Below are 144179 nucleotides of genomic sequence, written 5' to 3' on the forward strand. Positions count from 1 at the left end.
TCCTAACAGAATACCTGAAACTGAGTCGTTTATAAAGAAAATAATGTATTTATTACAGTTATGAAGGCTGGTAAGACGAGGTAGAGAGTCTTCATCTGGTGAAGGCCTTCTTGCTGGTGGGGACTCCTGCTAAGTCCCAAGGCAGTGAAGGTCATGACATGATAAGGGAGCTAAGCCTGCCAGCTCAGATCTCTCTTTATCTTCTTTTAAAACTGCCAGTTCCATTCCCAGGATAACCTACTAATCCATTAACACATGAATGAAGTAATCCATTCACGAGGGCAGAGCTCTCATAATCCAACAATCCCTTAAAGGCCCCACCTTTCAATACTGCAACATTGGGGATCATGTTTTCAACACATGAAACTTGGACCACATTCAAACCATAGCAAACTCTTAGGGCAAGCTCGGGAGTTTTTTTTAACATCAAGAGGCAGGAAGGTAGTCGAGACTTTAAGTAGTCCTGTAGTTTTTATCTTAGGACTGAATATTACCTTAGACTCTAAGGATCAGACAAGGCAAAAGATTCTAAGGGAATAATAGGGATTAAAGAGTAAAAGAACATACTTGTGAGGAGGTAGTGGTGAAAAGAGGAGGGGAGAGGTGTATTTGATGCTATGTACCATTCACACTTATTTATTTATGTATTTTGAATAGGTTTATGCTTAGAAATAGTACCAGATTCGAAATATACAAAGAAGTACATGGTGAAAAGTTAGTCTCTTTCTTCCCCATTTCCTCCAGCTACGCTGTTTCCTGTTCTCCTTACAAGAGTTATCAACTATTACTACTTTGTTGTGTATCCATCCAGAGATACTCTGTGTTTTAAGCAAGTCAACATAAGATTAGAAACAGACAGACAGACAGAAAGACAGACAGAAAGACAGACAGACAGACAGATAGATAGATAAAGATAGATACATAGGTACATAGGTAGGTAGGTAGGTAGGTAGGTAGGTAGGTAGATAGATAGATAGATAATAGATTATTCTGGTCTACTCAAGATGGTTCCAAGTGATGGCTGTTGTCACAGATAAATTATTAATAGTGCTCTCTTTGATTCTGAAAAACACCTTGTTTGGACATATTTATGTATAAATATGCATACAATTTAGTCACACAAAAGGTAGCTACTGTATACACTGTTCAGAAAGTTGCTTTGTTGCTTTTTTCATTTAACTGTGTGTTTTAACAATGTACCCGAGAATATTCAGGTGCCTTTTTTATTTTTGTAGCTGTGTAAAATAATCTTACCCACTGCATAGGTGTATCATAATTTTTTAGCCAGTCTTCCTTTGAGGGATTTACGTTATTTCTAATCTTTGATTCTTATAATGGTAAAATTCATTTATTTGTGTATAGGTCATTTTGCACAAATACGAGTATATATGTAAGGTAAGTACCTAGGAATAAAGTTGCTGAGTTAATTTTGATAAATATTGTGAAATTACCTTCTGTAGAGGTTGTAAACAATGACACACCTAATTAGCCATATGTGTGAGTGACTTTCATCTGTACTCACTAATACAATGTTAGCAAATGTTTTTCTTTGCCTACTTGTTGAAAATGGTGTATTCATAGTTTTAGGTTGCATTTCTCTTAGTATGAGTGAAGTTGTACATCTTTTCACATATTTGAGAGACATTTTCAATATTATTTCCTTTTAACTGTTTGCATCCTTTACAAATCTTCTTACTGATTTGTGAGAGCTTATTTTTGAAAGAAATCTTCATTTGATGATGAGTTTAAAAACATTTGCCTTAGTTTCTTTTGATTCCGCTTATGGTATTCTTTTGTATTTGTATTTGTATATATTAGAATTATTTTATTCTGTGGCTTCTGGACTTTGTGTCATATTTAGAAAGGTCTACCTCACTCTAATATTATAAAACATTAACTCCTATTTTTGTGGTGCTTTTATGTTCCAATAATTTTAATCTAATGTATAATATTTTACATGTACTAAATATTATGGAAAAACTGAGTGCTTAAAAATTTAAATATATGAGATAGCAAAGAAAACTTGGGAAACAAAAATATTAAAAAGCAGACTAGCCCTATAAGATATTGTAATACATTAGAAATAGGAACTAGCATGGGCCAGACCAATCAAACAGAATAAAAAATCTAGAAGAGAGGTGGAGCCAAGATGGCTGAATAGGAACAGCTCTAGTCTACAGCTCCCAGAGTGAGCGACCCAGAAGACCGGTGATTTCTGCATTTCCAACTGAGATACTGGGTTCATCTCACTGGGGAGTGCCAGACAGTGGGTGCAGGACAGTGGGTGCAGCGCACTGTACGTGAGCCGAAGCAGGGCGAGGCATCACCTCACCCGGGAAGCGCAAGGGGTCAGGGAATTCCCTTTCCTAGTCAAAGAAAGGGGTGACAGATGGCACCTGGAAAATCTGGTCACTCCCACCCTAATACTGTGCTTTCCCAATGGGGTTAACAAACAGCGCACCAGGAGATTATATCCCGCACCTGGCTCAGAGGGTCCTATGCCCACGGAGCCTCGCTCGTTGCAACCACAGCAGTCTGAGATCAAACTGCAAGGTCGCAGCGAGGCTGGGGGAGGGGTGCCAACCATTGCCAAGTCTTCAGTAGGTAAACAAAGTGGCTGGGAAGCTCGAAATGGGTGGAGCCAACCACAGCGCAAGGAGGCCTGCCTGCCTCTGTAGGCTCCACCTGTGGGGCAGGGCACAGACAAACAAAAGGCAGCAGTAACCTCTGCACACTTAAATGTCTCTGTCTGACAGCTTTGAAGAGAGTAGTGATTCTCCCAGAACTCAGCTTGAGATCTGAGAATGGGCAGACTGCCTCCTCAAGTGGGTTCCTGATCCCCAAGTAGCCTAACTGGGAGGCACCCCCCAGTGGGGGCAGACTGACACCTCACATGGCTGGGTACCCCTCTGAGACAAAACTTCCAGAGGAACAATCAGGCAGCAGCATTTGCAGTTCACCAATATCCACTGTTCTGCAGCCATCGCTGCTGACACCTAGGGAAACAGGGTCTGGAGTGGACTTCCAGCAAACTCCAACAGACCTGCAGCTGAGGGTCCTGACTGTTAGAAGGAAAACTAACAAACAGAAAGGACATCCACACAAAAACCCATCTGTACGTCACCATCATCAAAGACCAAAGGTAAATAAAACCACAAAGATGGGGAAATAACAGAGCAGAAAAACTGGAAACTCTAAAAATCAGAGCACCTCTCCTCCTCCAAAGGAACGCAGCTCCTCACCAGCAAAGGAACAAAGCTGGACGGAGAATGACTTTGATGAGTGCTGAGAAGAAGGCTTCAGAAGATCAAACTACTCTGAGCCAAAGCAGGAAGTTCGAACCAATGGCAAAGAAGTTAAAAACCTTGAAAAAAAATTAGATGAATGGCTGACTAGAATAACCAATGCAGAGAAGTCCTTAAAGGACCGGATGGGGCTGAAAACCATGGCATGAGAACTACGTGACGAATACACAAGCCTCAGGAGCCGATGCAATCAACTGTAAGAAAGGGTATCAGCGATTGAAGACAAAATGAATGAAATGAAGTGAGAAGAGAAGTTTAGAGAAAAAAGAATAAAAAGAAAAGAACAAAGCCTCCAAGAAATATGGGACTATGTGAAAAGACCAAATCTACATCTGATTGCGGTACCTGAAAGTGACGGGAAGAATGGAACCAAGTTGGAAAACACTCTGCAGGATATTATCTAGAAGAACTTCCCCAATCTAGCAAGGCAGGCCAACATTCAGATTCAGGAAATACACAGAACGCCACAAAGATACTCCTCGAGAAGAGCAACTCCAAGACACATAATTGTCAGATTCAACAAAGTTGAAATGAAGGAAAAAATGTTAAGGGCAGCCAGAGAGAAAGGTCGGGCTACCCACAAAGGGAAGCCCATCAGACTAACAGCTGATCTCTCAGCAGAAACTCTATAAGCCAGAAGAGAGTGGGGGCCAATATTCAACATTCTTAAAGAAAAGAATTTTCAACCCAGAATTTCATATCCAGCCAAACTAAGCTTCATAAGTGAAGGAGAAATAAAATACTTTACAGACAAGCAAATACTGAGAGATTATGTCACCACCAGGCCTGCCCTAAAAGAGCTCCTGAAGGAAGCACTAAACATGGAAAGGAACAACCAGTACGAGCCACTGCAAAAACATGCCAAATTGTAAAGACCATCCAGGCTAGGAAGGACCTGCATCAACTAATGAGCAAAGTAACCAGCTAACATCATAATGACAGGATCAAATTCACACATAACAATATTAACCTTAAATGTAAATGGGCTAAATGCTCCAATTAAAAGACACAGACTGGCAAATTGGATAAAGAGTCAAGACCCATCAGTGTGCCATATTCAGGAAACCCATCTGACGTGCAGAGACACACATAGGCTCAAAATAAATAGATGCAGGAAGATCTACCAAGCAAATGGAAAACAAAAAAAGGCAGGGGTTGCAATCCTAGTCTGATCTGCAATCCTAGTTTAAACAGACTTTAAACCAACAAAGATCAAAAGAGACAAAGAAGGCCATTACATAATGGTAAAGGAATCAATTCAACAAGAAGAGCTAACTATCATAAATATATACACACACAATACTGGAGCACCCAGATTCATAAAGCAAGTCCTTAATGACCCAAAAAGAGACTTAGACTCCCACACAATAATAATGGGAGACTTTAACACCCCACTGTCAACATTAGACAGATCAAAGAGACAGAAAGTTAACAAGGATATCCAGGAATTGAACTCAGCTCTGCACCAAGCAGACCTAATAGACATCTACAGAACTCCCCACCCCAAATAAACAGAATATACATTCTTTTCAGCACCACACCACACCTATTCCAAAATTGACCACATAGTTGGAAGTAAAGCACTTCTCAGCAAATGTAAAAGAACAGAAATTATAACAAACTGTCTCTCAGACCACAGTGCAATCAAACTAGAACTCAGGATTAAGAAACTCACTCAAAACCACTCAACTACATGGAAACTGAACAACCTGCTCCTGAATGACTACTGGGTACATAAACAAATGAAGGCAGAAATAAAGATGCTCTTTGAAACCAGCGAGAACAAAGACACAATATACCAGAATCTCTGGGACACATTCAAAGCAGTGTGTAGAGGGATATTTATAGCACCAAATACCCATAAGAGAAAGCAGGGAAGATCTAAAATCAACACCCTAATATCACAATTGAAAGAACTAGAAAAGCAAGAGCAAACGCATTCAAAAGCTAGCAGAAGGCAAGAAATAACTAAGATCAGAGCAGAACTGAAGGAAACAGAGACACAAAAACCCTTCAAAAATCAATGAATCCAGGAGCTGGTTTTTTGAAAAGATCAACAAAATTCATAGACTGCTAGCAAGACTAATAAAGAAGAGAGAAGAATCTAATAGATGCAATAAAAAATGATAAAGGGGATATCATCACCGATCCCATGGAAATACAAACTACCATTAGAGAATACTATAAACACCTCTATGCAAATAAACTAGAAAATCTAGGAGAAATGGATAAACTTCTCGACACATACACCCTCCCAAGACTAAACCAGGAAGAAATTGAGTCTCTGAATAGACCAATAACAGGCTCGGAAATTGAGGGAATAATTAATAGCTTACCAACCAAAAAAAGTCCAGGATCAGATGGATTCACAGCCGAATTCTACCAGAGGTACAAGGAGGAGCTGGTACCATTCCTTCTGAAATTATTCCAATCAATAGAAAAAGAGGGAATCCTCCCTAACTCATTTTATGAGGCCACCATCATCGTGACACCAAAGCCTGGCAGAGACACAACAAAAAAAGAGAATTTTAGGCCAATATCCTTGATGAACATTGATGCAAAAATCCTCAGTAAAATACTGGCAAACCAAATCCAGCAGCAAATCAAAAAGCTTATCCACCATGATCAAGTGGGCTTCATCCCTGGGATGCAAGGCTGGTTCAACATACGCAAATCAATAAATACAATCCAGCATATAAACAGAACCAAAGACAAAAACCACATGATTATCTCAATAGATGCAGAAAAGGCCTTTGACAAAATTCAACAACCTTCACACTAAAAACTCTCAATAAATTAGGTATTGATGGGACATATCTCAAAATAATAAGAGCTATCTATGACAAACTCACTGCCAATATCATACTGAATGGGCAAAAACTGGAAGCATTCCCTTTGAAAACTGGCACAAGACAGGGATGCCCTCTCTCACCACTCCTATTCAACATAGTGTTGGAAGTTCTGGCCAGAGCAATCAGGCAGGAGAAGGAAATAAAGGGCATTCAATTAGGAAAAGAGGCAGTCAAATTGTCCCTGTTTGCAGATGACATGATTGTATATTTAGAAAACCCCATCGTCTCAGCCCAAAACCTCAAGCTGATAAGCAACTTCAGCAAAGTCTCAGGATATAAAATCAAAGTGCAAAAATCACAACCATTCCTATACACAAATAACAGACAAATAGAGAGCCAAATCATGAGTGAACTCCCATTCACAATTGCTTCAAAGAGAATAAAATACCTAGGAATCCAACTTACAAGGGATGTGAAGGACCTCTTCAAGGAGAACTATAAACCACTGCTCAATGGAATAAAAGAGGATACAAACAAATGAAAGAACATTCCATGCTCATGGGTAGGAAGAATCAATATTGTGAAAATGGCCATACTGCCCAAGGTAATTTATAGATTCAATGCCATCCCCATCAAGCTACCAATGACTTTCTGCACAGAATTGGAAAAACTACTTTAAAGTCCATATGGAAGCAAAAAAGAGCCCACATTGCCAAGTCAATCCTAAGTCAAAAGAACAAAGCTGGAGGCATCACGCTACCTGACTTCAAGCTATACTACAAGGCTACAGTAACCAAAACAGCATGGTATTGGTACCAAAACAGAAATATAGACCAATGGAGCAGAACAGAGCCCTCAAAAGTAATGCCGCATATCTACAACTATCTGATCTTTGACAAAGCTGACAGAAAGAAGCAATGTGGATAGGATTCCCTATTTAATAAATGGTGCTGGGAAAACTGGCTATCCATATGTAGAAAGCTGAAACTGGATCCCTTCCTTACACCTTATACAAAAATTAATTCAAGATGGATTAAAGACTTAAATGTTAGACCTAAAATCATAAAAATCCTAGAAGAAAACCTAGGCAATACCATTCAGGACATAGGCATGGGCAAGGACTTCATGTCTAAAACATCAAAAGCAATGGCAATAAAAGCCAAAATTCACAAATGGGATCTCATTAAACTAAAGAGCTTCTGCACAGCAAAAGAAACTACCATCAGAGGGAACAGGCAACCTACAGAATGGGAGAAAATTTTTGCAACCTACTCATCTGACAAAGGGCTAATATCAAGAATCTACAATGAACTCAAACAAATTTACAAGAAAAAAAAAACAATCCCATCAAAAAGTGGGTGAAGGATATGAACAGACACTTCTCAAAAGAAGACATTTATGCAGCCAAAAAACACATGAAAAAATGCTCATCATCTCTGACCATCAGAGAAATGCAAATCAAAACCACAGTGAGATACCATCTCACACCAGTTAGAATGGCCATCATTAAAAAGTTAGGAAACAACAGGTGCTGGAGAGGATGTGGAGAAATAGGAACACTTTTACACTGTTGGTGGGACTGTCAACTAGTTCAACCATTTTGGAAGTCAGTGTGGCGATTCCTCAGGGATCTAGAACTAGAAGTACCATTTGACCCAGCCATCCCATTACTGGGTATATATCCAAAGGAGTATAAATCATGCTGCTATAAAGACACATGCACACGTATGTTTATTGCGGCACTATTCACAATAGCAAAGACTTGGAACCAACCCAAATGTCCAACAATGATAGACTGGATTAAGAAAATGTGGCACATATACACCATGGAATACTATGCAGCCATAAAAAATGATGAGTTCATGTCTTCTGTAGGGACGTGGATGAAGCTGGAAACCATCATTCTCAGCAAACTATCACAAGAACCAAAAAGCAAACACCACATGTTGTCACTTATAGGTGGGAATTGAACAATGAGAACACACGGACATAGGAAGGGGAACATCACACACCGGGGACCGTTGTGGGGTGTGGGGGAGGGGGGAGGGATAGCATTAGGAGATATACCTAATGCTAAATGACGAGTTACTGGGTGCAGCACACCAACACAGCACATGTATACATATGTAACAAACCTCCACATTGTGCACACGTACCCTAAAACTTAAAGTATAATAATAAAATTTTAAAAATCTAGAAACAAATTTAGTGCCTAGAAAATTTTATGATTTTTTAAAATGTTCTAAGAAAAATCTAGAAAACAATAAAATTATTTAATATATAATGGAGCTGGCATTTCAAATTAGTGGTAGTAAACTGGATATTTAATTCAGAGTGTGAGGTCAACTGGATAAAAATGGGAAAAATAAGCTGATACCAACCCAAAAAAATTTAAACTGTAACTACAAAAGTGGTGGAAAAAATAATAGGTGTTTGTGTAAGTGTGTGTGCATATACACCCACACCATCTTAGCTAGACAGGCTTTTAGCTTTTCGAAATCATGGAGTGAAAGATTATTAAATTTGACCTTTTTAACAGTTTTATTGAGGTATAATTTATATACAAAGAACTGCACAGGTCCAATGTGTGCAATGTGTTGGGTTTGGGCTTAATGCAAACACCATGATACCATTACCACAATCGGAGTAACAGACATATCCAACACTTTCCAAAGTTCTCTTTTTGTATTTGTTGCCTGTTTGTTTAGTTTTATTTATTTATGATTAAAACACTTAACAGAAGATCTGCCTTCTTAATAAATTTTGAATTGCATGCTAACTATTGTTAACTATAGGCACTATGTTTTACTGCAGATCTCTAGAACTTATTCAGCTAGTATAATTGAAACTTTATAACAATTTAACAACTCCCCATTTTCCCCACTCCCCCAGTCTGGGGAAACCACTATTGTATTCTCTGCTTCTATGAGTTTGACAATTTTAGATGCCTTATGTAAGTGGAATCACGCAACATTTGTTTTTCGGTAACTGGCTTATTTCACTTAGCATAGTGTCCTCTACGTTCACCCATGTTGGCACAAATGGCAGGGTTTCCTACTAAAAAAAAAAAAAAGGGCTATAAAATATTTCATTATATGTGTATATTGTACCATATTTTCTTTATCCATTCATCTGTCTATGGACATGTCCATTGTTTCCATATATTGACTATTGTGAAAAATGTTGCAATGAACATAGGAGTGAAGATATCTCTTTATGATCCAGATTTTAATTCTTTTGTATATCTACCCAGAAATAAGATTGCTATATCATAAGGTAAATTTATTTTTAATTTTTTGAGGAACCTCCATACTGTTTTCCATAGCTGCTGGACCATTTTATGTTCACACTAACAGTATTTAAGGGTTCTAATTTCTCCATATCCTTACCAACACCTGTAGCCTTTGCTTTTCTATAGTAACCATCCTAGCAGGTGAGATGATATCTCATTGTAGTTTTGACTTGCATTTGTCTGCTTATTAATGATTTTGACCATCTTTTAATATACCTGTTGGCCATTTGTATGTATTCTTTAGAGAAATGTCTGTTCAAGTCTTTCGCTCATTTTAAAATTGGGTTCTTTGCTATTGAATTGAAGGAGTCCTTTACATTTTTTGGATATTAACTCTTTATCAGATAAACTGTTAGCAAATATTTTCTTCCATTCTGTAGGGTGCCTTTTCACTCTGTTCATTGTGTCTTTGTTGTCCAGAAACTACTGGTGGGAATGTATGATGGTGCCGCCACTATGGAAAATAGTATGGAAACTCTTCAGAAAATAAAAACCAGAATTATCATATGATCTATAATTTCCACTTCTGGTATATATCAAAAAGAATTGACAGCATGTTCTCAAGGATATATTTGTACAGCCATATTCATAACAGCATTATTCATAATAGTCAAAACGTGGAAGCCACCCAAGTGTTCACTGACAGGCAAATGGCTAAACAAAATATGATATATCCATACAAATGGAATATTATCCAGCCTTAAAAAGGAAAGGAATTCTGTGCATGCTACAAAATGGATGAACCTTGAGGACATTAAGATTAGTGAAACCAGTCACAAAACATAAATACTGTATGATTCCACTTCTTTAAATCATCCAGAGTAGTCAAATTCATAGAAACAGAAAGTGGAATAGTGGCTACCAGAGGCTGCAGTTTGTTTGTTTTATTTATGGGAGATGAGGACTTTTTGTTTAATGAGTATGGAGTTTTAGTTGTATAAAATAAAATATCCTGGAGATTGGTTGCACAACAGTGTGAGTATACTTAAAGCTACTGAACTGCACACTTAAAAATGGTTAAGATCGCAAATGTTATGTATTTTCCTACGATTAAACACAAAAAAATAAAAAATGAAATAGCAGAATTCTACTAGACATCTATCATGCTGGAAAAAAACAAAGTCTTGGTGATAGTGTAGGGAAGTGCATACCCCTGTATACTGTTGATGTGAGTATAAATTGTTGCACTCTTTTGAAAAAAAGAAAACTTTTAATATATATTAAAATTTTAAACATATATGCCTTTTTAGAATTTTTTTCCTAGATATGCTTAGCACTTCTGCTTTTTAGAATTGTTCCCTAGATTTGTATAGTAATTCCAGTTCTCAATGATAAATGTAGATGGCATTCATTTCAGTACTGTTTGTTAGAATTAAAGTTTCTAATGAAAGATTAGAAACTGTACATACTCGTCAGCACAAGATTGGTTACATAAATATGGTACACTTAGGCAATTGAATATCATACAACTTTAAAAATAAGGAGTATGACTGGGCACGACGGCTCATGCCTAAAATCTCAGTGCTTTAGGAGGTCAAAGCAGGAAGATCACTTAGACTAGGAGTTCAAGACCAGCCTGGGCAACATAGCAACACCATCTCTACAAAATTTTAAGAAATTAGTTAGGCATGGTAGTACATGCCTGTACTCCTAGCTACTCGGGAGGCTGAGGCAAAAGGATCACTTGAGCCCAAGAGTTTGAGGGTACATTGAGTTATGATCACACAACTGCACTCCAGCCTGGGCAATAGATTGAGTGAGACCCTGTCTCTAAAAAATAAAATAAATTTTAAAAAGGAGAAGTACATTATGATCTTTTGTGAAATCTTTTTATCTAAGCAGTACATCTCAATAGTAGGCTTAAAATATTCAGTAAACCAGGCTGTAAACAGTTATGCTGTGATCCAGCCTCTGTTGTTCCATTTACAGAGCTCAGGAAAAGTAGATTTAGCATCATTCTTAAGGGCCCTAGAATTTGCAGAATGGTAAATGAACATTGGCTTCAACTTAACATCACATGCTTCATTAGACCCTAAGAGAAGAGTCGGTCTGTCCTTTGAAGCTTTGAAACCAGGCATTGACTTCTACTCTGGAGCTATGAAAGTCCTAGATGGAATCTTCTTCCAGTAGAGGACTGTTTTGTTTCCATTGACAATCTGTTTAGTGTAGCCACCTTCATTAATTATCTTAGCTAGATCTCATTGTCTTAGCTAGATCTGTATCTTAGCTAGATCTCATTTGTCTATTTTTGCTTGGATTTCATTTACTTTTTCCCTTTCTTCCTTCCTTCCTTCCTTCCTCTTTCTTTCTTTTTCTTTCTTTCTTTCCTTTTCTTTTCTTTTTTTTTTTTTTTTGACAGAGTCTCTCTCTGTCACCCAGACTGGCATACAGTGGAATGATCTCAGCTCGTTGTGACCTCAACCTTCCGGGTTCAAGCGATTCTCCTGCCTCAGCTTCCCGAGTAGCTGGGACTACAGATGCGTGTCACGATGCCCAACTAATTTTGTGTTTTTAGTAGAGACTGGGTTTCACCATGTTGGCCAGGCTGATTTTGAACTCCTGACCTCAAGTGATTTGCCTGCCTCAGCCTCACAAAGTGCTGGGATTACAGGCACGAGCCACCGCACCCAGCCTGTATTTGCTTTTGAGGTCCTAGTCGTGAATTCTTTGCCTAGACCAATGTCCAGAAGCGTTATTCCTAGATTTTCTTCTAGAATTTTTATAGTTTCAGGTCTTACAGTTAATTCTTTAATTGATCTTGAGTTAATTTTTCTATAAGATGAAATACATTGGTCCAGTTTTATTCTTCTGCATATGGCTATCCAATTTTTCCAGTACCATTCACTTTCTTATAATTCATATATTCACTGGAGCAGCACTTTTAATTTTCTTTAAAAACTTTACATTCACAATTTGGCTGTTTGGCATAAGGCGCCTATCTCAACTGTTGGCTTTAGACATGCCGTCCTTGCTAAGTTTAATCATTTCTAGTTTTGAAATTAAAGTGAAAAATATGCGACTCTTTCTTTCACTTGAACATTTAGAGGTCCATGTTAGGTTGTAATTGGCCTAATTCCAATATTGCTGTGTCTTAGAGAATAGGGAGGCTGGGGGAGAGAGAGAGAGAAATGGGGAAACACCAGTCAGTGGAGCAGTCAGAACACAAACATTTCTTGTTTTCCATGTTATATGGGTTCAGTGTGGTGCCCCAAAACAATTATGATAGTAACACCAAAAATCATTAACTATAGATCACCATAACAGATATAATAATAATGAAAAAATTTGAAATATTACAAGAATTACCAAACTCTGACACAGAGACACAAAATGAGCACATACTGTTGGAAAAATTGTACAGACAGACTTGCTAGCTGTAGAGTTGCCACAAATCTTCAGTTTAAAATAAAAACATAATATCTGTGAAGTACAAGTAAGCAAAGTTCAGGTCTTTGCTTGAAACAAAGACATGAAACAAGGTATGTCTGTATAAGTCTATTCAAACAGAAATAAATGAAATGGCACATAAACATCAAATACACCTCTACTCCCCTCCTCACCACTGCCTCCTCACAGTTATGCTCTCTCACCTTTTGATCCCCGTAATTCCCAGGAAAATTCTGCTTTTGTTCTGAGATCCCCATCTTTGGAGACTGAAGCAACATTCAGTTCCTTAACTTACAGGACCATTTAAGATCTCTAGCACCTTCCAAAATTTGCCCTAGGAGGTGAATCGATTTACAAAGAGGGTAGGATGAGGGTTTTACTCTACTCTGTCTTAACTTTTAACTCTCTATAATCTGAACATGTTATTAGGTTTTTATGCATGATGAACAATATATTAGATAATACTACATGGAAATTCCTATCAAAGCTCTGACATGTAGTAGGCTCCCTGGAAATTTTTTTGGAAGTGAATTAAAGGTTATATGTACATGTACATTTATGCTGGTCTTTGGCAAGTTTTTTTAGAGAAAAACTTAGTTACTTGCTTTTGTTTTTTACGAAGTTGATATTTCCTGTTGTGACCGCCACTGAATTTAGTCTCTCAGACTGCCCAGTAGAAGTGGGGGAAGGGTGTTGCTTACTATGTAAAATTGCTCTAAAATCAAGGCACTAATAAAATACATTTGGTACCTCTATACAATGACTCACCGTGCAGCCCTTAAAAAGGTTTAGATACATATCTGTAACCAAGAAAGATGTTCAAGATCTTAACATCTTGATGTCAAAAAAAAAAAAAGTTAAGTTGCTGAAAGCTATGTTTAGCTGAGTTCCATTTGTTTTCAATCTAGATCTTATCTCTGGGGCCAGTGGTTCCCAATCGTTTTGGCACCAGGGACCGGTTTTGTGGAAGACAATTTTTCCAAGGCAGGGGGGATAGTTTCGGGATGATTCAAGTGCATTACATTTATTGTGCACTGTATTTCTATTATTACTGTAACATTGTAATATGTAATGAAATAATTGTACAACTCACCATAATGTAGAATCAGTGGGAGCCCTGAGCTTGTTTTCCTGCAACTAGACTGTCCCATCGGGGGCTGATGGGAGACAGTGACAGGTCATCAGGCATTAGATTCTCATAAGGAGTGCACAACCTAGATCCCTCAAATGCACAGTGCACAGTAGTGTTTATGCTTCTATGAGAATCTGATGCTGCCGCTGATCTGATAGGAGGCAGAGCTCAGGCAGTAATGCAAGCCATGGGAAGCAGCTGTAAATATATATGAAGCTTCGCTTACTCACTCACCACACACCTCCTGCTGTGCAGCTCAGTTCCTAACAGGCCATAGACCAGCACAGATCCATGGCCTTTGGGTTGGGGACCCTTGCTATGGGGCACACACATACATAGATATTTTCTGAAAAGCACATACCAAAAAGACATCAGAAGTCATTAACCTGTGGGGAATGGCACAAGAAATGTGAATTAGAAAATGTGAAAGGAAATTCGTTCTTTTTATTTGTATGTTTGGGTCCTAATTTGTTACTGTGAGAGGAATGATTATTTTTATACTTAAAAAATTTTTAAGTAAAATTATTTTTTTAATTAAAAAGCTACATTTTGGTTCACAGACTAGGAAAAAAAAGGGAATTTGCAAACCCTAGAGCTTAGAAATGAGGAAGGGCCTTAAAGCCTATCCCTCCACATGATACTTAAATCACTTTCCTGCTCAGAAACTACAGCTTCTAGAGTAGTCGGTCCTATTCTTCTATGATTCTGAATTTGAGAAATTTTATTCTTCTTATTAACCAACATCAGTTACTCTGTTTTTCTCATGTATTAGTTATAGTTCTACCCAGTAGGTTTACTGTAAAAAGTTTTTTAATTAAAAATGAAAAAAATTGGAAACTTTTTTGAATATTTGAAGGAAATGAGCATGTTCCTTAGCGTTTCTTCTTTATCAGCTGCAGAATTTTAAATCAAAGGACGTTTTTACTTTTCAATTTCTTCAGCTCCTTCTCTGTCTCAACCTTTACTCTCCAAATACCACTGAGAGAGGAGCTCAGGGACCTAATTCAGAAGTATGTCTACATCACAGTTATCAAGCTATTGCCATTGTCAGCTGGACTAACCTAAGGTCATTATTATTGGGTGAGTTTGTCTGTCTCTCTTCCCTAGGGATAATAAATCCTCTCCCTAGAAATTCTTCACCAGTTGGATTTATAGTGGCCAGCTTCATCAGGTCATAAGACATGGTGAGTCAGTAAATCTGACAAAATTTAGGCATAGGGTATGACCACATTTCATCTCATTCCCCCTGCCCAAGTTACTATCTTAAACAAAAATATTTTAGATGCTTCACTGAAGTTCAAATCATTATGTTTATCAAATTTTGTAAGTTTTGTAACCCTAATGATAGAAATGTAAAGATGCTTAAATCTTATAAATTTTAAATCCTACTGAATCTTGCGGACCCTTAAGGATCATGACTCCCTTCTGTAAGTTTTACAAACAAGCTTTTTACAAAATAAATTCAGCAAAATCAAATAAAACTAAAGAGTCAATTAAGATAAGAGCAGAAAAGAATTCACTGGATTTCATGGTTAGGGATCAATATTTTCTTAGACCAAGAAATTTCACTGGGGGAGTATGGTGGTAGTCCTAAAAGTTGCTTACTCAAACCTCGAGAGGTACCAAGGAAAGATTCTTCTCTTGAGAAATTGATTCTGAAGGGAAGGAAACATAGTTTGATGGTTAGAGAAAATGTTTGTCTGTTGATTTTATGGGAAATATCAAATAATTATATATTGTAAATTATAGGAGAGAAGCCAATAAGGGAAAAAGAGAACAGCAAGCAGAGAAAACAACTAAAGAAGGGCTGGTCTGGTATTATACATGTCATGTAATAATCATCCATTTGTTCGAGGACACAAATTTGAGTCCTCAAATGAAAAGGTAAAAGAAGCAGATCCAAGATGTTTATAGTGTGAGGCTTAGGGTTAAGAACTCTGGGAAGTAGGAGAAGACAAAAATTCAGGCCTAAGACTAGAAAGAAGTAGGTCCATGACCTGAATGAAGATGTGTAGTCCCATCACTTGGCTTATTGTTCTCCATGTCTGACATGGTTTGACTTAATTTGAAGGCACTCCAAATGACACGGATCACCTGAGGGTGCTGAGGAGTGTCAAACTTCAGGCAGAGGAGCTCTGAAACATTTGTTCTTAACCACATCTCAACAGATCTGCATTAAGGAGACTCCGCTTTTGACAGAACTCTAATTAGTTAACGATGTGTTAATTTAAGCCATAGAATACCTCACTGTAGATTATATGGGAGGTACACAGGAGAATCATATGCACCTCATGAATGAGTCCCTTTTAAGTCCCACAGAACTAAATTCTGGGGCTCTAATTAGCTCTCATTATTGACAACTACATGTTACAGAGTGAGCTGAAAGTGATCTTTACATTGGAGATAAGCCAAATTAGGAGACAGTGGGAAACAGTGTAAATATTTCTTGGCTTCACCAATACTTCCTGTTTTCAGCTTTTCACTCCATAAGCTTTTAACTAAGCAGTGAAGGAGGAATGTAACTGTGTATCACATGTTGCCAAAAGATCAGTAACAATAAGCCTGATTTAACTTTTGGAAGTCACACAGAATTACAAAATTGAACACACACTGAGCTCATCAGGAACACTAATCCAGACAGGATAACTGGAATTCCTGGTTTTCTCTTTTAGTCAGCACCTAAATCTTGCTGCTGATGACTCCTTGCCAAGATTATGAAGCTGAACCTGCCCTGTCTTTCTGGTGCTCATCCCTGTATCTTCAAAGTTGTTCAGTACTTTCTATTGTTGTGCTGGTGTGCATCACACAGAATGTTTAGTCCACTGAGAAAGAGTTATCTGTGAAGTAGAAATTCACATTTCCATTAAACTGCAAGGTGGGCAGGGAATTGGTTATATTAGTACATAACTAGGGTCTCATCTATTGCTTCAACATACTTCACATTACCCTGATTATTTATTCAACCTGGTGCTTGCTATCTGAGACTGAAACCTCTCTGGGTCTTCTCAGAACTTTTGATTTTAGCTTCTGGGATTTCCCTGGTCCTGAATCACATTCTATCTAATTAAAAAAATTCTTCCTATGAGTTCTCTATCACCATGGGAGAAGGCTTTTCCCTAGAGTTAACAGAATGTGAATCAGAACTGGGTAAAACCCTCTGGATTAGAGTGAATTTTTATCTATACATTTTTTGAGTATGTTATTTTTTTAAACCCCCCAAACATGGAAAAATGAAACTTTTGCCAACATTGTCAGGAATGGAGCTGAGTTTGGGTGGTGGCAGAACAAACAGGTCAATGTGAGGGAGAGAAGAATTAAGAAGTTTCATAGGATTGCCCAACTGGACAAGATTTCATAACTTCACTTCACTCATTCAGCAAGGATCCCAGCATCTGAACTTCCTGAACATATTGCAAAATTCCTTGTGTTGCCCCCACCTTTCTGAATATATAAGAATTATTTATGGCCAGGCACAGTGGCTCACGCCTGTAATCCCAACACTTTGGGAGGCCGAGGCGGGCGGATCACGAGGTCAGGAAATCGAGGTCATCCTGGCTAACACGGTGAAACCCCGTCTCTACTAAAAATACAAAAAATTAGCCGGGCATGGTGGCAGGCGCCTGTAGTCCCACCTACCTGGGAGGCTGAGGCAGGAGAATGGTGTGAACCTGTGAGGCGGAGCTTGCAGTGAGCCGAGACTGCACTCCACCCCTGGCGACAGAGCGAGATTCCGTCTCAAAAAAAAAAAAAACATTTATATTTGATAGAGTGCATTTCTTCCTCATTTTTCCATTTAAGGAATGATATACTGACTTTCCTAAACAAATAAGCTTCCGGGGCTTTCTGCTTTTACACTTTTTGAATGAACTACTACTGCTTATTAAGCATTTACATGCTTGTAAGGGCATTTTTTTAAAACGCAGGTTCTGATTCAGTGGTCCTGTGTGGGACCTGAAATTCTTCATTTCCAACAAATAGTTTTAATGCTGCTGATCCACATACCACATTTTGATTAGGAAGGCCTTAAACTAGTCTTAATGTTAAGAAGAAGCCACAGCAAGCAGTGTCATTAAGACTATGTGCAAACATGTGTGTGAACATAGAGAATCAAAGGGTGGGATATATGGCCATATAATGAAAAGCTCTGTGGAATATACAGAAGCGGAATAGCATTTTGATTAAAAGTATGAAGTCCGGAATCTGACAAACTTTATTTCAAGCTACCAGCTCCATCATTCACAATCCATATAACCTTAGAAAAGTAACTTAATATTGCTAAGCTTCTGTTCTTTAAACAATTAAGTGTGGCAATAATAGGCTGAACCTATGATATTGACACTTTTATAAGTGGGAAATGTTCAACTGCGGGCTGTTTCATGCAGTTTGACCTAATAGTACCACTTGCTGGAGCAATTGTAAACATTAAAATGGATAGCACATGAGATGATCATAGTACATTGCCAGGCACAGAATTAAAACACAATAAATTCTAGTATGTATCCCTTTATTCTGAGTCATGTTTGTTGGTATATGTGTACTTCTAAATATGAAGATGTGAAGCAAGTAGCTATTTTTGTCCTTTACTATATGAAGATTTCTTGGATTTTTTTCCTTTTCTTTTCCTCCCCCTATTAATATAACATTGTAGCAAAATTACTAGCCCTGGAGGCACCCTGCTTGAATTCCAACCCACCAGGTATCAGCTATATAACTTTTGGAAAGTTACTTAATCTTCCTATGCCTCAATTTTCTCATCTGTAAAATGGGGGATTTAATAGTATTTACCTAACAGGATTGTTGTGATATTAAATTAGTCAATATGTATAAACTAATTACAGCAGAGCTTGGCACATAATAAATGTTATATAAGTGTTTAGGTGATGAATGGATGGATAAGATAGATAGATACTCTACCTCTGACTATCTGACTATTCTTCCTAAAATAACTTGTTGATAATTGATCAATTCTAATGAAATAATAGTTACTAAACAATAAAACAACTGGTTAATAATCAATAAAGCCAGTAAGAATTTAGTGATTTTCCCTTTTCTCTGGTTCTTTTTTTTTTGAGACAGAGTTTTGCTCTCGTTGCCCAGGCTGGAGTGCAATGGCGCCATCTCGGCTCACTGCAATCTCTGCCTCCCAGGTTCAAGCGATTCTCCTGCCTCAGCCTCCTGAGTAGCTGGGATTACAGGCAACTACCACTACGCCCAGCTAATTTTTTGTATTTTTAGTAGAGATAGGGCTTCACCATGTTGGCCAAGCTGCTCTCAAACTCCCGACCTCAGGTGATCCACCTACCTCCATGGGTAGAGAAAAAAAATCTATAGAAACAATCTGAAATCTGGAAGAGACATTAGAGACAATCTAGTTAAATTTCTTCATTTTACAGTTAAGAAATGTGATACATAAAAAAACAAAAATTTTTCAAATATGCACATAAGTGACTTGGGTTAGGGGGGTCCTTGAACCATCTTGGAGCTTCTCATCTCTCCTTAGCTATCACTCACCAACTTCCTTTCCCAGCAAATTTCCAACCAGGTGCTATCAAGAGACAGAATTTACTGGTCTCAATTTTACTTTTTTCTCTACTTCTAATCACCCTCCATGGGAAGATTAACCAGTTATAACCTTTCAACAAATATCTACTATAGTTGTATTTCAGTTGCCCATACAATTTATACTCATTCACCCAAAGATGGTTCTGAGGTCCTACGGGACCACCTCAGGACCTTGGGACTGATGTAGGCAAATTTGAAGAACTCACTTTTTGCTGTAGCCTGCAACTGCACCAAAGAGACCATCTGCACAAGAGCCAGTGTTGACATTGCCAGAGATAGTCTCAGTTATTCAGTATAAGCACAATTTAAAACATGAGTCAGAACTATTATCCCTTTCTAAATATTTTGTAAAATACATTATAGATCAAAGAAAAATAATAGAAAGCACAGTTGATAGAAAGTAAGAGATAAAGCTGAGGAGGAAAGTTTTACTTGGCTCCCTTTGATACCTGAATTGACTGAGTTCTAAAACATAGCATCCACGATTCAAGTCCATAAGACTTGAACAAAACAGGTAACACTGGAATGAACAATTCTCCAAATAAAACACACCCCACAAAATTATGTCAAAATATATCACAGTCTTACTTGTTTAGAGGGTTTATCCTACACTTAAGCCCTGTTTTAGTAGAATGTCATCATGTTGAATAGAGCAGGGAAAGGGGCTGGAATGGAAAAAAACAGTAGCTTAAAGAGCAAAGATTTTCTTCCTTTCTCATACAACAGAGCATAGCATGCCTATCTATAAAAAGCGCTAGGAAATGCAGTCTCTAGCTGGAGAATCACTTTCCAGTCACAATTCTATTAGTGTCAAGGCAAAAAAAAAAAAGGATTTGGAGGACAGCCAGCAGTTTCTACTATATTCACAAATAGAGTTTAATGAAGTGATACCTCAGTGAATCATAGTGAGGTTCAAAAATCATTTGAAAGATAAGTACCTTTTAAGATTCATATCTTCTAAGTTTGTAAACTGGTTTATGTCAGAGTTCAGTATAATGACCTTGCATCCAGTAAAAATAATTGCTTCAATCCTAACATTCCACAACTGTCAAAAGTTTTTTTTTATTTTAATTTAATTCAATTTTTATTTTACTTTAAGTTCCAGGATACATATGCAGAATGTGCAGATTTGTTACACAGGTATATGTGTGCCATGGTGGTTTGCTGCACTTATTAACCAGTCGTCTAGGTTCCCTCCCTTGCCCCCCACCACCCAGTAGGCCTCTGTGTGTGCTGTTTCCCTCCCTACGTTAATGTGTTCTGATTGTTGAACTCTCACTTATGAGTAAGAACATTCTGTGTTTGGTTTTCTGTTCCTGTGTTAGTTTGCTGAGGATGATGGCTTCCAGCTTCACCCATGTCCCTGCAAAGGACATGATCTAATTCCTTTTTATGGCTGCATAGTATTCCATGGTGTGTATGTACCACATTTTCTTTATCCAGTCTATCACTGATGGACATTTGGGTTGGTTCCATATCTTTGCTATTGTAAATAGTGCTGCAATAAACATACGTGTGCATGTGTCTTTATAGTAGAATGACTTATATTGCTTTGGGTATGTACCGAGTAATAGGATTCCTGGGTCAAATAGTATTTCTGGTTCTAGATCCTTGAGGAATAGTCACACTGTCTTCCACAAGGTCGAACTAATTTACTTTCCCACCAACAGTGTAAAAGCTTTCCTATTTCTCCACAGCCTCACCAGCATCTATTGTTTCTTGAATTTTTAATAATTGCCGTTCTGACTGGCGTGAGATGGTATCTCACTGTGGTTTTGATCTGCATTTCTCTAATGATCAGTGATGTTGAGCTTTTTTTCAGATGTTTGTTGGCTGCATAAATGTCTTCTTTTGAGAAGTCTCCGTTCATATCCTTTGCCCACATTTTGATATGGTTGTTTGTTTTTTTCTTGTAAATTTGTTTAAGTTCCTTGTAGATTCTGGATATAAGACCTTCGTCAGATGGGTAGATTGCAAAAATTTTTCTCCCATTCTGTAGGTTGCCTGTTCACTCTGATGATATTTTGCTGTGAAGAAGCTTTTTAGTTTGATTAGATCCCATTTGTCAATTTTTGCTTCTGTTGCAATTGCTTTTGACATTTTCATCATGAAATCTTTGCCCACGCCTATGTCCTGAATGGAATTGCCTACGTTTTTTTCTAAGGTTTTTATGGTTTACATCTAAGTCTTTAATCCATCTTGAGCTAATTTTTGTATAAGGTGTAAGGAAGGGGTCTAGTTTCAGTTTTCTGCATATGGCTAGCCAGTTTTCCCAGCACCATTTATTAAATAGGGAATCCTTTCCCCATTGTTTGCTTTTGTCAAGTTTGTCAAAGATCAGATGACTGTAGATGTGTGGTCTTATTTCTGAGGTTGCTGTTCTGTGCCATTGGTCTATATGTCTGTTTTGGTACCAGTACCATGCTGTTTGGGTTACTGTAGCCTTGGAGTATTGTTTGAAGTCAGGTAGCATGGTGCCTCCAGCTTTGTTCCTTTTGCTTAGGATTGTCTTGGCCATATGGGCTCTTTTTTTAACCAAATGAAATTTAAAGTAGTTTTTTCTAATCCTGTGAAGAATGTCAACAGTAGTTTGATGGGAATAGTATTGAATCTCTAAATTACTTTGGGTAGTATGGCCATTTTCAAAATATTGATTCTTCCTATCCATTGGAATAGAATGCTTTTCCATTTGTTAGTGTCCTCTCTTATTTTCTTGAGCAGTGGTTTGTAGTTCTCTTTAAAGAGGTCCTTCATATCCCTGGTTAGCTGTATTCCTAGGTATTTTATTCTCTTTGTAGCAATTGTGAATGAGAGTTCATTCATGATTTTGCTCTCTGTTTGTGTATTTTTGGCGTATAGGAATGCTTGTGATTTTTGCAAATTGATTTTGTATCCTGAGACTTTGCTGACATTGCTTATCAGTTTAAGGAGTTTTGGGGCTGAGACAATGGGGTTTTCTAAATATAGAATCGTGTCCATCTGCAAACAGAGACAATTTGACTTCCTCTCTTCCTATTTTAATACTCTTTTTTCTTTCTCTTGCCTGATTGCCCTGGCCAGAACTTCCAGTACTATGTTGAATAGGAGTGGTGAGAGACGACATCTTTGTCTTATGCTGGCTTTCAAAGGGAATGCTTCCAGCTTTTGCCCCTTCAGTATGATATTGGCTATTTGTCATGAATAACTCTTATTATTTTAAGACGTGTTCTATCAATACCTAGTTCATTGAGAGTTTTTAACATGGGGATGTCAAATATTATCAAAGGCATTTTCTGTGTCTATTGAGATAATCATGAGGTTTTTGTCATTGGTTCTATTTGTGTGATGAATCATGTTTATTGATTTGTGTATGTTGAACCAGCCTTGTATCCAAGGGATGAAGCCCACTTGATCACGGTGGATAAGCTTTCTGATGTGCTGCTGGATACAGTTTGCCAGTATTTTATTGAGGATTTTCACATTGATGTTCATCAGGAATATTGGCCTGAAGTTTTCCTTTTTTCATTGTGTCTCTGCCAGATTTTGGTATCAGGATGGTGCTGGTCTCATAAAATGAATCAGGGAGGAGTCCCTCCCTTTCAGTTATTTGAAATAGTTTCAGAAGGAATGGTACCAGTTACTCTTTTACCTCTGGTAGAATTTGGCTCTGACTCCGCCTGGTCCTGGGCTTTTTTTTGGTTGGAAGGCTGTTAATTACTGCCTCAATTTCAGAACTTGTTATTGCTTTATTCAGGGATTCAACTTCTTCCTGGTTTAGTCTTGGGAGGGTGTATGTGTCCAGAAATGTATCCATTTCTTCTAGAATTTCTAGTTTATTTGCATAGAGGTTTTTATAGTATTCTCTGATGGTAGTTTGTATTTTTTGGGGGTCAGTGGTGATAAACCCTTTATCGTTTTTTTATTGTGTCTATTTGATTCTTCTATATTTTCTTCTTTATTAGTGTAGATAGTGGTGTATCTATTTTGTCAGTGTTTTCATAAACCAGCTTCTGGATTCATTGATTTTTTTGAAAGGGTTTTTTATGTCTCTATCTCCCTCAGTTCTGCTCTGATCTTAGTTATTTCTTGTCTTCTGCTAGCTTTTGGATTTGTTTGCTCTTGCTTTTCTAGTTCTTTTAATTGTAATGTTAGGGTGTTGATTTGCAACCTTTCTAGCTTTCTGATGTGGGCATTTAGTGCTATAAATTTCCCTCTTAACACTGCATTAGCTGTGTCCCAGAGATTCTGGTACATTGTCTCTTTTTTCTCATTGGTTTCAAAGAACTTCTTCATGTCTGCCTTAATTTCATTATTTACGCAGCAGTCATTCAGGAGCAGGCTGTTCAATTTGCATGTAGTTGGGTGGTTTTGAGTGAGTTTCTTAATCCTGAGTTCTAATTTGATTGCACTGTGGTCTGAGAGACTGTTTGTTATGATTTCAGTTATTCTGCATTTGCTGAGGAGTATTTTACTTCCAATTGTATGGTCAATTTTAGAATAAGTGCCATGTGGCACTGAGAAGAATGTATATTCTGTTGATTTGGGGTGGAGAGTTCTGTAGATGTCTACTAGGTCCACTGGATCCAGAGCTGAGTTCAGGTCCTGAATATCCTTGTAAATTTTCTGTCTCGTTGATCTGTCTAATATTGACAGTGGGGGTGTTAAAGTCTCCCACTATTATTGTGTGGGGGTCTAAGTCTCTTTGTAGGTCTCCAAGAACTTGTTTTATGTATCTGTGTGCTCCTGTATTGGATGCATATATATTTAGGATAGTTAGCTCTTCTTGTTGAATTGATCTCTTTACCATTATGTAATGGCCTTCTTCGTCTTTTTTCATCTTTGTTGGTTAAAAGTCGGTTTTGTCAGATACTAGGATTGCAACTCTTGCTTTTTTTTTTTTTTTTTTTTGGCTTTCCATTTGCTTGGTAAATTGTTCTCTATCCCTTTATTTTGAGCCTATATGTGTCTTTGCACATCAGATGGGTCTCCTGAATCCTGAATACAGCACACCGATGGGTCTTGACTCTTTATCCATTTTGCCAGTCTGTGTCTTTTAATTGAGACATTAGCCCATTTGCACTTAAGTTTAATACTGTTATGTGTGAATTTTATCCTGTCTTCATGATGTTATCTGGTTATTCTGCACACTAGTTGATGCAATGTCTCTTTTTTTCTCTTTTTTTTTCTTATTTTTTGAGACAGAGTCTCACTCTCTCACCCAGGCTGGAATGCAGTGGTGTGATCTCAGCTCACTGCAGCCTCTGTCTCCGAGGTTCAAGCGATTCTCTTGCCTCAGCCTCCTGAGTAGCTGGGACTACAGACACATGCAACCACACCCGGCTAATTTTTCATATTTTTAGTGGAGACGGGGTTTCACCATGTTGGCCAGGATGGTCTCAATCTCCTGACCTTGTGATCTGCCTGCCTTTGTCTCCCAAAGTGCTGGGATTACAGGCATGAGCCACCATGCCAAGCCAGATGCAAATTCTTTATATGTCATTGGTCTTTATATTTTGGTGTGTTTTTGCAGTAGCTTGTACCAGTTTTTCCTTTCCATATTTAGTGCTTCCTTCAGGAGCTCTCACAAGGCAGGGCTGATGGTGATGAAATCCCTCAGCATTTTCTTGTCTGAAAGCATTTTATTTCTCCATTGCTTAGAAGCTTAGTTTGGCTAGATATGAAATTCTGGGTTTAAAATTATTTTCATTAAGAATGTTGAATATTGGTCCCCACTCTCTTCTGGCTTGTAGGGTTTCTGCTGAGAGATCTGCTATTAGTCTGATGTTTTTCCCTTTATAGGTGACCTGGCCTTTCTCTCTGGCTGCCCTTGAGATTTTTTCCTTCATTTCAGCCTTGGAGAACCTGATGATTATGTGTCTTGTGGTTGATCTTCACGTGGAGTATCTTAGTGATGTTTTCTATATTTCCTGAATTTGAATGTTGGCCTGTCTTGCTAGGTTGGGGAAGTTCTCCTGAATAATATCCTGAATGTGTTTTCCAGCTTGGTTCTATTCTCCCTGTCTCTTTCAGGTACTCCAATCAATCGTAGGTTTGGTCATTTTACTTAGTCCCATATTTCTCGGAGGTTTTGTTTGTTCCTTTTTATTCTTTTTCTCTAATCTTATCTGCATGCCTTATTTCAGCAAGATGGTCTTCAAACTCTGATATCCTTTCTTCTGCTTGATCAGTTCAGCTATTGATACAAGTACATGCTTCACGAAGTTCTCATGCTGTGTTTTTCAGCTCCATCAGGTCATGTATGTTCCTTTCCAAACTGGTTATTCTAGTTAGCGGCTCCTGTAACCTTTTATCAAGGTTCTTAGCTTCTTTGCATTGGGTTAGAACATGCTCCTTTAGCTCAGCAGAGTTTGTTATTAACCACCTTCTGAAGTCTACTTCTCATCCTCCATTCAGTTCTGCACCTTTGCTGAAGAGGTGTTACAAACATTTGGAGGAGAAGAGGCACTTTGGTTTTTTGGGTTTTCAGGGATTTTTTGTTGTTGTTGATTCTTTCTCATTTTCATGAGTTTGTCTAGTTTCGATCTTTGAGGCTGCTGACCCTTGGGTGAGGTTTTTGTGGAGGTTCTTTCTGTTGATGCTGTTGTTTTTGTTTTTCTTTCAATGGTCAGGTCCCTCTTCTGTAGGGCTACTGCAGTTTGCTGGGAGTTCACTTCAAGCCCTATTCATCTGGTTCACTCCTGCACCTGGAGATGTCACTCAAGGAGATGGACAACAGCAAAGACAGGTGCTTGCTCCTTCATCTGCAATCTTTGACCTATATATAGTGTGGGTACAGTGGACAAAGGGGTAATTCACTTCTCAGGCAGGAGGAGACAGGACCGTGGAGATTTTGTCACATTACTCAAATTGGCATGCAATTTAAAACTTATCAATTATTTATTTCTGAAATTTTCTATTTAATATGTTTGGACTGTGGGCAACTGAAATCACAGAAAGAAAAATGGGGGATAAGAGGGGACTATTGTAAATTGGTCAAAATCACATAGCTAGTAACTGGCAGAGCTGGAATTAGAATGCAAGTTGTATGAGTCTAAAGCCTGCTCTTTATATGATACTATGCTAGTCTCCCTGAAGCCTTCACCTGAGTACTAATCAGGGCATGCATGTGAGGATACTACCTGATGCCAGGAAAAGAACCACCCAAAAGGAACAGCGGGGATAATCTACAGTGCTAACATAGGACCAGGACTAATATGTGACCAAAGTGGAAGTGACTCATGAATCATCAGGTAAGGTACTCATAAAATTGTTGTCTTTGTCCTGGGAAAAAGTTAGCCCCAGACTGCTCAGCTTCTGCCTAATAAAGCTTAAATTCATGTCTCACAAGAAGAAAATGGTCCTATCAACTTAATTACATACGCAAACAAATATTGATACAAAATAAAATATTTTGGGCCCAAGCTGTCCAGCCTCCCTGGCTCCAGCAGGCGAAAAATAGAGTATTTTTTTTATCAATCACAAGACTATCAACACAAAAAAATAAAATATTTTGTATCAATCACAAGAATATCAATACAAAAATATCCAACTCCTAACAAGGTAAAATCCACAATATCTTACATCCAATACAAAAGTATCAGGAATGCAAGTAAGAAGAAAAATACCACCCATAATGAGGAGAAAAATCAATCCCTAGAAGCGAATTCAGAAATGAGAGCAATGATGAAATTAGTAGAAAGGACGCTGTAATAAATAGTCAATTTAACTATATTCCATATGCTTACTAAGATAGAGAAAAGATTGAGCTTGTTAAATAGAAACATAGAAGATATAAAAATTATCCCAAATCATACTTCAAGAAATAAAAAATGTAACATCTGAAATTTAAAATATACTTGATGACATTAATAGTGTATTAGAATCTGCAGGAGAAAAACTGGTGAACTTGAGCATATAGCATAGAAGAAAACCAAATTGAAACACAGAGAGAAATACTGAAAAAAAAAATGCATAGGGAATCAATGAGCTGTGCGACAACTTCAAATGGTCAAATTTATGTGTAACTGGTGTTCCCAAAGAAGAGAGGACAGAAAAAATATTTGAAGAAATAATGGGCAAAAATTTTCCAAATCTAATGAAAGCTACAAACTCACAGATTCAAGTTCAATATACCCCAAGCACAGGAAAAATGACAAAAATGACACAAAATCACATTGTTTAGAAAATTTAAGAGAAATTTAGGAAGTGATGAAGAAAATAATCTTTTTTTTTTTTTTTTTTTTTTTTTTGAGACGGAGTCTCACTCTGTCGCCCAGGCTGGAGTGCAGTGGTGCAATCTCGGCTCACTGCAAGCTCCACCTCCCAGGTTCACACCATTCTCCTGTCTCAGCCTCCTGTAGCTGGGACTACAGGCGCCCGCCACCATGACCAGCTAATTTTTTATATTTTTAGTAGAGACGGAGTTTCACCGTGTTAGTCAGGATGGTCTCAATCTTCTGACCTCGTGATCTGCCCGCCTCGGCCTCCCAAAGTAAAGAAAATAATCTTAAAAGCAGCCAGAGGAGGAAATATACCATATGTTAGCCCTGGGTCATAAGATGTCAGTAGATTCCTTTTTGGAAATAATACAAACCATTAAACAGTAGAACAAGATCTCTGAAGTATTGAAAGGAACAACCTTCTACACCCAGCAAAATATATTTGAAAATTGAAGTCAAAGAAAAAGACTTTGTCAGACATACAATGACTAAAAGAATTCATTCCCAACATACCTGCACTACAAACAAATATTAAAGAAAGTTCCTCCAGCAAAAGAAAAATGATTACCAGATAAAAATATAGATTTACACAAAGGAATTCAGGACACAAAATTCGTAACTACAGGGGTAAATATACAAGGTAAACTTTTCTAATTTAAAAAATCTCTTTAGAAGATAATTGACTATTCAAACAAATTAATAACATACGTTTATAAAAGTTGTAGAAATAAAAAAAATGACAGCAATTACACAGAGGCCAAGAAAGAAGAAAGAGATGTACTTGTTTGTAGTGTATTTAAGCTACACATAAAGTGGCATAATATTACTTGAAGGTGGACTGTGACAATATAAAGATATGTGCTTACTATTAACTCTAAAACAGCCACACAAAAACAGATATATAACTAATAAGCAAATAAAGGAATTAAGTGGAATTTTAAAAACCACCGAATTAATTTTTAAAATGGAAGAGAAAAAAGGAAACAAAAGATGGGAAAAATCTAACAGCAAGATGATAGATTTAAACCCAATTTATCAACAATCATATTAAATATAAATGGTCTGAATACTTCAATTAAAAGTAAAAGGCTTTCAGATTGTATTTTTAAAAAGCTCCACAGAAAGGCATGGTAGCTCACACCTGTAATCCCAGCACTTTGGGAGGCCAAGGTGGGCAGATCACCTGAGGTCAGGAGTTCAAGACCAGCCTGGCCAACATGGCGAAACCCTGCCTCTACTAAAAAAATACAAAAAGTAGCTGGGTGTGGTGGCAGGCGCCTGTAATCCCAGCTACTCAGGACGCTGAGGCAGGGAGAATTGCTTGAACCTGGGAAGTGGAGGTTGCAGTGAGCCAGGATTGATTGCACCACTGCACTCCAGCCTGGGCAGCACAGTAAGACTCTGTCTCACAAAATAGTAATATTAATAATAAAATAAAATTTTTAGAAAGCCCTACAAAACACTAACTTTAAATATAAGACATAGATTAAAGACAAAGTGTGGATAAAGATATACCATGCTATCATTAATCAAAAGCAGATATGTGTTTATTAGTATTAGACAAACTAGATTTCAGAATAAATAAAATTATCAGGAAGAAATATTAATACAAACTATAATAATTAAAATAGCTTCATACTGACCCAGGCATACCTATATAGCTATAGACGTATATGATAAGGCAACTGTTGAAATCAATGGGGGAAAATAAATTATTCACGAAAAATATTCAAATAAAAATTTGTTTCAAAAAAGGTAAATGCCTATCTTATATTTTATCCCAGAGTTAATGGGAGATCAAAGATTTAAATGTAAAAATTAAAATAATGTTCACTACTGTGAACAAAAATTGTTTCCTTGTTGTAAATACAAAATAGGTAAGGCCTTTCCAACTATGACACAAAAGAATCCATGAGAAAAATACTTAAGAATTTAATTAGATTTTTAAAAAATTCTTCGTAGCAGAAACCACTGTAACCAAAGTCAAAAACAAATCACAAACATATAGGTAATATTTGCAATTCATATGCTAACAAAGGGATAATTTTCCTAATTTAAAAAGATGTCCTTCAAATTAATAAAGAAATTACCAACAACCCTTTAGAACAGGGGTGTCCAATCTTTTGGCTTCCCTGGGCCACATTGGAAGGAGAAAAATTGTCTTGGGCCACATATAAAATACACTAACACTAATGATAGCTGATGAGATAAAACAAAAATTGCAAAAAAAAAAACTCATAATGTTTTGAGAAATTTTATGAATTTGTGTTGGGCCACATTCAAAGGCACCCTGGGCTGCATGCAGCCTGCAGGCTGCAGGTTGAACAAGCTTGCTTTAGAACATCCAGCAAAGCATTTAAGCAGACAGTTCACATAAAAAGAAATACAAGTTGTCCTTATGCATATATAAACTAAAGATATTTACTGTAAACTCTAAAGTAACTGCCACAAAAAAGTCAACTTGACTCATAACAAAATAAAGTCAAATCACAGCAACACTGACACATAAGTTTTACTCATCAGTTTGGCAAAACCAGTAAGTTTGATAACATCTTATGGTGACAGGAAGGTGACATTTCCATGATATTAGACCGTTTTACTGGTATTTTTATAAATAGATGTTATATAGTCAGATGATAGGTAGATAAATAATATCTATCCAAGTTAAAAATGAACATACCTTTTAACCTAGAAATTTTACTTGTAAGAATTTATCTTACAGATAATTCATACTTGGATAAAATGTACTAAATGATGAATGAACAAGGTTATTCACTGAAGCATCATTTAGAATAGCAAAGATTAAAAATAATTTTATAAAAACAAGAAAGTTAAATTTTGATATATTTTAAGGAAATGAAACTATAAATTGATAAAAATCCTTAAGAAGCTTTTGATAAAATAATGTGGAGCAGTATCTAAGATACTATTTGAAGAAAAAAACTCAATAGTACGCAACAATGATATCATTTTTGTGAAAATGGTATGTAAATAGATATGCATAAAATTTTCTGGATATGTAAACCTGTGTATGTATATGCATACATGTACACATATGTATATAACATCTCTGGAAGAATAAAGGATAACATTTATATAAACTTTTTTTAACCATATTGTTTTCAAGCACATATTTGTAAAAATAAAATTACAGAGACATACATGGTTCTGATAAACACCAAATTCAGAGCAGCAATTAACTTTGGAAAGGAGTAGTAATAATATGATTATGCAACGATACACAGAGCCTTCAACTGTTCTGTAATTCTTTTGTAGGGTTGTCATTTTCATATAATTTCAAACTTGAAAAATAGTTCAAAGACAAGAACAAAGAACTTTCATACATCCTTTACCTATGTTTTAATATATTTTTCATCTCTCTCTCTTCCTTCTTTCTTTCCTCCCTCTCTCTCTCTCTGTGTCTCTGTCCACACAGACAAAATATACTTTATCTCTAAATAATAACCACGATTCAATGACCAAAATCAGAACATTAAACATTGATTTAATATGATTAGCTAATCCATGGTCCATTTCATCTGTAATATTATATTTAAAAAAAAATGTGAAGCAGGCTGGCCATAATTGTTCACACCTGTAATCCCAACACTTTGGAGGGTCAAAGTGGGAGGATCACTTGAAGCCAGGAGCTCTAGACCAGCCTGGGCAATATAGTGAGACTCTATCTCTACAAAATATTTTTTTAAAAAAAATAGCTTGCCATGGTAGTGTGTGCCTGTAATCCTAGCTACTCAGGAGGTTAGGCAGGAAGATCCCTTGAATCCAGGAATTTGAGGTTGCAGTAAGCTGTGATTGCACCACTGCACTCCAGCCTGTGTGAGAGAGTGAGACTCTGTCTCTTAAAAAGAAAAAAAAAAAAAGTTAAAACTGTCGGAGTTTATTAAAGGGGATGTGGATGTTTTATAATGCTACAATTTTCTGTATCTTTAAAATAGTTTCCATTGCCTAAAAAAAAAAGATAATTTAACCATACATCAAATGATGTTATCTAGCTCATGCTTTAATCAGCCGTCAATAAATATATATTTTCTATCTATGATGGAGACCAATTTCCTGGCCTCCAGGCTCTGGTCCCTAGGTTCACTTAAGGCAATTATTTCTCTCATCATGTCTGATAGATATGAATGTTATGGACTGAATGTTTGTGTTCCACCAAAATTCAAATGTTGAAGCCCTAATCTTTCATGTGAAGGTATTTGGAGGTGGGGCCTTTGGGAAGTAATTAGGTCCTAAGAGTGAAGCCTTCATGATGAGACTAAGAAGAGACACGAGAGAGATGATCTCTCTCTCCATCATGTGAGGATAAAGCAAAACTAAGGCCATCTGCAAGCCAGGAAGAGAGCCTTCACCAGAACTAAGCGGAGTCTGCCTTGATCTTGGATTTCCAGCGTTCAGAACTGTAAGAAATAAATATCTGTTGTTTAAGACACCCATTTATGGTATTTTGCCATAGCAGCCTGAGCAGAATAAGTCACCTAGCCTCACTCTGCAACAGAAAAATAATGACTCATGAAGATTGTCACTCCAAACCCTTTGCAAAGGAAGATACAAATGCCCGAGGCTGCTCATTACGTAATTGCTCAGAACACTGTTTCTCAGGTGTACACGATGCTGCACACTTCCACTGAGACACCTAGTGGTAGGCAGTTCTGTCTACCTGAAGATAAAAAGCAAAACACCATGCTCAGCGTTTTGCATTTTAACTCATAAAATATACAATTGATTCTCTCCCCAAATGCTCAAAGGCTTTTGTTTATTCTAACTCCTCTTTAAATCATGCCAATGAGGAATACAAACAAAACAGACTGTGTAAGCACGTTGCCCTGGGTCAAAGTCAGGATGAAATGCTTTCATCTCCTGATCTTTGTACTAATTGACTACTCACTGACCTACTACATTGTTTTAATTATTATTTCTCATGGCTCCTTTAAAATCATTTATTTATAAAATAGAATATTATAGGACATTATCTGAATCTTCAGATTTATTTTACTGCAACTAATAGTTGTTCAATAAATATTAAATATAATTGACTTACATTAAGATATAATGAGTGTAGGCAATGCACTAGGTCCTAAACACAGATACAAATACGGATATAAACATCATAATAGGAATTGAAATGCATAGATTGGAAATTATCAAGATCATTACAAAACAATTGTTCTCTATAAGAAATCCTTTCAAGAAGAGTAACCAACAAAAAAGCTCTAACTACAAAAATACAAGATTACATGGAAAAGGTAATGCAATTCATTGTATCAGAGAAGTTTGGGGGTTTGGGGGAAGCAGGCATTCTTCATTGAATTAAACAACAATGGAGGTATAAATTAGCACATCCTTTTAATAGGAATAACACCCACACTACAGTTTTACAAATCTCTTCTTTCCAACCAGTGAGAGTAGCCTATACTCTCTGAGGTAAGAAGTCATGGAGTTTCCTTCCTGGTTTTGTAAAATCGCAAAGTAGGAAATATTTATTAAATATGTTTGTTACTAGATGCTTATCTTCTTTCCAAATGCATTTTTGGAATGACTGTTCTTTAAAGGGGATTTGAATCTTTAGAACTATTAGGAGCACATGAGGAAAGACTTGGGAACTTAGGAGTATAATTAATATTCTTAGGAGGTACTCGATATGAGTTATGAGTTCATACTACAAATGTTGAGGAACAAGAGCTATAAGTCAGAACAAAAGGGGAGGCGGAATTCTATTTGACTGAATGACTGTACTGGAGAAATTGCAGGTTTGGGGCCACACCATGGGACCCTTACAAACTGTTAATAAACTTTTTTGGTAAAAGGATTGTAATCACTACAAGGGAGTCAAAACCAAAGCTAACCTAAGGCTGAGTGGTATAATTTCCTAAAGCAGAGATCTGTAAACTGTTTCTGTGAAAGATGAAATAATAAATATTTTAGGCTTTGCAGGCCAGATGGTTTCTGTCACAACTGCTTAACTCTGTCCTTGCAGCACAAAAGCAGCCAAAGACAATACTGTAATAAAAGGAGGGTGGGTTTGGATGTATTTCAATAAAACATTATTTACAAAAGCAGATAGGTAAACAGAATTAACCTACATGGGCTGGGCGCGGTGGCTCATGCCTTTAATCCCAGCACTTTGGGAGGATGAGGCAGGCCAGTCACTTGAGGCCAGGAGTTCAAGACCAGCCTGGCCAACATGGTGAAACCCCGTCTCTACTAAAATTACAAAAATTAGCCGGGCATGGTGGCGTGTGCCTGTAATCCCAGCTGCTCGGGAGGTTAAGGCACAAGAATCATTTGAACCTGGCAGGCAGAGGCTACAGTGAACTGAGATTGTGCCACTGCACTCCAGCCTGGGCAACAGAGCGAGATCTGTCTCAAAGAAACAAACAAACAAAATAATAGAATTTAGCCTACAGGCTGCAGTTTGCTAACCCCCTGTTCTAATCTCTGAAAATCACACCCACATGAAGACAGCCCTCAGGCCAAACTCATAGATCCCAATTCTTTGCTATCCGTTTATCTTCTTCTGAACTTTCTAGAGTCTCCTTTTCTGTTTCTTCCTCCCTCCACCCCCACATGTGTCTGGAATTGTCAGGCAGCCTTTTCTCAGAAGCCCCAAATGGCTGTATGGGAAGAAATTAGACCTCAGCGAGACAAACAAAATGATTATTAGGGACTTACTTTGTTTAAGAGAGGAAATACACTTGGGGTGATTGCTTAACCCAGAGATTATTACTGAGAATAGTGGGACTCACAAAAAAGGAGACACTTGGAAGGCCTCAAACTCTCCAGATGAGAAATAAGCTGAGCACTACCACCTGGCTCACATAATGGTTACTTTGTAAAAGACCCTTTTATACATAAACAATGTGTCTAAATTATGAAGCAAATTACACAATAGAGTCCAGTAGGTGAATAGATTTCTCGCAAATCCTGGTTGGCAATATTACTAGGAAGAGAGGAAAAAAATGAAAATTTGCAGAATTTTTTATAACTCATCTTTCACAGCTAGAAGCTTTTTTTTCTAACAGAATTTAATGAAACATTAAGAGCCACGGTTTCCTGTGCAAGAGTTATAGAACTGGTATGATGCCACAAGGCAGACATAAAAGATTAGGAAAGGAATGTTACCTGATGGCTGCATGTGATGACATCCTACTGACTCCTGTGAATGACTGCATCAGTCAGGGGCCCACAGGAAACAAGGAGCATGCTCAAACTGGGTAATTGTGGGAAAGTTTACTAAGGGGATTCTTTACTAAGGACATAAGCTGAAAAATCAAGACTAATCATACAATTTATAGTTGAAACTGTGCCACTTTTTTTTCACAGTACTTTGAGTTCTTGTTTTAGGAATGGTGCCACTTTCGAGGGTGAAAGAAGCTTTATTAATAAATTATTTCAGGACAATGGGTATAAACTGGGTCTAGGACAGCCAAACCATAACTTTTGCAATAGTGGCGTATACCAGGCTAGCAAAAATAAGGAGCTGTTATCACCCCTACCCCTACAAGGACAAAGGGAGGAAACAGTTACCAGAACCTGGCAGGCAGCAAGATGAAAAGTTTAACAAACAGGAGCTGTGGCCCTCTATAAAGGAAAGCATCCAATTTACAGTGAGCCGACAGCTGGAGAGTGGGTGAATTAAAATCCGAACTTCACTGTCTTACTACTTTCTGATCTCTTGCCAATATCTCACATTAGGCGAACGCAACCAGAAACTGGAGGTTAGGGGAGCCTGTGGATGCAGTCCTTATGGGTCTGCTTCCAAGGCATATAGCCTCATAGGGAAGTACAGACATTATACCTAAAGGGGAAAATAGAATATATCCAGCATAGTAAATATCCTTGCAAAGCATCCAAAACTGAAACTATCCTTTAGCTCTGACTTCTTCCAAAACTTTTTTTGAAGCATTCGAAGAAAGCTCAACTCCTACATTCTTCTTGAACAACCTTCTCCCTGTTCATGTCCTGTTATGTTGTAGAAAAACAGTAAAGTAAGCGAGAAGTTGTTTTACCCCCAACAGGCTGGGAGTAAGACTGTTTCTTCACAGAGCAATGAATGTAAGCATGAGGTTTGCATGAATATATTTAGTCTCCTCACTCTCCATTTCAAAAAGATCTGGGAGCATTTCACAGCCATGAGCTGATTATGCAGGTATCATCAGCCTGGGAATAAAATGAAATAAAAAAGTTGTTTTTCACATTTGTCATAGGAAACTCCTTCACCCGCTTTCTGGTCCACAAATGTTCCCAAGAGATCTTAGAGGAACTGTGGAGTCTGGTGAACCACATCGATGGCTCAGACCAACAGCAAATCTGCATGAGCATAAATATAAAATGCAAAGGAAACAGGCAAAATAAATATCACTTTCAGAGGTGAACACTAGCCACTTCTCCTTACATAAATACCATGCTTGGCTATAAAAAATTAAGGTAGAATATGAAAAAAAAGAAACAATGTCCACCTCTGAAAGTGTAACACTCTCTTTTATATGAGCATATGAAAACCAAGAAGTAGAATGATTTTATGACTTGCATCCTGGAGGATCCAGAGCAATACACTTTACCTTCAAGACCAAAGAACACCCTTCTGCTAGGGAAACTCCATTATTGCCCTTTCTAAATTATTACCAAGCTAAAGTGGGTGTCATTGACTTTTCTTAATCCAAAGAGAGAGATCTCCCCCATCTCATCAATAACCTCTCTGATATCCCTTCCATTTTTTAAAATCCCATAATTATATTGTTGAATAAGGTAAAAAAAATAGCAATCTCCTTTTGGCAACTATTTTTCAAACCCAAACTGAGTTTTGCATGAGTTCTGGGCTACTTTAAATATTCAGGACAATTCAAGGAAGAGGAGGAAAGACATAAATTTAAAAAGGAGGGAAGGAATAAGGGAATAAAAGAAGGAGTGGGAAAGAATAACAGAATGAAAGAAAGTGTGGGAAGCATTACTAAAACAAGAAATAAAAGTATTAAGAAAATTAATGAATGATTTATCTTTTCAGTGAGGGTAGGAGAAAAGAGATCTATGTCATGGATCATTTTCTGGTCCATCACATGGGTGAGAGTATTGCCTAAGCTTCCTGAGTAATCACAGAGTGTTACAAATGATCTCACTTCTATTTCCATGTGGAAGACACACCATTCTTGACCTAACCTAGGATTTCCCAAACTAGGTGTGTAGATACTGTTCACTCCTTCAGCATTTGGACAAATGAAAAAAGAAGGAAAACAGGAAGCTTTCCAGCTCACTCTGAATTTTCACAGATGGCCCTGGTCTGAATTGTTGCCCAAGGTGAGACATAAGTAGATTCCAGGAAGACAGGAGCAAAGAGCTAGAAAAAGAAGCCTTTATAGAGAGGTTCTTTCAATGGAAAAGAATTTGCTTCCTGACAATGATCTTCATAGAAGGTTAATATGCTTAAGCATATTGAGAATTCATTGAATATCTATTACATGCAGTACAGAAGACAGCCCTATTGTGGTTATGATGATGACCATTAGCTTAAGAAAAACTGGCTTTCATGATGAATTTGTGTGTGGTAGAGCTTGTCATAGTCTGCCCCTTGTAGTGGCTGTTTGGAAGCTCAGAACTCACTTTTGAGATCAATTGTTGTAATTCTCCAGTTTTTAGTAATGCTTTTCTATGGCCTTCCCTGCACCTGATTCTAATTTGCTTATTCTAATTTGCTTATTCTAATAAGGCAGATTCTAATCCGCCTCATTCCTTTGCTCCATTCTCTTGTCTCACCTTGACTGCTTTTTTACCTTTTGACACCAATGTATTTGTTGCAAATCACTTTAAATGCTGCTGGAAAGGTAAATAGTGAACAAATGAACTGCTATAAAACATGACCTACTTTCAAAGAACTCCCAATCTAATAGAGACAAGGTTGAAAAACATTATTGAAATGTTAAGTAATCTATAGAAGCCATAGAAAGAAGTCCAAAATAGATACGGCTTACAGGATAATGAGGTCACATCCCTGTAGGAGACCACTTTTGGAGACATCAAATGAGATGAACATGGAAAGACATGAAAATCTAACATCTCAGATTGGGGAAAAGAAAGCTCAGAGCATGTTTAGAGCATATTACCTTCAGATACTGTTTGCTGGAAACCTAGGAGAATGAAGGAAATAGGGCTGGAAAGACAGCTTGGAGCCAACGCAGGAGGGATAATTGTAAATCTCAAAACAACCTTGAGTAGGTTGTTTTGCCATAACTTTTTGAGCAGAAAAGTAATATAATCCAGGTGATCTAAGAAGTCACATAATTACAGATAAGGAAACTGGGGACAACAGGAACAAGTGTTTAGCAATGTTTTAACAGACAAAGAGACACCTGGGATGCCTTAGAAGGAGACACCCTGCCTACCTCCTCTGAACAAAAACTCTACATAGATCATAGACACAAGGGGTTTTTGAAAGAGGAAACAAAAGAAGGGAGGCAGCCTGGTTATACCTCCCGAAGAATGCAAGTCGAACCTCAGTGCAGGCTGCTTTCTGCTGTTCTTGCCCCCATCAGCAATCAAGAGATGAAGCTGAAGGTTCTAGTGGGCACTCACACTCTCTGGCCCTACAGCAAATCACTAGAGGGGAAGGCATGTGAGGTGAGGGTGACAGAAGCAGCCACCATGCCCCTTCCTTTGTCTCTTGGAGCTATCCCAGCCCAGTGAAGAAATCTGAGTTTAGCTCCTGTCTGCCTATGTAATGTCCAGCTGCCGACCAGAATAATCTCTGATGTCACAATAGATTAATCAGGTTTTGGCATCGACCCACAATACCCTGAGAAGTTGGTGATGGGGGAACAGTGGACATTTTTTTCGATGAATGCTGTGGTGACTTGAGTACAACACATGAAGAATTCTAGAAAAGGGCCATTTTTGAAGTCAGCGGTGAATCAGAGGTTTTCTGGCCCTCTCGAGTGCCTTCTATGAAGAAGAGTTCAACTCTGGCTCCAGTTTGTCCCCTACTCTTTTCCCGAATCCCTCGACATTTCCCTGCTCTTTTCCCCAGGTACCGCATGGCCTGTAACATTTGCTGGGACTCACACACGGCGTCCAATCTCCTTTCTCCGAGCGATGACTCCTAGGAACTTCCCAAGGACCAGAGCGACGCAGGCTCCGACACGCGACGGCGGGGGGCGGGGGTGGGGGGGTGCGATGGACGGGGGAGCGAAAGGGAAAGAGAGAGAGAAGGGACCTGGGTGTAGAGAGGGCCCAGGGCCGCATGAGCCAAGCCAGGGCGGAGCAGGGGGTTCATCTCAGCAACCTAATCGGTGTCGGCCTTTCCCTCCCTTCAACCCTCCATTGGTGCTGCTGGAACTCGGAAGACTGCTAGACAGACATCTTCTAGGGCGCTCTCCCTGACTCACTTGGCTGCGCTTTTAAGCACTCTTTTCTGGATCAACAAGAGTTTGCTAGTAAAAATCTGAGCCCGCCATCTCGATGCTTCTCCTGTCTCTAAAACTGGTGCCCGGGCTGAGGCCCAGGTGGCAGACGTTTTCCAGTCTACGCTGCGCGGGGCTAAGCCTCTGGGAGGCAGAGCGCACTAAAGCGTGCGCCGCCTCGGGGAGAGCTGAGCTCAGGACAGCATCCTTTCCGTGCGCGCTCGCCGCTGCGCACCCAGCAGCGCTGTCTGGCTCCGCTTCTTGGGTCGCGTCCTCACGTTTAACGCTGGCCTTAAGAGTGGGACTGTGAAGGTGGCTGGGCGCTGGAATTTAAGTTTTAAAAGTTCTTGACACCTACTAGAAAGCGCTAGAGGACCCTTCAGCCCCTAAGGCGCCGGTAGTCACCAAGAGTAGGCGCTTTTCCTGAAATTGATATGGGCAATTTGAAAAGTAGGGTTTTTGAGAACAAGCCACATCAGATCTTTCACCATTTATTTCAACCTCTTATCGTTCCTGCCCCTAAGGTTCTGGTCACGGTTGAACATTTAATGCTTCCACATGGAAGTGCTGTCGAAGACTGAGACTGCACCCACCATCCAAAACATCCCATAAGTAAGCACAGTTTCTTACTAGCCAAGGGGAAGGGAAAGCACTAGTTGAAAGTGGCCACACGAAATGCGCAAAGATGTTCAGAATGCACGGGTCATATGCAAGGACTCTAAATCCTTACAGTGGCTGCTGGTTTCAGAAGGTGTTTCTCCCAAATAGAAAGGATTGGTCACGGAAATGCCCTGTAGGAGAAAGACACTGGTATCCATTTCTTAAAGGACATTCACACTTATGAAGTGTTTAGGGCAAAGCAAAAAGGAGGAAGGTGAGGGAAATTCCTGATGACTTTACTAATGTTAAAATTCCATAGATTTAGCTACTCCTTTTTTTTTTTTTTTTCCTTTCACATCATCAGTTCAGAATTCTATAAAGGAAAAGAATGACATGGTAGAAAATCATTGGCCTAGGAGAAAAGAGCCCGTAGGCGTTTAGGTGTTATATAGTGCAGCCAGAAAGCTCTGGAGCATCAGGGAGACTCCAACTTAAGGCAACAGCATGGGTGAATAAGGGCTTCCTGTGGACTGGAAATGAGAGGCAAAACCTGGTGCTTGAGCACTGGCCCCTAAGGCAGGCCTTTCAGATCTCTTACACTCTTGGTGGGAAGAGTTTAGTGTGAAACTGGGGTGGAATTGGGTTTCCACGTACATTCCCTTTTGCCTTACTCTATGTTCTGTCAGTTTCTTTCAGGAAAATCTTCATCTTACAACTTGTAGGGCTGGTGCTAACTTACGACTTCACTAACTGTGACTTTGAGAAGATTAAAGCAGCCTATCTCAGTACTATTTCTAAAGACCTGATTACATATATGAGTGGGGTAAGTGAAGAGACTTTTTTAAAACAAATGTATTTTCATCAGACGAGTCGGCTTACACACACGCTACAATTTAACTTTGTAGGAAAGAAAAATAATTTAGAAAAAATCATGGCCCCACATTTTGTCAAGAATTCTTACAAGTGATATTCAAATATCTAATCTAAAATGATTATCTGGAAATTGGCACATTCTAAGTATGCAGATGCTGATGAGGAGCAGGTATTGATAGACAGCACATTATGCATCGAAAGATGTCTATCCTCTGCTAAAGTGCTACTCTGACTATGCTGTAAAAAGACAGCAGGAGGTTAAGAGCTGTCTTTTTAAGAAAGAGGAGTAAAAGAGAGATAATTCTCATAAGCTAAACTCTAAGGATTGATGCTGTGCTCCAGGTCTCTCCAGTGTTTTAGATGTTTCAGGATGCTATTTATCACAGAATATGGTGTACTTGGAATTTTTTTTAACATACAGTAGTAATCATTTTCCCGATTAACCTAATTTCCAGATAGAGTTTGCATTCATGAATGGCCACACTACAGATGTGGACATCCAAAGAATGGCATTATTACTCACAAGCATAGTGCTATGTGCAGTCATGGCTTGAGGGAAGGGAGAGGGGAGGTCGCCCTCTGAGACCTGAACCTTTTGGTGTGGTTTCAAGCACTAGCCAGCACTATCTAAAGACTGTTTCACTGCCTTGTCAATGACATAGGAAACAGGTACCTGAGTGGAAACTGTTTTCAGGGCACTTTTAAAGCTCGGGAGCAAAGGGTGGAGGGATGATTTTCCTTGTGGACTTAAACGTCTTTACCCTCTTTGCCTATTTTTCTTCCTTCCAGACCAAAAGTACCGAGTTCAACAACACCGTCTCCTGTAGCAATCGGGTGAGTGGACTGTTCAGTGCTGCTGGCTTTCTCCAGGGAGACGCCAGACATTTTGGAGAGGAAGTATGCTGCGGTGTGCAGAACCCCGAGAGGTGCCTGGGTTCCCGGACGCCGCCGCCGGGGGATAGGGGACATCTGGGCTGCCAGCGCGGAGCTGCGCCTAGCTTGGGACAACACTTCTGTTCCAATTTAGGGAGAGGAAGTCTCTATCCGGAGGAAAGGCAACTTGGGAACTGGGACAAGGGAACGTTGTCAGGGGCACCACCTGCTGGGGTCCGGCGCCTCCGCGCTCGAGCTGGGGATTTTGGCAGCCTCCGCCCCATGGTGACTTGGGAGGAGCGAGCGTGGGTGACAGTCTTTTCGCGAGGAGCGCCCTCCGCCACCCTCGCCACGCCCCTGCTCCCCCGCGGTTGAGTCTTCCTTGCTCTACTCAACCGTGACCTCTTCGCTCTGACCCTTGACTTGTGTCCCCCGCTCCTCCCTGACCTTCCTCCCCTTCCCTTTCACTCAATTCTCACCAACTCTTTCTCTCTCTGGTGTTTTCTCCTTTTCTCGTAAACTTTGCCGCCTATGAGCAGCCACACTGCCTTATTGAAATCCAGAGCCTAACCTTCAATCGCACCGCCGGCTGCGTGTCACTCGCCAAAGAAATGTTCGCCATGAAAACTAAGGCTGCCTTAGCTCTCTGGTGCCCAGGCTATTCGGAAACTCAGGTAAGCCCGAAGCCTCAGACGCTTGCTGTACCTTGGGGCTAAGCTCAAATTAAACTGGGGCTTTGGTGCAGAAGTCGTTGTCTGATTTTTTTTAGGTTTTATCTTTCGAAGAGCAAATGAGCCTGGTAAAAGTGGTAGGATGTCAATTAGACCCACGTTGATACCCGGACTCAAACTCACCTATTTCTAGGGTTCTGATACTGTTTTGGCTGAATTATGGTTCTAAACCTTAGGGCAATGTTTCAAGGTATGATGAGTGAGACTTCTATACGAGAATGTTTTGATTGCTGGAGCATAGGAGTATGGCTATTAAAAATGCCAGTTCCCAGGTACTCAACCCAGAGCTTCAACATCAAAATCTCAGATTATGGGGCTCCTTAAGAGATTCTTGTCCAGTCCAAAGTTAGCAACACCTCTTGTTCTTATCACTTAATTATTGTGCGCTTATTTGTTAAATGTATAATTGCATTATACATAAAATCTCTATCCTATGTTTGCTTAATTGCTTGTATGGGCGCTATTGCTGTCTCTTTACATATTTTTGCACACGTAGTTATCTGCATTTGAATGCTTGTGTAGCATTAAATATGGAGATAGTGTAGTGAAAAGTTAGGCATAGGAACTCTGGAGACAACCTGCCTGACTGAATCCTGGCCCTATAACTTCTGTGAAGACTTAGTTAAATTACTTAGCCTCTGTGTACTGTAGCTTCATGGGTAAAGTAAGTATCATATCAGTTAGTCTTATACAGGTTGTTTATGAGGATTAAATTAGTCAACGCATGTAAATGTAGTTGGAACAATGCCTGGCACATAATAGGCACTCAATATTTATTTCAGTCAGCAAGTAGGGAATTTATCTTCATGGTGACAAGTTTAAGGAACAGAGAGAGACAAGTGCAGATATGTATGATTGCTCCTTATTAGCCTAGTGGACTTTATATGTCTACAATCCAGGTAGATGGACACAACTGTCACTTTTTTTTTTTTTTTTTTGAGACAGAGTATCGCTCTGTCACCCAGGCTGGAATGCAGTGGCACAATCTCAGCTCACTGCAACCTCCACCTCCCAGGTTCAAGCCTGAGCCTCCCGAGTAGCTGGAACTACAGGTGCCCACCACCACGCCTGGCTAACTTTTGTATTTTTAGTAGAGACGGGGTTTCACCATATTGGCCAGGCTGGTCTTGAATTCCTGACCTTGTGATCTGCCCTCCTCGGCCTCCCAAAGTGCTGGAATTACAAGTGTAAGCCACCATGCCTGGCCAAGACTGTCACTTTCTAGAGCTTGAGGATTGAAACCATAGCGCTGATCTGCGTTGAGCTTGAATTAGAAACTCAATACCAGACAGCCATATGAGAAACCTATTTGGCTTCATGCCTTCTTATGAAGGAGACCCTGGCAAATCTACAGATGGCTACAATAAAATTCATTTAAATAGGAGCACAAACAAAAAGCTAGATCGAGTTCCTGGACAGCATGTGAGAAAGGGAGAGTTTGGAGAAATTTATTTCAGTCCCTCCCAAGCCCAAATGGAGAGTCTAAGACTAATAATAATGATTTCACAGATTTTTTTAAGATTTGTGCTTAATAACCCTGTGACTTTATTAATTTGCGTACCATGTGTCTAGGAGGCCCAGTGTACTACTCAAAGGTAATTCAGATAAAGGTATATACTGGAATCCTCTTTAAAATAAGCCTTTAGATGTCTGTGACACATCTAGACAATGGGGCAGGGGAGGGGGAAGGATGGGGAGCAGGAGCATGCATTTTGGGTCAAAAAAATAGACTAGGTTTATTGAATTATGTCTATAAACAAGTATAAGATAGCTCTTGCCCATGAGGAACTTGTGATCTTGTCAGGGAGATTTTGAAATCAGCAATTTATTCATTTACTTAATCACTCAGCAAATATTCAGTGTTTCCTATGATTAAGACACTGTATTCAGTGCTATGGGGAATACCTATGATGCAATATAAAGAAAAGTATGTTAAGTGAGAGCCAAGTTAAATGACACACACTCTTAAGCACTGGAAGAGTTTCCAAAAGCAAGGTCTGAGCAATTAACGGAGGCTTTTTGAAGGAGGTGGTGCTTGGCCTTGAAGCAAAAGTAGGTGGGTACAGAAACAGGAAGGCATTCCCCTGGAAAAGGCACATGCTAGCACATAGTAAGCAGGTGCTTTGGAGACACACTGAAAGATGGATTTGCATACAGAAGGCAATAAAACCTGCTCTCAACAGTTACTAAAGATAGTGCAAAGTAATTTTGACTATTGATTCTTATATTCTACAGATAAATGCTACTCAGGCAATGAAGAAGAGGAGAAAAAGGAAAGTCACAACCAATAAATGTCTGGAACAAGTGTCACAATTACTAGGATTGTGGCGTCGCTTCAGTCGACGTTTACTGAAACAACAGTAAACCATCTTTATTATGGTCATATTTCACAGCACCAAAATAAATCATCTTTATTAAGTAGATGAAACATTAACTCTAACTGTGACAAAGAAGACCACAAATAGTTATCTTTTAATTACAGAAGAGTTTCTTAACTTATTTTTTTAAGTTTTTATTGTGTAAGTTTATAATGCAGGGGAAGTACTACTCCTCAAATGTTGAGGGAAGCTTCCATAACATTGATGACTGGCTTCATGGCAGTAATTCTCGGCTGTAATTGCATAAGCATTGCTCAAGAGGAAAATCCAAAAGTGCAGCAGGAGAACTCTTTTCCCTGAAAAAGGAAAAATATTGAACTCAATGATAGCACCAAAACTTACATTTAAAAGACAGACATTCCTTCTACATGTAATGACACTTCTTGTGTTAAAATAAAAATTTACATGGCCGGGCGCGGTGGCTCACGCTTGTAATCCCAGCACTTTGGGAGGCCGAGGCGGGCGGATCACGAGGTCAGGAGATCGAGACCACGGTGAAACCCTGTCTCTACGAAAAATACAAAAAATTAGCCGGGCGTGGTGGCGGGCGCCTGTATTCCCAGCTACTCGGAGAGGCTGAGGCAGGAGAATGGCGTGAACCCGAGAGGCGGAGCTTGCAGTGAGCCGAGATTGCGCCACTGCACTCCAACCTGGGCGACAGAGCGAGACTCCGTCTCAAAAAAAAAAAAAAATAAAAAATAAAAAAATAAAAATAAAATAAAATAAAAATTTACAAGAGAAGAAAGTGAAAGCAAATGGGGTTTCATAAATAGTTGTAAATATAGTGAAACAATTTGAAATAATTTTCAAGCAAAATATTGTGAAAGTATTCTAAGCCAAGTTTTAAATATTATCTAACAGATGACAGTGGTATATACAAGTAGATCCTGAGAAGTACTTTTGTTACAGCTACTATAAATATACATATAAATTATAGAATGTACTTTATTTTGTGAACACTTTTCAAAAGGTACATTCCTTTGTAATTGACACTATATATTTCTTAATAAAACAGTTCTCAAATTTGTTTCTTATGAATCATCTTTCAAATCTAGTTAGACAATTTGCACACATACTTTTCTAAGGAACATTATCTTTCTTCAGGTTTTTACCTCCACTCATCCTTAGAGCCCACTGACTGCTCCGCTTTATACCTGTTGGCCCTGCCTATAGGAGAAAATATTTGGAGATAGGCAGCTTCAGGATGCATTGCAATCATTCTTTTCTTAAATTATGTCACGAGTCTTTTCTTTATTCCCCTCTTGAACTTTCCTCACACCTGGAAGAAACAAAGTAGGCAAAAGTGAACTGGGGATGTCAAATCGATTCTTGAATTCCTGCTGCAAGCTAGAGCCACAGGCACCCTCTCACTCAACTTCCACTCAGAACCCTCTAAACGCCAGTGGGAAGGGCAACCCACTGCATGTGGGAATGCACTGATTTTTCCTAGGAGTAGACATGTTCCTCTAATTACTCCCTGAGGGTTAGTTGGGGCTAAACCATGACAGAAGTGGGGAAGTTCAATGTCCTTAAATCCATCTTACCTGCCAACAGGTAAGAGGAAGCTTACATTATATGTCCAGTCTACATTTAAAGAGCACTTACTGTGGAACAAGCCTTCAGCCAAACACTGGAGATAGAAAAGTAGGTAAGACTCAGCCTTTGTCCAGAGAAGCTCAGGGTGTAGCTGAATAGGCAGTTTGTTTTGTTCTGAGGAAAATCAGGACATGCCTGCTTTCTAAAAATCTTTCTCTGAAGACCTGACCCAAGCCCTTAAATGCCATTGTAAGAGAAATTTCTTTAAGTCTATTAACTCCATTTGAGTAGGGATTCACTGACTAGATTTTACTGAACTATGAAAATAAATACACATAATTTTTCACAAAATTTTGGGCCCAATTCCCCTAAAAGAATTGAGGATTAGGGAGAAAGGAGACAACTCAAAGTCATCCCATTAAGTGCAGTTCCTTTGAATCTTCTGCTTTATCTTTAAAAATTTGTGTATATCTTTTATTCTATTTATTCCATAGATGTCTTAATATAAAATTAGTCAATTCAATTACACCGTCAATTAAAAGTAATGGGCAAGAGGACGCATCATACTAATTTAGTAAGAACGTTCCTAAATGTTGTAACAATGTGGATCATACATCTCTGGTTTTTTAAATGTATTGAGGCTTTCTTGGTGGACTAGTATAATATACGGTCAGTTATGTCAATGCTTCATGATCAATAAAAAGGAAGTTGCAAATTGTGATTTAAGCATATGAAGTTGGATATATACATACTGAGACTACATTGTTAGTTATGCTATTTATATAATCTATATTCTCACTTTTGTCTCCTTCATTCAGAGGCTAAGACAGCTGTATGAAAGTCTACTGCTGGCCGGGCGCAGTGGCTCATGCCTATAATCCCAGCACTTTGGGAGGCCAAGGCGGGCAGATTTCAAGGTCAGGAGATCGAGAGCATCCTGGCTAACACGGTGAAACGCCGTCTCTACTAAAAACACACAAAAAAATTAGCCAGGCATGGTGGCGAGTGCCTGTAGTCCCAGCTACTCAGGAGGCTGAGGCAGGAGAATGGCGTGAACCTGGGAGCCGGAGCTTGCAGTGAGCCAAGATTGTGCCACTGCACTCCAGTCTGGGCGACAGAGCCAGACTCCCTCTCAAAAAAAAAGAAAAAACAAGAAAGTCTAGCTGATATAATTCTTTATTTCTTTGTATCCATAAAGTTTTGCTTTCTTGTTGATGAAACCATTTTTATCCAACGCCTAAAAAATCAATGGAGCCATTTATTGATCATTGTACCCTTACCATTACAACATTTCCACATCTTATTTGCCAAGTAATCTATGCTGTCTATTAAACTCTTTCTGGGTCTCTTTGCTTTTGATATTTCTTGTACATAGCATGTCATTTTAGTGTGTGGAGGTGGGGAGCGAGAGGGAGTGGATGAATTCCAAACTAAGGCATGTTTATTTTTAGTGTTGTTGCTGCATTTTTATGTTTTCTGTTTTCATAGTTCCACATTATTTGTATAATTTTAACCTAAAAACAGGTCTTTACATTTATTCCTTTTAACCATTTCTTATCGGTTTTTGTCCTATCCCCTCAGCATGTTGATATCTTGAGAGTTTGGCTCTTGGTTCTATCATTACATAACACTCCCTCGTAGGCTTTCTATTGCTTAATTCAGTTTTTGAAAAAGTGAAAAAAGGTAAGGACTAAGCCCTCCTTACCGTCAAAGGAGGCAACTCTATAGGCTGGTAATTTGTCAATGTACTTTGTTTAAAAAGAAAAAAAAGTTCCTTTAACTTTTAAGAATCAAATATCAATTTTTTCATTCTATACATATCAAAATAAAGGTGAGGGGAAATTTATCAAATGCTTTACTGAAGTCAAAACATACTAAGCCCATATCAAGCCTACAGATCAAATAAATTTATCTAAAAATGGGAATTTTAAAATATTTCAATTATATTCCTTTCTAAATCTTACAAGCCAACTCTCTGAGAATTATACCAGACAGTAACATTAAACTGATCTGAGATTTTTTAGTATTCTCTCCTTTTTATTGTTCAAAAGTACTAGGTTTTCTCAAACGTTTTTGTTCTAGCTGTAGCTTTGAGAATATCTGTTGGCTTTTGTCTGGCATTGCAATTTGTAAATACACCTATACTTTTTGATACCCAGTATTTACAGATTACCAAATAATATAGTTTCACTGATGATTATCATGCAAAAGTTATTTTTATCTAAACACAAAGGATAATAGCTCACATACAAAGTTAATTGCAAATTGAATTTTTTGAGTCTCAAGTTCTACATTTCTAAAATAAGGATGATGCTTCCTATATTTTAGGGTTATTATTAGAATTAAAGTACATTATAAATATAAAGTCCTTGGCAAATGGTAAGGAAAATACTTTAAATTTAGTTATTTGAATGCCTGTTTGTAACCATTATAAAGATTAGGAATAAAGACTGTTACAGAGCCTGTCAGATAACTTTATTTTTAGTTTTCTGTCTAGGACTGCTTTGTGGCAATAGAAAGAAGGTTGAAAAGTTTAAGCACACAGTTATTGACAGCCTGGCAATTTTGAACTCTACCAAGATAGCAGAGTTCATAAGACAGAGTACCTCAGGTGAGAGGTGCACAGAGAAAGAAGCTCAGAGACCTGTAGGGATATCTCTTGAATATTTAGCTGAGTACTTTTCAGCACATGGCTGAAAACTCACATGGCTATGAGAAAACTACCCAATACTGGGAAAACAGTCATTTGAAAGGTTAGAGGGAATAGTGTCCATTACTTACTCAAAGCCAGGAAAATTGCCTATTTTCATCAACTAGACTGGAATATCTCACAACTCATTAGGCATTGGGTAGGGCACTCAGGAGAGTCTTACTTTAGTAATTAATAATAATTAGCCCAAGGCTAATTGCTGCAATAATCCCGCATTAGAAATCTTAAAAGTAAGACTTGAAAGAATCAAACTGTTTCCAAGTAACTTAGCTGAATCCTACAATAAACTTCAAGAATATCTGTAGAAATAAAAAATACTTAGGACCCAAAAAGGAAAATTCGCAATATTTTGTATACAATTAAAGATTATCAGACATGAAAAAAGTGCGAAAATATAACACATGATAAGAGGAAAAAGTGAAACTGATTCGGAAGTAACATCGAAGTTAGAATTAGCAGACAAGGACATTAAAATGGTTATTGTAACTATATTCAATATGTTCAAAAAGTTAAATATAGACACAGAATACATAAAGAAAATCCCAGTCCAACTTCTAGATATGAAATCTGTAATGTGTGAAATGAAATGCACAGTGAATGGTAATCATGAGAGATTAGACATTGCAAAAAATAAGATTAGTAAACTTGAAGACATACCAAGGGAAACTATTCAAAATAAAACACAGAAGGAAAACAATAACTTAAAAATGAAAAGACCATCAGTGAGCTGTGAAACAACTGCAAGTGCCTAATATACATGTAATAAGTCTCTTAAATAAAGAGGTACAGAAAAAAATATAGGAAGAAACAATGGTAAATTTCCAAACTTTACAAAAATTCTAAACCCACAGTTCCAAGAAGCTCAATGAAGGACAAGAAACAGATAAAACTACACTAATGCTCATCATAATCTAATTGCTCAAAACCAGAAAATCTTAAAAGCAACCAATGGAATTGTAAGACCTTCAGCATGTTCCTCTTAGGATTTCCTCTCCAGAGCACTTCAACCCTTTCTCCTGTACTTCGTATATAATATTTCATGAACAATATCATGATATAATTAGAAAAAAATTTTACATTGGTTGGCCTTAATTATTGATTTCTACCTGTTAGCTTCTGTTTAAGTAGGAGGGTGGGAAGATTCTTTTCCATTCTCCGCTATTCTTGAAGTAAAGACAAGGATTGTCATAAATGAAACCACCGCTTACTGAGTAGTTTTATCAGTTATTTTTCTTACACGACCTTATGAAATATTTGCAACCATCCTGTGAGCTATGTGCTATCCCCATTTTATAGATGCAAGAAAAGGATCAGTGAGTGAAATATCCAGTGTAGCACAACTAGTATGTGTAGCATCTGGCTGATTCTGAAGTGCACACTTTCTATTACTTGAGATTAAAGTTGGAGACTTTAAAATAAAAAATGCCTTCCACTAAGTGGAAATTATCCTCATTACCGAACTAATAGATATTGTAGTTGTCTCCTCAACATGGATTCTACCACTTCTTAATTTTGCATCTATTTCCTCATCCACCAGAGGGCTTTAGGGATTAATCCCAGCTCCTGGGATGGATCTGGATTAGTCTAACCTAGTCTGGGTGTCCCAATATCCTTGCTTGGAGTTAATAGAGGTAACCAGGCTAATATTGATAAGCATATTGGTAAGCAAGTACTTTGACTCAGGTCTTATTCAGGATAAACATATGGCCACCTTTGGTGATGAACAATAAGCATAAGGTTTTTGAGGGGAAACTCTGAAAAAATGTTTCCTCACTTTAAAAAAGAAAAAAAGGCAGTAGAATGATAGTCTTCCCCTCTCATGAGATACAAACAAAGAAGCATGCAGTGGTAATTACAATTAGCAATTATCCTTAGACCAGGATTGAGATGAAGCCGTGAATGGCAGAGAAATAAGAAGGGAAGAGCCTGAAATTTTAAATAATTACACAAGTAGATTAATCAACCTTGCCCTCACCCTCCTTTTGATTTCCCATTCCATGAGCTACTTAAGAAAAGGTTTTGTTTTTGTTTTTCTGTGTGGGTGGTTATTGTTTCTTACTGATTAATGCTACAACTTGCCTGAATGCCAAGACAAGGCAAATTAATCTTGATTTAATTTGAAGTGGGAATAAGGGATGAGCAAGATGAAGGTAGGCCCCAATATCTTAGGGAACAAGCCAAAAATTGTGACCTGGGATGGTAAGGATGCAGGAAAAGTAAACATGTAAAGAGGATGTCATTCTTTGGCATATTTCACATTGTTTCCTGCTGTGGCTTGAACATGTGTCCTATCCAAAATTCATGTTGAAGCTTAAATCCCCATTGTATTTGGGGAAGTGATTAAATCCTGAGAGCTCCATCCTCATAAATGGATTAGTTCCTTATAAAAAGGCTGGAGGAAACTAGCCTGGTCTCTTCTGTTCTTCCCATCTTCTACCATGTGAGGACACAGTGTTCATCCCCCTTTGCACTTTCTGTCATTTCTGCTATGTGATGACACCTAGACAGTGCTATATATGAGGAACAGACCTTCACCAGACACTAAACCTACTGGCACTGGCACCTAGATCTTGGACTACCCAGCCTCCAGAACTGTGAGAAATCATTTCCGTTGTTTACAAATTCCCTAGTCTCAGGTATTTTGTTATAGCGGCACAAATGTGCTAAGAAACTTTCTATAAACAACTCTCATGTCAATAGATCATTGCCATGGCAATTGAAGCTGAGATGCCACTTTTCAAGATGGTGCTCATAAATGCAGTATTTGTATGCCCCTATACCCTTCCCTCTTCTACTCTCCCATCTGCTAGCTATTCTTGTGTGGAAGAGAGTGGCAGGGCATTCCAAATTGTATTGAGGATGAACTTAGATTATGTTTGGAGCAGATATCTTAGATATAAAATTTATGGAATGATTCAGGGTAAATATCAAATGGATGTGGAGTTTGAGGAAGATTTGGTAATTTTTTTTTTTTTTTTTTTTTTTTTGAGACGGAGTCTCGCTCTGTCACCCACGCTGGAGTGCAGTGGCGTGATCTTGGCTCACTGCAAGCTCCGCCTCCCAGGTTCATGCCATTCTCCTGCTTCAGCCTCCCAAGTAGCTGGGACTATAGGTGTCCGCCACCACGCCTGGCTAATTTTTTGTACTTTTAGTAGAGACAGGGTTTCACCGTGTTAGCCAGGATGGTCTCGATCTCCTGACTTCGTGATCCACCCACCTCGGCCTCCCAAAGTGCTGGGATTACAGGCGTGAGGCACTGCGCCCAGCCACTAATATCTTAAGAGTATAGCCCATACTTTATCTTGGTACTAAATCTACCACATAATAGTTCTCAATAGATATGCTGAGTAAAAGAATGAAGGAATTAAAATGACTTAAACGTTAAATACGTGTTTCCCAAGAATAAACTGTTTTAAAGTCCATCATGAGTCAGAAACCGAATTGGCAGCAGCAACTATCAGATAAACTATCTGATTCCTGTCACCTGTTCCGTGCAAAAGGAAAAAGGAAACGATCAATCAATGTCATTGCAGCCTATCATTATTCTTCACAGCTTCCTTTTTTTGAGATGGAGTCTCACTCTGTCGCCCAGACTGCAGGGCAGTGGTGTGATCTTGGCTCACTGCAACCTCCACCTACTGGGTTCAAGTGGTTCTCCTGCCTCAGCCTCCCTAGTAACTGGGACTACAGGCACATGCCACCACATCTGGCTAATTGTTTTTTGTATTTTTGGTAGAGATGGGGTTTCACCATGTTAGCCAGGATGGTCTCAATCTCCTGACCTCATGATCTGCCTGCCTTGGTCTCCCAAAGTGCTGGGATTACAGGCATGAGTTACCATGCCTGGCCCACAGTTTCTTTTAAACAAACCTACTCCTTCTTTTCCCCAAAAAATGGAAAATAAAAAAATTAAACTTGCATTTATTCAATCATCAAAGATCCACTGAGCCTTTGTTCTGTGTCATCCTTGGACACACAACTAAGAACATGAATAATTTGGAAACCTTAACATCATATTAGAGGATATTTGTCATTTGTGAACCTGTGGCCCAGTCCTCACTTTCTGTAACACAGCTTTAATACTTCTATAAAGTAAAACAAACGATATTTTGTTATTTTTAGATGCTAATTTTCACACATTTCTCCAAAATTCACATAGACTTTTGCTAGGTTGTAATTAGAAGGCAAACAAACACCAAGTCTCACTGGCTTGCAACAACAGTTAATTCTCACTCACATTACAAACTGGCAACCTCAAGTCAGCCGCAGGCTTTGTCTACAGACCTCATTTCAGGACCCAGGCTGACAAAGCAGCTCCTGTTTGAGACATGCCTTTCTCTTTCGGGAACAGAAAAGAGCAAGAGAGTTGGTAGAAACAGAAAATGACTCTTCAAGCATCTGCTGGGACTTGCTGAACATCATGTTTGCTCATATGCACTGGCCAAAGTAAGCCAAATGCTTCCTATTCCTGCTCCACCATGAAGGATTTGTTACAAGTCTTGGGCAAAGGACAGAGATACACATCTTCTTACAGGAGGGAGTTTAAATATTGGAGATGTTAAAGTACACAACTCATTACTTTGGGAGGGAATATGACTAACATAAAAAAAGAGAGAACATTCCACATTTTTAGCATTTTTGTACTTAAATGTAGCTTTAAAAAAAATGTTTATTAAGCACCCCTTTTGTTCCAGACACTGTTCTGGCTGCTTGTTATGTATTAATGAACAAAATAGAAAAAAAAAAATTCTCTACCTTTATGGAGCTTACCCACTAAACTATTAAAATAAAATAAGCCTAATAAATAAGTTAATAGTACAGTGAGATGCCCTTTTCCCCTCTTTTTTAATTTAAATAAAATTTACAAATAATTAGCAACTTGTTCACTTTTAAGTCATACCACAAACATGGCTGAAAATGTGCACTGCTATTGAGAAATCCGGGGTACAAGTGAAAATACAAGTAAGTACAACATGTCAAGGACTAAATAACAAGCTCTCATTCTGTTAGCATCTGCCCCTTAATGATCTTAACATCCAAAGTGTTTGAGGCTTTGTGCCAAGAACTATAAAATAAATCAAGTTTTTTTTGTTCAAGAATGTATGAGTCAGATATTCAAACTAGCTAACAAGTGACTTTTGTTTCATAATAAAATAATTACATTTTAGAACTGGAAGGAACCCAGGAGAGTACACTGATCTGTATAGAGACAGACCCTCTTTATCTCTTTCAAGTACAGGTATATTTACATTAGTAAATATACCCTTTTTATCCCTCTCAAGTACAAGTATATTTACATTAGTCACTCGACCCCAACCTTAATAGGCTGCCAAAACATTTTCATAAACGAAACGAAATGAAATGGAAATAAAACAGTAAGATAAGAGGTTATTCCATATGTTGAACTTCGGTCCTGGGCTCTAAGGTCACCACTGTTTTAGTTAACGTTCACATGCTCAGAGATTGTTCCCCAAACCTACATCTTGGTAAGGCAGCTGGCTCCTGAGGAGTGAGGCGTCTTGACACCCACTTCACTGGAATCAGTCTTCTTCAGCATCCTAAGGCACTTAGCTCTAATGAACTGCCCAGACTCCCCTTTGCATTATGATGAGCTCCTCTTTAGAACCTCTACTGTCTGCTTTTGACAGCCGACCTCAAGGAATACTGACTTAATCCAGGGGTCCCAATAACATTTAATATTTATCTTCCTTTTATGGGAGGAATCTACACTTATCCAAGTTGCCCAAGTGAGCAGTTCCCTTCCCCCAAATAATTAGTTCTACTCCCCAGAGGGTCTGTGAGTGAATCCCTCTGTTACCTTTGAAATGTCCCATTATAGTTTTCATCTGTAAATATGTCATATGTATCCAAAAGATGAGGATCTTTAAAAACGTAATCATAATGCTGCTATCACATGTAAAAATTAAATATAATTCCTTAATATCATCTGCTATCCAGTGTTTAAATTTTTCCATTCTCATGTTTTTGTACATTTTTAAATAATCACATGTTTAAATCGTTTCCATCTCCAAGGCGTCAAACTCCCCTCCATTCTCCTGGACGTCGCGCTTCCCTCTTTGTTTCCCGCCCTTGCGGTTCCGTCGGAACCTAAGGAGCTTCCTTCCACCGCAAAAGAGCTGGAGAACAATGTTAGGCAACGTGCTGGAGACCTTGGCCTTCGGAACTGAAGTCACGCCTCCCATGTGAGCTCTGGAGGGAGAACTTTATGTGTTGCACTGAGGGCAGTCTCCGGAAACGCGATTCGCAGCGGGCGCCGGAAGCGGTCTTGTGTCTGCAGCTCTGGCAGAGGACTGTTCCACTAGACACGCTGAAGGGACTGGGTACGTGTTTTCCTTCAGGACCAGAGCTGAGAGGAGCCGGGATCGCCGCGGCAATGGAACGGGCCTCAGAAAGGCGCACGGCCAGCGCGCTTTTTGCGGGGTTCCGGGCCTTGGGACTTTTCAGCAATGACATTCCACACGTGGTGCGGTTCAGCGCGCTCAAGCGCCGGTTTTATGTAACAACCTGCGTGGGCAAGAGTTTCCACACCTATGACGTGAGTGACTTCTTTTGTTGGCTTCCCAGAAAAACCACCCTCCTTGGCCCCTAACTCTCCTGGAGCAGTCCGGTTCTCCCTTCCCATCTACCACGGGCTTCCCTTCTTTAACCCCTCCCTGTCCTACTAATATTTCGCCATCCGGTCACGTCCACGTGCTGATTTAGCACTTGCAGTCCTCCTGGGGCGTGTTTCAGAGGCAGCCTGGCCAAGGGGAAAATGCTAGAGAACATCTCAGTTGTATGGCAGTAATATTCAGTGAATATTTATTGATCTTCCCTTGAAGGTGAAAAGATAATTAAGACAAACTTCTACCTCTTGCATTCTTAATGAGAGAGAAAAACATGCACGCTATTACGTTATTGGTGACACGAGCTGGGTTAGAAATTCACTCTAGGTAGAATACATTGGGAGAACCGGAGATGGTGAGATTAATTACCGTTAGGGAAAATATCTGATAGCAATCAGTTATTTTCAACTAACGCAAAGTGTCTGGCACTGTCACTGTAAGCCTTGCAGCCGTTTCTTTGCAAGATAGGTATTATACCGTAGCACCTTTATATAAATTATTAAAGTAAATTTCAGATAAATTACTTGTTAGTGATGATTTTTTCTCCTATAACAGCTCATCAATCATTGTAATAGTGTCTCGTTGTTTTTTTCTTTTGTCTTCTCCAAAAGAATGCAACCTCTGTGAGAACAGGAACCTTGATGAGGAGGATGATAATAGTCAGTGTTAATTAAGTACTTTCTTTTCTGGAAAACACGTAGAGTTGTCTCTCTTGGAGGATTGTGAATATCAAGTGACTTATTAGCAAAAAGAGCTGGGAGTTAGGAACTAGTTGAGTTAGTGGAAAAGGAAAGTTGAGGGCAGAGCTGAGGTGAAGAGTAGTTGGGTTTCTGAGAGTCTGAGTTGGTAATGGAGACAGGATGGGTTAGAACCATATCATTAATCATGTGAAAGTATTTAGTGTTACCATTCTCTGCACTTGTTCCTTGCTTGCTAACTTTTGCTTTTGCTGGTTAATGTTTTCTTCCTTGAAATGTAATTTTTCTAAGTTTATTACTGAAACAACTCTTGAAATCTTGTCTTTGGTATAGTGTCTTTCCTGACACTGCGTTACACACAGACACAGGTGTTTTTCCCTATATTCTACTTCCAAAGAAACCCTGTGGTGAGGAGAGTAACATATTTGCACATTTTAAAAAGTTAACAATTTACTTACTGTGTGTTGACGTTTAGTCATAATAAAGATGGCTTTTAAGGTCTCCTCTAGTTCTAACACTGATGATACATTCGTAACATCATGGCATGTAAATGTTCTTTACCCAGACTGTACACTGCTCAGATTAACCAATGCATTGGGCTGTGACCTCTAAAACTGAAAATACTTGGGAGTAAAAAGAAATAAAAAATGGAGCTAATGAACCTAAGTCACTAATTGGGTCTACAAGTGCTCTATCCCATGGCTATGGCTATGTATGCTGTTCCCAGTCAGACTTCTCACAGTCCTACAGATTAGTTTCTTCTACAGGGGAAACTAGACAAGTTGTGAATAGGTGGTGGTAGTGATGGTAGTAGCTATCATGTATTGAGCAATTACTATATGACTGGCCCCATTCTGTTTTACACAAATTTACTCATTGAATCCTCATAACAATCCCATAAAGTAAATAAATATTTGTTTTACAGATGAAGAATTTGAGGCACAGGGAGCTTATTTTTCCAGGGTCATACTGCTGGATCAGTAGCCATGATTGGAGTCAGCAAATTACAGTCTGTAAGCCAGTCTAGCCCACTGCTTGTTTTTGTATGACCCAGGAGTTACGAATGATTTTGACATGTTTAAATGTTTGTGGGGGCAGGCTGGGGGTAGGGAGAAGGATATTTCATGACATGAAAACTATGTGAAAATCTAATTTCAGTATCTATAGATAAAAGTTTAATATACCCATGCACATTATTTATGAATTACATATGGCTGTTTTCATGCTACGGTGGCAGAAGTGAGTAGTTGCAACAGAGACCACATGCATTGCCTTCAAAGTCTAAAATATTTAATATTTGCCCCATTATAGAAAACATTTGCCTACCCCTTCCATCACCACTCCTGGTGAAATATAGTTGAAAATATAAACTTTCCTAATAATGAAAATTAGTGTCAGTAAGTGTCCTTCTTATGAAGGACAGCGTAGCGAATATACGTATGAGGTTATATCTTAATCTTCAGATGTTAGGTTATTGTGATTATGTTTGTTAATGAAAATTTAACCTATTTTCTTTTTTAAACAGGTCCAGAAACTTAGCCTGGTTGCAGTAAGTAAGTATGGACTTTATTCTGAATTTATGCACATCTAAACTTTTTTTTAATTTTGACATAAATTTCAGACTTACAGAGCATATAAGGAAGCCAGTGTAACATTTATGTCTTATAAACTTACATTATCAGCAACAAAAAAGAGTGCCAGGATAGAATCATGTTTTGCTTTCAGTTGTTATGTGTCTTTATTTTCTTTAATCTGGAACTGTTCTTTAGACTTTCTTTGTGCTTCATGACATTGACACATTGACATTTTTGAAGAGTACAGGCTCATTTAGAATGTCCTTCAGTTTGAGTTTTTTTTGACATTTCTTCAGGATTAGATTCAGGTTGTACTCCTTGGGAGGAATCACAGTGAACTGTATCAGAAGGCACATGCTGTTAGTTGGTTCTGTTCCTGGTAGTGATTGGTTAGGAGGCTCTATTTTTAAGTTAGTGTTTTGTCATTTGTAACAAATAAGTATCTTTTGGTAGTATGCACTGGGACTATGTAAATACCTTAGTACTCTTCAAAGTTATTACCTGCTGCTTTTAGTATTTTATGATGATACTTGCCTGAATCAGTAATTAGTATGATGGTTGCCAAATGCATGTTGATTATCCTTAATCCAAAAATTTGAAAATCCAAAATGCTCCAAAGTCTGAAACTTTTTGAGAGCCAACATGATGTTAACAGGGAAATATTCGCTGGAACATTGCCGATTTCAGATTTTCAGATTAGGAACATTCACCTGGTTATGCAAATAGTCCAAAATCCAAAAAAAATCCGAAATCTGAAACACTTCTGGTCTCAAGCATTTCAGATAAAGCATAGTCAGCCTATAGTGATTTTCTTTTGCCATCATTCCTTCTACTGTAAAGAAAAGTTTTCCCTTTTCTCACATTTTGGTATTTCTTTCCAATGGGAGGGTTGTTTTTTCTTTTTTTAAACTATCTAATAGAATAAAACATTTCTCAGGGCTGAGAGGTACTTGTTTTACCATCAAATATGGTTCTTGTGAGAGAAACAGAAGACCTACAAGGACTGTAATGTGTATGTCTATTAACCTTATATTTTAATAATGGATTAGAAGGCAGAAGAAAGGCATTGGAACTTGAGTTGAATACAAAAGCGAATGATAAACTTAGAAAACAGGATTATGCAAACAAATCCTAATATGGAATTTGCAGCCTATAAAGTACAACAATCCTGTGTCTACTAACCCTCCTGCCCCAAAAGAGGAAATGAAAAGGTCAGTGTGACCAGGATACTGAGAGAAGAATCATATGTCACGTAAGAAATGCTAAAGATTGATAGGCATATTTCCCTTGGAGAAGACTGTAGAAACAATATTGTCTTTAAATGTTTTAGGAATAGACATATAGAATACCATATGTAATATTTTTGGATTGGTCCAAAGGGTAGAGTTAGAGATTTAGATTTTGAGTTACTTTTAAAATTTTTCTGTAGTTATTAGTGAACTTGATATTCCAGAAGATACTCACATGGGTCAGGCATGGTGGCTCACGCCTGTAATCCCAGCATTTTGGAAGGCCGAGGTGGGCAGATCACCTGAGGTCAGGAGTTCAAGACCAGCTTGTCTAACATGGCGAAACCCCGTCTCTTCTAAAAATACAAAAATTAGCCAGGTGTGGTGGTGCACTCCTATAATCCCAGCTACTTGGGAGGCTGAGGCAGGAGAATCAGTTGAACCTGGGAGGCGGATGTTACAGTGTGCCAGGATTGCATCACTGCACTCCAGCCTGGGTGACACAGCAAGACTCCATCTCTCAAAAAAAAGAAAAAAAAAAAAAGATGTTCACATGAAGACTGGATGACTGTCAGAGCTTTGTGTTTCAAATGACAGTTTTTTCCAAATAACCTCAAAAAGCTTCTTGTCATTTCTCTAGGATTATGTTTTTATTTCTGCAAATCCTAGACATTCTCTTAGGGAAGGACAAGGTGATTTCCTATCTTTAGTTTGATAGTTACTATTAGATATCTAAAATATTTTAGTTAAAATTTTATACTCTGATTCTCAACTTTGATCTTCATTTATATATATTTTTAAATTATAGCCATGAAAAATGTTATATGTATACTTGAGGTTTCTCTTTAACATCTTAAAAATCCCTGTTTCTTTCATTTTGTATTTTCTGCTAGGTAATTCTGTTCCACAGGATATCTGCTGTATGGCAGCTGATGGCAGATTAGTCTTCGCTGCTTATGGAAATGTTTTCTCTGCATTTGCCCGTAATAAAGAGGTTGGTATCGCTAAACTACTTGTTTGTCAGTCAGTAGTTGTTTGTCATGATAGTGGAGGGAACTTTAATTTTGTCATTCTTTACCCAGCACACTCTGGAACTATACAGTATTCTTTTTTTTTCTAATGTATATTCAGTTTTCTGGAGGAAGATAAATTTTCAGAAAAGGCTTACTTAAAACTGGTGCTTTACTTCAGTTTCTTCGCCAGAGATGAGTATCAGAATTACTTGGAGACCTTCTTTAAAATTTTTTATGCCCAGTCAGTTCCCATCTCAGGAGTTTTCTATTTTGTATATTGAGATAGGACGTAATGTGTATTATTAAGTGTAGTTTTAAAATACTTCCCTGGAAAATTCATATTTGCACCACCACTTTATGTGGATTGGTTATTTATTATGTGTAACTTAGCTTCTAACTCTTTTTCTAAAAACCAGATGCTTGTTCCCGATTTAGAGAAAGCTAGATTCTATGTTTTCTCCACTGCTAAGGAAAGATCTTTTCTGGTCTAAATCTACCAGTTGGTTTCTGAATTTGTCCTAGAACAACTAGCTTGAGAAATGACCTGGCCTTAATGGTCTAGAATGAAAGGAAATGTAGGAGTGGGGATATAAAGATAGCCAAATGATAGTATCACTGTACTTGTCAGGGACTTGGAGTGAGGTGGTTCCCACAGTCTTTCATCATCACTACCTGTGGTAGAGGAAGGTAACTTATCTGTAGAGTTCTTTAATGGAAGGTGTTCAGATTTTTAGAATTGGAAAAAATGTTCATTTTTGTATTGCTGTTTATAGTTTTCCCAGGGAGATAAATGTGATTTACATGAGGAGACTTTATCCTATATGTATATCCTGTATGTGGTTCAGATGCAGAGACTTTAATAAAGGACCTTTATGCACAGGTGTGGTCAGGGTTAGGGGAACAAAATAGGGGTGGGGAGGCATCAGGCACTGTCAGCTGTAGGAAGTTGTTACCACCCCTAAGGCCAGTGGCCAAGGAGAAGAAACAGTGTTACTGGAATCTAGTGAGAACTGAAACCATGGAGAAGGGGCTATACATGGAGGGATCAGCTACCGTAAGGATCTCTGTCAAAGCAGAAAGGTATGGGGAAGAAGACCCTATATCCCCCTTTCCCATCTCATCTGAAAGCCAGTTGGTGATGGAGTCTATAGAGATCAGCCTTCTGGAATATACCATCTTGCTAGGATATATGTAGTTGCACTGATTGAATTGGGTGAGGCAACTAGGTGTGTGTGCATGCCTCCTCTAACCCAAGATGGAAGGCTGAGCCTCAAAGGTCTCATTTCTTTGTTCTTAATGGACAGTTTACTTCCTTATTGTTGAACTGGCTGAGGGAGCAGATGAACATGCCTGGTCCCTTAATATTTATGTGTTCATCTTAACCTTGAATAATCAAAAGTTGGGGTACATTTCTTAACAGAAGCATCTCAGGATTAGCATGTTGTTGGGATAATGTGAATAATATGACATGATGACTGAGTAATAATATGAAATTCTTTTAAACTTTGATGTTGTAGATAGTACATACCTTTAAGGGTCATAAGGCAGAAATCCATCTCTTACAACCCTTTGGAGACCACATTATCTCTGTTGATACTGACAGCATTCTTATTATTTGGCACATATATTCAGAAGGTAAGAGTTAACTCATTTATTTGCTTTATCTTAGGGTAGTATGTGTTTAATTAAAATTTAAAATCTATGTAAACATCTATGCCAGAGATTTTGCCTGTAAATAGTAAGAAATTAAAAAAATTAAAAATCTTTAACATGTGTAAGAAAAAAAGTTCTAAGTAAGAAAGAGATAAACAACTTTAGCAAGTTAACTGCTTATAAACTGTTTAATGTGCTTACCTCAGCTAATGTATTTTCCATTGCAGTTTCCAACTTTAATGATTTGTTATATTGTTTTCCCTGTGGAGTGAATATTGATGTATTTTCATACCTGAGTAATTCTTGGTTTGTATTTTCACCTTTTAGTAAAGGAGACTGTAATAGTAAACTTGATCTTGTAATCTGAAGGAAAATATACATCCATTTCCTAGGGATATGAGTCAGTTTCTATCAACTGTGATAGCTTAGACAGTGGCTATGTTTATGGGATTATGTATCTTTAAACATGAAGAATTTATCTCTAGAATATCTACACCTTTCCTCAACAAAATACTGGGTTCATCGTGAATTGAATCTTTTAAGTTCTTTAATCTGGTTACATTTTTAGCTTATATTGCCTCTTGGTTATTTCATTGTTCAATACAGTTTGTTTGTTTGTTTTAGTAAATATCCTGAAGATTGCATTTCTGGGAATTATTCCAGCTTCTTATTTCAGATTAGTAACCCTTTTCTTGTTTTGTTTTTGCTCAAGTAGAGGGAGGGAACAGAATTCCAAAAGTATTCCCTGTGCAGATAGAAGTTAAAAGGGCTTTTATTAGGTTACAGGATCTGGTTCTTACATTCCAGCAGACTCTCTTGATGCTGATGGACCAGCTTTTTTGTTGCTGTTATAGCAGCACATTGAACCAGTATCTTCAGGGAGCCATTTGTAGTGACTGACGAGTAAAGGCAAGGATCTCTTAAAATAGCATTCAAAGTAAAGTTTATATAATTTTCACCTATACCTATACATCCTAAACTGTGGTACCCATACCCCTGGGATTGTACAGCAGTGTGCCAGATAGTATGTGAACCTGAAGATTAAATGAAATGTACCTTCTTTGATACACAAATTTACTGGAAAATGTAGTGAAACATTGTTTTAATCATAGAGGAACTGTAAAGTGAAAAGCAGGATTCAAACATAAAAATTTTGAATGTAACCAAAGATTTCAGAGAATTTTTTTATCTTGGAGCAAGTGACTACTGGCTGTGCCACCCCCCACTCCACAGAGTTATACATTTTTTTTTTCTCCATTATTAGAGTTTTTTTGTGGAAATGTGTGAAAAGTACTCTTATTTCACTGAGGTGCGCCTTTTATTTTTGGCATTTTTTGAGTGGCCCATCAAACTTTCCAGATAATTGGCTCTTCATTCCCTGAAAGAGCTAAGTATAAGCACTTCATCTGGAATATTCACTCCTGTCTGTTGATCAAATTACAGAAACATTAATGCTAATCCTTAGGATCTTTTTTTTTTTAAACTTTATTATCCTTTTCTGTAAAGTAATTCAAAAGTGAATGAAACTTTTAATAGTATTTTTATTAGAAGTTGTAGAAAATTTTTGACAGTCTAAATTAAATTACATTTACAAGTTGCCCCTCATTTATTTTATTTCTCAAGGAATGTTTGTAGATTAGTATCTAAGTCTGTGGTTTATTTTAGCATATAAATCTTTGATATGATAGACTTACTTTAACTGATCAATATATGGTTATATGAAACATTTTCAACTATTTTATAAAAAATAATTATAACTTTCACTTTTGTAGAAGAATACCTGCAGTTGACTTTTGATAAATCAGTATTTAAAATTTCTGCAATTTTGCATCCAAGTACCTACTTGAATAAAATACTTCTGGGCAGTGAACAAGGAAGCCTGCAGTTGTGGAATGTAAAATCCAAGTAAGTATTTTAGTTAGAAAATAATATAGTTGTCACCTTATCCTCATCTACTACTTCCTAATGCATACTCAAGTCTCATTTCTCCCTGCCCTTGTATATTTATTTGGAGGGTTGTCTGTAAATACAGTTGGTCCCTTGTATCAGAGGAGTCAGTTAACCTCGGATCAAAAATATTCAAGGAAAAATAAATAATAATACAACAATAAAACATCACATTTTAAAATAGTACAGTATAACAGCTATTTACATAGTATTTACATTATATTAGGTTTTATAAGTAAGCTAGAGATTATTTAAAGTATATGCATAAATGTGTGAAGGTTATATGCAAATACCACACCATTTTATGTAAGGGACTTGAACATCTGTGAATTTTGATATCAGCAGAGAGGTTGGGGAAGTCCTGGAACCAATCCCCCACAGATACTGAGATATAACTATATGTTTGCTTTTGGAGTTGTTGCTGGTGGCATCACATATGTGAAAGCTGGCATGTGATCCTGACACATGTTAGACAGCTTCATAAATGCTCGCTGAAAACTATGTACTAATGACCTAATAACTGTAAAGAATTGCTATAGAGAAGGCTGTAATAAAGGTCTATGAGATCCATCAGAAAATAATAATTATGAGATTATTACTAGGGAGCTTCTGATTTTCCATACATGAAGCTTTTCTATACACAAAGAAGGTAAAAGGTGGAAAGGCAAATCAATAATTTAGTGCTAGCGTTTAGAAATGATTTTTAGGGTTAAAAGTATTTCCATCATGTCCCATAGATATGGCAAATATCTGTAATATTGATGTAGCTGGAGGGCCGGATACAAGATTTTGAATACTTCTATCCATTATTTAAACATTTATCAGTAGAAAAAGGTGGCAGCTCACACTTCTTTGTATAGCATTTTAAAAAGCAAACAAAAATATTTGACCATCCAAATTGTTATTTTCCAAAGTCCTTATAAATTCAAAAGGGAAAATAAGATTATTAAAGGTTTAATGTTTTAAATCAATGTTTTCATTACAATTTAACAAATACCATTGACTGCCTACTTTGTGCTAGGTTCAGGGATAGTGACTGAAATACTGTCTTTGCCCATTTACAGAATTTAATACATGATTTAATATTTTAATGATAATTGTAATGATTTCAGATACCTCTGTTTGCTCCATGGATGTGTTATTTATCATTCATGGCTTGCTTCTGAAATTGAGAGCAGCATTACTGTTGTCATATAACAGTCATATAACATGCAAATAATATTGTTATTAAAATATAAGTTATTCCCTTTCATGATGATGTTTCTATAAAGATACTGCGGTCGTAAATTTTTTTTTACTGTAGCCTGTAATATAACATGGTTTTTACTCATGTATTTTTTTTCCACTTAGGACATTTAATTTCTTAATGAGGTGGCATAGCATAGTAGTTAGTTTGAGATCTAGAATTTGTCTGGACAATATTACTAACCTTGTGACATTAGCTTAATTATCAGAATAGTGTGTGGAAGAGTAAGAACTTAATAAATATCACCTATTATTATGTCGCTTTTTAATGCGTAGCTGATATTGTTTTCCTCCAAAAAAAAAAAAAAAATACAGCTTTCAACTATTTTTCTTCTTGTAGCAAACTTCTATATACATTTCCAGGATGGAAAGTTGGAGTGACAGCTCTTCAGCAGGTTAGTATTCTTCTGTTAAGTAAAAGAGGAACAAAGTTAATAGGAAAATCCTTTAGTTTCAGGAATCAATCATAATTTTAGACGTAAAGACAAAACAATATATAGCTTAGTTTACCTTTAAAATTGTTAGCCTGAGGAAATAGTGTTTTGGAAATGTTAAGTTAAAACAAGTAATAATGCCTTTGCCAATAATGCTTATTGGAGTCCTTTGTGCTTGTAGTTTGACTTTAAACCTGTGGTTGCTATGGATCCTTGTTACTAATCATTTTGCAAGTATATGTAGTCCTTTGTCTACCTGGAAATGAGTGTTCAGCAATGCAAGGGGTATTGTAAGTCATGTAGAGAAATTTGTCAAGATGTTGAGATTTATGGTTTGAAATAATTGGAGCCAAAATCCTAATGTTTGATTCAATGATGGACTATTTAAGAAATAACTGCTTTTGTTTGATGAATCTGCAAAATATGTATAAATAAATGAATTCATGTCTACAGTGAATCTTGTGTTTATATTGGCCACATATGTAGCCAGTATACCCTTATCTTTTTCAGTATCCATTGTCTATACTTGCCCAATTAATATGTATTCCTTATCTTCTCTTGCTGCCATCAACCTAGCTCCACTTTTGCCTATCCAGAAGACTCCATAAGTATCAGAGGATTAGGTCCCTTGAGGACAAGGGATTATATTTGTTTTAGTATCTCCAATTTCGACACAGAGTCTCATGCATAGTAGACACTTGATGATAAATTAATAAAACATGTAGCCTGATTTCATTCTGTAATGACATTGGACATTGATCTTTGCTAAAATAGAGAAATTCATAATAGAGCCTGTATGTAAGACTTGTATTATAGACCATTATAACCATAGAATATTAGAACTGGAACAGACTAATTGTAAAACTTTTTTTGCCTTTTCACATGTTTTGTAGGTTTTTCCTACTTTCTTGGATAAACAATTCTTCACTTCCTTTGTAATTGGTTACATGTTGCCACGCATAGCGCAAGCCTTTATGTTTTCTAGGAGTTGTCTCCTTTTTCTGTTTCCATCCAGTCCAGTGATCTGTAGTGATTTTATACATAGCTTTCTTTTTCTGTTGTGGCTGTTTTCTTTCCATAATCTTACCAGCTAGGTTTTGGGAATGAGGATGGGATGTTGACTGACAGAATTGAAGCTGGAAAGTAATTTGGAAAAATCATTTTTGAATACTTCTATGCTGAATAAAAAAGTATGCTGGAATGGTAATACTTGCTGAGTTTTTCTGCCATCTTTTAGAAGATACTTCATTATTGCTTTTGATAACACCTAGTAAATGATGCGTATCATCAGGATTATTAAAGCTATTTTGCTTAAGAAAATAAAAGTTTGAATAATTTAATTTTTAGGCACCAGCCGTGGATGTTGTTGCTGTTGGTCTTATGTCAGGTCAAGTTATCATTCACAACATTAAATTTAATGAAACATTAATGAAGTTTCGTCAAGACTGGGGACCCATTACTTCAATTTCATTTCGCACAGGTAAGTTTTAACATACTTAGGCGTTAAGAACACTTAAAATTCATTACTTTAAAAGTCATTTTTTTTTTTCTCTTCTGGTAACTTAATCTAATAGAAGTGAATGAATACTGGAGTAAAAGGCAAAGAAATATGAATAGATTATTGGTACATAGTTTTTTTCTAACTTTATGGATTAAAAGGGAAGAGAGAAGAATTCTTGTTTATTTTGGGGGATCTGGAAGTATTTTTCTTAATGTATTTTATTTTAATAACAGATGGTCATCCAGTAATGGCAGCTGGAAGCCCATGTGGCCATATTGGACTCTGGGATCTAGAAGACAAAAAATTAATCAACCAAATGAGAAATGCACACTCTACAGCAATTGCCGGACTGACATTTCTCCATAGAGAGCCACTTCTTGTCACAAATGGCGCTGACAATGCTCTCAGGGTATTATGATTGTTGTTAACATCTTCCTGGCTCATCTGACTTACCCTTTGGGTGGTTACAAGCTTGCTTTAATGTATCAGCTTTCAACCTAGAGGATGAAAGGAATATGGAATGAGATATTGGTGTAGATGAAACAAAAAGCACAGCAGGTGACATGATTACAGTGAAGCAGGAAAGAATTACAGTTTATTTCTCCCCCAATACCCACTCCCTCCCTTGTAGCTCCAGGGTCAGTGGCTTAGCAAGCGCTACTCAATGCTGGTTGATTTATGTAGGGGGTGATTTGACTACTTGCAGATCAGATGGAACATTGTAGAAGAACTAACTTTTTTATTTCTTGGCAGATATGGATATTTGATGGTCCTACAGGTGAAGGCCGACTTTTGAGATTCAGAATGGGTCATAGTGCTCCTCTTACCAATATCAGATATTATGGACAGAATGGACAGCAGATTCTAAGTGCAAGTGAGCTTCTGCTTCATACTATTAGTTTATATCAGCAAGTATTGAGATGTGGGTGCCCAGTGTTAGGTTTGATATTTACACATATTTAGATTCACATATCTCTTTGAGTGACTTAGAAGTCTGGGTAAAACTAAGAGTCCTTTTTGTCTACTTGAGAAGCACTATAGATGTTATTATCTATGCTTAATGTGTCCTTCTGTTTACTAATCCTCAGAGACAGAATGGGCAGATTCTAAAAATTCTGTTAGTCTGTTGAAACTTATTAGTACGCCATTTTCATTTTATCCTTTGTTCTTACTAAATGGCATTCTATAAAAAGTTGAATATTTTAATGAAGTAGTTGCAATCTGGTTTTCCCTTTAAAGTGTCCCAAACTGTAACTTCAAGATTTTCAAACTGAATATATAAAATTTGTGATTCACATAGTCCCTTTTTTTAATGATGCTTGATTAGGGATTTTCTGTGTATATCAACAGGTCAAGATGGAACTCTTCAGTCGTTTTCCACGGTACATGAAAAATTCAATAAGAGCTTGGGACATGGTAGGTCCTCTACAAGACAGAAAATAAGCTGGTCACGAAAGAAACATTTCAACATTCTATGAAACAACTGGAGGAAGTTTCATCAATGCATTTTATTTTTTTCTTAGATGAACTAGATAAACATGTATGGAAGAGGTAGTAAGATTCCTAGCATCAAAGTTGCTGTAGAAGTGCTTGAGGTTCTGCTATAAGGTTACTGAAAAAAGTTAGACACCCTGGGTGGTAAAAACATACTGCTGCCACTCAAAAGATGTTCACGGCCTCACATGAGCTATCTGTAGAGTGCACAGTTTTTAAAATGGAAGGAAGCTGAGAGAAAGCATCAAAGTAAGCAGCATCCAATATTTTTGCTTTAAAGCAATCATTTATTCTCTTTCCCTTTTCATGGTTTCCAGCCTTTGAAAGATTTTGTTTATTAAACAACAAAATCTTACTCAGTTTTATTATTACTAATTTTAAGTGACTATCTTATACTATTCATGCATGTATATAAATTTTAAGATTATTTTTAACAATATCTAAAATAACTTTTCTTAGAATTAAAAAATAACAGTGGTAATAACATCTTTGTTTTGTTTCTGACTTAAATGGGAATGTCTTGAGCTTTATAGTTACAAGACAATGATAGCTTTTCTTTTATATACATTTTTTATTAAGAAAGATTCATAGCTATGTTTCCCTTTCCCCCAACCTCAGGATTAATAAATAAAAAGAGAGTTAAACGTAAAGGACTTCAGAATACCATGTCGGTGAGACTTCCACCCATCACAAAATTTGCAGCAGGTAAGTAACTTCATACTGTGTTTTGAGAAGTTCTCCTTTGTGATTTATTTCCTACTGTATGCTATTTTATTTTCTGTTTTAATAAATGCTTTTACAAATATTAATAAGCATTCAGAAGGTAACCCCAGGTGCATGCTGGTCTTGTTTGAAGACTAAAAATTAGTTATTTTAAATGTGAACTTCTTATCTATTAACATCAGGCTTTGCTCTTCTGTATAACAGGTATTAATAATATTTGATTTTATAGCCTTTTTATTCTGTCATATGCCTGGTATAATGAAAGTCACTAATGTAAAAAGAACTGGAACAGCAGAGTATGAGAACACAGAGCTCTGACTATTTAAGATCTAAGAATACTGAGGTCTTAGTATACTATGTCATTTGACTTGTGCTGCTTTCAAAGAAGTGATTTTAAGAAAAATATAGGTAATGGGTTTATTGCGTGGAATCTATCATGGGAAATTACTGTAGAGGCACCATTTCTATTCGAAAGTTATTATTATGACCACCTTTCTGTTTTCTTAGAGCTTGAGTCATGTTTCTAAAAACATTTGAATCACATTACTCGTCTGCTTAAAATTTTTTAGTGGCTTCTTACACCTTTAGAGTGGAATCTCATCTCCTTAACATGACTTTGAAGACCCTTTGTGGTGTGGTCTTGATTGCCTTGCCCTACTCCTATCCCTCCCAAGAAGATACTACACTTACTTGCTGTCCTCTGTTTTGTTCATTTTTTCTTTTGCATGTTATCCCCCCCAGGTAATTTCTACTTGTTCTACCACTCCATCCAGAGAGCCATTTACTTTCCCCAAATCTTCTGAGTGGTCATAAGACACTGTCATACTTCACTGTAATTTCTTCTAATTAGAATCTCTTGTTAGGTATGTCAGTTAGCTTGATTTAGCCGTTCCACAATGTATACATATCACAACGTTATGTTCTATGCCATAAACACATAAATACACACTTTTTATTTGTCTATTAAAAAATAACAACCCTTTGTTAGATTGGAAACATATTGCTATCAGATACCACCTGTTTGTTTTACCATTGTATCCCTAGTGTCTGAAAGATTAGATGCCTAATAAGTAATAGATGAATAACAGAATGAAAAGTAATTTGATTTATGATTTTCATTATGTTTTAGAGGAAGCTCGTGAAAGTGACTGGGATGGCATCATTGCTTGCCATCAAGGTAAGCTATCTTGCTCAACCTGGAATTATCAAAAATCTACAATAGGCGCTTACTTTCTCAAGCCAAAAGAGTTGAAGAAAGATGACATAACTGCAACAGTAAGTGAGCTTGTTTATAAGGGTATCTTCTCTTTAAAACGTTGCTGTGGAGATCTTGTAATACTCAAGGTTTCTTATCATAATATTGATTGAAAAAACGTAGTTTAACATTTTAAAGCATTGCATAACCCAAAGCCACAAAGATTTGCTCCTGTGACTTCTAAGAGTTTTCTAGTTTTAGCCCTTATATTTAGGTTTATTCTCTCTGAATTGATTTTTGTTTATGATATGATAAAGGGGTCCAAATTCATTTTTTTGCATGTGGATATCCAGTTGTCCCAGCACTATTTGTTGAAAAGACTATTCTTTCTCCATTGAAAGATCTTGTTTCCTCTGCCGAAAGTCAGTTCACCATGTATGTAAGAGTTTATTTCTGGCCTCCGAATTCTCTTCCATTGATCTGTATGTCCGTTCTTATACCAGCACCACACTGTCTTGATTTTGGTAGCTTTGTGGTAAGTTTTGAAATCACGAAGTGTGACTTCTCCAGGTCTTTTGTTCCTTTTTCAAGATTATTTTGGCTCTTCTGGTCCCTTGCATTTCCATATGGATTTTAGAATCAGCTTATCAATTTCTGCAAAAAAAAAAAAAAAGCAGCTACGATTTTGATAGGGAATTCATTTTGATTTTATAGATCAGTTTGAGTGTTGTCTCTGATCTATGAACATGGGGTGTTTTTCCGTTTGTTTAGATCTTCCTTAATTTTTCAACAATATTCGGTAGTTGTTTGTATATAAGTCTTACACTTCTTTGGGTACATTTTTCCTAGTATTCTTTTTAATGTTACTGAAGTAGAGTTTTTTTTTTTGTTTTTTTTTTGTTTGTTTTTTTTATTTGGGATTGTTCATTGAGAGTGTATCAAAATGCAATTGATTTTTGCATTATTGATCTCATATCTTGCAACCTTGCTGAACTTGTTTATTAGTTCTAATAGTTTTTAATAGATGCCTCTGCTTTTGAAAATGCTTATTAAAAGTGTAACTCAACATTTGACCCTATTTTATACAAATCGCATTGTAAGTTTGTATAGTCTATTCTCCGTAGTATGAAAATCCAGTCTTAAGCTTTTATATAATTTTCTAAACCATGAAGATTCTGTCTTATGCTCCCTTAGGGACATTTACCTGCATAGTTTTGAATAATGGTTGTAATAGTAGTGGTAATGATAATCACAGGTAACATTTTCTGTGTTATTACTTTGTTCTAGGCTTTCTGTCTGGCATGGATTATTTCATATTTTCCTTACAACAGTCCTACAGCGTGGTACATTGGTTAGCTGCTTTTTATGGACAGTAAAACAGGCTTTATGAGCAACATGCCTAAGATCAATGAAGCGAGTAAGGGACAGAGCTGGGATTTAAACCTAAGGCAATTCATTCTAGAATCTATATTCTTATAACCCATAGGGATCACTTATAGAACATTTAGTATGTGTGTATACTATGATATTTAGCTGGAGTTGAGTCATTTGTCTGACAGTCTCAGCTATCTGGAGCAAAGCTATTAACCAATAAGTGATAAGCAAAAATACGTATAGAGAGCCTGTGTAGTAAAGTACAATTTGTTACTCAAAGATAACATTCACGGTTTATTTATTTTTGCTTTGTTTGGCTTAGATAATACATGAGAATGAATAAATTAGAAGAAGAGATTGCCAGGAGCAGGCCAATTAAAAACAATAACTCCCTTAAAAAAATGTAAAGCAGGACAATGTAGGACCTGTATTACTTGTAGGTTACAGCATACTAGCGCCTTTAGTTTCCTGATTGTATAACTATACAACATAGCATAAACATTTATGAATTTTTCAAAATAGGTGAGCTTAATGTTTGTGTTTCATTTAGGAAGATAAAATGCCTTTTAACCATAGTAATTTCCTATCTAAAATACATTTTTTTAAAGAAATCTTTATCTAGAAAAATGTATGTATGTAAATAAAACATATTTATGTGATGCAATGTAAATATGTCTTGACAAAGTGGTGCCGGGCTCGGTGGCTCACGCTTGTAATCCCAGCACTTTGGGAGGCCGAGGTGGGCGGATCACGAGGTCAGGAGATCGAGACCACGGTGAAACCCCGTCTCTACTAAAAATACAAAAAATTAGCCGGGCATGGTGGCGGGCGCCTGTAGTCCCAGCTACTCAGAGAGGCTGAGGCAGGAGAATGGCGTGAACCCGGGAGGCGGAGCTTGCAGTGAGCCGAGATCGCGCCACTGCACTCCAACCTGGGTGACAGAGCGAGACTCCGTCTCAAAAAAAAAAAAAAAACAAAAAAAAGACAAAGTGGTATGTCAAACTTTATGTTGCTTTGCTTAGTTAAATAAACCTCCATTAAACACTTTCTATTTGGTTTATGTAAGTCATCTGTTTAGATGTAAATTCAATTTAGATGTAAATTGAATTATCTCTTGGGTGGATGACATCTGACTGACACACACTGCCAATCAGTTATTTCTCCAGCAATGACCAAATATGTAGCCAGTCTCATGTTTTCAATATAGAAAAAATATATTGACATAATATTGATATTTTAAATATTAAAATGAGATTATATTATAGAACCTGCTTATAAACCAAATGTTTTCTCTGTAGGGTCTTATATATTTCCTTCCTAATATGTCATAATTAAAATATTTTGGGCTTTTGCTTGGCCATTCTAACGAATGGTATGTTTTTGGTTTTATGTCAGCTGTGGAAGCAGTTACAGAAGGCAAGACAAAAAGAAATTAGGCAATGGAATGTTTTGACTTTAGCCTTGTTAATAAAGTAAAAATTGAAGGCTAGTCCCATATATAGTTCTATTGACTTTGTACATTTAAATTGAGTTAACCTTATGTTTTGTTTTCTTAAATAATTCTTCATACTTTTTAAAGAATGGAGATAGAATCTAGCATATATTCTTATACACCCAAATAATAATTACTTTATGTTAAAAAAAACTAATGAAGCAATTCATTTATCATGCTTTTGTTAAATAAAAAGCAACAAGTAGATAAAAAATACTTTGGAAAGCATAAAGTGCAATAAAAATGTTAGTTATTTTCTTTGTCATTTGTGGGTTTTTTTTCTTAAAGGCAGTGGATATAACTTCTTGTGGAAACTTTGCTGTAATTGGCCTCTCATCAGGAACTGTAGATGTATATAACATGCAGTCTGGCATACATCGAGGAAGTTTTGGCAAGGATCAAGGTATAGAATTTTTTTCCTTGTTTTTAATTAATATAGATCAAGACTAGTAGTGAAAGCTGGCATGTATAATCTTTAAGTGCCGGGCATTTTGCTAAAGTTGAAGATGGGTTATAATCAACTCTATATGGCAGATACTGCAATTGTATCATAAGGACCATGTTGAAAGAGAAAAGTCATGGGTACCTAAAGAGTTACGTGGGTATTATACAGATTAATTTTTTTCTTCTCTCCTTTAAGCAGAAAATCTTAACAAACTTTTCAAACCTATGTTGTGTCAATCTGATTTCTGTTTTTTTACTCGAACGGTATTAAGAATCTTCTTACACCCCTAAAATCCAGATTAATTTCAAGATTTTAAAGGATATTTAAGTGGCAGCTTATATATTTGAATGGAGGAATCACTGTGTGTATTGTTCAGAGAGAAACACTGCCAATTCTGATTTTTTTTTTCTTTTGACATATACCTTACAGCTCACAAGGGATCTGTTAGAGGTGTCGCAGTGGATGGATTAAACCAGTTGACAGTTACAACTGGTAGTGAAGGATTACTCAAATTCTGGAACTTTAAAAACAAAGTTTTAATCCATTCTGTGAGCCTCAATTCATCTCCAAATATCATGTTGCTACATAGGGACAGGTAAATTTTTAATGATAATGGATTTTCTCTTTGATTCTTTTGGTAAAAGTTATAAAGTCACAATTTACCAAGTGGGAAAAATCAGACTATTTAATAAAGAACAACATTTGGCTTAATTTCCCCCAAAGTGTACTTGATTTAACAAAATTCAAGTGGAGGTGAGACTTTAGTTCAAGGGTTTTTTGTTTATTAAAATTGGTGCATTTATCTTGCTAGTGGCATTCTGGGACTCGCCTTGGATGACTTCTCCATTAGTGTTCTGGACATAGAAACTAGGAAGATTGTCAGAGAGTTTTCTGGACACCAAGGCCAAATAAATGACATGGTAAAACAAACTCTAACTGGTAAAACTTGACTCATTTCTACTTTTGTTTGGGTGTGTTATCCTTTAATAGCCTTAAAATCATTATGTGAGGTGGTTATCAATTTTAATTTGCAGGCTATTTTTCAAAGATTTTAAAGGAAAATTTTGAATTAAAAGTTTAATATTTTTCAGGGAGTTGATGCCATAAATTAAAGTATAAGTTTTAGAGCTCATCTTTTTTTCATTAACTCTAAACAAGGCCAAAGTATACTTTAGAGAATGAATGATCCATTGGTATATATGTCATTCTTAACTTGATATTAAAATAGGCTGGGTGAACTCATTTCTGATTTACTATGTATGGAATGAATTAATAGTAGAAGACCATTTGCCTGGAATATCTGGTATCTGGTTTTATTTTAGTTTAGTGCTATTTCTAGAGTTTACATATCTTAACTCTGAAAGGGTTTAATTAATAAAAGTGTGCTTAAGTTTACTATTATGTTCTTATAATGGGATATATGATATGGAAAGAAGTAAACTAGTTTAAATAGCATATTTCATTAAAAATAACTTTTAAAATTTGTCACTTGAGGACCATATTAAGTATATATTATCATTTTTCATCAATTGCAGATACCTTGATTTGCTTGAAAATAGAAAAAGCAAAATAAAAATAAAATCTTAATACTTAGTGACAAACCCAACAGCTACGTTTACTAGTTCTTACACCAAAAATCAGAATTTACTCCTTTCCTTCAAAATTGAAGAAAAAAAACGTGGTCAGGACATTGTGTTCTGCAGATAGGAGGTTGGCAAAATTACACATCAGCAGAATTTGTTTTGAGAGCGTCTGTAGAAATGAGGGTGGGATTGGGTTAATTGTGCTGAAATGGCACTTTTGAAAACATCTGTCAGTGTGAAGTTGCTCTTCCTATTTCCTTCTCAAACCTTACTTTCAACTTGTATATCTTGAGTTTCCCTGCTTAGTAATAAGTTACTCCCGTTATTTAAATCTGTGAGCATTTACAACATGACTTTACCTGTCAGAATCATTCTTTCCCATCCTTTACTATGTGTACCACCCTTCTGTAAATTGATCTATCTGTAACTTGAGATTTGAGTTGCCATTGTATTACTGCAGCCTGAGGAACAAATTAACATTTACGTATCCCAGTATCATCTACTAATTTAAACTGCTGGATGAACAGTCTATTACAACTGTAAACTTCAAAGTTTTTCCTTTTGGGTTATCTTTCACCTGTGATCTGATTTGTGCCTCACAACCCTTAGGTACTACAGGCAGAGATCTATTATTTATCAATTTTCATAGCTAGAAAAAATAATGGATGGCGTAAGTAGTTTATTTAAATTTATTTTGAAAATCTGATTATTATAGTTTGTTTAGAAATAAAGCTTTAATAAAAGAGAAAAGATTTTTAACTTAAGCTTCAAGAAAAGTAAGCCCTTATCACACACATAAACTTTGTCTATAAATAAATAGAAGATTATGGTTTGAAAATTAATGCAGTACACTTTTTTAACTTTTAATAATTCATTTAAAAGTCTAATCTTTATCCAGATTCCAAATCAGTGGTATTTAGGAAGTGGTATTTTCTTTTATATAAAATAAGGCAGCCTGAATGTTAGTCAAATTAATTTTTTTATGAAACCTGTATTATCTTTTCATTTATTACATTCTTTAAGGTGTTAACTATATATACATACACATATACATACAAATATATTCATATATATATTTATATATATATATATATATATATTTTTTTTTTTTTTTTTAATTTAAAGGCTTTTAGTCCTGATGGTCGTTGGTTAATAAGTGCTGCGATGGATTGCTCTATTAGGACTTGGGACCTTCCTTCTGGGTGGTAAGTTTATATTTCTAAATCCCTAACCTCTATAAGATTTCTAAGTTATTTTCTTCACATGTGACTTTTACCAACAGTTAATGGGTTATATGCTTTTTCAATGTGACTATATTTGGAGATTTTTCTGACATGACTATATTGTATCCTTGGAGTGTTTTTGATAACTAAACAGCAGGTAGTATTGTCATGAAACATAATAGAAAAATGAAATCTCTCTTAAGTTTTCTCATCCTGCAAAATTGAGATACAGAAGCGAGATGCCTAAATCTTAAGAAAGCTCATTTGACGCTGAAACTCCAAAATAAAGCTCAGACTTAAGGATGGCAAACTTTTGAGTTTTTTTTAGTTCATGCTGAATTTAGTTAAAAGGTCAAACCCTCTAACTTTTCCTTTTTGTGTATCTCTTCTGCTTCTCTGACATAGTTCTTAAAAGAAGGCATTTTAGATAGTCTTAGTGCATTTTCTGTTGCTTATAACCGAATATTCAAACTCTGTTATTTCTAAAGAAAAGGAGTTTATTTCTTACACTTTGGGGGATTGAGAAGCCCCAGGTCAAGGGGCTATATTTGGTGAGAACCTTCTTGCTGGTGGAGACTCTCTGAAGAGTCCCAAGGTGGTATGGGGAATCACAGAGTAAGGGGGCTGGGCGTGATAATGTAATAGCTTGAGTCTGTCTTCCTCTTCTTATAAAGCCACCAGTTTCCCTTTCATGATAATCCCTTAATCCATGAATGCGTTAATCCATTAATGAGGACAGAGCCCTCATGATCCAGTCACCTCTTAAAGGCACTCCCTCTCAATACCATCACTTTGGGGATTAAGTTTAAACATGAGTTTTGGAGGGGACATTCAAACTATATCTTAAAGTGGTGAAAATGTGTGTCTTCGGATTTGGTTAAAACCTAACAAATGTTCAGAAATCTATTTCATGGGTTGAAATTTGCTACTAATCGAGGACTTTAAAGAGAAAGTGGTATGAACAGAGGAGACATACAGAATGTGTGGGCTTTGTTGTTAAAAATTAAGTAGGTATAGATACCATTTAAAATCATCTCTTTTAACGAAGGATTGCTTAGATGAGTATGAAGAAAGGAAGAATTATGGGAATAGCAAAACGTCTAATTTAACAGTAACATACCATTAGAGAAAGATAGGTGAGAAAAATGAGAAGGAAGGTGGTACTTTTTAATCTAAAATATTCCTAAATTAAGCTCTGTTCACTTCCTCTTCCTACTCAAGAATTGGATAAGCTCATACATGAAAACAGTTTGACCTTTAGGAAGGAAAAACCCTGATATCCTCAGTTCCCTTCAAGTTTGAAACAGGCCTGAGGCGTACCTCCCCATCTTACACTGGATTTGTAATAAGCACAGCTAACGATTGTCACTAGTGGGTCCAGCTCTAATAACCAGGGACCTTTGTCCACAAGTGTGTCTGTTTCACTTAAAATAGAGTGAAGCAAAATCGAATTTATTGACTGTATCCTCCTTAAGTTCACTTAAAGTTGGTATTTCTTCAATTAAAAAAAACATTTTGTTAAAGACACTATTAGAAATATTAGTGGTCTGACACTTCTTGGGCTGTTGCTATTTTCTAAAAGTTAATGTTATTTAATTTGAATTGCTTTAAAATAAGAAAGTTGTATAAATAGTAGAGTTGGCATAGTGCCTTTTCATTTTCCTTTTTAATAGTTTTGGTTTATATTGGTGGGAGAGATAGATTATTCAGTAGTAGTAAATTGGCAATGTGTTATAAGTGGTAAATTCGTCTTTGGAATGAAAGAATTAGGATCTGAAAGTAGCATTCAAAGCCACTAACCTTTGACTCAGCATTAGCCTTTTGCTGAATTTCTTATATCAGTAAAAAGTTGAACAGATTCAAATCTGATAGATTTTCAGCTCTAGTATCATTATTTTTAGGTGAACAGGCAATTTTAAGTGAATAGAGAGGCATGAAGCTGGGTGTAGAACAAGAGCAAGAAGTGACCACATCGAATTGTTAAAAGAAAATGTAATAAAATGCACATTGATTGAAGAAAAGTATATTTTTATTAAAGAAAAAAGTTTTTGGTTAAAATTTGAAGTGGACCAAATGAGAGAGCTTGAATAACTATCCAACAACTGCTGCTGCTTAATTGCAACTAAGCTAAGATACACAATGTGCTGCTAGGCACTGTATATGCTTTTATTTTTCATATCCTAACAAGTTGTAGGTACTATTACTGTTATTAGTCCCATTTCAAAAATGAGGAAGTGGAGGCTATTAGGGAAATTAAGTGAGTTGCCCTTGCCCAAGGCGACTTAGTTTATAAATGACAGAGCACAAAATAAGCACAAGAGAAAGAAATAGATTTCTCGACAGTTAACGTTATCATCTTTGCTCAGACTGTGTCTTGTTTTAAGTATGAACTGATTTGCTTGGGAAAAAAAACATAATTAGTATGACAACCTTTGGAAATTCCTAGTTCTTCTTTCAATTAAATAATTTGAATAATGAAAACACATTACATAGCCTAGAAAGTGAAGCTATCTATGAGTAAACCCTTGAGTGTATTAACATACAGGTATATCCATCTGGAATTGTGCCTATCTGAAACAAATTGCATGGGTATTAAAGTTTCCTGTAAAGTTTTTTTAAAGCGCTGAAACATTTTTTATGTTTGTAAAATTTTCACAGGAGCAGAATTGAAATTTTTTATCTAAAATTATCATTCCTCTACCACTACCACCACCTTTTACGTCTGGTTGTTTTTGATCTAATAGAAATTCAGATTGAATTCTTTTTTATTTTTTTTTCTGAGACGAAGTCTTGCTCTGTCGCCCAGGCTAGAGTACAGTGGTACGATCTCGGCTCAGTGCAACCACTGTCTCCCAGGTTCAAGCAATTCTCCTGCCTCAGCTTCCCGAGCAGCTGGGACAACAGGCTTGCGCCACCATGCGTGGCTAATTTTTTTTTGTTTTTTTTTTTAATGGAGTTGGGGTTTCACCATGTGGCCAGGCTGATCTCAAACTCCTGACCTCAAGTGATCCACCCACCTCGGCCTCCCAAAGTGCTGGGATAACAGCCATGAGCCACCATGCCCAGCGCAGATTGAGTTCTTTGAGGGGTGAGAAATATGTAAAATTAAATAATCTTAATAGAATTTTTCATTTGTTCTGTCTCACCCCACCCCTACTTCCTGAGGAGGATTACATGAGAAGAATTGGAATAGAACATTGTTTTGAATTTCTCACTGAGGCAGAACCATCCCCTTCTTCCTTAAAGATTTCTGTGGAAGGTGATTTTAGCACTTTGGAAATAGAACATATGGAAGCAGTCTCCATTTGCTCAGAATAATAATCAGAAACAACCTTCTGAATGGTTATGCAGGGCTCTGATCTTGTAAATCTGATCCCTTAGAATAGGAATTGTATTAATATTCTTTCAGAAAAAAATTGTAAGGTACCTTGGGACTTACTTTTTAAGATTACCATGAAACTGTATGGTAGTTTTAGGTCTGGGATGAGCCTGTGCATTTATGTTTCATGAACTAATGTGGCAGTGTAGAATATGCTGTGTATGTGGAAACCACCTTCCTCAATTTGGTGGTTTTATATAATGGAAGTCCCATCTACCCACACACCACAGCTGTGGAAATGAAGTTACACAATGAAGTTGACAAGATAATTATAGTATGAAGTAAAATAAGTTTGCTCAAGCAATAAGCTTTTTAACAGATAGTTCCTAAACATGTCAGGAAGTTTTACCCTTCACGTATGTAAACTTCTGATGAGTAATATTAAGACAAAGGAAATACCTTAAGATTTGAAATTGCCGTGTTTTAGGTTTAATCTTTGTATGTGTTAGGATAATATCTTCATCTCTGGATTGTTTGGATTAAATGACTTAACATAAATAATTTAATAGTCTGTGGCAGAGAATAAGTATTTAGCAAATGTTTTCTTTTCCCCAATTCCCTTGATTCCCAATAAAAGCCATTCTTTTGAGCTTTCAAAACAGACTTGAACAGAAATCAGACAGGTTATTGCTCCCTTCCCCATAATGGACAATTAAACAGCAGTCGTTTTCCTGAACACACTTGAATGTGTGTGTGTTCATTTCCAGTGCTTCTAATTGTTGTCTTTTCTTTCCATCTTGCATTCATTGTTTAAGGTTTACATTTTTATTGGCTCTTTTAGCAAATTGAGAGAGGCGTTTTACTATGGGCAAGCAACTTAATGCCTCCCACTGGACAGTCTTCATTTACATTTGAGCTGCTCGCAGTGTGTGTCCCATGAATCACCATTGTAGGCATACCCTCAGTGTGTGTAAGCTGTTGCCCTGTTTTTGTGTTTTAGTTTCAGTAGTGGCTTTACTAGAATTTATATTGGCTAACAATATAGATTGGGTAGAACTGCTTGGGTGAAAATCCTTACCCAGTTGCTTTCTACCTTCAGCGAGTTTTCAAATCTTACTGGGCCTTAGTTTTCTGGACTGATCTGTCTTATAGGGTTTGTGAAGATTCAATTAGTTAACACACTCAAGTGCTGAGGATACTTCTTCACACAGAACACTAAAAAAGTGTTAATCTTGTTCTTGAAATAATTTGTATTAATGTACATCCGGAGCTTGAGTCGTTGGTGTGTACCTTCCTATGGATAATAATATATTGGCTTCAGAAAAGCTGTAATTAAAAACCAGTATATTCTGCTTAAAGCTATTCTCACTTTTAGTCAGCCTAAGGGGTCTTTCAGCAGGATTCAGATGAGTGTAGGCCTTTCTCTTTGCTTCTTAAATCTACCTCTTTTCACTCCTGCTACCACCATCCTAGTTATCTTTGTTGATTGTTAGATGATTACTACCATACTGTCACCATTCTCTCTGTTCAAATATACTCTGCATTCTGATAGCAAGTTTTCTATGGAATTGAAGATTATGCCACTATCTCCTCTTAAGTGGTTAATGACTTTCCGTTGATTATAAGATTAACACAAACTCAGGTGTTTGGTATATAAGACATTGTACGCAGCCTTATCCTTATGCTTAATGGTCCTACAAAACTGCACTCCTCACTCTACACAGTCGTATTTTCCCTTGCCTTATCCACTACATTTCTCTTAGTCAGGAAATGCTTTCTCTACTAGACACCAATATCCATTGAAATCCTGTCCATTTGTAAAGCTCCTCTCAAACATAAGTGTTCTCTGTGAAGCCCATTCTGCGTCTTCCACCTGGTTTGTGGTTAGTCTCCCTTTCACCCCAACTTGTAAATCCCTTCAGCAGTTTAAAGCTATGGGACTAGTTTCCATAAAGTGCTTTATGGTTCTTCTCTAGAGACTGAATTTTCATGGTGTTTCATGTATAGCATGATTACTTATTTGAAAAATAGGTATAGTTGCTCAAAAGCTTTTTTTAAATTACTGTTCTTATTTACATCCATTTTGTTACATTACTTTCTCCTTTTGCCTAAGCTTTCCCTTAGTTTCACTGAAGTAACAAAAATACAGAATACTGATAATTAGATTTATTTTAAATGTTGTATCTTTATAATTGTCTCCAAGTCAGTCTACCAAAATTTAGTATTCGAGAAAAACAGAAAATTTCCTCCTGTTTCCTCCCTGTTGTTGAAACTGCTTCTCCAGTTTGTCAGTCTAGTTAATGTTGTCTTTCTCATTGAGTGAGATTATTTTCACATAGTAACTTAGTTAACAAAGCTGTTTATTAGTGGTGACTTTCTGATCGATGCTGGTGATGGAAAAAAAAAACATTTTCTGCATCTCTTATCCCTTGTCTTTTTGGCAAAAATATTTTTGTGAATTATATCCTTTTTGGTAGAGTTCAAATACTTTTAACATGTTAATTATTTCTGTAGCCTTATAGACTGCTTTTTGTTGGACTCGGCTCCTCTCAATGTTTCTATGTCTCCTACTGGAGACTTTCTGGCAACTTCCCATGTGGACCACCTTGGAATTTATCTATGGTAAGTTCTTTCATACAATTCTGTTTTGGGATGAAGAAGATTGTATTGTCAGAGAGTTAGAGTTGCTAAAATTGTCATTTAGGCTGTTTTTAAATTTATTAAATGGAAATGTCACAAGTTAACATAGATACTTAATTCACTGTAAGTCTGTGAGTGATTCAACATCTGCTTGATAGTGTAGACAGCTTTGCTTAAGTATATTCTAAACCACATGATTGATTTTTATCTGTTACATTTGGCTTTTATTTGCAGAAAGAATGAGTGAGTTTTAAAAGTTTAGGAAAAGGGAGTCCCCAGCCAGGCCATGGTTGTCCTGCCAGTATCCCACAACTACTTTATGACCTTGGCCAATCACTTCTGAACTTCAGCCTAGTTTGTATATAAAATAAGGCACAAGTATAAGCAGAATACTTTCTGAGGTTTATTCTAGTTGCATGACTTTTATAGCTGTGTAAAGATACTTCAAATTCTCTTCTGATGAACCTGTAAGGGACTATGATTGCTCATAATAAATAGAACATCACCTGGGTTTAGAAAAAGTTTTGTTTCTTTACTAACTTTATACCTGTATCGGGTAAAAGAAAAAATTGATTTTTTAAAAAAGAATTAATTATAAAATGTTATAATTACATTTGAAGATACAAAAGGAATTTTAATATATAATAGAAATAGACCCTGTTCACCTTAATTTGTAAAACAGAGTATCTTTTAGAATCCATGAGGCTTCAACAATTTGGAAAAGAATAGCTATGAACACTCACAGCAGGAGTATGGCCCTTCTCTATAAAGTACTGCTATTAATAACTTGAAACCTGAGATTCTCAATTTTTATTTTCTATTCCAGATTCATAAGGTGTGGGAAAAAGAACCTGTCCCCTACTTCGGGACCGGTATCTACATCTTGATTAGTCATCCATGGCCAGGGTGCAGGCTGAGTAGCAGAAATATGGCTACTTAGAGGGCCATTCTAGGGAAGGAGAATCTATGACCTTTCAGCAACCACAAGAATATGCTCAGCATATTCGCACTCTGACTTACTCTCTGAGTTCATCTTTCCTTTTAATTTCCTTAAATAAAGGTTGATATATGTCAAAACAATATATGAAATGTATTTTACCTTATAAAAGTATTATCTGCTACTGGTCTGTCTTTAATATGTTTTTGTACTACATCAGGAAAGAGTCTTAATAGTGTATTTACACAGCTTTGTTATGATGGCATCTATGACATAAGTCAAGACGTTTTTAAATTGATACAATCTATCTTTGAGGTCTTTCTTTAACTAATAAAAGTCTGTAGTCAAATTCAAGATTGTGGAGTGTTTCTCCGAAGAAATTTTTTATAATTTTTAAAATATTGCTTATGTTTTTTCAGGTCCAATGTTTCCCTGTATTCAGTTGTTTCATTACGGCCACTTCCTGCAGATTATGTCCCTTCAGTGGTAATGCTTCCTGGTACTTGTCAAACGCAAGGTAATTAGAAAATTGCAAAGTAATTTTTGAGGTGTAATATTATAAACCTAATATAGGAGATACTGCTACCAAAGGCAAAGTTTAGTGCATTCAATCAAAGTGTTTTTTAACTGATATAAAAGACTTTGAATGACTTCATGAATTTATGCAAAAATATAATTGATGTGGCATTGATAAGCTATCAAATAGTATACCATTGAAGAAGGTGTTTTGGGTCTAGTGATGGGAGTTTTAGTTAATATGAGAAAATAAGGAAAAGACAGGCATAAGTAAATGAAATAAATGAACAGTTTACAAGGCTGTATTAAATGAACATGTTATGAAATACAGATGGATTTGGAATGAATTAAGTTGCTTTTATATGATAAAAATCTTTTGTTTTACCTGAAAAATATTTTTAAGATGTAGAAGTATCAGAAGAAACAGTAGAACCAAGTGATGAAATGATAGAATATGATTCACCAGAACAGTTGAATGAGCAATTGGTGACTCTTTCACTTCTTCCTGAATCACGATGGAAAAACCTTCTTAATCTTGATGTTATTAAGGTAATACTTAATTAATACACTTTATAGACCCTAAGCAAGCGTCCAGAAGCATTTTTATTTTTTTAAGCAGAGAGAACTCTCCTACTTTGAGGGCATTAGAAGAGCAATTCATATGTAAGACAACACTGACAATGCTATTTAATCAAATATTGTTTAATATGGTATGATTATCACAAGATATTCATATATATGTCAACTTTGAGAACACTCAGCAGACATTTGGATGTGGCAAAAGTTCAGCCTGTAACTACAGAGCTATTGGATACTGATCTTTTAAAATCCAGCCTAAGAAAGGACTTTTATATAAGTTTCTAAAACAAGCGGGAACATGTATGGCTATTATAACGTATTTCTACTGCTAGGCATTTGAGAACCAGAGAAATTACATTAGACTTTCATTTTATTAAGTTAACCCTTTATCTCACACCACACCCTGTCAACTACCGAAAGATTTTTAGAACTTGCTGTGTCAGGGCCAGGTACATAAGCTAACATGAACTAGGTACTAAATAATGTACCTGGAGAGTATGGTGGTGAAGAAAAAACAGCCCCTTTGTCCTTGAGGAATTTATGATTCTGCGTGAAAAATGGACAACTATGGTATAGATTAGTATTTTTTTAGAGTATGTTTTATGATCCCCCACTAGTGAGTAGCAAAAACTACTGAAAGGAATACAATACAGTGAAAAATTTCAGGTTACCTTTTGATCATGAATGCAAGTATTGTTTGGTGAAACTTGAGTTGGTTAGACATACGCATACGCTAGATCTGCTGGGTGTACTTAAGTCACAGTATGGGCTGTGGTAAAAAGTTGAAGGAATATTGACTGAGTAACTAATAAGATGTAGTACTTATCCTTGTAACTAATAACACAAGAAAAGAAGTGTGTGTCTTGGGTAAGGAAAGAAGTTTTCACATTACATTTCCTCACAGAAGTTAAAATTGCTTCTTTTTACTTGCTAACTTTTTGAGAGATTAGTCATCAGCATAAAGGTGTGCTATCTAGGAGCATGGTGTGGAATCTCTTCATCACGCTGTCCACACGTCAGCTTTAAAGGGAGTACTTTATGAAATAGTTCAAATGCAAGGCATTAATAAGTACAAATAGATTAGTGTGAGGGGAGCAATCAGAATAATGCTCAACTAATTGAACAGAGTTTTGGGGCTACTGTGGTCCTTACTAAGATATGGTTTGTACTGCATAAAATCTTACATGAAAACATAAATGGATTATCTTTATGATAGGAATATGCTAAAACCTCTAATATTTTTATTTTCTGCTGAATAAATGAAGAGAATATACCAAGACTATAGTTTACATTTGTCCTGTGGATAACTTCTATTTTTGCTTTTCTTTATAAGACTGGATAATTTCCAGGGCACTGTGGAGTTCCTCCAAAGCCTTATGGTTTTAACAAATCAGTGACTGTCCCCTTTCTAACTCAAGAATGGTGAGTTAGAATGGTAATTGTGACTCGTAACAGTCTCCACCATCCTAAAGGGCTCTGCTTACGCTACAGTTTGCAGTGCTTTGTCCTGTGTTCATGTGATCATTTGATTTTATACCATGGCTTCCCTTTGGAATAGAATGTCTCCCTAGGGCGTTATAGCTCCTAAAGAATGGAAGAGTGATGTGAGGTGAAATTGTGAGACTTCCTTATTAGGCACTTTACCATAGAAAGGCTCTTTCGTCAAATGTTCCTGAGGGGTGGGGCATGGTGGTGCGCGCCTGTCCCACTTTGGGAGGCTGAGACGGGTGAACATTTGAGGTCAGGAGTTCGAGACCAGCCTGGTCAACATGGTGAAACCCCATCTCTACTATAAATACAAAAATGAGCCAGGCATGTTGGTACGTGCCTGTAATCCGAGCTGCTCTGGAGGCTGAGGCAAGAGAATTGCTAGAACCCAGGAGGCGGCGGTTGCAGTGAGCTGAGATCGCACCACTGCACTCCAGCCTGGGCAATGGAGTGAAATTCCATCTCAAAAAAAAAATGTTCCTGAGATACTGATATGTAGCAGTGTACTTACCAAAACAAAATTCTTTCAGTGGAAATTTCAGTAGAGTTTTTCCTAATATGATTTTACTAGCATTTGAAATACTTATAAACCAGCAATCGTGTTTTCTTGCCTTTTAAAAGCACAGGGTACTAAAGAAAAAATTCCAACAAAATAGAAGAATTAGAGCTGTACTTTGAAAGGAAATTATCAAATTACTTACAATGTCAGTCTGCTTCCGGCTCCGAAGTTCCTTTGGAGAAAAGTAATTTAAGAAACTCTTTTGTGTTAAGCCTTTATGTAAATTTTGCTTTCCATCCTGTTTTGTGAAAGAGTTTGTACTCAATACAAAAGGAAGTTTAAAATTACTTGTTATATCTTCATGTAAATATATTCATATTTCAGGAAAATGAGCTGTGTTTGTCTTAGAACTTCTCCTGTGCCCTGTCACTTTTTTTCTGCCTTATCAGCAAGAGTGCTAGAGATCTGCATTGGGAAGCCCAACTTAAGGATAGCTGTGGTATTGGTCAGAAGAGATCGTATTTTAACATTCTTATGTGAAAGACTTTCATCCCTCTTTTATTTTAAAATTGATTTGAAATTAAATATGAGAAACTGTTGGCAAGATAATTCCTATTTTTCTTTCTCAATTTCTCTTAATCAGAAAAAGAATAAACCAAAGGAACCACCCAAAGTACCCAAATCAGCACCATTTTTCATTCCAACAGTTCCTGGCCTTGTACCCAGATACGCTGCACCTGAACAAAATAGTGAGTCGCAGCAGGTAAAAAACAAATTAGAAGATTCTGAGTATATCGGTGTATGTTTGTATGTGTTTTGTGCACTTCTTTACCAAGACCTAGTTTTACAGATATAGGGTAAATTAATGATAGCTTTTAATTACAAACTATACATTTTTGGGTGATACTTGTATTATTTGAATAATGTGTATTTGTTTTTGTTTAAGTCTAAAGTGGTAAATCTTGGAGTTTTGGCTCAAAAATCAGATTTCTGCTTGAAACTTGAAGAAGGACTGGTAAATAATAAGTGTAAGTTGAATTATATTTTAACTAATATATTTAGCTTATTTTACTGTATATGAGGATAAATTGAAGGAAATATCAGAGTTCTCAGTAGTTAAGATAGTAAAAATCAAAAGGATTGAAATTTTGGTTTTAATTTGAAGTAATTTTAGCGTTTATATTAAATAAGCCCACTAAACTCAAATGGTATTGATATTATAAAAATCTGTTGAAGATTTTTCATATTTCTAACTTATTTTTTGCTATTGGAGATGGACACATTTATTGACTACATTTATAATAAGGAGATCCTTCTTGTTGTGAATTAAATGTAAAAGTTTTGTTTGTCATTTTTGTAGCAAGTAATTTGCAAGTCTTGTTTTTATTTATAATTTGTAATTCAGCAGACTGCTTAGGTAATTTCATATATTCCCAAATTATTTTATTAAAAAGGAAATGTTTTAATCTGTTGTGTTAATATATTTAAATTTCGAAGGCTACAGTCTGTAGATAATAGTGATTAGCCGTAAGAATTGTAATCATTTAAAAAATTGTAGTCACTCTCCTAATAATCTTAACTTATCCTCTTGTTTTGATTCAAATGCTTTTGTTTTCATACCAACTTTACTTGAGTCCACATTAGCAAAAATCCAAGAATGATACCGATGAGCCCTTGTAAATGACTTGTTATGTTTATAGGGAGACAAGGAAATAAAAACACTATTGTTTACTATATATTGAAGGATCTAAAAGTGATTAGACTTCATTGGTGATGGTCTTTTTCAGAAAGCTAAAGCATAGTCATTGCAATTCTCAAATGACTCATAAAAATAGCTGTAAGTGTACTTAGTATGTTTTCCTAGGGTGCATATGAAACAATTCTTCTAGGGAAAAGAAGTAGGTTTGGGCTGGGTAAGAATAAGGGATGGGGTCTTCCCTCTCTGATTTTATATATTCTGTATTGTTAGTAATATATTTCCTAATGATTATGTACTTTTATAACTTTGTAACAATAGAAAAGAAAAATTATTTTACCTCATCGGATTCCCAATGTTAACCACTATTAATACTTTTGTATGTATCTTTGTAGGCTTCTTAATTAGGATTGACTCTGAGAGAAGATACATGAGCATTTTAAAATTCTAACGTGTCTGTTGCGAGGCATTAGATTTTCTTTATTAATAGGAAAAAGGTTTAAATTACAGAAAAAATGTGTTTTGAGTACTTTCTCTTATATTGGTGTCATCATTTGTACTGATTTTCAATTATTTTGGGTTTCATTCTACTACATAATATGAAAATGTTAACCCACAGGAAGAATTTCCTGTACCATTTAAATATATCCTATTTGGGGTATAAAAGGAAAACTGTAATTTTCTAAGTTAAATGATTATAATCAAGTCATAACTGGATTAAAATTTTATGCAGATGACACTGCTCTCAACCTTCTGAAAGAATCAGGCCCATCAGGAGTCGAAACAGAGCTCCGAAGCTTGTCTCCTGATTGTGGTGGGTCTATAGAAGTTATGCAGAGCTTCTTGAAAATGATTGGGATGATGCTGGACAGAAAGCGTGATTTTGAGTTAGCCCAGGCATACCTTGCATTGTTTCTAAAGGTAAGTCTAATGTAAGACAGTACTGCCCAGCTTGTCTTCTTCTGGGGCAGTGCTATCTAATAGAACTTTCTGTAAAGATGGGTGTGCTCTATATCCATCCTTTCCAGTATCATAGACACTTGCCACATGTAGCTATTGAGTCCTTGAAATGTAAATAGTGTGATCAATAAACTGGATTTTTAATTTTATAGAATTTTAATTAATTTAAATTTAAATAACCACATGTGGCTAGTGACTACCGCATTGGACAGCTAGACAGTGCAGCTTGGGAGTCTTGTTTTCTTTTTTTACTCAACTGCACAATAATTTTGACTTTACCCCCTGACATTTTTATGCTATCTGCTTGATCCAATATGCTGAACCATTAACTTTTCTTTTTTTAGTGGTTATTTACATTTTGGAAGTTTTTTGTGATTATGAATAGAAAGTTGGGTTTGTTTTTTTTTCCTACTACTGAAATCAAACTGTTCACTTCTATCATTAGTAAAGGAGTTTTGATCATTTGACAGTAAGGCAGTTACTTTTATGATTAATATAGTGGTGAATTCATGTTTTGAGGGTCTACTTTAGTGGTATAATGTGTTGAAGGAGGTAGATGATGCCGATTTTCGGTGATAATAGATTTGATTCTTTATCAGATTTATACCTAAAATGAGTTCACTTGATCTAATTATTTAAAAGTTTCAGGACTGTCCTTAGGTGGAGAGGAGTGATGACTACTTTAATTCTACCAAGGAAGTCACAGTATCATAAAGGACCTTATAATTAAAAAAGTTTGATAGAGGAGGGGAAAATGGGAGATAGTAATAAACCAGCACTTAAGAAAACAAATATTTACTTAGTGTCTTCTGTGGTTCCTTGGTAGAAAAATTGAATCCAGATTAGGTAAAATTTTAATTTTCTTAAGTGTTCAATCATCATATTTTTCTTTGCAGTTACACCTTAAAATGCTTCCTTCAGAGCCAGTACTCCTAGAAGAAATAACAAATTTGTCATCCCAGGTGGAAGAAAACTGGACCCATTTGCAATCACTCTTCAATCAAAGCATGTGTATTTTAAATTATCTCAAAAGTGCTTTGTTATAACAATAAATTTGTGACTAAACAAATCAAAGACTTTCGTATTAAACGGGTTCAGTTGAACTCATTTCTTATTTTCCAGGTGTCAATGTGAAAAGAAAATAAATGCTAGCACTAGTGACTAGTCAGTATATCGCCACTTTAAATGCTAAATACTTTCTTGAAATAAAATCACACCTCCTGGCCAGGCATGATAGATAATGCCTGTAATTCCACCACTTTCAGAGGCCAAAGCAGGAGGATTGCTTGAGGCCAGGAATTTGAGACCACCCTGGGCAACATAGCAAGCAAGATCCCATCTCTACAAAAAGTTAAAAAAATAAATTACACCTGCTTTTTGTTTTGAAGACTTAAAGAATCTGCTCAAATGATTTATTTTCTGAGTCTCTTCACATTAACTTTTATATGATTTTTTAAAAATTATTAGCTGCTTATATTTTTTGAGTATCTGTTTCATATAAAGGGATGCTGCATGTTCACTGTGAAGTATTGCTGAATTAAATTGAAAATGTCAGATAAAACTGATACATGATGTAGTTATAAAAATGCTGTTATGAAGAAAAAAGGAATGTTTTTTTCCTCGGTGGCCTTTGATAAAAATATGAATGATTGACTCTCAGAGTTGGAGGATAAACTAATCATCTTCTAACACAGCCCTGTTGTGTTGCAGGAGAGGAATCAGGCTAAGGTCTGCTGGTATTTCAGTGACAGATTGAAAGTTTCTAACAGTGGCCTAGTGCTTTCTCCATTGTAATGTACTGAAAGGAAGTTGTCCATGGATCAGAAATGTGGGAGGCCCTTCCTTGCCCAAGGCAAGTCGCTATAGACGGTTAAACTGATACCAAGGATAGGTAAGGGAAATTCCAAATTCCATTGGAAGATGGCCTTTTATTGACACTGCAGACATGTAGATAACAAGAGTTTAATGTCCTCTGAAAAGGATAAAAATTCCATAAATCCTTGTAAACAATTTTTAGCAATATTGTTTATTGCTACCACAGCCAAGAATGAGTATTTCAAAGCCAGGGTTTTTTTTACTTCGTTTGGTTTTTTTTTTTTTGGCTACACTTTTTTGGGGGAGGCCTTTTAATTGGGGAAGAAACTGCTGAGTACACTTTTCTTTCACAACCATTGCAAACCCAGGTAGCCCTGGATTTTTCTTTTTTTCTCATCATCGTTTTGTTTTTTTTTATGGTTCAAAACTTTTGCAATACATGAATTAAAAATAAGCAGTTCTTTAAAGCATAGTGCTCTAAAAACTATTCTTAGTTTATACACTCAAAAGTTGGGTCTTTCATGAAACACAGTGGGTTGAATATGAACACCAGTAGCATTCTTGTTCATTGTTAGGGTAAGAGAGTTTTATAGAACAATCTCCAGAAGAAGCAGTCCTCAAAAGGCATTTACCAGTGATACCTTTAATATTCATGTTCTTATTTAGTGATGTAAGATAGAGTTAATAAACTACTAAGGAAATAAGCCAATCTGGTTATTGTACTCAATTTCGTTTTTCATTTAGAAATGTGTATAGACTTATTAAAGCCACTGACAGAAATGTTAATCATGACTTAAGTTCTAATTTAAAAAACTATTTTCCTCTTTCCTAAATACTATATTCTAAATTGGAATATGACAAAATTCCAATATATAATTCTATACCTAGTAAAGATTGTAAATAACTAAAACAAAGTGATAAGAGCTGTGAACTGAAATTGTATTGCTTACAGAAATCATGAACCAAATTTTCTTCTCTTTTTAAAGTGAGCATATAGACTTCAGTGTATTGTTACCAGAGATATATTTAGATAGTATACATCATTTTGGCAGGTAATCTTCTAGAACCTTTCATGTACTGTTTCCATCAAGGGAGGGAAAGAAATACAAAATATAATTTTGTCTATATTTTCCTTAAAATATATCAATCTGTGCACACTAGTTTATCTTTAAATTTTTTAATTACACATGTAATATATGACTACATTTTGCTTGTTTCATTTTTGAAAACCATCTTCAGTCCCAATACCCTCTGTAGAAGTAATAGTTTTAACTCTCCTAGATCTTTTTTTAGAGTGTTTTTATGAGTGTTTAATGTAGGAATGTGTTTATATTATCTACAGCCACAGGAAATGTATAGTTATGATTTTTACATATATGTATGTATATTATTGTACAACTTGCTATTTCTACTTGGGAGTTTTTTATTTTGGTACATTCACATTTACCTAATCTCTTTTGCACTGTCCAACAGTACTTTGCCTATAATAGAGACTTAAGGAAGTTTTCCTTCTTTTTATTCCTTTATAATTACAAACAATGCTGAAAGGAACATCATCCTACATGAGCCCTTTTTGTACATACAAGTCTTTCTCTGTGATATATGCTTAGGATTTGAATTTCAGGCCAGAGTGTAAGCATTTTTAATTTGAAGAGATACTTCCATTTGGGTTCCAGAATGGCTGTATCAAGTTACAGTTCACCTGAGCAACAAATGAGCATCTGCTTCCCCATGTAATTAATGACACTTGCTACTGGATTTTTGTAATTTAATTACTCTGATGAAAAATTTATTTTGGTTTTAAATCAGAAATTTCTCACTAGTGAGGATGGACATATTTTTGTATGTTTATTGTAGAACACATAAACATTTGTTGTCTTTTTCCTCTCATTTTTCTGTTGAATGATTTGTCCTTTTATCTCATGGATTTGTTAGGAGTTCTCTGGTATTTTCTGTATTTTATGTCTGTTGCCAATGTTTTCTCCTACTTAGCCATTTGGCTTTAATTTTACATGGTGTCTTTTTAAATAAATGTTTTATATTTGTGTACAATCAAATTGATTAATAATTTTTCATGACTTTTATTTCAGGATATAAAGCAGATTATTTTCTAAGACATTTACAGTGTAGGTTTTCCTGTTCACATGTGCTCATGTCACGTCATGTATTTTCCTCTATGACATGTTTCTGTGTGCATAGTTAATGTGTAGATCTTTAGAACTGATTTTTGTGAAGAGTGAAACATACAGCGCTGCCTCCAATATCTGTTCAAAATTCATTTATTGAGAAGTCCATTCATGTGTCTGATTTGAAATGCTGTTTCATTATGTGTTAAATTATTTCATTGAGCTTTTCCATATTCCTAATAAATGATGCATCACTTTGGTATGTTCTCAGATTTGGGATAAATCCTTCCTAATGTTCTATAAACATTTGTTGACTGCTGGTGAGCATATCTCTTGAAGTTCTGATATGGGTTTCACAACATTTATAGGACTGATTTGGAGAGACCGACAATACTGAATGCAGTCCTTCCTTGGTATCCAGTTCCAGGACCCCTGTGGATACCAAAATCCAAGCAATGCCCTGCACAGCATGGGACCTATGCATACGAAAAGTTGGTCCTTGTATTTGAGGGTTTTGCATCCCTCAAATACCATATGTTTTATTTGTGTTTGGTTGAAAAAAATTTGCATATAAGTGAAACAGCATTTCAAACCTGTGTTGTTCTAGGATCATTTGTATTTCTCTTCAAGAACAATGAATGTCTTCATTATTAAATCATCGTTTGTGGGAGAGCTTTTGGTTACATAGATTTTCATATATATGATATATGTAATAAACACTTTTTGACATTCTGGGAGTTTTACTTTTCTTACTGTAAGGAAATATCCTTTTCTAATACAATTGGTGGTTTCTGTTTGTGGTAAAATGACTTAATTTTTATATTCCAATCCATCATGACAGTGCAGAATTCTTTGTCAATACAGTCTTACTAGAAAATCCAAGAGAATTATATCTTCTGCAATTGATGAGACTTTATTTCCTATCCAGTATTTGTGTACTTGAAGTTTTTGTGCAATAGAAAGTTTTATACTTTAAATATATGCCCTTTTTAAAGATAAAAGCACTGAGGATAGAAAATACATAGACTGAAATATATATTTTGTATTGCGTGAAAATATAATTTAAAAGCTGTTGTAACCCCCAAAACATTTTAAGCCTTGAGAGTGATGTGACTGTGATCTGAGTCACATAGGGCTACTTCTTTTTCTTAGATTATAGATCAGCTCTCTTATTTTGCTTGTTCTGTACAATGTCTAGAGATACTTAAAAGATGTGAAAGACAAAAACCTCTTTCCTTCTTAATGACCTTGTTATAGATAAATTTCCCCTTTATTATCCTGCTTTGCTTGGAGCAGATGACAGAAAACCCACAAGTATTTCACCCTCTATAAAAAATGTTAAATGTACCCTTCCCAAAAAGAAATACCTATAACCAATTCCCGTGACTATTTTCCAACCTTGTATGAATAATGTTGTAATCCTGCTAAAAGAAACTCCTGTCTCTGCCTACATAAATGAAATCTTAACTTCTCTACTTTAGAATACTGACTCTATTTCTTTGGAGTTGATGTTTCCGGGTGGGCTATCCTCAAATTTTGCACTTGTATAAGCTCTTTAAATTAGATTCATACCCTTTTGATTATTTTAGGTTGACATAAAGAGCTTGTTAAAAAACTGGGGAAGGCCATGGTTTTGCACTGAACTTCTGCACTGGGTCCCAGCAGACCAGAACAAACTAATGGAGCTGCTCATACCAAATGCCACATAATGAAACTGAAACTTCAAGGAAGCAGACAGATTCCAAAACAGACCATTGTTTCCTTTGAAAATAGATTTCAGTCTACCTGAGTCAGTACAATAAGGAAGTCTCCTGTACTTTAATCCTTACAAAAAAGTAACCTGATGTTAACCTTTTTTCTCTATTTTTCTGTTTCCCGCCTTATAAAAAACCCCCTGTTCTGCTATTGTCCAGTGGGAGTTCTCATTCTACTTTATAGAGTGAAAGGCTTCCCTGATGAATGGTGGATAAAAGGCAATTAAATTTATAACTAAATACGTTGTAATTTTGTTTTCTGACAAGCTAAATTAGCATTATATAGTCAAATCAAAGTGCCCAAAGAGAGCCAGGTCATTGAGACAAGATTTTACTAATGTCTCTGCCTGCAAGGCCAATGTTAATGTTTTTAAAATTATATTTTCTAACATTATTTAGGACTCTTGACTGCAAATTACAGAAATGTTATGTTTAAACAGGAATGGAAATTTAAGAATTCAGGAATACTGGATTATCTAATAATATCTTTGTTTTCAGGAATTTTTTTTGTAATCCGTGACACTGAGAAATTCAAGAAATACTCTATGAATTCTGCTTTTCTTTGCAGAGTGCTTCATTCCTTTGATTGTGTATTTCTTCTGCAACTAGTGCCTGCCAAAGGCAGTCAACAATCCACTTGATGTGCAGCCTCTTCCTAAAGTCCAAGATTGCGCACTGGAGACTAAAAGCCCTCCCTTCTGGGTCCTAAGTCTTCCCCTCACTTATGACACTTCCCTTTATTCCTCTGAAGGAAGAGGAATCCTGTTTTCCTTTTGTAATCTTTTCACCATCCTCCAGGGACAAAAAAGCTTTGCCCCACCCCCACACACCCCCACCTTCCTGTCTTCATGTTTCTTATAACTCTGTTATGCTAAAGGGAAGATTACATTTTCAGAGGATGGAAAGCTATCATCTCACTGAAAAATCCCATTTTTGAGTGGTAGATTATGTGTATTCACATAGTATTTCACTTTACAGCCCTGCGAAAAAAATGGTAGTCCCCTTCTAATAAGACAGTTGCCTCAAATAATCTCAGAAAAGGTGATATGTTTGGAAAGGCAAAGGAAGAAGACCACATCACCCTTTAAAGAATTATTCTTACACATTTTTGGTCATTATTAGCTTTATTTATGCTCTGCAGACTCTCTTGTTTTCTGCTGTTAATAGTTTGAGATCCTGAAAGTCTCAAGCCAAAATTGTTTCCAAGAGTAATCTCACTGACTGAGACACAAATTTAATACAATATAAGGCATATACCTTGCAGTCCTTCCCCCATTAAGGCTAAGCCATGGGACTTATTGCAAAGGAAAGGGAGCAGTGACATTAGAGAAGGTCACAGTGTAGGTCAGTACTGTAAGTGTGGTTCCCCAATTAGCAATATCAACATCACCTGGGAACTCAGAACTGCAGACCCCACTGCATAACTACTGAAATAAAAGCTCTGTGGGTAGGGGCCAGCAATATGTATTTTAACAAATCTCCTTTTTGGTGACTTAATATAACTGAACTTAGAACTGGAGAAGGGAAAAAGTCTATGAGGCATAAGGTTCTCACCTATGTTCCCTCTTGGTTCTAGGAAGAAACCTGAAAGAAGGAAAGTGAGGAAAAGGGTTAAAGACAGGATTTGTAGGCCCTGGCCCCAGATCTAGAAGTAAAAGGGGAAATGGGGATGGAGGATTAGTTGGAGAAATCACTGGGTAAATTAAGTGGAACTCCAGAGTTGTGGGGCTAGGTCCTGACTCCCCTGGAGGAGACTGGCTCACAAGCCCTCTATCCTGACACATGGTGGCCATAGTCAAGGGGTATGACTTACTTAGGCAGAGAGAGATGACTGTAACAGCTCACAGAGTTTCCATGACTGTGGGTGACACTGGGAGGGATCTGGAGGTTTCCACCTGCTCCCTGAGGGGAATGAGGGAGGCTGCTGGGAGTAGAATGCCAACAGGCCTGCCATAGAGCCCCAGTGGCAGAGTGTGGCCACACCATCCTGGCCCAGGGCCCAGTTGGAAGATGGGCAGAGACTCAGGGCACAGGCTAAGTGGGACCGTGGTCCTGGTGGGGGGAGGTGAGAAGAGGGCCTGGCAACACAGAAGGCACTCACACATCATGAATCTTCCTTTGTGAGGAAAGAGACATGGTAGGGAATTTGAACATAAAATCTCACAAAGCATTTATCCAAAAGAGCCTAGGCTAATGTGAAAGAGACTGAGATACTTTTTAATTGGTAATTTTGTTCCCCACCCTAAATCTAGTAATATGAGGGCTCAAGATGAAATTTAATCATTTTGATGTATAAAATAAAGAATTCTGTAAGGATCTTTCTTTCAGTATCTGTGTACTATATGCTGAATTTCCCAATTCCAATTATGCTAATTTCCAATTCCAGCTGAATCTACTAAATGTCTCTGAAAAGGTACACAAAATATTCAATACTTAGTTTTATCTCTTTGTTGTTAAAGTGATTTATTGACACTGCAGACATGTAGATAACAATAGTTTAATGTCCTGTGAAAATACAAAAATTCCATAAATACTTGCAAACAATTTTTAGCCATATTGTTTATTGCTACCACAGCCAAGAAGGGATATTTCAACGCCAGGGGTTTTGTTTTGTTTTGTTTGGCTACCCTTTTTTCCCCCACTATCTCTGGCTAAATTCCAGTCTTTACTATTAATTTATTTTTTCTCATTTGAACTTTCCAAGTGTGATGTCTGCCTCATAACTCTGGCCCTGTTTCCTCACTCCTGGCCACACTCTATCCTCTAAGTAAATATGATGCAAGCCCAATGGGTGACTGAATGGTGGGTGAGAGTGAGTTATCGAAGCCTGTACTTAGTTTACCACGTGGATTTAGTTTACAAGAAGCATCATATACCAAAAAAAGGAGTCACATACCGGACAGCCTCCCCATCCAGCTCACAGTGCTGTGATCCCTCCCCTTTCCTTCCTTCAATCATTGATTTATTCATTCTATCTTCAACAAATACTTAGCTCTGACACTGTCTCAGATGATGTTCTATGGTCTTGAGATACTTTAGAAAACAAAACATATAAAAATCCTGGTCCTGTGAAGCTTGTATTTTAGCTCATTATTCTTTTAGATTCTTTTGCTTAGCCTTTTGCCTTGCTCTCTTTTAGAACCAAGATAAAGGAGAAGATGTTTCTAGGCCTTCACACTCTGCAAAGACTGACTGCCAGCAGTTTCTCCCTTTATTTCAAAATGTGGCATACATGGGTGTGTACGTGTGTGTGTGCGTGAGCATGTGTGCGCAAGTGTTTGTGTGTAGAGGAATTCCCAAATAGCCTCCATATGAAAAAAATGCCTGCATGCTGCTTCACTACCATTCTTGTTTTAACAAAGGGCTTGGTAACTTAGAAAAGCAGTGCATATGAAGAAATAAAACAATTAAGGAGGGAAAAAAAAAACAGTTTTTTTTCCCTTGGAAGACTCCACCTCTCCCTTCTCTGGCTGATAACAGATGGCCAGGCATAGGGAAGCAGAGACTAGGAATCAGCCTTGTAGTTTGTCAGACGTGGCTTCTGGAGTTGAGGGCCACCCCCCAGGGGCCTGGGTGCAGTTTTAGCTCTTGGCACACTGCCTGGAAAGGTGGAGGCAGGGGGCAGAGATGAGATGTTCATCTCTGTTGCTGTGGTGACAAGGAGGTGAAGTGAAGGTACTTCAAAAATTTGAGCTACAACATGTGAGGAAAAAGGTGCCTGTGAAACTGTGTGCTTCTCTCATCCTGTCCCATTCCCTCCTAAATAATCGTGTATGGGGTATGGCAAGATGGAGATCCCAACATGAGACAAGGTCCCTGACCCCCAAGTCCAGGAGATGCGCCTTGCAGGAGGAGAGGCAGCACACATCTGCCTTCTCGGAGCCAGGGGAGGCTGCACAAAGAGGACAACTGCCATTGATCTTGAACAAAGGAGGTGGGAGGGGCATGGTATTACAGATAGAGACAGGACAGCATTCAGAGATGAGGCCATGAGAAAGGCAATAGAAAGGCATGGCCAAAGTTATACCAGCTGCTACCTCTGGGAATGTGTGGAGGTCAGTGGTCCTGGAACTGGGTACAAAGGAGACTTTATCTGCAAAGTTTTGTGTAATTTTAAATTAAACAAAATAAGATAAAATGCCAGCAAATATTGATTCTAGGTGTTGCTGTCTATATATTTTCATACTCTATATTTAACTTAGTTTTTTTCTTTACTGTATTTCAATCTTTATTTTTTTGTTTAGCTTTTCAAATAGAATGTATGTACACATCTCTCACCATTCATCCATCCATCCATTCATGCTACTTCATAGATATACCTTTTGTGGCTGGCCAGATCTTATTTCCTCTGGAAGGTGGCCTTTGGAAGCTACAACTGTGTTTACCACCCAAGTCACTGGACCTTTCCCAAAATTCCAGGCCACCACTTGACCTAACCACATTCATTTGGATGCAACTCCCTGGCATTGGGTCTTTATGAGGCGCAGATCGTCTCCAGGTCAGCATTGAGCCCTGTCTCTTTCTCTCTGTGCCCAGCTGGCATGAATTGGAAGGCAGAGGAACAGAGGGAGTTCTGAGTCACCTAGCTTGACTGAGTCAGAAATTTCTCCAGGGAGTGGTGGAAAGGGTGGCTCTTGGCAGAAGAGATCCTCATCTCAATGGTGTGGTACTTGCCTGAAATTTCCCAGAAAGCACGAAGAACATCAGGGTGGAGAGTTTCACTCTCTTTCAACGACAAATAGAAATAATCCACTTGATTCCACATGAACTAAGTGTTGAAGAAAAACATAATCTCACATTAGCTTATCTCTTTACCCTTTACCAGAGCTCAAAGATGGAAATTACCACTCTCATCCTGCTGGCAAATGACAATCATGCAGCAAATACGCCATACCTTGTGCCACTTGAAACCAGTTTTATCTATAAAAAAATACTAATCCTTAAAATATTATTCCTTTATGAAACATAAGGCCTTTTTTTCTCATAGCCTTTGTTGTAGCAAAACTCCTCAATAAATAGCACTGCCCAGAGACAGTTAGGGTAAATTTAGATCATGCAGGAAATTGTGTCTCACTGTTTGCCTGCATCTCTAATGCCCTTGATGGGTTGGTTTCCTCCTTTTGTGCCAGTGTGGAAGTCTCATTCCCATTGTCTGCCATCAGCTAAATGTCCAAATTTGCTATAGAGCCCATCTCATTTTTGTGCACACAAGTGTTCCATAAATACCTAATTTAGTGGTTTTCTAAGAGTTGTCTGTCCAGTGTTTCCAGGGGTCCTTCAAATATTTCCAGATGGTCAGCAAAATATGATTAAGAACTATTTTCAGAAAACTATGTTTACTCACAGTATTTCAAGTACAGGAAATATCAACAGATATAATTAATGTCACACTGAGATCCTCAATAATTTTTTAGAAAGTGACGGGTTGCTGAGACCAAAAATGTTGAGAATCATTGCACTAATTGATTGGTTAGAGAAATGCATAGCCTTACCAAGAGGTGCTAGCATATACTAATACCCAATGCTTATCTCTGAAAATGCCTTAAATCTGATGTTCCAAGACATGGAATATGAATCAGTACTGCTCTTGATCCTCTGAGAGAGCCAGTGAGGTCAGGGCTGGTCTCAGGTTTTAAAACTCCATTCAACCTCAGATTAGTTGGATCAGCCACCTATTGAGTTCAATTAGGACTAGATGGCAAACTTTAAAATAAAACAATTAGGTCATAAACAAAAATTTTTTTAATTAACATAATGAAATGTATTACTCAGAACCAGTTTCAGTTATTTTCAGCAGAAACTAGTATTTAAGTACATTAAGGGTTTTTCCAAGTCCCTTGAAGACTTCGTGGCTGAGAACTATGTCTAGACCATTCCAAGGTACACATGGCTGATACTGGCCCTAGATACTGGAGCCTCTGTCCCTGATGCCTCACTGAACAGAGTCCACACAACATCTGCTTCTCCATGGCACTTACAACTCCTACTGTAATGTTAGTACATCCATATTGTAATGCATATGTAGTGCATAACATATTGTAATGTTAGTGCATTAGAACAGTCTAGCGCTCAGGCCTATACCCAATGCTGAGAGACAAAGGTCCCGGGTTCTATGTTCAGGAAGCAGAGATTCTAAATGGGGAATTCCCCAAGCATAGAAGGGTGTTCACAAAGTATTGGGAGTCAAAAAAGTAGGACAATCCTCCCCTTGGCTGCCCAGCTTTGCAACACACTGGGAAGTTTTCACACTTAAACTTCTAGTAGCAATAACAGCATCAGCTATAATAAAATACTATCCTTCACAGAGGGAAAAACATCTTGCTCTGTGTTTTCCTAAAAGGAGAAACAATTCTCTATTATTTAAGAATATTTTTCCAGCCAGTGCAACGTGGTGAAACCCCATCTCTACTAAAAATACAAAAAATTAGCTGGGCGTGGTGATGTGCTCCCGTAGTCCCAGTCACTGTGGAGGCTGAAGCAGAAGAATCGGGAGGCAGAGGTTGCAGTGAACTGAGATAGAGCCACTGCACTCCAGCCTGGGCAAAAGATTGAGACTCCATCTCAGAAAAAAAAAAAAAAAAAAAAAAGAATATTTTCAAGACCAAGTAACAACTTAGTAACCTTGATTTTCACAAGAAGGAATTAATTTTTCTCTTACATCAAGAAATCTAAAATTAGTTTTTCACAATGTTGCAATTACTCAGTGGTCCTGAGAAAGATATAGGCTTTTTCTCCCCTACTTCTTCTGCTTCATTTTTATAACAAGGCTTTTTGTTCCTTATGTGTGTCATTGTACAGTCTCAAGCTGGCTACCACAGCTCTAGACATCAAACCTCAGAAAACCTCAATCAGGAAATAAAAGAGGCATGGGAAAGATACCTCTGGCCACTATCTAAACACAAAATCAGGATTCTGTTAGAAAGAAGGGGAAAGCAGAGCTTGCTGTTACATTGGCAGTAGACTCTGTCTTATAGTTCATAAGGCCCAATACTCCTCCTACACCATTCACTATCTATAGAGATACTTTTCATGCACATTATAGTTGGGATGGTTTAAACTAAAGACATTTTGATGTATACTTTCTCAATGGCAAAACATTTTGGTGTGAAATAAAACAAGTTGATAGAAATACTCCAAATTGTTCTGGCTTGGGAACCTGGTTCAGCATCTCTAAGTAGCTGTAAGAGTTGAATGATGCTTCTAAAATTGGAAGTAATATGGCTCATAGAAAAAAAGTGACATATTAAAACCAATACCACAGAAATACAAAAGATGATTCAAGGCTACTATGAACACATTTATGTGCACAAACTAGAACATCTAGAGGAAATAGATAAATTTCTGGTAATATACAACCCTTCTATATTAAATCAGGAAGATATAGAAACCCTGAACAGACCAATAACAGGCAGCAAAACTGAATCAGTAATTTAAAAAATGCCCCCCCCGCCACCGGCAAATAAAAAGAGCCCAGGACCAGATGCATTCACAGCTGAATTCTACCAGACATTTAAAGAAGAATTGGTACCAATTCTACTGAAACTATTCCAGAAGAAACAGGGAATCCTCCCTAAATCATTCTATGAAGCCAGTATCACCCTAATACCAAAGACAGCAAAGGCCATAACAAAAAAAGAAAACTACAGACCAATATCCTTAATGAGCGTAGAGGCAAAAATCCTCAACAAAATACTAGCTAACTGGATCCAACAGCACACCAAAAAGATAATGCGTCATGACCAAATGGGTTTCATCCCAGGGATGCACGGATGGTTTAACATGTACAAGTCAATAAATGTGATACGTCACATAAACAGCATTAAAAACAAAAACCATATGATTATTTCAATAAGTGGAGAAAAAGCATTTGATAAAATCCAGCATCCTTTACAATAAAAGCCCTCAACAAAATAGGCATAGAAGGGACTTACCTCAAAGTAATAACAGCCATATATGACAAACCCACAGCCAATATCATACTGAATGGGGAAAACTTGAAAGCATTCCCCTGAGAACTGGAACAAGACAAGGATCCCCATTTTCATCACTTCTTTTCAACATAGTACCAGAAGTCCTAGCCAGAGCAATCAGGCAAGAGAAAGTACGTCCCAATTAGAAAAGAGGAAGTCAGGCCAGGTGCAGGGGCTCACGCCTATAATCCCAGCACTTTGGGAGGCTGAGGCAGGCTGATCACGAGGTCCAGAGATCGAGACAATCCTGGCCAACATGGTGAAACCCAGTATCTACTAAAAATACAAAAATTAGCTGGGCATGGTGGCATGCGCCTGTAGTCCCAGCTACTTGGGAGGCTGAGGCAGGAGAATTGCTTGAACCCGGGCGGCGGAGGTTGCCGTGATCCCAGATTGTGCCACTGCACTCCAGCCTGGTGATAGAGCGAGACTCCATCTCAAAAAAAAAAAAGAAGAAAGAAAGAAAAGAGGAACTCAAAATGTCACTGTTTGCTGCTGATGTGATTGTATACCTAGAAAACTATAAAGGCTCACCCAGAAACCTCCTAGATTTGATAAATGAATTCAGGAAAGTCTCAGGATAAAAAAATCAATGTACGCAAATTAACATCACTGCTATACACCAACAATGACCAAGCAGAGAAACAAATCAAGAACTCAATTACAACAGCTGCAAAACAAACAAACAAAACTTAGAAATATACTTATCCACGGAGGTGAAAAATTTCTACAAGGAAAACTACAAAACACTGCTGAAAGAAATCATAGATGACAAACAAATGGAAACGCATCCAGTGCTCATGGATGGGAAGAATCAATATTGTGAAAATGATCATACTGCCAAAGCAAGCTACAGGTTCAATGCAATTCTTAACAAAATACCAGCATAAGTCTTCACAGAACTAGAAAAAAACATCCTAAAATTCATACGGAACCAAAAAGGAGCCCACATAGCCAAAGCAATACTAAGCAAAAAGAACAAATCTGGAGGCATCACATTTCCTGACTTCAAATCATACTACGAGGCTATGGTTACCAAAACAGTGTGACATAGAAATAGGCATATAGACCAATAGAACAGAAGAAAGAACCCAGAAATAAAGCCAAATACTAAAAACCAACTGATCTTCAACATAGAATACAAAAACGTAAATTGGGGAAAGGGCACCCTATTCAATAAAGAGTGATGAGAAAACTGGCAAGCCACATGTAGAAGAATAAAACTGGATCCCCATCTCTCACCTTATACAAAAATCAAATCACGATGGATCAAAGACTTAAATCTAAGACCTGAAACCGTAAAAATTCTAGAAGGTAATATCAGAAAAACTCTTCTGGATGTTGGCATGGCATGGCTAAGACTCCAAAAGCAAATGCAACAAAAACAAAAATAAATAAATGGAAACTAATTAAACAAAAAGCTTCTGCACAGCAAAAGAAATAAAAAACAAAAAGCTTCTGCACAGCAAAAGAAATAATCAGCAGAGTAAACAGACAACCCACAGAGTAAGAGAAAATATTTGCAAACTATGTATCTAACAAAGGACTCGTATGCAGAATCTACAAAGAATTCAAACACATCAACAAGAAAAAACAACCCCATCAAAAAGTGGGCAAAGGACATGAATAGACATTTCTCAAAAGAAGATATACAAACAACTAACAAACATATGAAAAATGCTCAACATCATTAATCATCAGGGAAATGCAAAATCAAAACCACAATGAGATACCTACCACCTTACTCCTGCAAGCAGGGCCATAGTTAAAAAATCAAAAACAATAGATGTTGGTGTGGATGTTGTGAAAAGGGAACAAGGTTACACTGCTGGTGGGAATGTTAATTAGTACAACCACTATGGAAAACAGAATGGAGATTCCCTAAAGAACTAAAAGTAGAACTACCATTCAATAGAGCAATTCCACTGCTGGGTGTCTACCCAAAGGAAAAGAAGTCGTTATACGAAAAAGACACATGCACATGCATGTTTATAGCAACACAATTCACACAGCAAAGATATGGAACCAACCTAAGTGCCCATCTACTATGAGTGGGTAAAAAAAATGTGGTATATATATATATATAAAATGTGGCATATATATATAATGAAATACTACTCAGCCATAAAAAATGTCTTTTGCAGCAACTTGAATAGAGCTGGAGGCCATTATTCTAAGTGAAGCAGTAACTCAGGAATGCAAAATTAAATATTGTATGTTATCAATTGTAAGGGAGAGCTAAGCTATGAGGATGCAAAGGCCTAAGAAAAGATTGGGAAGGGAGAGAGGGATAAAATACTATATTTTGGATACAGTATACACAGCTCGGGTGACAATTGCACTAAAATCTCACTAAAGGTGTACTAAATCACCACTAAAAAACTTATCCATGTAACCAAAAATGACCTGTACTCAAATAACAATTGAAAATTTAAAAATGAAATTAAAAAAAAAGAGAAGAGTCCGGGCATGATGGCTCATGCCTGTAATCCCAGCACTTTGGAAGGCTGAGGTGGGCAGATTACGAGGTCAGGAGATCGAGATCATCCTGGCCAACATGGCGAAACCCCGTCTCTACTAAAAATACAATAATTAGTTAGGTGTGGAGCCACATGCCTGTAATCCCAGTTACTTGGAAGGCTGAGGCACAAGAATCGCTTGAACCAAGGAGGTGGAGATTGCAGTGAGCCGAGATCGCGCCACTGCACTCCAGCCTGGCGACAGAGCGAGACTCTGTCTAAAAAAAAAAAAAAAAGAAAAAGAAAAGAAGGTGACAGTTGTGACAGTGACCCTACTCTTTTCTATAAGCTTGCTAAACAGCAGCCCAAATTCCAGGCCTCTCCTGACTTAAGGGCTGGCACCAGGTGGTCTCAACTGCTCTGGACCCCTGGTCCCAAATCTACTGATTAAGTCACTTAAGAGCAAAGTCCCTAATAAAATAATTGTTAAAAGAATGGAAAGATAAGTTAGATTCTGGGATGCTTTGATGCTATGGGGACCTTGAGGTTGGAGGGCGCTCTCTTGATCCCATACTCATTCAGCAAGAAGAATTAAGGTCAATCTCAGGCCTAGTCTAGGATGTCTGAGGAAAGTACCGATGAGTCAGTCTTTTCATCACCTCATCTGTCGGCATGAATAGCCTGTAAAAATTGTTATTTGTGGATAAATTGTATATATATATATATTTCTAATGGACTTTATTTTTAGAGCAGTTTTAGATTCACAGCAAAATTGAGAGGAAGGTACAGAGATTTCTCATACACCCCCTCCCCTCAAACAAGCACAACCTCCCCCATTATCAATACCCCCACCAGGTTGGTAAATTTGTTATAGCTGATGAACCTACATTAACACATCATTATCATCCAGAAATCACATTTTAAGAATTTTTATCTTTATCCTCCGAGTAAAGATATTGAAGAGTGTGCACCAAGAGGGTGCTATCATTAGGTCCGCATTTTAAAGAGTTCAATGATTGCAGAATGGAGAACAGATTAAAGACTAGTGAAATGAGAATAAAAGCAGGGAGACCAATGAGGAATTTCGGGAAGATGATGGTGTCTTGGATCAGGTGGTAAAATAGAGACAGAGAGAACTGGATGTATTCAAGGGCTATTTGTGGATTCGACTGTAGCATTTCACAACATACTACTGATCATATAACAAGGGGCTTGCAGTTTTAGTTATAACAATTAAAAAATAAAGTATAATATAGTAACATATATGTTTTTCAAGCCATCAGAATGTTGTGGATAGGAAGAAATCTAAAGGAACCCTATTCCAGAGAGACAAGTGCTTCCTAGAGAATGAAAATCAGTAGGCATTACCTTCCCTAGGGGCAACAACTGAGTCAGGCGTGGGCTGGTGAGGATTGGGCCTGATTCAAGCAGGGAGACTCTTCCTGCATAAGGTGCAGTCAGTGGAGTTTTAAATGTCTGTGTGTGGGTTAGTGAGACCAACTGGAATCTGGAGGAGTTTCAAGGCCAAGTTCTCCCGCCCACCGATTCTCCCTCAGGAGACTTGTGTGAGAGGACGTGGTAGCCCAGTAATCTGAAGGCTGGGTAGTAAGTCGTAGAGGGAGTTCTTGGCAACTCATTGTGCTGAGATCGCAAAGGCTTGTCAAAGGGAGGGACTTGTAATACATACAGGACTGACCTTGCACTGAAGACATTTGAAACCAGAGATAAATTGAAACTATTAGAAGAAGTTGAAGAAAATATGAACAAACTGGATGAAAAGATGGAGAATTTTAACAGAACTATTATAATTTTCTGACAATGACTAAAATAATATTCTAGAACTGAAAAATAAAACATAGATATTTTATTAAGTATCTAAGTTAGTAAATTCATTGACCAACGTCTTCCAGTCCTCCCTTTCCCCTTTCCTCCCAGCCTCTGGTGGCCACTATTCTACTTTCTACTTCTGTGAAATCAAATTTAGATTCCACATATGAGTCAGTTCATGCAGTTTCTCTTTCTGTACCTGGCTTATTTCAATTTATGCCCTCTCGGTTTATCTGTGTTGCCACAAACGACAGGATTTCATTCGTTTTATAGCTGAATAGTATTCCATTGCATGTATATATGCCACATTTTCTTTATCCATTAATCTGCAGATGAGCATTTAAGTTGATTTCCTAATCTTGGCTATTGTGAGTAATGCTGCAATAAACAGGGGGTGCAAATGTCTCTTCAACACACTGATTTCATTTCCTTTGGATATGTATCCAGTAATGGCATTGTTGGAGATGGTACTTCTATTTTTAATTTTTTGTGAAATCTTTATACTGTTTTCCATAATAACTGTACCAATTTATAGTCTCACCAATGGTGTATAAAAATTCCCTTTTCTCTGCATCTTCACCAGCATTAGTGACTATAGCAAATAACAATATAGTGCATATTACAAGATAGCTAGAAGATTTTTGAACATTGCCACCACAAAGAAATGATAAATATTTGAGGTGGTTAATAAGATAATTACCCGAATTTAATCTTTATACTATGCATATGTGCATTAAAATATCAGGTTGTACTACACAAATGTACAATTATTATGTGTCAATTATAAATTTAAAAATTAAATAAAACATTCATTGGATGGATTTCATAGTAGACACAATATAGAAAATATTTTGAACTAAATAGTAATAGAAATATGATATATCATTATGTGTGGGATGCAGCTAAGAAGATATTTAGGAGGTAGAAATAGACTTGGTGATAGTTGAGAGGTGCTTAATAAAGTCAAATCCTGGGTTTCTATTTGTAGTACTGGATGGATGATTGTGTGATTGTTATTCACCATGATAAGAAATTGTGTGTGTGTGTGTGTGTGTGTGTGTGTAAGAGAGAAAGAGACAGGTACGCACATGCAAATGCAAGGAGGTAATTGAGTATGAAGTGAGGGTAGTTGAGTTTGAAGTGAGGGTAGTTGAGTTTGAAGTGACTTGTTGGTTTCTAAATAGATGTTCCCACTCCCCAGATTGCACTTCTCCTACTTCTGCCATAGACATCAAGACTTGAATTCTTTCTCTTATGGGGAACCTCTTCTGACCAGTAACCTTACCCTAGGATGGGTTAAGTGTTCCTATTCGGTGTACTCAAAACATCCTACACATAAGTCTCATAGTAATTTTATATTTTTTGTTAAATCATGTTGTTATAAAACTATTTGTTTATTTATCTCTTACCTTAGAGGTCCTTGGAAAGCAGAAATGCTGTTTCTAGCACAGAATAAGTGCTCAGTTATAGTTTGTTGAGTAGCACTGGACTATAAAAATCAAATTGAGGTATTTCCAGAGATATTTAGGGCACTCAAAATTTTTACATCTTCTACTTCTAAGTAAATACTAAACGTGAGAATTATAGAGTAGAGTTGTTTAGGTGAAAAAAAAAATACTGAGACAGTATCACAAGATCACAAAATTTTTGCTCCCAAAGGAGCTTACAGTTAGAGTTTCCCAATTACAGTAAAAAGAGAGATGGAGAGAGATATTAATAAGGGATTTATATTGTAGCCTAAATTCTAAACTGCCTACACTTTGAACTTACAGTTGGAAAGGTATGACATCAGATGACCTTGGAGTCAGAGACACTTGGCTTCTAAGCAAAGCTCTGTCACCTGCCAGCTAGGCAGCATTCGCTTATCTGAGTCTCAGTTTTCTCCTCATTAAAGAGGAGATGAAACTAATCCTGCCCTACAGAGTTTTTATGAGCGGTGACCCCCTTCTTTTCTCAACTCTGAGAGGTCCAACCCTCCTGGGCAGGGCAGCAATCTGAGAAATAGGTTAGTACATGAAACCGATGCCTGGCCAAGTCACAGAGGTCCCTCTGAGTGAGCCTTTGTCTTTTTCCAGAAAGAACCAATAGAAAATTAGGTTTGCAATGCACACAGAGTCCTCAGACATTCAAGACTGATTGTACACATTTTCTCACATTTATAATTCCCTCTCTTTTTGTTCCTTCTGATTTCACCCAGGTTCCTATCCAATGCCTTCCTGGTAGTGATCAGTACCACACGATGTCCCAGTTAGCTCTGTACATCCACTTCTTCCTATGCCATTCATTGTACTGTGTAGGATGGTCTGGTATCTCGTCTTTCTTGATACCTGTGCTCTCCTTCCTTGGTGATACCCTTACCTATTCTTGGTATTCTTCTCACTGCAGGCCAACTATATTTCACATCCGTGACACACAAAGAACCAAAGACTGTCTTTCCATTATGCTCTTGTAGACATCAGTTGTTGTCAACATCAGTTGATCTATGTTATCAGTCCTTGACTTTTGGGGGTTTTCCTCTGTTTATTTGTTTTGTGTAAGACTTTATCCTCAGATTAACTGCTTATTTCTAAAAATACTGTTTAGTTTAAACTCAGTAAGATGCATTTTTACCTAATTTAACTCACGACTTTTCTTCCCAAAAATGAAAATTAGACATAGAAAGTGTCTAAAACATGAGGCCTGATTCAAGGTAAAGACTTCACACCTGAAAGGTTTTGATGGGAACATACTTTAGTAAATGCTATTCATTGCTTTATGCTTCCTTAGATATGTACAGTATATGTTAAAGGTGCAACTGCTGACAAGTGATTTAGTCAGGCTTCTCCTCAAGGCCTCTTCTCCAAGCTTCTAAATTTTGATATGTTAGAGATCATCCTCCTGTAGGATCAGAGAAACAAAAGGAGAGGTCGGCATTACCAAAACGCAGACGCCTAGAGAATAGGCCTTGAGGAGCAGGCACCCCCCTCAGACACGGTAGACCTCTGAAAAAAGCGTCCTGTCCAAATGCAAGTGATGCCCAATGGATCTGGTATTTAGAACCCTAAGAAGAGTTATGCTGCCTGGCTGATATTTGTGCCTGAGAAACTTGGAGGAGGTGCAGCATGGAGAAAGAATCCAGATCTCTGAGGAGGTGGCATTGGTAAACTGGTCATGATACCTCTGAGAGGATGCTATGAGGCCGGCTATGAGGTTCTAGTAGTCTAGAATAACTGTGAACTGGAATAAACCATTGCTTCTGGAATAAATTGCTCCTTCTGGATCAGTGCAGTATTGTTGGGGGCCTGCTGACAGGAACAGGAAGCAAAGAAGAAAGAGAATGTCTCTTCCTGCTCCAGCCTTGCAGTCAGCCTTCAACAATCTCTTATCAGTGGAGCCCGACAGGACATTCCAGAGAACCCCCTGATTTCCTGTCTTCCCTAGCCCTAGGAAAATAGCAGCTATACTTTTCCTCTTGGTAATCAGGAGAAATCAACCAGATAATAGAATAATGTATTTGTCTCCTTTTGCCTGTTGAATCCATGGCACAAGGAGCCTGAAAGATAAGTAGAGTCTCAATTTCCACGTCAAAGGAATCTTTGATTGTTCTCTGGTAGAAGCGTTCCTTCCTTAGTGACCAAGATGTCCAAACTCAAAGAGCCCAAAGTTGAGAAGAAGGGAAACAAGAATTTTGAGAGAGGGTGATTAAATGTAATAGGGAAAGGAATCACTCCCAGTTCTACCACCTGATTCTCAGATTCACACATTATGTCTATGGGAGAAACAGCATCAAGTATTGGTTGTTGATTCAAAGCATGCACTGCCCTTTGTAAAATAATACCCATCCTTACTGAATATTATCTCTCGACTGGCCTCATAACTGAGTCTTTAGTAAGCTCTTCCACCATTATATCAGATCACTTCCTTCTGTAGTATCAAGTTCTTGGTAAGAACAGTGAAACCCATGGGGGTGAGCCCGCTGATGCTCTACTTCTGCCATGGCATGAGTTTCTTGATTTGAAACAATATTGTGGGTATACCATGGCAATGGATAAAGCAACCCATAAGTTCATCCATATTGGTGCTGACAGACGTATTGAAGGCAAGGAATACAAATGCATATCCAGAATATGAGTCTATTCTAGTGAGGACAAATTGCTGTCTTCACTTGCGATAACAAAGGTCCAGTGTAATCCACATGCCATCAGGTGGCTGGCTGGTTCTCTCAGTGTGGAGGCTGAAGCAACTCCAACTTGAAAGCTAATCTGCTACCTTGGCTTCTGATCAACCCCTGTTACAGTGAGGTCTCTAAGATTTCCAGTTATCTATTGTTCCTTGTGTAAGAGCAGGTAATTACCATAAATCCTGCCCCTATGTCAAACAACCTTGATGTTATGGTACTTGAATTGTCCTACACATGCCTTCTGAATGTGTAGGACACATCCCTTCCCTATGGTATATAAACCCGTAGGTCTGGTGGGCAATGGCATGGAGATCTACCAGCTTGTCTTGCTGCTTCCCAAGACACAGACATGGCTTCTGTTCCTAAGTCCCTATTAAATGTTTTCCTTTCTTTCCTTCTCTTTCTTTCTTCTTTCTTTCTTTCTTCTTTCTTTCGTCTTTCTTTCTTTCTTTCTTCTTTCTTTCTTTCTTTCTTTCTTTCTTTCTTTCTTTCTTTCTTCTCTTTTGGAGACAGGGTCTTATTCTGTCACCCAGGCTGGAGTGCAATGGCAGGATAATGGCTCTCTGCAGCTGCAACCTCCCAGGCTCAGGTGACCTTCCCACCTCAGCCTCCTGAGTAGCTAGGACCACAGGCATGCACCAGGATCCCCAGCTAATTTTTTGTATTTTTGTAGAGACGGGCTTTTGCCATGTTTCCCAGGTTGGTCTTGAACTCCTGGGCTCAAGTGATCTGCTCACCTCTGCCTTCCAAAGTGCTAGGATGGCAGGCATGAGCCACTGCACCTAGACAAATATTTCTTTCTAAGAAACTGTATTTGTCAGCCCCTTTCTTTGGTCTGTCAGCTTCCTCACACTTTAGGGTAGGTTTGCATAGACCTGCCCACCACAAAACACTGAAGAAGGGCTGGAATATCAGGGGTTCAGCATTAGTCTCTGTTGTGCATAGGAAATGCACTCAGCAGTAGTCAGACCAGCTTATGCACTTTTGGTTTAAAAAAGGCTACGCATTACCTTCATCATTGCCACCATATCTATTTTGTATATGGACATTTCATGCAAGCACCAGGGTGCCTAGGGAAAGAGGCCTACTGATATCTACAAAATGTGTCATCTTGTCCACTTGATTATCGGAAGCTTCCTATGCAGAGGATGCCCTTTGGAGACACTCAGATGAAACACAAATACCCTCAACACTGATCCATTCTGAGAGTCATTGCTCTCAATTTATGCAATGATAAAAATTCACATATATTGTCTGCTTTAAAAAGCCCAGCATAAGAATTAGCCAAATGGAAAAAGTCCGGGGGAGTTCTTGTCTGGGTATAGATGCAGTCGCTTTAAGCATTACTTCAGTTTTTAATTAATCCATGGTAATGCATATGCAATGTTGATGGGTTTTATTGATTGTTATCAGAATGGAGGAAGGTAGGATAATCATATTGTATCAGAGACGTCAACCTCTCACATGTATAAAAGCCCTGACAGGAGCTATTAGAAAATGAACTCTAGGACTTTATAACTTTAAAGGTGTCTCAAATCTGCTAACATGCCCAACTTCCTCCTCTGACAGCTAACTAGTGTAATGATATATTTCTCCATCCTTGCTGTAGTGCTGAGGATCCATTCAGTAAGCAACCACTTCCTACCTTGACTCTACCATTCTCCTATGCCACCAAAAGGACCATATCCCAGTACTACCATTCAATGAAGAGTCATACACTTCTAATAGGAAACAATAATTTAGCAGTACTTAAAAATCGTTCAAATATTTGAATTTCTTATTCTTCCCTAATGCTTACAAAGATTTTGATATTTTCTACATACTTACAATATTAGAGAAGCAAGTCACCTGATAGAATGGTAAAATAATTTCCTGACAACTCCATTATGTTTCTGAGGAAGTCTTTACCTTAAAAGGAAATCAAAGTTGTCCTTCCACATATATGTTAGGCAAGCGGATCTCTAAGAACAAGTTAAGAAATAATCTTATCTCACAATTTACATTTATTTGATCTCATTTGGTCATTCCAAATAAATTATCTCATTGAATTCTCCAATTACTTCAGAGAAGTGAAGCAGTTTGAAGGTGGTTTGGCCAAGATGTCTATCTAGTTATTGGTAGACAGACTTTCTGACTCCAAAGCCCATTCCACTTAAGGAAACTGGTACAGTATCATTAATAATAAACAAGACTATTTTTGAACATCATGTAAACACTTAAGTATCCCATCTGGGGTTAATTAGTACTGGCAGGCTCTTCTTCTTCACACTGGGGTAAGGTCTGCACTTGCACAGATAAATAAAATGTCCTATTAATTTTCTCATTAACTGGAGAACCATTCTGCTGACACGTTAGCTTCATGGAAAAGACTGTGAAAAATTCACACCCAATCGCCTTCTAGAACTGTTTGTTTTGGAAGTGTATCAAAGAGCCTGGCTAATGGAGAGCAAGACTCATTAATTACTGGCTTTGATCTCCTTTAGTGACCAATACTCCCTAATATATTCAGGAGTATTGAATTCTTTGGAAAATGAATTCCTGAGACCTATTCTTCACATTACTTCCAATGGAAAAAAATTGCAGCCAGCCAGAAATGGATTGTTTGGCTACACTCTGCTCAGTTTTCAAGCAGCTAATTGAAACTTCAGGATCCTTAACTTAGGGAAAGTGTTGGCCAGTCTGTCAGCCACATCTGTGATAGCCCTTCATTTTCCTTTCTAACTTTTCTTCTTGAAGTTTAATTTACACATATCACAATGTAATATTAAGTGTTCAGGTCAATAAAATTTGACAATGGTAAATATTCATGAAACTATCAAAGCATTTCCATCACCCCGGTACGTTCTCTTTTGCCCCTTTCTGGTCAGTTCCCCTACCCTCCACATACTCACCTCAGAAACAACCACTGCTTGGACTTGTTAACTGCAGATTAGTGTTGGCTGTTCTTGGACTTCATGTACATAACATTATATGGTGTGTAATTTTTTCTGTGTCTAGCTTTTTTCATTCATCATAATGTTTTGAGGTTCACCTATGTTGTTGTGTGTATTAGTATTTGTATTATTTTGTTCTCATATTGCTATAAAGAAATACCTTAGGGCCGGGTGCGGTGGCTCACGCCTGTAATCCCAGCACTTTGGGAGGCCAAGGCAAGCGGATCATGAAGTCAGGAGATCGAGACCATCCTGGCTAACATGGTGAAACCCCATCTCTACTAAAAAATACAAAAAAAAAATTAGCCGGGCGTGGTGGCGAGCGCCTGTAGTCCCAGTTACTCGAGAGGCTGAGGCAGGAGAGTGGCATGAACCCAGGAGGCAGAGCTTGCAGTGAGCCGAGATCATGCCACTGCACTCCAGCCTGGGTGACAGAGTGAGACTCCATCTAAAAAAAAAAAAATGCCTTAGACTGGGTAATTTATAAAGAAAAGAGGATTAATTGGCTCACGGTTCTGCAGTCTGTACAGGAAGCATGATGCTAGGATCTGCTCAGCTTCCGGGAAGGCCTTAGGAAACTTTACAATCATGGGAGAAGGTGAAGGGGAACCTTGCACTTCACATGGCTGGAGCAGGAGCAAGAGAGAGAGAGGGAGGATGTGCTACACACTTTTAAACAACAGATCTCACAAGAACTCACTCACTATGGTGAGGACAGTACCAAGAGGGATAGTGCTATACCATTCATGAGAAACCATCCCCATGATCAAATTACCTCCCACCAGATCCCACCTCCAACACTGGGGATTACAATTCGACATGAGATTGGTGGAAACACAGATCCAAACCATATCAGTTGTTTTTTTCTTTTATATTTCTAAGTTGTATCCATTTGTATAAATATATTGCAATTTATACATTTATTTATTTTTACATTTATAGATATTTTAGTTTTTCTAGTTTGTGGTTGTTGCTATTTTCTTTTTTAAAAAAACTCAGATTATTTAACTGGAGTAGATTTCATGTGAAATTGTGGAAGGAGAACATATGTTTAAACTAAGATAAAGTTTTTCTAACAAGGGTTAATTCTTTTCTGAATAGAAAATAGGACTGAGTTTGTTTTAGAGCAGAGGGGGTTTCAAATGGGCCTTCAAAAATTCTCAACTATAAGGTTTGGGGTCACAGATTTCTTTTCCTAGGGAACATTGGCATCCTTTTATTGAAGGACCTTGATGATATTCATTCTCATTGATTTTTGAATGAGTAGACACCATTTGATCAAGAAACCACTTCATCGGCTGCTATGGTACAGAGATGTACTATGCTATCTGACTAGATGCTGCTCCTGGGTAAAACCTCAACTTCCTCTACTGTGCTGAAATCTCATCCTGTCTCTCCCATGTATTCATTCTACCATTCATTCATCTAACATATGCTTGAGTACCTACTCTGAGCTTTGCTAGAGGTAAAAGTTGAATAAAACATACTTCTTTCGACACTATATGAATGCACTGAGACCTCTCATGAGAGCCCAATATAAAAGTACACTAGGTTTTTTGCTTGGTATATGCTTGAGATGCTAAGAATATGTGTAACAACGATAACATTTATTATAGTAAAATCCTGGCCTATGGGTTTCTTCAGACGGGCAGGTCGTTCCACTTCCTCATGGGGTAGAATAATCAGATGGGCTAAACTGTGGCAGCAGTGTGCTGACATGTATTCTTCATTCCTGGCCTCTCTTATCCTATGCCTTAATTCTTCCCCAGGGAAGGAAGGATGATTTAACTGATTGCTGAATTTAGGAGAAGGAATTCTGCAAACTTAGCTCCTTCTCCCCTCAGGTTTTTTGAGTCTTCCTGCCTTTAGAGAGTGTTACTCTCTATAGCCTGCCATATGGTAAAAAGGGGTCCTCCCCTGAAGACTAAAGACAGTAAGAGAGCTGAGCCATCCAATTATGCCAGAAACTAAGTGAGCAAGTGAGTTTTACTTCAGAGTGAAATACTGACAAGACCACTTGGCTTCAGCTCTAAGGCCGTATTCTCCAGTCAAATTTTTCAGTAAAGAAAGTGGGCCGGTTGCGGTGGCTCATACCTGTAATCCCAGCACTTTGGGAGGGCGAGGTGGGCAGATCACGAGGTCAGGAGTTTGAGACCAGCCTGGCTAACACAGTGAAACCCCAACTCTACTAAAAATAAAAAAATTAGCTGGGGATGGTGGCACATGCCTGTAATCCCAGCTACTCGGGAGGCAGAGGCAGGAGAATCGCTTGAACCCAGGAGGTGGAGGTTGCAGTGAACCGAGATTGTGTCATTGCACTCTAGCCTGGTGACAGAGCAAGAGTCCGTGTCAAAACAAAAAAAAAAAGTGGCTACAGTTATGCCCCTCATAATGATGTTTTTGGTCAACAACAGGCTGCATATATGATGGTGGTTCCATAAGATTATAATAGAGCTGAAAAATTCCTATCACCTAATGATGTTATAGTCATCCTAATGTCATAGCACAAAATATTACTCATGTGTTTGTGGAGATGCTGGTGTAAAACTTATTGTGCTGACAGTCGTAGAAAAGTATAGCATGTACAATGATGTACAGTACATAATACTTAATAAAAATAAATGATTATGTTACTGGTTTATGAACTTACTATACTTTTTATCATTATTTTAGAATGTACTCTTCTACTTATTAAGAAAAAGGTAACTGTAAAACAGCCTCAGCACGTCCTTCAGAAAGTATTGCAGAGGAAGGCATTGTTGCCATAAGAAATGAGAGCTTCATGCATATTATCGTTCCTGAAGAACTTTCAAGGAGACAAGATGTGGAGATGGAAGACAGAGATACTAATGATCCTGATTCTGTGTAAGCCTAGGCTAATATGTGTATTTGTGTCTTCATGTAGTTTTTGTTTTTGCTTTTGTTTTTTTTTGTTTTGTTTTGTTTTGTTTTGTTTTTTTGAGATGGAGCCTTACTCTGTCATTGAGGCTGGAGTGCAGTGGCTTTGATCTTGGCTCACTGTAGCCTCCACCTCCCAGTTCAAGCTATTCTTGTGCCTCAGCCTCCCAAATAGCTGGGACTACAAGCACACACCATCAGCTAATTTTCATATTATTAGTAGAGCCTGGGTTTCACCATGTTGGTCAGGTTGGTCTTGAATTCCTGACCTCAAACGATCCGCCTGTTTCAGCCTCCCAAAGTGCTGGGATTATAGGCGTGAGCCACCACACCTGGTCTGTGTCTTGGTTTTTAGCAAAAATGTTTAAAAGATAAGAAAAGTTTAAAAAATATTAAAAAGCATATAGAATAAGGATGTAAAGAAAGAAAACATTTTTTGTATACTTATGCAATGTGTTTGTATTTTAAGCTAAGTACTATTATGAGTCAAAAAGTTAGATAAATTTAAAAGTTTATGAAGTAAAAAAGTTACAGTAAGATAAGGTTAATGTATAATTAAAGAACGAAAAATGCTTTTTAAATAAATGTAGTGTAGCATAAGTATACAATGTTTATAAAGTCTACAGTAGCGTACAATAATGTCCTTAGGCCTTCACATTCACTTACCACTCACTCGCTAACTAGCCCAGAGCAAATTCCAGTGTGGCAAGCTCCATTCATGGTAAGTAAGTGCCCTATATAGGTGTACCAGTTTTTTACCTTTCATACTGCGTTTTTACTGTACTCCATGTTTAGATACACATATATTTCCCATTGTGTTAAAGTTGCCTACAGTATTCAGTATAGAACATGCTGTACAGGTTTGCAGCCTAGGAGCAATAGGCTATACCACATAGCCTAGGTGTGTACAAAAGGACTTCAAAAAGTAGAAATGGAAAATGCTTATTATGAAAAAACTATGCATGGATTTCAAAATTTTTTGCACCAAGATAAACTCATACTAACTAGATATAACATGTCTAAACAGGATCTAGTCTGATCCACTAAGAAGGACAAGACATCAGTTTGAAAATAGCCTCTATTACAGCAACATGAATTCTGCTATAATTGAAGCAAGAACAATCATCGGCTGGGTGCGGTGGCTCTCGCCTATAATCCCAGCTCTTCAAGAGGCCAAGGGGGGCAGATTACCTGAGGTCAGGAGTTTGAGACCAGCCTGGCCAACATAGTGAAACCCCATCTCTTTTCAAAATAACAAAAATTAGCTGGGCACACGCCTATAAATCCCAGCTACTCTGAAGGCTGAGACAGGAGAATTGCTTGAACCTGGGAAGTGGGAGGACAGCAAGCCAAGATCACACCACTGCACCCAGCCTGGGTAACAGAGTGAGACTCTGTCTCAAAAAACAAAAAACAAACAAACGAGAAAACATCAAATTAATGGTGAAGTTTTTGTGAGAGAATGATGAAATCATTTATGCTTTATGCAAAGTTTATGGAGACAATGTCCCAAAGAAACCAGCAGTTTACAAATGAATAACTTGTTTTAAAAAGAGAGGAGATGATGTTGAAGATGAAGTGCATAGTCTAGACCAGCCACATGGATTTTTGAGGAAAAAATTAAGTTTGTTAATTCTCTAATTGAAGAGTACTGACAATTAACAGCAGAAACAATAGCCAATACCGTAGACAACTCAACTGGTTCAGGTGACACAATTCTGACTGAAAAATTAAAGTTGAGCAAACTTTCCACTTGATGGGTACCAAAATCGTTGTGTCCAGATCAGCTACAGACAAGTGCAGAGCTTTCAATGGAAATTTAAACAAGTGGAATGATCTCACTTTGAAGATACTTTGAAAAAGCATTTCTTCGAGGAATTGAAACAGTAAATGAAACACGGCTTTACCAGTATGATCCTGAAGATAAAGAACAATCAAAGCAATGGCTACCAAGAGGTGGAAAATGGTCTGGTCAAAACAAAAGCAGACCAGTCAAGAGCAAAGTCATGGAAAAAGTTTTTTGGAATACTCAAGGCATTTTGTTTGTTGACTTTCTGAAGGGCCAAAGAATTATGGCATTTATTTATTATGAGAGTGTTTTGAGAAAATTAGCCAAAACTAAACGACAAAAACACACAAGACAGCTTCCCCAGAGAGTCCTTCTCCACCATGAAAATGCCCATGCTCATTTTTCTTATCAAACACGGAAAGTTTTTCAAGAGTTTCCTTGGGAAACCGTTAGACATCTACCTTACTCTCCTGATGTAGCTCCTTCTGACTTTTTATTTCCTAATTTTAAAACATATTTAAAAGGCACACATTTTTCTTCAGTTAATACTGTAGCAAAGACTGTACTGACATGGTTAAATTCCCAGGACCCTCAGTTCTTTAGGAAAAGACTAAATGGTTAGTATCATCACTTACAAAAATATCTTGAAGTTGATGGAGCTTATGCTGAGAAATAAAGTTTATATTATTTACTTCTGTCTTTTAATTCTATTTTTTCCACAAACATTTTAAGGCTATACCATCTAGGTTTGTGTAAGTACACTCTACTACGTTCATGCAATGCAAAAATTGCCTAAGAATGCATTTCTTAGAATATATCCATGTCAATAAATGACACATGGCTATATTTCAAGTTTGTCATCTTTAAGTATATCATCTTGATTACACTTTGTCTATTTCCTAATTTAATTTGAATGAGGGTAGGAAAAGGGAGTGTGACAAAATATCATTTTAAGAAAACTAAAAATGTATTTAACTCAATGAAAGATATATTTAACTCAAAGATGGAACTCTTAGGAAAGTAAAGCTGGTTGTAAGAGGATACAAGAGACTGAAAGAAAGACTGCTTAAATCAATTGCTCAGTTAAATGTAAAACCGTTAATGCTTTCTCACTTACTAAGAATATCATAATTTATATTTGGATGAAACCAAAATGTTTGCATTGTTAATAAATAAGTTATTTTAAAATACAAAAATTAATGTTCTACAAAGTAATAAATATCAAAATTTGGGATACCTTTTCTTCTGAAAAGAAATTACTCATATCTCTACTGGCATTGAGTTTTTAACAACCTGTCAATCTTCTACAAGTTAAAGCATAACGTTACAGAATCAGGGCCTTAGTCAAATGTAAATAATCAGTCAAAATCACATTCCCTTACATCATCAGATTATCTTTGTCACACAATGTGGCTTCTTAGCTAATGCTCTAGCATAAATTTGAAGGGCATACAGTAATATTTTTTCCTTATTTCAAAATTTGGATAATTTTTCTTAACAAATATTCTTTATCAGGACACCAAAATCTTAAATGGCAAGCACTAATGCCATAAAGAATAGAGATATACCTAACGTAAATGATGAGTTAATGGGTGCAGCACACCAACATGGCACATGTATACAGATGTAACAAACCTGCACGTTGTGCATATGTACCCTAGAACTTAAAGTATAATAAAAAAATATATATATATAAAAAGAAAAATAACACTGGCCCAGCATATGGCCAATTAAAGTCAGTTGTCACTAACTGGACACCTTAATCATGACAAACTACATTCCTACAATGAAGCCATACTCTACAGTATATTTATGTGATAGCTTTTGAGCAAAAATCTTTTTTTTTTTGAGACGGAGTGTTGCTCAGTTGTACAGGCTGGAGAGCAGTGGCATGATCTCGGCTCACTGCAACCTCCACCTCCCAGGTACAAGTAATTCTCCTGCTTCAGCCTCCTAAATAGCTGGGATTACAGGCATGCACCACCACGCCCAGCTAATTTTTGTATTTTTAGTAGAGATGGGGTTTCACTGTGTTGGCCAGGCTGGTCTGGAACTCCTGACCTCTGGTGATCCGTCTGCCTCGGCCTCCCAAAGTGCTGGGATTACAGGCTGAGCCACCGCGCCCCACCTTGCACAGAAATCTTTACCTTTCAGATGAATAAGTTGCAAAATGCGCCTTCAGATATGTAAGTTAATTGACTTATTTAAGGAAATTATTTGCTGCCTGGACCATAGCTCATATTTAGGTAGATGTTAATTTCTGCTTTTATTGAACCATGTTGAAATATGTCTGAAAAGCCCAATTAAGATATGGATAGATATTAATGCCAATATATACTGTGTGATGGCATTTGTTTAAAACTTTACATATACTTATTTGAGTGAGATGCATTAAGCCAAATTCAAAATTAGACATTTTCCCTTCTTATGAATTGATGTAGAAAGGAGCATTGTTAAAGTAAAAGATGACAGGTCGGCTGGGCACAGCGGCTCGCGCCTGTAATCGTAGCACTTTGGGAGGCCAAGGTGGGCAGATTGCCTGAGCTCAGGAGTTCAAGATCAACCTGGGCAACATGGTGAAACCCCATCTCTACTAAAATACAAAAAATTAGCTGAGTGTGGTGGTGCATGCTGTAATCCCAGCTACCGGGGCAGCTGAGGCGGGAGAATGGTTTCAACCTGGAAGGCAGAAGTTGCAGTGACCGGAGATCACACCACCGCACTCCAGCCTGGGCGACAGAGCGAGACACCGTCTCAAAAAAAAAATAAAAAATAAAAAATAAAAAAAATAAAAACAAACACGTCAGGTGTCACTGAGGATATTGAATGTCCTCTTTATTTGAGGACATTCTATTTTGCCATTGAGGGCAAGATACAAAAGAAATGGATGAACAAAGCTTATCTTGTTAAGCAGAGATAAACAAGTTGGTAACCCATGAGATGTGTTAGAGAAATAAAAGAAGTAGAGAACATGTACATGAACACAGAAAGTGATAGAAGGACCAAATGACACTAAATATTTGTAGCACACAAAATACACACGAGGCACTCATACCTGTGAGGTCTTAAATCAGTCACTCAGTTTGACTCCTATTCTGGCCCCACCTTTTCTCTGCCAAATTAAAAACCACAGCTGCTCATCAGGTTACTTGGAGAGTGACCCTGTGGTTGGGGGGAGTTGTCCCTGGAATAGCTTGCCTGATGGTGTGCTTACAGGCTATCATGCATCAAAGTATTTCCTACATGCCACCAGAAACTGAGAGAAAGAATGTTTCCAAAGCTTGGAACTATAGGCATATACTTCAGGCAATTAATTTTATCTTTGTATTCCTTTGTAATGCCTTACGTCTTTTACTAGCCTTTCTCTACAAATCATGTTGTGTAATTCTTAAGTCATCAGTAGTAATGACATTTATCTTCCTTTCATAGGTTTAGACCTGCAAGGTTCAAACTGTAGGTTTTATGTCCTTTGCTTTCCCTCTTTCCTCCTTACCTTCTTCCCTTTTTATGTCTGCATTTTTCTTTCTCTCTCCTTCCCTCCCTTCCTTTCTTTTCTTCTTTCTCTTTCATTTTCTTTCTTTCTTTTTCATTTCTTCTTTCTTTTCTTCCTCTCTTCTTTTTCTCTTTATTTTCTTTCTCTTTCTTTCTCTTTCCTTTATTTTTCTTTTCTTTTCTTTTCCCTCCCTTCCTTCCTTCCTTCCTTCCTTCCTTCCTTCCTTCCTTCCTTCCTTCCTTCGTTCCCTCCTTCCTTCCTTCTCTTTCTCTCCTCCGTCTCTTTATTTCTGTTGGCTCTCCTTGCTGCTCTTTCTACATGGTTGATTTTTAAATGTTTTAAGGTGGTTTGATGGGATAAGTAAGTATAGCAAAATAGTATTTATGAAAATAGGTGAAAAAGAAAAATGGAAATTATGGGTGTAAAAATAAGCTGTAACTAGGAATGGGGCTGTTACAATACTGCACATCACAGAGACTTCCTTGTTAAAGACGAGCTGCAAATTTAGTTCCAAGCCTTCTTGCAGTTAACATAAAAAGGGAAAACTGATCAGTCACCATATCCCCAGCTCTTGAGCACATTGCTGATTTTAACAAAATTGGGATTCCTTTAATAAGAAATAAAAGGAGAAGGTTTATTGGGTGGAAAACTAGTGGCTTCTACCACATTCTACCCCTTTGGCTTTGTAATATTCATACACGCTCTTCCTTTCATAAATAGAATACCTTCTCCAGCCTCTCCCTGAGAAGCACCACACTATTGTCTCATCCAATTATTTAATTCACTTCAAATATAGGATCTTTTGTAATGTGCTTTCTGCTTTTCATCAGGTCTCGAAGTGGCTCCTCATTATCTGGCAAGCAATAAGGTTAAAGGGAGGTTATAAGTCTTTGTTTGGAAAAAGGAAGAACAAGAAACCCAGCAGTCACTGGCCCACATAGCACCTATCAACCAATTATTGCTAGGCAGGAACAATAAGGACTCCCTACTCTAGCAGTGAAATAAATCTCTTGGCTAGCCAAATTTGCTAGGGTCCTGTTGTTTATTACTCTCTACGGCCACTCCAAAAAAGACGCGGAGAGGACAACCTTTCAAGACTGCACAGCTTCCACAACTCATTTCTGCGGGTGAAATGTGGGCGCTCTGTTATTTCTTTATTAATTGATTGATCATATGATGTTGGATATTTCTTTTTTGGGGGGGAGTAAAACAATTTTGTTATTTTAATTTTATGCTTCAAATTCATGTTATGTACATTAAGTACCATATGAACTTGTCTTTAGGATATTAATATTTTACTAGGGCAATATTATTTTATCTGAATGTATTTGGAGAAATACAACTTAGCCATCTGCTTATAAACATCACAAAAGATGACAAATTGGAAAACAGAACATTAACAGTTGGAAATATTAAATTGACCCTCATACCTTTTTTCTTTTAACTTGCTATTTGGTTAACTTATATTTAGCATTTACCCTTGAGATTGGTAAAACATGTTATCAATGTATTATGCAAGAGTTTGCATCTTTTGCATAAGTGGACCCCTGGGTTGCCCTTACTCTTGACCAAATAAAAGCAAACACCACTGGCACCGTACATAAACTATCTTTGTATCATAGGTTACAAGTCTTGATAAAAGCCAAAACAAATATTTGAGGTTGGAGGTACCACTTAGTAGTTCTTCTCTGGGCTTAGAGAAGGAAAAAGAATAGACCCCTGCTGCACTTTATATCTCTTAAAAACAATGGTTCAGCAGCCTAAATCTTTTTGGTTATAAAACTTGTTACACTAGGGTTTACTTTGAAATATAGTTTACAACCTAATCAAGCATAACATACATACACTGGTATTTCAGCACAAGGGCAAACTTAAAAAAATATTATTTTGGGCCTTTAAAATTAGGCCACAGTATAAAAAGCAGTCCATAATCTTACATTCAGGAAATTCATATTAAATATTTCTGTAGGATAAAGGCCAAGAAAATTTTACACATCCATCAGTTTATTACACGTATTTACATGGCTCTTTCTTCCCTAGGTACTTAAAAGTTTCATATTATACAACTGCCCCAAGCAAGCTTCCTCTCTCCAAAGCATGTTTTGCAGGAATGATGATGCCAGATCACTTTCAGAATAGGTTGTGCAGTGTTGTAATACAAAAATGTATTTTGAAAGCTATTGAGTGACCATTAAATGCTGTTTATGTAAAAGATGGTTTTGGTATATTGTTGGCAGACACTTACTGACTATATTTAGGAAACAGGGCCATTGGAGTACACTACGCCTCATTCTAACGAGTCCCAAGTGCCCTTTCCACCTTCACCACTGTACAGTTTACTAAAATGCAACTATTAAAATCATCCACATTTTCCTTTAGCAGTGCATCTGGTTGTTGGCTTATTACTAGTTTGGGTGTTTCTAGAGACTAAACTTCCAGTTGTTTACCTAGTCCTCAGTCCTTGTATGTCTTAGATAAATGTTTATAATCTGATTCACTAACTTTCAAAATCTACTGATCCATGAATTATAAACTTAAATCACCATTTTCCCCGAACAAGCAAAAGAAAAAGTTGATTCCTTTACCACTCCCCACATCTAAACTTGAATGGTTTCACTTAAAAGTTACTCAGTTGAGAACACTTAATATCAAGTACAATTATTAATTTAGTTACTTCAAGTTGCACTGATGCTACATCACAATGCACATAAAACAAATGAGGTGAAGTCTAATTATATATTTTACATTAATTAGCAATTCTACACTAATAGATTAATTCCCTGGTGAATTTGTTTCAGACCAACTGACAATTATCTGTAAACACAACTAAATTTTTTTTTTTCTTTTTGACGGAGTTTTGCTCCTGTTGCCCAGGCTGGAGTGCAATGGCGTGATCTCAGCTCACCACAACCTCCACCTCCCAGATTCAAGCAATCCTCCTGCCTCAGCCTCCTGAGTAGCTGGGATTACAGGTATGCACCACCACGCCCGGCTAATTTTGTATTTTTAGTAGACATGAGATTTGTCCGTGTTAGTTAGGCTGGTCTCAAACTGCCCACCTCAGGTGATCCACCCACCTCGGCCTCTCAAAGTGCTGGGATTATAGGTGTGAGCCACCGCGCCTGGCAACACAACTAAATTTAAGCATCAGTACTTTACCTTATTTTATACCTGTACTTTAAGTAAGGTTTTAATTTGAAATATCCTTATTTTCTTATCTGAAGGAATAAAGGAAACAGGAACCCAGTGGGATGACAGTGTGGGAAGAACTCTTGGTGATGGCAGCTCAATGAATTTGGCTCCAGTATAGTTCTGATTCGCTTGAGATTTAAAAAGTAACCTGGGGCCCAGGCGCGGTGGCTCATACCTGTAATCCCAGCACTTTGAGAGGCCAAGGCGGGCGGACCGCTTGAGGTCAGGAGTTCAAGATCAGCCTGGCCAACATGGTGAAACCATGTCTCTATTAAAAATACCAAAAGTGGCCAGGCATAGTGGCGGGCACCTGTAGTCCCAGCTACTCAGGAGGCTGAGGCAGGAGAATCTCTTGAACCTGAGAGGCAGAGGTTGAAGTGAGCCGAGATGGCACCAGTGCACTCCAGCCTGGGCAACAGTGTGAGACCCTCTCTCAAAAAAAAAAAAAAGTGAGCTGGGACCTGATAAGCTAGAGTTCCAATTTTGATTATGTGGGAAATTTTTATTCTTCCCCCCAGTTTGCATGACCTGCTATGCAGCTGCTGATGAATTCCACCCACGTCCTTTTTCTTTTTTCTTATGAACCATCTTCTGGGAATTCTGATCCTTGGTCTTCTATTAAGCTGCTGTTGGTTCTTACTAATATTTCTAGATTGAGGGGCTAGAACGTTATACCTCTCTCCACCACCCATCTTCAGCTTCTTTGTCACATTTCGGTCAGCTTTTTAGAGAGCAGGGTTTCCAATACCTGTCCTCTTCCTTGCTGCCAAGCTCAAGATAATAGATGTTGCTTTCTGATGGATCCTTTCCTTTGTCTCAGTATAGAGGTTCTCATAGGTTGATCTACTGAGTTCAGCCTAGGAGCTGAGGCCAACATCTGAGTTTCCTCAGTACACAAGTTTGAGATAAGTCCTAGTAACCTCAAGCTCAGAACTTTGGCGGCAGCAGCTCCGTCTCCATGTCAAAGCCTTCCTGCCTTTCCAGGGAGAGGCCTGGACCAAAGCCCATGGGCACTGAGGAGTGAACTGCTGCTCACCCTGGTGTCTGCAAACATACCTCCTCCTTCTGCCTCTACTGACCTGATATTTCTTTAGAAATACAGTTCCTTCTAAAATTTTGTAGCCTCTCAGTCTATTCAATGCCACATTTGAGTAATCACAGCCAAAGATAGTATGGAGTCATAATATTAATGTCTGAGAAATATTGTTTCCTGGACACAGGTCTTCATTTTTCACACGTAGCCTTTCCTTTTACCTTCTGCCATCAGCAATGTGAAATCATACATTTGGAGGAAAAGCAACACCTTTTAATCGCTATTTATCAGCAGGTGTGCCTCCTTTGTCCAGCAGAGACCTGGAAGAGAGAGCTGGGAACCCAACACCAGCCCCTGCTAGGGCTGCTGCTTCGGCCCTGACATGAAAGGCTTCAGTTTGAGGTAGGAAAGCAACGTGTTTTCTTCCCACAGCTGGTAGACTCTGATCACATAGGCTTCTCAGACATCTTAGATTGCAGGCCACAGGCCCACACCTGCACTCTTAGCTTTCAGAATGACTAGCTTTAGTATGAATTCATTTCTCTCAAGTAGGACTTTGCAAAACTCAGCAATAAGAAACACACACATTTTAAATTTTCCTATTACTTCTCTTGATACTGCAGCTACAATAAGCACAAAAATTAAATATTTAATAACCACATTAAAAAGGTCATCAACTTCGCAGTTTGTGATGGGTGAGACCTAACTGTCTACTTCTCTACCTTGTATTCCTGGAAATTTCATATTTTTGTTTCTTTTACTTGCAACATCCCACTTTCAGGTACCTCATTTTGCATCAGAGGAGAATGCACAGGCAAGAAATAGAAAACCCATTACAGTGGCTTAACCAGATGAGTTTTTTTTTAGTCCGTGTAGGCTGCTGTAACTAAATACTCTAGACTGTGTGACTTACACAACAGAAATTTATTTCTCACCATTCTGGAGGCTAGGGAGTCTAAGATTAAAGTGCTGCTCTTTTCAGTTCCTCCGATCTGTTTCTTCTTCTAAGACCACCAGTCCGATCAGATTAGGGTCTCACCCCTATGACCCATTTAACTTTAGTTACTTCCAAAAGGACTTGTCTTCAAATACAGTCACATGAGGGGTTAAGACTTCACATAAATTTTGTGGGGACAAAATTCAGTCTATAATGGCTTTCTTTAGGGAGACAGGGAGTCCAAAGCTAGGGTAGTAGGTCCGTGAAGTCACTGCTGTTCCAGGCTCCATCTGCCTCCCTACCTTCCTGTCTTTAGCATGTGGCTTCTGTTCTAATGGCCACACGATGCCGATTTTACATTTGCCCACCTTACTGGCAGAAAGGATGAAGAAGAACTGCATGTTTACCAGGAAGCAAAATTTTTCCCAGCAGACTGTTGTTATCGACGTTCCATTGATAAGAACTGTTTCGTGTAGAGGCCCCTAACTGAAGGGCATGGGGTGCGAGTTGAGTTTTGTAGTTTGGGACAATTTTTCTTGGAACAGAATTTGAATGCTGTTAGTAAAGGGGAAGAGGCTAATAGATATTGGGAAGATAAATCTCAGTGTTTGTTATGGGGTTCCTCCAGATAGCCTGATTATAACACTCACAAGCATTATTCGGTACAATTAAAATAAATCAGGATCGGGGAGGGCTCCTAATATTCTGGACTTATAACTCTTTGAAATTTTAGTTTAATCCACAGAATGCTTTTAAAGTTTCCTCCAAAACATTTTTTTTCTGTATTTCTATTCTCCACAAATTTTTTTTCTGCATCAGAACACAATTTGATTGAACACTAACTCTGATATTCAGAGGCAGCATCAGATTTTGGCCACTAGTGCTAGTCTTTATGTAAGAACCAAGATTCCTTGGAGAATAGCGGAATCCACGTATTGGACCCAGAAAAATTATGTTTCACTGGAGCGAATGATAAACCGCTTATGGGCAGAGGCACCCTTACTCTCTCGGGAGTCCTCAGGAGCTAAGGAATGAGCTGTAATACCACATTGTGCCAGTAGATGACGACACCATCCAACATGTGAGGACTCCTCACCCGAAATCCCTAAAATTTCAAGCATCGAATTATAAATTATTATTTTGTTATCAAGTACGTTAGTTTGACTTCCTACCAGTTGATTTTAGAAATGAGAAACATATATTCAAATAGTAACATTAAATATCAGAATCTGGTTGTGTATTTGTCTTTCAATTAGTGGTAATTTCTGCAAAATGAAAATCATCTTCAAGGCAATGCAAATGACTTATTATAGGCTAGCACAAGTTTCCACGTGAACAAACTGTTTTGTGAGGGAGCCAGAGGAAAACTGATTAGATGAGTTACCTGTTGTGGCCACAAAATCTTATGGCAGCCACTGGTTTTCAATCTTGGCTGAATATTGAAATATATTTGTATTAACTGCCCAGATTAAATTGAAATAATGTAGGCAGTTTAAAAAATACCTGTCTGGTTCTTAACTCAAAAAACGCTCATTTAATTGGTCTACAGTATGGCCTGAGAGTCAAGCCTTTTAAACGCTTCCCAGGTGATTCTATTTTGCAGCCCATATTGAGAACACCTGCCCTTGGCTTAAGGCTCCCATCACCCCAGGTTGCAATTAGTTGCTTAAACGAGCCGATCTCACCCAAATACAGAGTTGGTGGTTACCTACCAGGTGTAATCTGTGAAATTAGGAAGGCCCCTGCTCCTGCCCAGGAAAAAAGCCATGGTGTCTGCGCATCTACCATCATGAATGCATTTCTTCGTTGCAGAGAGAGACGGTAAAACAAACCAATCGCAAACTAACAGAAAAATTCAGGAGAATTGCACTCTGATCTTTATTCAACATTGCTATTAATTTGTTTTAATTGTGTTTCAATGAATGTTCTTTGTGTGAAAGGGACATAAGGGAAGAGAGTTTTGGAGTTTGACCATGTCGAGGAAGAAGTGAGCAAATGCTAAAGATTTGGGCATGGCTCAGAGAGGACAGGCTCAGTGTGACCCAAAGATCCAGTTGTGGGGCCACTGGGGAGCTCAACAGACAGAAGAATAGGTTACAGAATACAGGGAGACAATATAATCACTTCTTTAATTAATCCTCAAAACAGCCCTACAAGAGAATACTGGCATTATTTCTTTCTTTCTTTTTAATTTTACTTTAAGTTCTGGGATACATGGGCAGAACGTGCAGGTTTGTTACATAGGTATACATATACCATGTAATTTGCTGCACCTGTCAACCCATCATTTAGGTTTTAAGCCCCACATGCATTAGATATTTGTCCTAATGCTCTCTCTCCCCTTGCCCCCCACCCCTCGACAGGCCCCAGTATGTGATGTTCTCCTCCCTGTGTCCGTGTGTTCTCATTGTTCAGCTCCCAGTGAGTGAGAACATGTGGTATTTGGTTTTCTGTTCCTGTGTTAGTTTGCTGAGAATGATGGCTCCCAGCTTCATCCATGTCCCTGCAAAGGACGTTAACTCATTCTTTTTTATGGCTGCATGGAATACATATAGTATTCCATGGTGTATATATGAAATGCTGGCATTATGTCTACATCACATATAAGGCAACCCAAAAAACAAGAGTGTGTTTCAATAACTTAGCCAAGGTCACTGTACTAGTCCATTCTTATGCTACTATGAAGAACTGCCTGAGACTGGGTAGGTTATAAACGAAAGAGGTTTAATTGACTCACAGCTCCAAAGAGCTGTAGAGGCCTCAGAAAATTTACAATCAGGGCAGAAGGAAAAAGCAAACACGTCCTTATTCACATGGTGGCAGTAAAGAGAAGAATGAGAACTGAGTGAAGGGAGCAGACCCTTATAAATCCATCAGATCTTATGGGAACTTACTATCACCAAAACGGCATGGGGGAAACCGCCTCCATGATTCAATTACCTTCCACTTGGTCCCTCCCATTGCACGTGGGGATTAATTACAGGAACTATAAGATGAGATTTGGCGGGGGATGCAGACAAACCATATCAATCACTTAACTGGTAAGTGGCAGAGCTGTACCATTTGGGGTTCCAACCAATGCATTTCACCCTTCTCATTCATGTTTGCTGCCCTTAAGAACTGAATGCCTTCAAGTCAGTTCGCTGTATTTCCTTATTTATTATTTGGAAATGTTAATGCCCCTACATCTTAGAGTTGTACTGAGAAATACAAGGTACAACATATTTAAAAGTGCTCAGAGCACAGCACGAAGGCTCGCACTCTTTAGATCCCAGTGCAGTGCGTCCTGTTATTATCGTTCTGACACTTAGACATTGCTGCCTCTCTAGACTCATTGCTATGATCTGAATATTTTGTCTTCCCAAAATACATATGTGAAATCTTTATTTTATTTTATTTTACCTTTTTCTATGTTTAGATATTTAAAAAAAATTTTCCATAAGACATTGGGTTACAGATTGTATTTGGTTACAGGAGTAAGTTCTTTAGTGGTGATTCATGAGATTTTGGTGCCCCGATCACCCAAGCAGGATACACTGCACTCTATTTGTAGTCTTGTATCCTTCATCCCTCTCCCACTCTTCCTCCCAAGTTTCCAATGTCCATTGTTTCATTCTTATGCCTTTGCATCCTCATAGCTTGACTCCCACATATCAGTGAGAACATACGATATTTGGTTTTCCATTCCTGTGTTACTTCACTTAGAATACATATGTTGATATCTTAATCCTCAAAGTTATGGTATTAGGAGCTGGAGCCTTTGGGAGATGACTAGGTCCTTAGTGCAGAGCACCCTCATCAATGGAATTAGTGCCCTTACAAAAGAGGCCCCAGAAAAGCAAAATGGGTAACTGAGATGATGAATATGTTGATATGTTCATCTGTTCCCTGTAGTAACCTTCTTACTATATATGTATCTTACAACATCATGTTGTGTGACTTAAATGTACACAATAAAATTTTTTTAAAAAAGAAATAGTTCCATTCAAATAAATAATTTATATTAAATAAATATAAAAGGCCCCAGAGAGCTGCTTTGCCCCTTTCGCCATTTGAGGACATAACTAGAAGGTGCTGTCTATGAATCAGAAAACCCTCACCAGACAGTGAACCTGTTGACACCTTGATCTTAGACTTCCCACCCCTCTAAAACCATGAGAAACTAATTTCCATTGTTTATAAGCCACTCAGTTTATTTTGTTATAGCAGCCTGCACATACTAAGACACCCAGAAAACCTCCAAAAATTTTAATCCACTGAAATAATATGATTATTTAAACAAAGAAAAGCATGAGCGAAAGGTCTGAAAATTTTATTCATTCACTTATTAGGCAAACATTTAATAAAAACCTGATATATACTAGCTATTCCCGTAAGGATACAGAGTTAAAAGGGTCATAGATTCCACCTGATATGGTTCAGCTCTGTCCCCACCCAAGTATCATCTTGAATTGTAGTTCTCATAGTCCCTATGTGTCGAGGGTGGAATCCAGTGGAAGGTAATTGAATCGTGGAAGTGGTTACCCCCATACTTCTGTTTTCATGATAGTGAATGAGTTCTCACAAGAGCTGATGGCTTTATAGGGACTTTACCCCGCTTTACTTGGCTCTTTCTCCTGCCGCCATGTGAATAAGGACAAGTTTGCTTCCCCTTCTGCCATGATTGTAAGTTTCCTGAGGCCTCCCCAGCCATGTGGAACTGTGAGTCAATTAAGCCTCTCTCCTTTATAAATTACCCAGTATTGGATAGTTCTTTACAGCAGTGTGAGAAGAGATTAATACACTACCTACAAGGAGCTTATAGTAATAGCTCAGGCAAATGAATACATTGTAATTTCAGAATGATGGTATAAAATAACATATTTTCTAATACATCTGATATACCACTGTGTTAATCAGCGTTCTCTAGAGGTACAGAATTAATAGGAGATTATATATATATATATATATATATAATAGGATATGTATATATATGAGTTTAATAAGGAGTATTAACTCACATGATCACAAGTGAGGTCCCACCACAGGCCATCTACAAGCTAAGGAGCAAGTAAGCCAGTCTGAGTCCCAAAGCTGAAGAACTTGGAGTCTATGTTTGAGGGCAGAAAGCATCCAGCATGAGGGAAAGATGTAGGCTCAGAGGCTAAGCCAGTCTAATCTCTCCATGTTCATCTGCCTGCTTTTATTCTGGCCACACTGGCAGGTGGTTAGATGGTGCCCACACAGATTGAGGGTGTGTCTACCTCTCCTGTCCATTGACTCAAATGTTAATCTTTTTTGGCAACACCCCCACAGACACACCAGGAACAATACTTTGCCTTCTTAAATCCAATCAAGTTGACATTCAATATTAACTATAACAAGTATTCAGAGTAACTCAAAATAACTAAGGTTTATTGAGTACTTACTGTGTGCCAGACATTGTGCTCCATGCTTTATGGTTTTAAATTAATCCTCAGAAATTCCTTAGGAAGTAGGTGTCAGCAATATTTCCACACAGAAATGAGAAAACTAAAGCACAGAAAGGTAAAATAACTTGTTGAAGTTCTCACAGCTAGGAAAGGGTAAAACCACATCTGGATCTAGACAATCTGACTCCAGAACCTGGAAAGAAGCATCTAAGTAATACTGGAAGGATTCATGTGAGATGCTAGGAGGCCATGAGCTTTGAATATATGCATATTTTTACTTTTAGAGCCCTCAAACAAGTTTGTGTATTGAAATCATGCGATATAAGTGTTTGCTATCTTCATTTTAGTATTTGTTAAAGCATTTGTTATCTTCATTTTGCATTGATTCTTCCACATCCACATTTGAGAAATGATAAAAAGAGCTGTGGTGTGGGAAGCCCCTAAAGCTACAATGTTAGCACTAAAAGAATCATAAAGGTCAAGGTCATAAATGGAATGTTTGTGACTAACATAGATGTTAGGTGCCTCAATGAAGAGTTTAAAATTGATGCCAAATTCAGTTTCAGGCCCTGATATGAGCTCTGATAAGGTGGCGCGATGGTGGGATGGGTGATTCTCTGTGTCTATTATGCAGTCTGTGCCTAAAGGACTGGTCTATGTGCTGTGCTTTAGGACCTTTGGTTATGTCAATTATATGAAGACATGCTTTTTGACATCAAAATAACTTTTCACTGGAGTCCAAATATAGGCCTACATATTTCATACTTGGTGATGAATTTGAGTGGTGTTCAAATTCTCCCACCTCAAATACCTTGGTAGCCCCACTCAGTAATTCAAGACTGAAAATTTATCTTAATGCTCTTGTTGGTTCAATGGATTGCACCTTTTAAAATGTGAACATCCCTCCTAGAGGGGAAAGATCACTTTTTAGAATGTTGTCAGTTGTTGAATTGGTTTAACAGTCTCTTCCTAGTCAGGTGAGTAAATGCTCCCCCAAAAGAAAAAAAGAAAGCAGAGGCTTCTTATTTACAGATGTAAGTGTGAACTGAAGAGTTAAGAAGAGTATTAACACAGGGAGGGAAGGGATTTATCTTAGTTCATTTTGTGTTGCTATAAAGAAATGCCTGAGGCTAATTATTTGACGCACAATTCTGATGCCTGGGAAGTTCAAGACTGGGCACGTAGTGAGGGCCTCAAACTGCTTCCGCGCATGGTGGAAGGTGCAAGGGAACCAGTGTGTGCAGAGATAACATGGCAAGAGAGGAGGCAAGTGAGGGGGTGGGAGGTACCAGGCTATTTTTAACAACCAGCTCTTGTGGAAACGAACAGAATGAGGCTGGGCACAGTGGCTCACACCTGTAATCCCAGCAGTTTGGGAAGCTGAGGTGGGCGGATCACTTGAGGTCACGAGTTTGAGATCGGCCTGACCAACATGACGAAACCCTGTCTCTACTAAAAACACAAAAATTAGCTGGGTATGGTGGTGCATGCCTGTAATCGCAGCTACTTGGGAGTCTGAGGCATGAGAATTGCTTGAACCTGGGAGGCAGAGGTTGCAGTGAGCCAAGATTATACCACTGCACTCCAGTCTGGGCAAGAAGTGAGACTCTGTCTCAAAACAAACAAACAAACAAAAAACAGAATGAGAACTCACCCGTCCCTAAGAAAAGGCATTAATCCATTTATGAAGGATCTGCCCCCATGATCCAACTGCGTCCTAGGAGGCCCAACCTTGAATATCAAATTTCAACATAAGGTTTGGAGGGGACAAACATCCAAACTATAGCAGGCACTAGGGCCAGAAAGCTCATTCTACAATTCTGCCCTGAACACCTGCAAAGGCTGATGTCACAGGGACTAAATTCAGTTAATGAAGGCTTTCTCTTTTATTCAGGAAGTGACTACATAGAAATAAGTGGATATCTTGCTGCCATTCTTTTCTATTCAGTCTATTTGCTATCCAGTAGCCAGAGTAATTTTGATGAAGTATAAATGGAATTATGTCACTCCTCTCTTTGAAATCTTTCAATAGCTCCAAGTTGTCCTTAAAATTAATTACTGCAGGTATCCTTCCCATGGCCTACCAGGCCTACTTGATTCTCTGCCTGTTCCATAAATCTCAGTTTACACCAGTCTCTTTCTTTGCACTGTAGTCTCTATTGCAAGTGTTCAATAAACATTTTTAGTGCTAAATTATTGGAAAAAGAAGTGTCTGTCCATCTATAAAAATTACTGACACTCAGACACTAGGCCAGCTCAGACACTCAGCTTCTTTCCTGCTTCATACCCCTTTTCCACCTTTATTTCTGGCCCCTGCCCCTTCTCCTGTCCTGCCAACCTGGAAGTCAGTGTACTCATGTTTGTTTTTATTATTCACTTTTCTGAAAAAAAACAAAATAAGACTAATCACTAGCTTATGGGGAGATTTTTACAGCTTTCACCCTTTCTCTGTTATTCCCCAGTTCTCTCTTGGTACCTGTTTGCTGATCTTTTCATTGTTATCTCTCTTTTATTCCCCTTTTGGAGGACCCATAACTCTGCCAGTCCTCCTGCTGTGACATCTAAGCTAGCCTGCTCCTCTTAGAGGCTAGTAGCTCTACTGACTTTGCCTTACCTCTCATTCCAAAAGAGCACAAATGCCTGCCTGCCTGCCTGCCTGCCTGCCTGCCTGCCTGCAGAGCCTGCAGACACAAATGCAAATCCCAGCCCAAATGCTTATTGGCATATAAACCTGAGCAATTTCCTTAACCTGGCTTGAGTTTTCTCAGTTGGAAAAGGAGAAAATAATTGATGTTCAGGATTGTTGTGAAAATTAAGTGATAGAAAGTATAAAATATCCCAGTACCTAGCACAAAGAAAGTCTTCAATAAATTTGTTTCTTTTCCTTCCTACTCAAACCAACTGGTCTTGCGTTCCACTGTAGGGTGGACGCTAATTTGTTCATATGTCTGTTCAATATCTATTCTTCTTCCTGAAAACAACCTTTTGGTTGATTTATCTATCCTGTACAGTTCTGGTGGGGCTGTACATTGGTAGTCTTATTCTCTGTGGACTTGATCCAAACTTGTCCCATTAATTCCTTTACCCTTAGGCCTAAGAAAAGACACATGGATAGAAAAAAAAATGGTGTCTGTATAGCCAGAGCTGCTCTTGCATCTGGTCCTGACTCCTACCTGGCACCCAAACTTGGGTTTCCAGCCTCTGGTCCATTCCGTAAAGTGCTTGTTATCCCTTTAATACATTCCCTATATTGCTTAAGTAACCCGAGTTGTTTCCTGTTACTTGCAAATGAAGAATCTTATCTGAGAAGTATTTTCCTGTGAATCTTTGAAGTCTCATTACATTTTACCTTGTTTTGTTGTAATTTGTATATCTGCAAGGCCAGATGCTATCTTTTAAAAGTTCGTTCAGATATTTTTTTCTCCCATGAGACCTTTCTTAATATGTCTACTTGTTAATTTTTCTATTATTCAAACTATGACTGATGGCATTAATAACCAAGAGTCATTATTTGAATATAGATCTCTCATTTTCCCTTCAAGACTCCAACAGAATTAAATCAACTTTCTTAGTGGAATGATAGCTGGCTGATCTAACTAGTTTCATTAACTAAACTCACCAGAAAGACACATGCAAACCGCCTACCAGGTAAAGATATTTAAACAAGTAAGAGGTCTTCTCAATATACAACGCTTTACATTCCCAAAAGTAACCAAACAGGGGAGACGAGGATGTCAGATTGAAGGGTGCTTAATGGAGTCTTTCAGGGATTTCCTCCTGGGAGGTCAAAGAACACTCTACATATGTGGCAGCCCAACCTACCTACACACAGGCTCTGCATGAATAATAGATGTTTTATATGCAGCCTCCTTGACCTTGAATTTATTATTTCCATTCTATAAGTAAAGAATAAATGGCTCATGGAACTTCAATGACTTGGAACGCTGTATTCTGAATTTATCAAGGTCTCCAAATCCTGAGCTTTTTCCACCTAACCTCATTAAAATGTTGATTAATGATAAGAGGTAGCAGAGGCTAAAAGGAATCATCATAGGGAGTGTCAAGTGAAGACTGAATTCTAATACCAGCCCTGCCACTGTCCAGCTAGTTGGGTCACCTTCGGGCAGTCACTCAATTTGTTATAGGATTTAGTTTTATTATTTATATTAGGTTGAAGTCTATGAAGTTGCTGGTTTTGTAGGTTACGAAAGGTCAGAGTTCAACAATTTAAGCAAAATGAGACTGTAGGATGAGTATAACAACATGATTTGTTTTTGTCTATTATTTTCCATAATTACAATTTGTGCTATGATCTAAATGTGCTCTTCAAAATTCATATGTTGAAACATAATTGCCAATGTGATAATATGAATCATAATATAAAAGGATAGAGCCTTTAGGAGGAGATTAAGTTATGATTGTAAATGGAATTAGTGACCTTATAAAGAGCTGGAGGGAACAAACTAGGCCCTTTATTGCCCTTCTGCCTTCTGCAATGTGAAGACACAGCATTCATGTCTTTTGTCTGTTTGCCCCTTCTGCCATGTGAAGATGCAACATGAATGCCTAACTCACCATACCCTGAATCTGCAGGCACCTTGATCTTGGACTTCCCTATGTCCAGAACAGTAAGAAATAAGTTGTTATAATAAATTACCTGGTCTCATATATTTTACGATAGCAGCACAAACAGAATAACACAATTTGATAACCACCATGGTCTCTATGAAAAATTTTGCCATGATTAATTGTGATGACTTTGCAAGGTCAGACAAGTCAGTTGATTCCTTGGGAGCTGCATTACTTAGTATTGACATAGGATGATTCCACCCGACTAGAAGCACAGTATGATAATTTTCTATCGTTTCTATGCACTACATCAAGGCTTTAAAACTTGCATACCGAAGGCAAGGAAGCAGTGAATGCTAGAATAGCACACTGAAATCTTACTTCATCTGGTTATGTGAAAATTTAGAATAAGGATAAACAGGAAGAACCCAGGGAATTGATCTGACTTTCATTTTCCTTTTGCCTTTTATCCCAATTGCAGAACCATTTCCAGGAGGGACTGTCTCATGGAAAGCCCATGAGTCTTTTGTTGTAATCAGGACAGGAAGCCTAATGCTTTAGGATGCTGTAATTGTGTTTTCCATGAGTGTTTTCTCAGGGGACTGGCTTCAGAACTCAGAAAATTTTCCTCAAGGAAATGAGGAAATGAAACTGTTTTGATTTAAAAGTCATGGTTTCCACTAAAACTCAAGTGGTCTTTAGCTTCAGAAGTTTAGGACAGGAAGTGATGGGTAGACTCGAGTAAAGCTGAGGGTGAATGAAGTGGGAGATGCCGTCTTTTAATTGTTACAAAGAGAGTCCAACTTGACTGCTTCCTATATGTAGAAAGTTGGAAATATTGGAAAGTCTTCAGCATGGATGTCTGGTTAAGACAATGTAATCTAGATGTCAGCTGGGACATCTAGAGATCTAAAAAAATTATGATGCTGAGTTCTTCATCCATTTCTATTGCAGTGTAACAAACTATACCAAAATTTAGTGACTTAACACAACCACCATTTTATTTGCTCATGATTCTAAGGGTCAAGAATTCAAGCAGGCCTTATTGGTGACATTGGCCAGGTCACTCAGTCAACTGAACTAAGTTAGTTCCTTAGAGGTCCAAAAAGGCCTTATTTATGTATTTATATGTTGTATTTTTGTGCTTCTCTTGTATCCTGTTTCTCTTCATATGTGCAGCTTGGACTTCCTCACAAAATGTTGGTCTCAGGGTAGCATAATTTCTTATATGTTAGCTGGTTTCCAAGGAGAAGTATTCTCAGTAGCAAAGTCAGAAGGTAGGGGTCTCTTAAATCCCAGCCTTAGATGTTATATGGCATCGCTTCTGCTTCAGGTCATCCAGCCAGATTCAAGTGTATGGGAAACAGATCTCATTTCCTAATGGCAGAGTGGGAGAAGTAACATTGCAAAAAAGCATGTAGAATGAGAAATATTGTTAGGGCCATCTTGGAAAAGATAATCTACCACACTTGCCTTATGCGAACCTAAAGCCATTCTCATTATTTCTCTGATTTCTTGCTGCAGAGCACTTCATGGGAATGACTGAAGGCTTAATTGCAACTGCACAGCAATTCCATGTCTCCCTCTGCTTCCCCAGCTTCCTCTATGAGATTGTGGCTGAGACCACTCCCTAGTAAACTTCCTGCACATAATTCTCCACCTCAGATTCTGTCTCTTGGGAATTAACGTAAGAAAAACGTTTTGTGTACTTTCCCCTAGTGAGAGAACTGCTCTTCTGTCAGAGACATCTCTTTATTCTCTACGAAGATAAGCACTAGGGTAGGCATGCAAAGGAGTCATTTTTGAACATCCACATTAGAGTTTTTCAATCTATATCAGGATAATAATATTGAAATCCAGTATTTGTTGTGTGAGAAGAATTGTAAATTTCAAAATTTCTTTGCACATTTTATTTTTATATATGAACAGACTAGCTGGGTGTGATTCCAGATTTTAGAATTAATTTAAAGAGATAATGTAGACAGAATGCAAGGAGGGTTCCATTCACACAGAAAAGAAAGTCAGAAAACAGTGTGACTCTCTCCTGGACCAAAACCCTGGAAACACGGTTAGTATCCCCAGAAAAAAATGGGACAGTCCCAGAGATAAGTGGCTTAGTCCTTGCATTTTTGGAAGACTGGAAAACTTCAAACTCTTTTGTAGATAATTTATTAGTAGCAGCTAAGGGAGAGATTTAGGTAAAGAAACAGACAAAAGTACTGCTCTCTGAGTCTGTCTTTGCTCTCATGCACATTAAAAGGTATCTGCATTTCCTGCAATCTCCCATAGGGAGCTCAGTGTTAGGCAAGCAGCAAGGCTGATATTGCAAGGGAGTAAAGTTGTCATTATTTCTTTATACATCTGAATAGTGGAGTATAGTCATTCTATCAACAGATGCAATCTCTGCCTCAGGTTTTTACAGTCTACCTATTCATATTTATAGTTAATTTTAATGTTTTAGGGCAACTGCTAAGCTAGAGATAGCCACTGTCTGCTAGTGGATCACAGAGGAAGAACATTTGTACGTCACTGGGGACCCTTGTTGAAGATGGTAACTAATTTGAGTTCTGAAAGATGAGTAAAAATAGCTAGAGATGGGTTGATAGGTGCAGCAAATCACCATGGCACACATTTACCTATATATCAAATCTGCACGTCCTGCACATGTATCCCGGAACTTAAAATTAAATTTAATTAACACATTAAAAAATGGCTAGAGAAAGAGAGCAAACCAGGAGCAGTGGCTCATGCCTGTAATCCCAGCATTTTAGGAGGCCATGGCAGGAGAATTGCTTGAACCCAAGAGTCCGAGTCCAGCCTGGGCAATACAGTGAGATTCCATCTCTAAAAACAGAAAGAGAGAGAGAGAGAGAAGACATTTAATACACACAGGGCAACTAAACAAAGGCACATTGGGAACAATAAACTAAGAGCCCAAACTGAAGTGGTAGCTTTGGATTTAGAGAAAGAAATACTTCAATGGAGTATAAATAACATAACTTATTGATTTGTTGAATTTGGAGAACAAGAGAGAAGGAGAGGTCTAGGACAACCCAATGTTTGTATTATTAAGAGAGATGGTAAATTTGTGAGAGAGTGTGTGTGTGTGTGTGTATTAGCATAAGACTAAACAGCTTTAAAAAGATAACTGACAATAATCCAGTAGCTTACCTGAGATAGGCCTTTAAATACAGCTTCTTACACCATAGTTCAAGGTCAGCATTCCAGGTGGGTGGGTAGCTCTGCTTCTTATTCAGTAACCCAGGTTCCTAGGTTGCTCTTCCATTCCTTAATGCCTTGTCATCATCTGCGTTGAGGCTGGGTTCCATAGATTCCAGATGTTGCAAAGGGGAAAGAAAATGAAAGATGGAAGAAATAGGTCTGGACATCTTAAGTCTCAGAGCTGGAAATGGCACACACTTTTGTTCACATTCCTTTGAGGAGAAATGAACGTGGTCACAACTGATGTCAAAAAAAGACTGGGAAATTTTCTATGTCTGGGAACGTCTATGTCAACTTGCAATTCTATTTCTATGAAGGAAGAAGATAATGGATTTTGGTGGACAGTGAGCAGTCTCTGCTACAGTTAAGTATATGAAGGTGGCTAAAGAGGTATATTTAAGAGCCACTGAACTATGAGAGTAGATGAGATCACAAGAGTGTGTGTGCAGATCAGAGAAGAGAGCAAAGAAGGAAGCAGCAACATGTAAAAGAGGAGCTCATGAAGGCGATCACGAAAGACTGTACACAGATACAGTAGTACATCCTTATCTTTTTTGCTTAGACATCTGTCATTCTTTTTGCCTGCCCAGCATCTAAGCCTTCTTCCTATGTTTGAAGAATTCCTCATCTCATACATTTTGATAAGAGAGAAGCCATCTCCTCATATAGACGTTGAAGATGCTACGTATTTCTCTCCCAGCCTTCCTTGTATCGAGAGTGTGAGCATGTGACGTAGCTCTCTAATCAAATGCATCTGTAAATTGCAAGCTAGTAACGTAGAGCGTGGGAAACTGGAGAGCCCTCTGGCAGCAGCGGTGGTTGCAGTGAGATGGAGTTTTCAGGACAGCCATGGCAGTCGTGCTATGGCTGTGTCCAGAATCCAGTGCTGGTGACTTTGGCAGTACAAACTGAAGTACTTAGTGCGTATGTCAGTAATGATGATATTGGTGTTCCAAGCAGGCCACTTCTGCTGGATTATTTTAAGTATTGTTTCTGCCTGTGTAGCTTGTGAGCACCTTCTCCATCTTCCTCTGAGATTCTTAGATCAATGCAAGATTATTACAATAAATTCTTTTTTTTCTTAAATAGCCAGAATATCTTTCTCCCACAATTAAGAACTATGGGGATACATCTCTTAAAATGCGAACTTTTCGTTTTTCCCTTCTATTTTAAGGGTCTTGTGAATACGTTTCAAAATATTGTCTAAGAAGGAAAGCATTTGCTTTTGCGAAAATGTAGGTCTAAATTTCCCGAGAAAAATATGGATGTGCATAATGTAGGCGCTGGGACATAGGTTGTGGTAATAAGCTATGGTTGGTTACAAAAACCCCTACCATAATCAGGCGGGCAAACCTAGAAATCATTATGATTTAGAAAATGTTCCAGGTTTTGTTTTCAGTAATACAAGGCTGGTGGTTTTGTTAAATTGCACGAACACTGGTTTAGATCTCAAGAGAAACTGTACGTGTACTTTTAGCAGTGATTAAGTAATGGGAAGTGCAGAAGAAATGTTAAGCTATCAGTTCTTAACAATACAAATTTCAAACACGATTTTAAATTTATTTTCCAGGTCAGGTGACTCTTTCATAAATTAACCTATTCTCATGGGAATCAGTTACATATGTTATAATTTGTATTATATTTCTAACATAAACTAGAAATCTGACAGCACTATTTTGCATTAGGGTTATTTTAAATGATTTATTCTTTATGTCCCTTACTCCTTACCTTCTCCTAACCCTCTTTTCTGCCTCCTTTTACCAAGACCTTCCTAAGTGAACATCAACTTCTCTATTCCACATTCCCATCACTGGTCCTAGGTTGTCCAACCATCCTTTTCGTTTTTTACTTAAATAAATAAAAACATTTTGGGGATTTGAGTGTATGTTAATTTACTTATCAAGGCAGTCTTAGCTTTGAGGTCGGGGATCTTACTAAGCTTTGTTTTTGAGCAAAAAGATGAGGTATAACTAGGAAGAACTGTACTCATTAAACAAAAAAAAATACTAAACTATTTTTTAAAACTTTAATTTTTAGCTAGTGCTACCCCGTGTCTGTGAATTTCAGGGCTGGAATTTAGCCAACCCCTACTTCTCTTATATGGAAATGAGAATATTATTTTTCAGCTATAATGCTTAAGAGTAGAACTGGGCTTATGCCCCAGGGTGCTGAATCGGTATTTATTGTTGATTTAGGCTGCCTCCTTTCCTAGCGATGAGGTTGGGGTGGGGCTTCAGTCCACAGAACAACAACAGCCCTGAGAGAGTTTGAACCTGTCACACACACAGCTTTTGAAGCCCCACCCCCAAGCCACACCCCCATTTATTTTGTCCTCTAAGCCTTGGAGTGAGGTCAGAACATGCGGCAACCTTCAGAGATGATACATAGAACTATGTTGTTTTGATTCTCTCCAGTCCACACCTCAGTTTTTTTCTTTACCTAGGCATTCCTGTTATCTTGAGAATTTACTGAAAAAATGGTTTTGATTCTTAACTATCTCCCAAACTCCTTTGGTTTCCTAGTTATTTCTAATGTTTATTTTTATTATCTGAAGACATTTGGAAAGGGTTTTTAAAAACAGAAATAGGCTCCCAGCAATTTGTTTCCATCTTGTTAAAGACCTTATTAAGTTTATCTCATTAATTTGCTGGCAAAATCAGAGCACAGACTCTGTAAAACTTATCAATACACTGTACCAAAAAAAAAAAAAACACCTAATAATAATGTGAGTTTCTTTAAAGAGCGATCCTCAAGTAGATAAACTAGGGAAATAAGTTAATACCAACAGGGACTTAAGCCTTCTTCCTACCTCGGTGTTAGAATCTTGAGATAAGACTGATGGTCTGTTTTATGTTCTTGAGTGGGACAATGCTGAAGACATTGAAGAGTCACAATAATTCAGTATTGTGGGAATATCATGCAAGATAATGTTCTTAATAAAAGGAGAAACATAAAGATGAAAAAGATGAAGAAAAGTGAGTGAGAATGATAAGAAGAAAGGCACAATGAAGGAAAGTAAAACTAGGAGAAAAGAAGAGAGCAAAAAGGAGCAGGAGCAGAAGGAAGGAGATGGGGAAGAGAAAGAAAGGAAAATGTTAAAAGATGAGTACTGTGTTCTTGTATAGTTCCAGATGCTAATTGATCTTCTCACTAGCCCAGGCTGCCTTGCATAATCTCCAGAATGGAAAGAATTGGCCTCTTTTATGAAATAATCCCCAACTCTGTCCTCAGCCTGCCTTTGTGGTCTTAAGCAAATAAGGAGAAAATCAGCACAATTTGTTTGGGTCTTTGTAATTACTCATAGGAGAGTCTGGTTTGGAGACATGTAGGATCCAAACAGTTATTTCAAATCAAAGTAATTTTATTTCTGAACTTTTGGATGTAGACTGTGCCAAAGCAGGGTTGAGTAACGTATCTGAGTAATTGGAGGGATCTGGCTCATTCAGACAAGAAAACTTGTATCTCCTACACATTAGGCTGTTGTTTTGAGTGCACTTTTTGGAAATACGTTGAACTGATGAGGAGGCAGGTAATAACGCTCCTACTTTCAGCCTCAGGCTTAGTAGCTGTGTAGGTTACGGAAATTTACCTAACATGCCTGGTTCAACTGAACATCCATAACATGATCAAGTTGAATTCATTCTCTTCAGCTTGAACATTATACAACGGAATGATTTAAGACCTTTCTTGAGACTCCCTACATATCTGATTTGTGGAGACACAGGTCATATG

The 144179-nt window shown here is 37.6% G+C and overlaps 2 protein-coding genes and 1 pseudogene across 2 annotated transcripts; 2 read left to right on the forward strand and 1 right to left on the reverse strand.

Annotated features, from left to right (window-relative positions):
* Nucleotides 1-38496: 38496 nt before the first annotated feature.
* Nucleotides 38497-46786, forward strand: TSLP (thymic stromal lymphopoietin). Its single transcript, XM_003259820.4, has 6 exons — nucleotides 38497-39950; nucleotides 40363-40499; nucleotides 41339-41383; nucleotides 41962-42096; nucleotides 44389-44936; nucleotides 45266-46786. Exons 1-5 carry the CDS (start codon nucleotides 39917-39919, stop codon nucleotides 44515-44517), a joined length of 480 nt encoding a protein of 159 aa, XP_003259868.2. The 5' UTR covers nucleotides 38497-39916; the 3' UTR covers nucleotides 44518-44936; nucleotides 45266-46786.
* Nucleotides 46787-54886: 8100 nt separating this feature from the next.
* Nucleotides 54887-94276, forward strand: WDR36 (WD repeat domain 36). The gene is made up of 23 exons (XM_003259821.4): nucleotides 54887-55333; nucleotides 57627-57654; nucleotides 59798-59898; nucleotides 61435-61552; nucleotides 63343-63475; nucleotides 65103-65157; nucleotides 66544-66676; nucleotides 66931-67106; nucleotides 67451-67571; nucleotides 68048-68113; nucleotides 68810-68896; nucleotides 70044-70189; nucleotides 73264-73378; nucleotides 73850-74015; nucleotides 74232-74340; nucleotides 76129-76208; nucleotides 82060-82167; nucleotides 83542-83639; nucleotides 84042-84187; nucleotides 86848-86967; nucleotides 87151-87232; nucleotides 88634-88821; nucleotides 89757-94276. The coding sequence occupies exons 1-23, from the start codon at nucleotides 55004-55006 to the stop codon at nucleotides 89904-89906; spliced, it is 2856 nt and encodes a 951-aa protein (XP_003259869.1). The 5' UTR covers nucleotides 54887-55003; the 3' UTR covers nucleotides 89907-94276.
* Nucleotides 94277-125248: 30972 nt separating this feature from the next.
* Nucleotides 125249-125967, reverse strand: LOC100583238 (annotated as a pseudogene).
* Between the last annotated feature and the right edge of the window lie 18212 nt (nucleotides 125968-144179).

Source organism: Nomascus leucogenys, chromosome 2, assembly GCF_006542625.1.
Source record: "Nomascus leucogenys isolate Asia chromosome 2, Asia_NLE_v1, whole genome shotgun sequence".
Taxonomy (NCBI): Eukaryota; Metazoa; Chordata; class Mammalia; order Primates; family Hylobatidae; genus Nomascus; species Nomascus leucogenys.

What these genes read in the sequence shown, in the direction of transcription:
- TSLP (XM_003259820.4), top strand. Translation starts at nt 39,917, where the DNA reads ATGAAGTGTTTAGGGCAAAGCAAAAAGGAGGAAG. An exon ending in TGATTACATATATGAGTGGG is followed by an intron (nt 40,500 to 41,338) that starts GTAAGTGAAGAG and finishes TCTTCCTTCCAG; the next exon opens with ACCAAAAGTACCGAGTTCAA. An exon ending in CCGTCTCCTGTAGCAATCGG is followed by an intron (nt 41,384 to 41,961) that starts GTGAGTGGACTG and finishes GCCTATGAGCAG; the next exon opens with CCACACTGCCTTATTGAAAT.
- WDR36 (XM_003259821.4), top strand. Translation starts at nt 55,004, where the DNA reads ATGTGTTGCACTGAGGGCAGTCTCCGGAAACGCGATTCGCAGCGGGCG. An exon ending in CAATAAGAGCTTGGGACATG is followed by an intron (nt 68,114 to 68,809) that starts GTAGGTCCTCTA and finishes CCCCAACCTCAG; the next exon opens with GATTAATAAATAAAAAGAGA. An exon ending in TGGTACTTGTCAAACGCAAG is followed by an intron (nt 83,640 to 84,041) that starts GTAATTAGAAAA and finishes AATATTTTTAAG; the next exon opens with ATGTAGAAGTATCAGAAGAA.